This window comes from Hemitrygon akajei, chromosome 8 (genome assembly GCF_048418815.1).
Source record: "Hemitrygon akajei chromosome 8, sHemAka1.3, whole genome shotgun sequence".
Taxonomy (NCBI): Eukaryota; Metazoa; Chordata; class Chondrichthyes; order Myliobatiformes; family Dasyatidae; genus Hemitrygon; species Hemitrygon akajei.
This window is the reverse complement of record NC_133131.1, coordinates 46,991,335-47,135,513: the sequence shown is the minus strand read 5'-3', so window position 1 is coordinate 47,135,513 and position 144,179 is coordinate 46,991,335. Positions and strand designations below refer to the sequence as shown.

At 41.6% G+C, this 144,179-nt stretch overlaps 1 protein-coding gene and 1 long non-coding RNA gene across 2 annotated transcripts; one reads left to right on the top strand and one right to left on the bottom strand.

Moving 5' to 3' along the window:
* Positions 1-38,329: 38,329 nt before the first annotated feature.
* On the bottom strand, positions 38,330-93,930 carry LOC140731868 (14-3-3 protein gamma-B). The gene is made up of 2 exons (XM_073053798.1): positions 93,669-93,930; positions 38,330-40,393 (listed from the first exon to the last, which is right to left on the bottom strand). The coding sequence occupies exons 1-2, from the start codon at positions 93,753-93,755 to the stop codon at positions 39,737-39,739; spliced, it is 744 nt and encodes a 247-aa protein (XP_072909899.1). The 5' UTR covers positions 93,756-93,930; the 3' UTR covers positions 38,330-39,736.
* Positions 92,097-143,561, top strand: LOC140731869 (uncharacterized). The gene is made up of 5 exons (XR_012099928.1): positions 92,097-92,270; positions 129,261-129,455; positions 139,407-139,462; positions 140,620-140,726; positions 143,091-143,561. It is a non-coding gene; the product is annotated as an uncharacterized lncRNA (long non-coding RNA).
* Positions 143,562-144,179: the final 618 nt, after the last annotated feature.

Genomic DNA, 144,179 nt, shown 5'->3' with positions numbered 1-144,179 from the left:
TCATCTGGCCTCAGTTCTGCCACTTTGAATTGCAAGAGGGACATTAACATGCAATGATCATTTCCCAGAAAAAGAGTGATTAACAAAATATTTAGTTGTCTTCCTTGTTTCATCAGCCCACCAGCCAGAAGTCACTGAGATTCACCAGCGCCATCTTAAACCGAGAGCCCATCTTAAACCAGTTTATTATAGTGATGCTAAACTGGGTTTGAGCTTTAATTTTGGATCCAATGATTTTCTAGTGTTTCTGAAATTTCGTTTTTCCAATTAGATTGAGTAGCTAATGAAGACACACCAGTCAAAAACTTTATCTAACAATACTTTATTAATCTCAATTAGTAAAAATAAATCAAAGGTTCATTATATAATTCCAAACAGAACATTTCTATGTTTACACAACTCTTACATAGTTTTAAACCAAATTCATGATTTTAGTCATACAGCTATTCTAGTTTTAAACAAAACTCATGAAATTTTAATTACACAACTATTATATAGTTTTGTCTAAAAATCAGTAGCACTTTAGCTACATGATTCTTTTTGTAACACAATTTGTCACATATTTCAAACTCACAATTTATATTCAGATATTAAGTGCAGTCGGTATGCCTAGCTGGGGTCAAATTTTGATGAATTCTTCACCAAGCAACTGACTCAGGATTTCCATCTGTGATCTTTATTCCCTGGATTTTCTGCTCCTCAACATTCTGTGTGGCGCCTTCTTTATATACCTCCTAGATATTGCTTTGATTTTATAACCAATTGAATAGCTGTAAGTTCATTACCTTCCTTATAAGTACTTGTTTCTTTAATTTATTCAAATTCCTCCTGGCTTTCATAACCCAGTCTTGTATTATCAGGATGTCTGTCTACACTTCGGCCTATGATGCCTGTTCCCAGACATCCTTATCTGTTAGCTTTGTTCTCAGAGATAGGAGGATATTTCACAAGGCTTCTTGTTAAACTGTCAATAGCTACATTCTTCCACTGATACTAGCCAGGTCTTCAGATGTCAACCTGAGAGCTAACTCAGGTCTCAGCAGTTATGCCTGCACATTTAAACTGACCAGATTTCTAACCACCAGTGTGGCCTCTTCAGTTTCCAACTTCATCTTTCACTGTTCTCTCCCTCTCATCCTCTTGCTCTCCCTTTCTCCCTCTCACTCCCACATGCACACTTCCCTCACTACACTGGAATTCAAAATGATAGATAGATAGATAGACTAGTACAGCATAGTACAAGCCCTTCGGCCCACAATCTTGTGCTGACCCTTAAACCCTGCCTCCCATATAACCCCCTACCTTAAATTCCTCCATATACCTGTCTAGTAGTCTCTTAAACTTCACTAGTGTATCTGCCTCCACCATTGACTCAGGCAGTGCATTCCACGCACCAACCACTCTCTGAGTGAAAAACCTTCCTCTAATATCCCCCTTGAACTTCCCACCCCTTACCTTAAAGCCGTGTCCTCTTGTATTGAGCAGTGGTGCCCTGGGGAAGAGGTGCTGGCTGTCCACTCTATCTATTCCTCTTAATATCTTGTATACCTCTATCATGTCTCCTCTCATCTTCTCTCCAAAGAGTAAAGCCCTAGCTCCCTTAATCTCTGATCATAATCCATACTCTCTAAACCAGGCAGCATCTTGGTAATCTCCTCTGTACCCTTTCCAATGCTTCCACATCCTTCCTATAGTGAGGCAGCCAGAACTGGATACAATACTCCAAGTGTGGCCTAACCAGAGTTTTATAGAGCTGCATCTTTACCCCGCAACTCTTAAACTCTATCCCTCGACTTATGAAAGCTAACACCTCATAAGCTTTCTTAACTACCCTATCTAACTGTGAGAACAACTTTCAGGGATCTGTGGACATGTACCCCCAGATCCCTCTGCTCCTCCACATTACCAAGTGTTATGAGTGATGAACAGACCTGATGGACAATGGGGTGCAGAGTTAACCATTCCCCCCCCCCCCGAGAACTACGAACTATTACTGTTGCTATGCTGCTCATGAGAGAGAGAGATGAGACACAGGCAAGAACATCTGCTACAGATAAGAGGGGGAGAGAGACTGTTGATTTACTGTATTTTGACTCTTCCTGGATTATTTACCTTTCACTACAAGGACTTTACTTTGCTCATTAACGTTCCTCAGGAGACAGCAGGAGTGGCCTGATTTGATGGACACGGTCATTCAGAGTTGATGGATAGCTGAGACCCCGTGAGTGGGGATAAAAAGACAGGTCTGGAGAGACACCCTTCAGACACACCAGTGGACACTGACTGAGTGTTGGGAACCCACAGAAAGGTGGGGGGGCTTCGGAGACCGAACCAGGAGATCGGTCAGTAAAGCTCACAGTGTTAAAGCAGGGCCGGTGGGGACTTGTGTGTGTGTCCACTCATGCCAGAGTGACGAGTCCACCACAGAAGAATGGTCAGCAGAAGAACAGAGGGGTCATAACTGAATGGCACAATGACACGATGGAATCAGAAAGTAATAGAAGGTTTGCCTGCTACAGCTACCTAATCTCTCGCTCGCTTTCTCTCTCCCCAACGATTACAACACAACAACCATAACTACCTCAGCATGTATGAACTGAACTGAACTTTATACTCTTCTATGACAATTCATTTACCCCTAGACATCGATAGAGCTTGTTTATTATTGATTATTATTATTCCTACACTTTTAGGTTTATTACTGCTAACTTGTTTTATATGTATATTTGCATTTTTGATATTGTATTGTGTAGTTTACTAATAAACACCTTTAGTTTTTGGTACCACCAGACTCCAACGGATTCTTCTTTCTCTGCTGGTCTGACACCCAGTTACGGGGTACGTAATTTAAGTATCCTGCTATTTACTTTGTACTCTGCCTTGGAGATTGTCCTTCCAAAGTGTACCACCTCACACTTCTCCGGGTTGAACTCCATCTGCCATTTCTCAGCCCACTTCTGCATCCTATCAATGTCTCTCTGAACTCTTTGACAATCCTTTACACTATCCACAACACCACCAACCTCTGTGTCATCTGCAAACTTGCCAACCCACGCTTCTACCCCCACGTCCAGGTCGTTAATGAAAATCACGAAAAGTGGAGGTCCCAGAACTGATCCTTGCAGGACTCCACTAGTCACAACCCTCCAATCTGAATGTACTCCCTCCACCATGACCCTCAGCTTTCTGCAGGTAAGCCAATTCTGAATCCACCTGGCCAAACTTCCCTGGATCCCATGCCTTCTGACTTACTGAAGAAACCTACCATGTGGAACCTTGTCAAATGCCTTACTAAAATCCATGTAGATCACATCTGCTGCACTACCCTCATCTATATGCCTGGTCACCTCCTCAAAGAACTCTATCAGGCTTGTTAGACACGATCTGCCCTTCACAGAGCCATGCTGACTGTCCCTAATCAGACCAAGATTCTCTAAGTACCCATAGATCCTATCTCTAATAATCTTTTCCAACAGCTTTCCCACCACAGACGTAAGGCTCGCTGGTCTATAATTATCTGGAATATCCTTACTACCTTTTTTGAACAAGGGGACAATGAGGACAGAAAGATCCTAGCCAGAGGCTCAGCAATCTCTTCCCTCGCCTCGTGGAGCAGCCTGGGGAATATTTCATCAGGCCTCAGGGATTTATCCATCCTAATGTATTTTAACAACTCCAACACCTCCTCTCCCTTAATATCAACATGCTCCAGAACATCAACCTCGCTGATATTGTCCTCATCGTCATCAAATTCCCTCTCATTGGTGAATACCGAAGAGAAGTATTCATTGAAGACCTCGCTCACTTCCACAACCTCCAGGCACATCTTCCCACCTTTATCTGTAATCAGTCCTATCTTCACTCCTGTCATCCTTTTGTTCTTCACATAAGAACAGAGAGAAAAAAAAAAACAAAAACAGAGGTCTAAAGCAGTGATGATGAAAATAGTTAACAAAACGGAGCACTCCTATTCATTGAGGAACATGGTTTATTTATTTTCAAGTCTGTTTATGCAAGAGGTTTGTTCTCAGCACTTCTGATGAGAGATTGCACTGCTTGGTGGTGTGACAGGCACCTTTAGTGTTCAATGGTCTACCATGGACTTCTGACCAATCATATCAGCAGAGCTGAAAATTACACCGTCCTGCTCTGTACTTTGGATGGGGTTCAAAATAATCACAGTAGACACTGGAGTTGCAGCATGAGCATTAACCACAGCACCTGCACCTACTGTATAACATTCTGAAGCTGAGAAGCATCAGATATTGGGTCATACGTGGACACCATGCATCAGGAAGACAAATTTCCATCCCTGAGCAATGTCTGTAAATGGTGGGTCTTTACAACAAACTGCTAGTTTAATGGTTGGGGTTACTGATTACCAATTAGTTGTGTTAATTATTGATCTAGCTCATGGTAATCCAATAATTTAACTATAATGCTGCTATACCAACCAAAAAGAGGATCAGTAGTGCAGCAGAGCTCACAAGACACCCTGGAGATTGCAGATGCAGGAATCTGGAGCAACAAGTAATCAGTGGGTCGAGCAGGGTCAGTGGGAGGAAAGGAATTGTCAACTTTTTAGCTTAGTCCTGAAGCAGGGTTTCAACTTGAAACACTGACGATGTCATTCCTCCCACAGGTGCTGCACAACTTGTTGTGTTCCTCCAGCAGTCTGCGTATTGTTCACAAGAGCAAATGCCCAGTGTTGGCCAGAAGGAACTACCATCTACAAATCAGTGAATTCGAATGTATCAAGGACAGTGGAAGCAGACATTCTTGTCAGCTTACATCTCTTGCCACGAAGCTGAAGGAATAAAGGCTGCCATTTTGTGAAGCTGCTCTGCATCCTCCATTTTGTGAACAGGAGTTGCTTGGCTAGATAAATGTTTTAAAGTAGGCACAATATACCCCAGATAATCTGATGAATGAGAGATCATTTCCTAATAAGAAGTTATTTGTGAGGTGTTCTTTGATTAAATGTAACATGCAGGTTTGTGAATGTTGAGGCCTGTATCTGCCCTGAGTGATTTGAGCTGGTTACTGGTTTGAAAAATGAGCCATAAAATTACCAGTTGTCACTTGTGGAAGAAGGGCAATAAATGGATGCTGGCCTGGATCAGAGTCAATAAGGAGGTGTTATAGGTCAGTCTGATGACACTGAAATGCCACATTTGAATGGATAAGGAATGAATATAAATGCAGAGGCTTTCAAAGGTAAGATAGCGACTACTCCGGAGAATAACCATCGCAGATACTAGTGTGAGCGATCCTACGTGGAACACGTAGAGAATTAATCAGGACTATGAGGAATGTCTGGCCAGTGTAGACTCCTTTACCTTTTCTATTCTTTGACTATTAAGGAAAGCCAGGGAAATCTAGTACGTCTGCACACAGGTACTTAGTGTATAAATTTATGTGTATGTTAGTTAAGACAATAAGGATACTTTATTCAAGGTAATCACAGATACTCTCTGTGTCTCTTTGATCATTACTACTAATGGGTGATTCTTGTAGCACCAGATTTTGGGGTCTAAAAGCAAAAGTGAGCTTCTTTGACACAAGAGTTTCTGTAGATGCTGGAAATCTTGAACAAGACGTACAAAATGCTGGAGGAACTCAGCAGGTCAGGCAGCATCGATGGAGGGAAATAAATGAACAGTTGACTTATCAGGCCAAGGCTTTTCATCAGGAATGTCTCTTTGATGCATCAGAGCACAAGTATGTCAGGAGGGTCAGGGCTTCTCACTGTGACCAACACCTCCATCCTTCTGACACAAGACCTAATGACAAAGCATTACAAATGATTCAGGATTCAAGAAAGTTTAATGTCATATCCAGTACACAGTGTAAAGGAGAACGAAGTAATGATTACTCCAGATACTATGCAGAACAAAAAAACAACACAATGAAATAAAGCACACAATTATAAAAAAACAATAAATGAAAATAGGTAAGATAGTTTAATATACATAGATTGTATGTTCATAAAGTGATGCTAGGCACAGGAGAGTGATTCTGAGAGGAAATGATAAAGTAGAGGTAAGAGTAGTGATTGGGTGGATCAGTGGGTGGAGGTGTTGCTCAGACTTACTGCTTTAGGAAAGTTAATGGATTTCAAAGAACATAATTTCAGACATTTTCCCATTTATTCTAGCAGAGCTCCCTCGGAGATCTCACAGTCAGCTGTGCACGTGAGAAACAGGTTTTCTCTCCCTTCACCAGTCAGCAGACAAGCAGCTGACAACAGTCACTGTTGGCTACAAACTCCAATCGGCACTCATTTGGCTTCGGCGAGGGGTTCTTATGCCGGGCTCTGGTGAAGGTTCGCCTGGAAGAGAGCACTCCTGCAATTTGTCCCGTAAATACAGAGAATGCCCTGGAAGTTCTGCTCCACTGCCAGGCATGTGCCTTGAAAGTTATGAATGTTTGCAAAATTGTTCAGTCGAGAACACAATATTTCAGTTAGGAACTACTCTGGAATGTGACCCCCATACAGTCAAGGCTCCAGAAAGAATGCAATATCCTCCCCAGATATTTTGATGCAAATAGTGTAGCTTTTCTTTTCAAGTTCACATTACCTTAAGCACAGTGGTGTGGGCAGGCCCATTCATCAAAAATTACCATAGAAATTCTGTATGGCTCAGTTAGGGGTCAGAGGTTTCATGATGTTGAATAGTTGGACTCTGGCAATGTTTCATTAGTTCACCTTTGACCTTCAGAGATCATCCTGTTCCCAGTCAATATATTTGTTCTGAACTAATACTGGCGATTGCTTTGAGACAACCAATCAATTCACTTTGGTCAATAGGAAAAATAAAGAGTTGGTCTGAAGATTCAAAAGCATTTTATTTGTCTTCTAATCATGTGCTGTTGTGCAAAAGCAATTAAATCATTGCTGACTTGCAGCTTTGAGGGGTGACAATTAACAAAGGAGAAGTTATTTGTCCTGTGACATTTGGAAGATATCAGCCCTTCTCAAAAGCATCCTGACATCAATGATTTAATCTGATGACAAATTAACTTTCCCTGCCCATGGGTTTGTGTCAGCCTAAGCGTGTGTGTAAAGGGTGATGATGGGTACATCTGTCAAATGTCTCAAATGAACTGGCTGGAATTTTCTGGAATGTAAATAGAACATCTGGACCCAAATATGTGGGATGGGTCAGACTTCCATGTTGAATCTATTGAATTTTCCAGAGCAAGCTTAATTACGTTGATGATGCTGAGCTTCAATATTCCTGCCACCATCTGGGAGGTTGCCATGACAACACAATGCAGCAAAATTTAAACTCACAGCAGCTTACAAGTTCAGGAGTACAATTACTAACACTTGTTGTTCCTGTCACAGAAATTTCACTTTCTCGTTTCCCTTGTTCTCCCAGTTATATTCAGAATATTAACCTTTCTTTTTTGAGACAATCGAGAATCCTAGAGGGCTGACCACTCCAGGTATTGTGTTAGGTTCAATTTTAAGCATGCAAACATCATCAGAAAGGCCAACATTTATTACCCATCACTAATTTCTCATGGGAGGATGATGAGTTGTCTTCTTGAACTTCTTCTGCTCTTACTGTAAGCGATCCCAACAATGATATTAAGGAGGTAACTCCAGGACTTAGAGTCAGTGACAATGAAGGAATGGTGATATTGGGAAGCGCTGCCAGAATTAGTGGTTTAGCAGGTAGATTAGCAACATTTAAGAGGTGAGTACATTGATAGGAGAGGTTTATAGGACTATGCGCCAAACATGGGCATGGGACTATCTCGCTGGGCAACACCCTCAACATGGACTGATTGGATCTGTTTCCATGCTGTATGACTCTATGACTCTCAAAATCAGGTTAGAACGTGACAGAGAAACACCAAAGAATCTAGGCACTGGAAAATGGAGCAACAAATAATCTGCTGGAGGAATTCAGAGGTCGAGCAGCATCTGTGAAAGGAAAGGAACTGCTGACATTTTAGGTTGTAATGCAGGGTTTCTTGTTACATCATTAAAGTAGCAGGGTCAAGGGATAATTTTCCACTTGAGGGAAAATTAAGTGGAGGGATAATTTTCCACTGTCCACATAATTAGACCCTGACCCTATCGTAGTCTTAAATCTAACCCCGGCCCTCACAGCCTTGCCTACACATCCCCATGCCTGAGCACTCATATCTTACAATCCAACATTAAACACACTCCCACACCAATCATGAGTAGTAACCCCACCACCTTAGCATATTCATAATCCCAACCCTTAAAAAAAGGCCGGCTGGTGGTGAAGTGGCATCAGTGTCAGACTTCGAGGTGAATGGTCCCGAGTTCAAATCCGGCCAGCTCCCTTGCACGCTTTCCATTCATGCTGGGTTGAGCATCGAGCTAGCAACTCAGCCTAGTTAAAAAAAAAAACAGTCAAATGCTGCAGACACCGAAAAAATGCTGCCCAATTTGCTAGAAGGCACGAAAAGGAACAACAACAAATAACCTTAAAATGGATGTAACAAGGAGGAAGCTCCTAATAAAGGCAAATGCTGGGGCAGATTAATAAAGGCATGGCCAGGTCAAAGTGGCAGATGCTTACTGTCCTGGCCTCCCTGGTGTAGAGATGATGCATGTCGGATGTGCTGTCATGTAACCTCGTGGAGTAAATGCAGCAATTGACATTCCGTAAAGCAGGGTTCCCGTGACTGAAGGAATAAATGCCCAGGGCAATGATTTGGGTACCAGTCAAGAACATTGCTTTACCATGGATACTGCTGCAATTCTTGAGTGTTGCAAATCTCAGCCAGGCAAATGGAGAATATTTTATAATGCTCCTTCTTTTTGCCTTATAAAGTCCTTGGTATGTCAGAAGATGAGTAGCTCCCTACAGAATGCCTAGCCTCTGACTTGGTCTCTTAGTTGTGTTATTTAAGTGTCCTGGCATTTGAGCTGTCAGTGGTGACATTGGTCGTGGGGCACTTGGCAATCACTAATGTTACTGAACATCAAAGTCCGGGGGGGGTGTTACACTCTCCCTCAATTGAGAAGATCATAGATTGACACTGTGATATGAACATTTCATGCCCCATATCAATCTAAATGTTGCAGGCATTGACGGCTTAACTGGCTGAGAAGTTGTGAATGGAACTGATTACTGTTCAATTCTGATCTATGACAGAAGAAAGGTTATTGCTGAAGCAATGAAAAATCAACTATGAGGAACACCGGAAGTTATGTACTAACACTTCAAATACAGTTTTATTGGCTGGATACTTGGGGCCATTATCGGCTCACGAAAGGATCAATATCAATTCAAATTATTTCCTTGATATTTACTGTCTAGTCTCAGTAGAATAAAATTCTAGGAGATCAAGGTGACACTCTGAACACCATTGGGAGTCAAAGCTACTATTGTTAGCATGAGGCTCATATAAGCACCAGGATCGATACTGAAAGCAAATTTATTTTCTAGGAGATGCTTTGCGAAGTAACCTGGCCAGATTCTAACAAAATAGTGATGTATCATTTCTAATTCTGTCAACATACTGATCTCTACAGAACACTTCATGAGTAAAAAATAAATCAATAACCACATCGGTTCGGCAAAGGAAGAAAAGGTAGGCAGCCAAATGCAACTATGTAATCCACCATTTCTCACACTGCACTGAAATATTCGAATAGCTTGCTCTAAGATATTATCAGATGCAGCATCACTCCTGTTACTGTCCATTCCCAATACTGCTCATTGGAGCCTTCCTCGTCCACCATGCAGGTTGTCCAACATTACTGAGATGATACTCTTAGTAACGAAGACACTACCATCTTATTTAAATGACCTATCCTTAGTTGGTTGGATAAATAGAAGCATCACTTCAAAATGAATGTTAAAATGGGCAGGATTCTTGGAATGCTTCTGTTTGTAGGGTTGGCATGGCAGTGCAGCAGTTAGCATTGCTGTTGCTGCTCAGTGGATCCAGGTTCACTCCTGACCTTGGTTGCTGTCTGTGTGGAACTTGTTTCATCTCCCTGTGACTGTGTGGGTTGTGTGAGAGGGGAGGAGCACTTTTCCCTCTCTCACTTATAATCTTGCCTGCTCGTCACCTCCCTCTAGTGCTCTTCCCCCTTTTCTTTCTTCTATGGCCTTCTGTCCTCTCCAATTAGACTCCCCCTTCCCGAGCTACATATCTCCTTCACCAATCAACTTCCCAACTCTTCACCTCATCCCTCCCCCGCCTGGTTTCACCCATCACCTTGTGTTTCTCTCTCCCCTCCCCCACCTTTTAAATCTACTCCTCATCATTTTTTTTCCCAGTCCTGCTGGAAGGTCTCGGCCTGAAACATCAACTGTACTTTTTTTCCACAGATGCTGCCTGGCCTGCTGAGGTCCTCCAGCATTTTGTATGTGGTGCTTGGATTTCCAGCTTCCGCAGACTTTCTCTTGTTTGGGATAAGTATTTGGAATTATTTTCCGGAGGAAATGGTGATGGTGGATGCTTTTTCAATATTTAAAATGTCTTTTGTTATGTAGTTGGATAAGAAAGAAACGGAGGGATACATTTCTAATGCAAGTAAATGAGAACAGCACAAATAGGCATCACAGCTGAGGAGGGCTATAGGAGCCCATTTCTGTGATGTTTCAATTAATCTATGAGAACCAGTTCTCTCGAGTTTTCTTGAAAGATTTATTTTTGAGTCCCAAGGTAAACCACACCCCAGTACTCAGCTTTGAACACAGAAAGGGTGGTATTTCCTTATAAGGAAAAAAAATCCAAAGATGACTTCCTGCCTTTTCATTCAGTTAAAATCGTGAGACTTGAATTTCCTGCTGCTCCAAAGCTTATGCGTAAAACCTTGATTGTGATCAATTGCGCCAAATGCTTGGAAGAATAACTTCCACCAGTTGTATTTCCTGCTCATTCTTTAGTTTCAATTTAAAGAACTGTATTAATTTTATTGAAACAGGGAGGTCTGCCATAGCTTTAACAATATTCCTATTCTGTGCCAGGAGAGTAATGGTTATTGACTCTCTCAATGATAGGTTAATTTTAACCTTACCTACCAGGAAACCCACACTTTGCCAGCAGGGTCCTTTAGTTATATATTATGTTGAATTCCAGTGACAGATAGATAGATAGATAGATAGATATTTTATTCATCCCCATGGGGAAATTCAACATTTTTTCCAATGTCCCATACACTTGTTGTAGCACTATACTATACTGAGATTTTAATATGTTGGATTCTTACTCCAGATTTATTGCATTTTCCATAATTTCTTCTAAATTTTTTATGGGCATCAGGTATGATTTTTTTTAAACAATAGTAAAAGGCACACCAACAATGGGGTAAGGTGTAAGGTATCAGGTGAGATGAACGGTATTGACCTGAAGTTGGCTGTCTATTTCCCTCCATAGATGTGTGTGTGTGTGTGTGTGTGTGTGTGTGTGTGTGTGTGTGTGTGTGTGTGTGTGTGTGTGTGTGTGTGTGTGTGTGTGTGTGTGTGTGTGTGTGTGTGTGTGTGTGTGTGTGTGTGTGTGTGTGTGTGTGTGTGTGATTGCTCTAGATTCCAGCATCTGTAGTGCCCTTAGGTGTTTTTTGTTTTGTTTTGATGGTTCTTGATCAAGCCATACAATTCCAAAATCCAAATAGTTTTGTGTCAAATTATGGGTGATGCAACATAATACATGAATTTATCAATGGTTCCTACTACAACCTTGGGTGGGATTATCACATGGATATTTAATGAGTTATCCTTGAATCTTCTAGCACAAGTTACATATCTATGAAGGGTTAAGAAATGTTGGCCATGGATACTCTTTTGTTCCTTGAGAAGCCTAGAATAACTGGCCTTTGCAGGTGCTCAGCCAAATGGTTGTCTAATCTACATTTGATCTTGTTGATGGATCACTAACATCCACCATCACCATTTCCTCTGGAAAATCATTCTAAATAATAACCACAAACAAGAGAAAATCTGCAGGTGCTGGAAATCCGAGCAATACACACAAAGTGCTGGAGGAACTCCGCAGGCCAGGCAGCATCTATGGGAAAAGGTACAGTCAATGTTTTGGGCTGAAACCCTTTGGCAGGACTAAATACAGCAGATGAGATTGGCGAACGTGCATGCAAACTTTTGTCCCCAGTTTGAGCCAATTACTCCTCCTAATCTCATACTGGTCTGTCTGCACTCTACCTTCTCCACTGCTAGAGGCCAAACACAAAGCAGAAAGACTACACTTCATATTCCATGTGGGTACTCTGTAATCCTATAAGGTGAACAGTGAATTTACCAATTTCAGACAGTCCATGTGAATAGTTCCTTTTTCTTTCCTTCTGATCCACCCAGATTCTTCACGTGCTTTTTCCAACTCCCGGCCTCCCATCACCCAGTTTTGTTCCTATTCCTCCACCCACGTCACCCCCCCCTCCACTTTGCTGCTTCTGGCCATCACCCTCTTCCTCACCTGGTTCCATTCATTGCCAGCCGCTACCTCACTATCACTCTCACCTCCTATTGGTGGCCATCTCACCTCTATACCCTCAACCCAAAATGTCGACTATCCCTCTTTGGCCTGCAGTGTTAAGCAGTTTGGTTTTTTTTAAACAGTCGCTATTATGTGCCCGTGACTCATCTTTGAAGAAGCAACACACAGAAAATGCTGGAGGAACTCAGCAAGTCAGTCAGCATCTAGGGAAAAGATGTGTGTGTTGCTGCAGATTTCCAGTATCCACAGATTTTCTCGTGTCTATCTTTAAAGAAGCTGGCCATTTGAAAACACTTTCTTCACGTTCCCAGACATCTTCCATTTTGAAGTACCGGTATATATTGAATCAACTTCGTATAGTTAATACTTAATTTACTGCCCCTTCAGGCATTGCAATCTGATCAAAACAATGATGCATATTATTTCCCCGTTATTACTTTTGCCAAGTCTTAATGACCTGTTTCTGGTTTATGGCACATCTGCTTGTGAAAACCGTTTCCTGTCACTAACTCCATCAAACACTCTCACAATTTACCTCTTAGAACAAACTTGTTCTAAAACAAGTTACAACTTCTTTAGCTTCTCCATTTTACTGCAGTCCACTGCTCCAGTCTAACACAATGTCATTCTCATTTCTGCCATTAGGTTTAATACAAAGCAATTAAACACAGCACTGCTTGTTTTGGATAACTGTGGTGCTCGAGTGTATTGACTTCAGTGATTCAGTATATGAAAAGTGACTCACAATTACGTAAGTTGGGTTTGGACTATGTGCAGAACAGGCAAGTAAAGAGAAACTCTAGACGTACAGTAGCTCAGATATCATGAGGAAGGAAAAGCTGGGTTAGTGAAATAAACCTGCTTCAGTTCTGCTTGGCAAAGCCAGGCAAATGAGGAAGGCTGCTGTCATCATTTAGTTCTGTAAACATTGCCTTACTAACCAGGAATCCATTTGGGACCACAACAGCAATTGTAACCACTGGACCATCAGTGATCACAGCCCCACCAAAAACCCAAAGCTTTCTTTAATGCCTTTTGTCTTGTGCTTTTTCAAGCTTCTGATCTACTGAAATAAAAATGAATTATTAAATAATTTACTTTTATTCAAACAATTTGAAAATGGGAAAATGTCCAGATGAAGGCTTTTTGTAGTATTATTTTTGTCTCTTTGTTGACTTATATTTTTGTTTGAATTATAATCCATTAACATATATAGGATTGTATTATACTTATGGATAACATGTAAATCATATGTATATAAGTAATAGACATGTGGTAATATATTGTAAGCACTGCAGTTTCATTTCTTATAGATAATTGTCTCTTATTTCCCGTGTTTAGTCAAGCCTGCCTGAGTGATGGAAAACATATTAAAAATCTCAGATTACTGCTCCCTCCCCCCCCAGAGTTCCCCACAAAAGTTTACTAAGGTTAAGTAAACATTACAACTGATATAAAATAAAGCAGGGCAGATAACCTATCATTAAACCAAAACTACAAAAGAATTACAAGATATAAAATACCACAGCAAACTACCATATGGCTTTTGTACTCTAATGAACTTACAAAGCTTTAGCTTTTTATCTGTCATTGTAATTTCACCTCACCTCGATCTCTAACTCTGATTCTGAATTATTACTTTACTTTACTTTACTTTAGATACTTTATTCATCCCCATGGGGAAATTCAACATTTTTTCCAATGTCCCATACACTTGTTGTAGCAAAAACTCATTACATACAATACTTAACTCAGTAATAATATGATATGCATCTAAATCACTAACTCAAAAAGCATTAATAATAGCTTTAAAAAAAAAGTTCTTAGGTCCTGGCAGTTGAATTGTAAAGCCTTTTAATAAAAGGCTTCCTTTTATTAAATCATCCTTTTATGCAGATGTGATCATCACTATTGGCAGTAACTTGCAAATTGTTAAAAGTTTGCTCCAAACGCCCTTTTTACAAAATTAATTACACCCATAATACTTGCTTGTGTATTGTTCATCCATCTGTTCCTTATGTGTCTATGTATTTTGCAACTGATGACAAGAACAAACTATGCACATTTTCAAAGAAAAGTTGTTTTGATGAAAAACAAGTCTAAAGTTTTCAAAACCTTGTAAAGTTTCTACAATAATGAACTCTTATTTGTAGGCATGAAAATTCCGTGAACAGTTCTGGGCCCCTTATCTAAGAAAGGATGTGCTGGCATCAGAGAGGGTCCAGACAAGGTTCTTGAGAATGATCCCAGGAATGAAAGGTTAATGTGTGAGGAGCCTTTGATTGCTCTGTGCTTGTACTCACTGGAGTTTAGAATCATGAGGGGGAAATCTCAGAGAAACTTATCGAATTTTGAAAGGCCTAGACAGAGTAGATGTGGTGAGGAGGTTTCCTGTAATGGAGGAGTCTAGGACTAAAGGCCACCACTTCACAATAGAAGGATATCCATTTAGATCAGAGATGAGCAGGAATATCTTTACCCAGAAGGTGATGAATCAGAGGAATTTCATCATCATGGACAGCTGTGGAGGCCAAGTCATTGGGTATATTTAAAGCAGAACTTGAAAGGCTATTGTAAGGGGTGACAAAGGTTACGGTGAGAATGCTGGAGAATGGGGTTGAAGGGAAAAATAGATTGGCAATAATGGAATGGCAGGGTAGACTCATTGGGGTGAATGGCCTTATTCTGCTGCTAGGTTTTATGGCCACAGAAGCTCTGGAAAATAGAGGTTAGTAAATTAGTTGTCATCAGCTTTCATAGACAATTTGTTTAAAATTTCCCCCATTATAAACCCTACAGCTTGCATCCTGTTTTTAAAATGTTCTTAAAAATATTCAATTTAAGCTACAGAAACCCCCTCCAAAGCAACTGGACTGCCAGAAGCTACAGTGAACAGACTTCAGTGCACTTAACAGCTGAAATATTAATGGATTGGAGTCCTTCGTAGTCATAGCAATTGGTGGGTCCTCATGGTGTGGTTAGAGAGAATTATTGGTCATTTCTGACTCAATGTGTGTTTCATGAATTCTTGTTATAGACCTAGTAGAACTTTTGCTACTGCTTGTCCAGAATAGAGTGCATAGCCATGATTCTGGACCCATTAGCATCCAATTGTCACATGCAAATAATGCATAAAATACCTTCAAAGCACAATTTCAAGAGTTGGTGCCAAAAATTGATAGAATAAGCACTTATCATGAAACTGACTAAGTGATTTCATGTGCAATTCACCCTTGCACCGAAAACAATTTCTGGTTGTCATTAGTGTGAGTAATGATAACATCACATTAACTGATCTTCTTTTCAGGGTTTAACATCAAAAATCACACTCAGAGTTACAAGAGGTTCTGCAGATGCTGGAAATCTTGAATCACACACACACACACACACACACACACACACACACACACACACACACACACACACACACACACACACACACACAAAATGCTGGAGGAACTCAGCAAGTCAGGCAGCATCTATGGGGAGGAATAACAGTTGATCTTTCAGGCCAAACCCCTTTGTCAGAATTAAAAGGCAAGGGGAAGCAGCCAGAATAAGTTGGTGGGAGAGGGGAAGGAGTACAAGCTGACAAATGATGAGACCAGGTTAGAGAAGAGATGAGTGAGTGGGGAAGGGGACAATGGTGTGAGAAGCTGGGAAGTGACAGGTGGAAGAAGTAAAGGGCTGAAATGTCAGGCCTGCACATGCAGGCTTCTCTCAGCCTCCACCCTGCTGCCACTTGTTCCCAACTCATCACCTGCAGCCTATTTAAACCCAGCTCTCATCCATTATCCATGTACACCTTTACAAACCAACCAAATCAATCATTTCTAAATTCAAAGTATGTTTATTAACAAAATATATATAAATTACATAACCTCAATATATATATGTGTGTGTGTGTGTGTGTGTGTGTGTGTGTGTGTGTGTGTGTGTGTGGGTGTATGTATAAATTATGTAACATATATATATATATATATAAATTATATAACCTGTAAGGAGATAAAACAAGAAACCCAAAAGAACCCACTAAAATAAACCAATAGATAGATAGATAGATAGATAGATAGATACTTTATTCATCCCCATGGGGAAATTCAACTTTTTTTTTTCCAATGTCCCATACACTTGTTGTAGCAAAACTAATTACATACAATACTTAACTCATTAAAAAAATATGATATGCATCTAAATCACTATCTCAAAAAGCATTAATAATAGCTTTTAAAAAGTTCTTAAGTCCTGGCGGTTGAATTGTAAAGCCTAATGGCATTGGGGAGTATTGACCTCTTCATCCTGTCTGAGGAGCATTGCATCGATAGTAACCTGTCGCTGAAGCTGCTTCTCTGTCTCTGGATGGTGCTATGTAGAGGATGTTCAGAGTTTTCCATAATTGACCGTAGCCTACTCAGCGCCCTTCGCTCAGCTACCGATGTTAAACTCTCCAGTACTTTGCCCACGACAGAGCCCGCCTTCCTTACCAGCTTATTAAGACGTGAGGCGTCCCTCTTCTTAATGCTTCCTCCCCAACACGCCACCACAAAGAAGAGGGCGCTCTCCACAACTGACCTATAGAACATCTTCAGCATCTCACTACAGACATTGAATGACGCCAACCTTCTAAAGAAGTACAGTCGACTCTGTGCCTTCCTGCACAAGGCATCTGTGTTGGCAGTCCAGTCTAGCTTCTTGTCTAACTGTACTCCCAGATACTTGTAGGTCTTAACCTGCTCCACACATTCTCCATTAATGATCACTGGCTCCATATGAGGCCTAGATCTCCTAAAGTCCACCACCATCTCCTTGGTCTTGGTGATATTGAGACGCAGGTAGTTTGAGTTGCACCATATCACAAAGTCCTGTATCAATAAACACCCAATGAGCAGAGAGAGAAAAACACAAACCATGCAAACAATAAAAACAAGCAACAGCATTCCGAATGGAGGTAGGACCATAGGCACGAAGCCCAGAGCTGCTGGAGTAGGCCCACAGCCTACGGTGGAGGCCGTGTTCATCACACAGTGGAGCAAAATGTCACAGAGCTCACAGACACGAAGCCAGGTGCAGCCAAAGCAGGGCCACAGCCCCAGCCTTAGTGCAGTGAAGCGTGGAGCAAACGTCGAAGAGCAGCGATCAGAATCGGCCCGGCCCTCGCCTCCGGTTCCAAAGCCCTGCCTTTTCAATCCAGCCACCCTAGTCTTTAAATCGCCCAAAGTGGATGGGCAATGGAACACCTCTTCACATGCCCTGACTCCAACTCAACCGTTTCTTGATGTCACTTCAACCACTCCTCCTCGAATATGCCTCAACCTTGCTCTAACTTTGCATCGCGCCCGCATGCCTCAACCCTCAAGTTAGCCTCGCCTTCACTTGCCTCTTCATTATTTGTGGTGATCATTTTCCATTTTTACAGGAAAAAAGTGTTATTAATAAAGTATTTAGTTGTATTTCTTGCTTTGGGAACATTTGCTCCTAGCCTTCAGTTACCGTGTTACCTTGTCATGTTAAGTATCTGATCTCTGTTGTATTGAGGCCCCTTGTGGCTTGTTATTTTGCAGTTTATTATTGAAGTAGTCACTGCCCTTTGTTTGGGTCAATCCTCCTGTATGCTCCCTGACAGGATGAGTGAACCAGCAATTGAACTAGAAGAGTTCTCTTGCCTGAAGCAAGCAGGCCATCACCATGAGCACACAATCCAGAAACAGCAGGAAGCCATTCACCATTTGCATGCCAGTCTTAACCAACTCTCTGTCCTGATAAAGCAACCTTGTGCAAGTCAACCTCCTCCTACAGAGTCCTGGATTCTACTGCCCAAACGCTTTGATGGACCTTCAACCAGATGCTGCAACTTCCCGTCCCCATGCATCTTATATTTTGAGCTCCAGCCGTCTCTCCATTATCATGCCCTTCATCATCTCTCTCTTGACCAGACAAGCTCTGATCTGGGCAACCGCTAGCTGGGACAATAAAATCCCCATTTGCAACCAACATGAAGATCTTACTGCTGAGATGCATTGGGTTTTTGACCATTGGGAAATGGAAGGGGAGGGGCAGTGGATCAGGTACTTCTCCTGTGTCAAGGCTCATGCTCAAAATGAATGACATTGTGGGTCATCTGTTCTCCATCTCCCCTCCTGAGGCCCAAGCCATGAATGACTACATTGCCAAAGCGCTACAATACAGCTTCATCTGACCATCCCAGGATTCATCTTTGTCAAGAAGAAAGATGGGAGTCTTCATTCCTGCATCGACTACTATGAACTCAACAAAATCACCAGTAAGAACTGCTACCCACTCCCCTTGATGGATAGGGCGTTCTAAACAGTCTGTGGAGCCCAGATCTTCACCAAACTAGATCTACGGAGTGTGTACAACATGTGATCCATATCTGCCAGGGAGATGAGCGGAAGATGGCATTCATAACACCTACTGGCCACTACGAATACTTGGTGATGCCTTTCAGACTTTTCAACAGTCCAGCAGTTTTCCAAGCCTTCAACAATGAGATCCTCCAAGACGTGCCACAGAAGCATGTGTTCGTCCACCACAAAGACATTCTCATCTTCATTTGCAATACCATGTCTGTCACGTCCAATCAGTCCTTCAGTGTCTCCTCGAAAACCAACTGTACTGCAAGATTAGAAAAATGCCAGTTCCATACCCAGTCACTTTCTTCCTGGGTTACGTCCTTTCACTCCAAGGCATAAGCATGAGCCCAGAGAAAGTGCATGCTCTCGTTAAATCACTCTGGGTGCACTCCCTTAAACAGTTACAGCGCTTCTTCAATTTCTTCACTTTTTACCACCATTTCGTGAAAAATGATAGCCACATCACTGCTCCTCTTACTAAGTCACCTAGCTCAGGGATAACCTGATCTGCTGCTGTGGACCATGCTTTTGAGGAGCTCAAGAGACACACCTCTGCTCCTGTCCTCACCGGTAGACCCCAGTCAGTTCTGATTGGCAAAAACATCTCCTCCACAGTCTCCATCAGCACAGGAGCACCCCAGGGATGTGCACTTAGCCCCCTGCTCTACTCACTTTACACCTATGACTGTGTGGCTAAATACAGCTCCAACACCATATACAAGTTTGCTGATGACACCACTGTTGTGGGCTGTATCAAAGGGGCTGATGAAACAGCATACAGGAGGGAGATTGAAAACTTGGCTGAGTGCTGTAATAAGAGTGTCTCACTCAATGTCAATAAGACCTAAGAACTGATTGTAGACTTCAGGAGAGGGAAACCAAAGGTACATGAGCCAGTAATCATCAGAATATCAGAGGTGGAGGGGGTCAGTAACTTTAAATACCTGGGTGTCACTATCTCAGAGGACCTGTCCTGGACCCATCATATAAATATCATTGCAAAGAAAACACAACAGTGCCTCCACTTCCTCAGGAGCTTGCAAAGGTTCTGCAAATCATCAAAAACCTTGGCAAACTTCTATATATGTGTGCTAACTGACTGCTTCACTGCCTGGTATGTCAACCCCACTGCCTTTGAGCAGAAATTCCTACAAAAATTCCTAAAAAAGATGGTGGATTCAGCTCAGTGATCATGGGTAAAACCCTCCCAACCATTGAGCACATCTACGTGAAACGTTGCCATAGAAAAGCAGCATCCATCATCAAAGATCCTCACCACCCAGGCCATGCTCTTTTCTCACTGCTGCCATAAGGAAGGAAGTACAGGAGCCTCAAGACTCAAACCACCAGGTTCAAGAATAGTTACAACCCCTCAACCATCAGGCTCTTGAACAAAAGGGGATAGCTACACTCACTTAAGGACTCTGTTACATTATTTCATGCTCGTTATTTATTACTATTTATTTATATTTGCATTTGCACAGTTTGTTTATAGTTAACAGTTCCTGATGTTTACAGTTACTGTTCTATAGATTTGCTAAGTATGCCTGCAGATAAAGAATCTCAGGGTTGTATGTACTCTGATAATAAATTCTACTTTGAACTTTGAACCCAGCTAACATCCACAATCCTTGTTCGCTACAAACCAGCCAGCCTCAACCAGTTTCTTCTAGCCTTTAATTACTTCTTTGCCTTGTCATGTTATCTATCTGTTCTCTGGTTTCGCGGCCTCTCGTGGTTTGTTACTTTGCAGTTTATTATTAAAGTGATCACTCACTGCTAAATCATCTCTGCTGTTCTGTGTTTGGGTCGAGCCTCCTCCATGTTTCCTGACACGAAGAGGACAGTGGGCCATGGAACAAAGTGAAGGAGGTAGGGACCTAGAGGGAGGTGATGGGCAGGTCATGAGGGTGGGGAGGAGAAGAGATGGGTTGAGAGGGTCAGTAGAATGGGGAAAAACAAAAAGGGGGAGACAGAAGGGAGCAGTGACTGGAAGTTAGACAAATCAATATTCATATTATTTGATTGGGTAATTTGGGCTTCATTTCCCACTTTTAAGATTCATTCCCTAGGATAAATTGTTCTATTCTGCAGCTTTGTTTCTGAGTTAAAGGAGCACAGCTGCTGACATCTGAACTTTTAACTGGACATGCTGAGGAAGAGAATCTGTAACATCTTCCAGCGGTGAAGAGTGTTGGCACCACTGTGAGGGTGAAAGGGGCATGAGGGGGAGAGGGAGAGGGAGACAGAGACAGAGACACACACACACACACACACATTGATAGTTCTCATTTCACTTGTGTTGACAGAGTTCTGGAACAGGTGACTCACCACACAAAACGATGTACTTCAACATCAAGCCAACAAATAAGATCATACAAATGATCACTTCCTACATTGTCTTCACAGGTACACATGCGGGAGAATGAGCTGAATGTTTTTCCAATAGTGGAGCCCCTCGTACAGCTGAGCAAGGTAAATGCAGACGGAAATGCTCCAACAGCTGAGGGTCATGTGCAGATCAACAGTGTACAAGTAATCGGTCTGGCGTTCAAAAGTGAGGAAAATGCTAATGTTTAATATTTCCAGCCACTTGGGTTGTACCTCAGATCAATGAGAATGATCTCACAAGATTTCCCGGGAGGTCCACCTAAATCCGATGCACAATTGATTCATATCACAGGGGTAGAAGTGTCTGCTGCTGAATGTAATGGTTAGAAGTGTTCTGCTTCCCCAAGTTCACCATACTGCATCTCTTACCTGAACAAATCGCCAACACTGTAGCTCTCACATAAAGATGATCATTTAATTCATCTCTGCATTGGAGAGTCCACAGCAGAAAGGGTTTATTGGAGAAGAGCTGACATCTCTGCCTTTGTGAAGAATCTCTCCCCTGGAAGTGTAAAACATCAGGAGGGAAACATCTTGGCACAGGGGGTTCAGATGTAACCACTGACAAACCAGCATGGAACCAGTTAGAAAAGTATGCAGTCGCTGTGAAGGGAACAGCTGCCACTCCGCCATACCCAGCCGGTGGGAAGGCATCATTTCCATCGTATGAAGAATACCCTGGAGCCCCTGCCCATGGCACATGCTCATTTAACAAACTGCCTGGATGAGGCGTAGTAGCCTGTGCAGATGTGCCAGCAGATGCTGCAAAATAAAACTAAAAGCCAATTTTCATATGTGATTATTTAAATAGAAATTTGTAACAAAACCGCATGAATTTAAACAAGCAAATTGTAGAAGCCACGCATCTGCTCTCGATCTGCGTTGTATTCTCTATTGCATGTTTAATATGGTAGATAGTCACATGAGTGGGGTGCTGGTAAAAGTGAAGGGTTCGGTTACATATTTGTGCTTTGCTCTGGGCAGTTTTAGAGCTGGGGACTGCCGAATGTCGTATCTTTAGTTTCATATGTTTCATTGCTTCAAGACTGACTGTATGTTTTGCTAGTTGCTAATAAAGGACTGAATACACTTCTTTGACTTTTTGAATGTTATTATTGGATTGGTCAGAGGGCACGTCACAGAGAATAACTCTCCATGTTTGGTCTCTAGCAGCAGCATTGGGTTCTTCAAGTAGCCACCACACAAATACACAATCTGTCTTTATGAGCATCCTCATGGCCGTTACATTTTACAATCTTTACATGGGTTGACAGTCTCTAGCTTTGTGGTGTATTGACCCCTGTGTGACTTCTGTCTACCTACTGAAAGGATGGTCCCTATTTGTTGGAGTTTGATGGGTTTGGAGACTAGCATACAGTTCTTGCCCTTGAGGGGCTGGTTTCAGATTATAGCTCACAGCCAATCGAATGAACGGTCTGGGATGGTTGGCAGTCTGGATGAATGTTTCCTACTGGAGGGGCAGCGTCGCTGTGCTGAAACTGGACACCAGGCCATGTCCCAGGGGCTTGGCCAGGCAGTGTTGCATTGACCAAATGGTATCTGGACCATGCCAGTATAGTGCCAACCTGGCTGAGCTATCGTCCAGACCCCTGGTCTCCGATCCCTGCTGCCTTTATCCTGCTTCTTGGAGACAGTTCTCTGAACAGTGAGAACAAGGACACTGTGTGCGTGGAGGGTGGATGTTTCGGTTGTTCATGAGGGAAGATCTCATTGCAGAAATCTCTGTCTTCCTGGGGGAGAGCAGCCTTGGTTTGTCCATAAACTGCTTCTGTCTGCCCAGTGACTTTTTCAGGCCCAGCACCTCAATGGTCTATGAGAACAGTGCAGTCTATCCACAGGAGCTCTCTGCTGCAGATAGACATCGGGCTAATGGCAAGTTGCTGTTCTGTCAGAGCCGCAGGCTGTACCCAGGTGGCCGGGATCAGGGTCTCAGATGGATCAGGACAGGACCACGTGGGTGCTTTCAGAATCCCTGTGCTCTCCACCTGGGCCTCTGCTGCAGTTGTCACTCGCCTCAGCTGGAGCTGTGTGAGGGTGTCAATGTTGGCTTCTTGCACAGAAGCATTCACAGCCTCTCCAGAGTCTCTACACCAGCTTTCGCAAGAATGAGGAGACAATTGCTCCATGTTCTTTGACATCCACATTTGGTTCAGCAGTCCTGACAATACAATTCAAGTCCTCCACACACATCAGCCTTGGAAAGGAGGCATCTCATCCTGGATACCTGATCACCCCAGGCATTAAGAGATGCACAAACCCCCTTGGAGCAGCTCTGTATCTGATTCCTCTGCCTCCTGTTAGCATACAGCCCCAGTGGTATCTTTCAAACCAACAGCGTCACCCCTCATGGTGCTGAGCTCTGAGCTGGCGTCAGGTATCAGGCCAAGTTTCATTATCTTCCTCGACTTCCACTCCAGTTGCTCCTTTTCCATTCATTCTTCCTCTACTGAGGAGAGGGCACCTCAGATCTCTGCCTAGATTCTGAAAAGATTGAACTGTTATGATCTGTTAGAACTGTTAGAGCAAGGAAATCCTCTTGCATTTGTACAGAGCCCTGGTGAGACCACACCTGGAGTATTGTGTACAGTTTTGGTCTCCAAGGTTAAGGAAGGACATCCTGGCTGTAGAGGAAGTGCAGCGTAGATTCACGAGGTTAATTCCTGGGATGTCTGGACTGTCTTACGCAGAGAGGTTAGAGAGACTGAGCTTATACACGCTGGAATTAAGGAGATTGAGAGGGGATCTGATTGAAACATATAAGATTATTAAGGGATTGGACAAGATAGAGGCAGGAAATATGTTCCAGATGCTGGGAGAGTCCAGTACCAGAGGGCATGGTTTGAGAATAAGGGGTAGGTCATTTAGGACAGAGTTAAGGAAAAACTTCTTCTCCCAGAGAGTTGTGGGGGTCTGGAATGCACTGCCTCGGAAGGTAGTGGAGGCCAATTCTCTGGAAGCTTTCAAGAAGGAGCTAGATAGGTATCGTATGGATAGGGGAATCAAGGGATATGGGGACAAGGCAGGAACCGGGTATTGATAGGAATTGATCAGCCATGATCTCAGAATGGCAGTGCAGGGTCGAAGGGCCGAATGGTCTACTGCACAAGGAAGCACTGAGGCCAAGGTCTTGAAGCTTATTGGTTAGTTTTGACGGTGTGATGGTATTGAATGCTGTGCTGTATCAATAAAGAGCAGCCTGATGCATACATCTTTGCTGTCCAGATGTTCTGGGTTTGAATGAAGGACCAGTGAGATGGCATCTGCTATAGATCTGTTGTGCTGGTAGGCAAATTGGAGCAGATCCAAGTTGCTTCCTGGGCAGAAGTTGATATGTTTTATCACCAATCTCTCAAAATACTTCATCACAGTGGCTGACTGTGCTACTGGATGATAGTGGACTCCATTATATGGCCTTATCTCACATCATCTGTTCAAATCATGCTAATGGCACCATTACTGGATGGAACAGAGACCACTGTTCCACATGATGCCACTGACCATCTCCTAATCATGACCATGTGGTCTCTCCTGGCCCCCTGTAGCACAGGAATCCCCTTCTCAGAGACTGAATTAATGGCCATTTACAAGTCAAGCAGGTTTTATTGAAAGGCTACAACACACACAAAATGCTGGTGGAACACAGCAGGCCAGGCAGCATCTATAAGGAGAAGCACTGTCGACGTTTCAGGCGGAGACCCTTCATCAGGGCGTTATTGAGAAGCTTTCCCTTTCCCCCGTTACGTGTGTTGCTGTTATCTGTGCATGCAGGGAAAGAATGATTATGTGATTGATATATAATAACGAGTGTGTCATTATGATTTTTTTTAAAAACACAGTGGTAGGTGGCTGGAACTTACTTCAGTGCTAACAGATACGACAGCAACAATCAAGTTCAAAATACATTAAAGTATGTATAGATTATACAACCTTGAGATTAGTCTCCAAACAGGCAGCCACAAACCAAAGAAACCCAAAAGAACCCACTAAAAAAAGACCAAACACCAAATGTGCAGAGGTAAAAAAGGAATCATGCAATCAATAAATGCAAACAAATAGTATGCTGAACTGAAGTCCACAAAGAGAGACCTTAATTCAGCACAAGCTGAACCAGCCTGACCCTTTCCATCTGGAGAATGGAGTCTAAATTGCTGTCCAAACATTAGGTTCAGTTGCTTTGATACACTCTGGGGCAAGGAATGGAGGGATTCAAACCACGTGCAGGCAGATGGGATTAGTTTCGATGGACATTAGGATCAGTGCTAACATGGCAGACTGAAGGGACTATACTGTACTGCTCTGTACAACTCTGGGCAAAAAAGCACTTAGAAAGTTTTTCAGAAAGTTCTGTCATATTTATGAGAGAAAAACATATGGGCACTTCTACTGTAGAGCAACCTCATTTATCTCACCAAAAGTGGATAAGGCCCAATTTTTAGGCCCCAGTGCTCATCAGTTACTTTAGAACTCACTACCACTCCCAGTCCTGATCACACCAACCTCAAATATCTAATAAACATCACTTAGTCCAGAAATGAAATTTGCAAAGTAATACAAATAGTTGCCAATGAATGTTGCATTATGTTTGAATAATTTAGTTTTGTTGGTGGGAAATGAAGTTTTTCAGTTCCTTCTATTAGTGATGGAAATGACACAATCAGTAGTATAATTTATTCAGATGCTGAGAATCAGTTACATGCGGTGGGAAGGCTTGTCTCATAGGGGGCATCTAGTGAATCTTGAGTAGTTGGTTATATTCTCAACAACAGAAACTCAACATTCTCTTGACAGTGCTGCCACTGAAACTGAACTACAGCTGATCTTATTCATTTCCAGAAGTTTGCTCACAAAAACCATCCTTTAACCAACAGAATTTCACTATTTAGGGATGGGCAATAATGCTGCTAATCCAAGTGTTACCCCAATCCTGAAAGAATGTAGTCTCCATTAATTCGCTGTCTTTGGTGATTAGTGACCCATTGATACAGTCACAGATAAAAATAGAAAGATTGCATGGCAATGCCGGTGATATTAAACCTGATTCTGATTCTGAAATAAAAACAACATGGTAGAAACACTCAATAGATCAGGTTGTATCTGTGGAGAGAGAAATGTTTAAGGTCGAGATCTGGTTCTGATGACGGTCCACCACTTGAAACCCTAACCCTGCTCCTCTGACCTGCTGAGTGTTTCCAGCATTTTCTGCATGTTTCACCTCTCCAGCATCTGCAGTTTATTGACAATCATTAGCTTTTTTAAAAAAACAACAAGCTTTTCAAAATGGTGGTTTCTTCATGGTGATTGGACTGAACTTTACTTTCTAAAAAGGGAAAAGAGGGTCAGTGATCATCTATAGAGTTGAAAACACTGTCGTTACCTTGATTAGATTAACATTGTGGTGATCTAAACAATGTAATGACACCCATGCAAGCAATAAAAGAGAATAGAATATAGACGTGAAATAAAATGATTAACTTAATAAAAGACCCAACAACAAAGAGGGATTTGCATTTATAAAGTGACTGGTGCAGGAAAAGACTCAAAGGTACTCTCCAGAGTGCAAAGAAAATAATGGGCATCAAAGCAAAAAGGTCAAAAGAAAATAGAAAATTTGGCCATCACGTTGGGCAAGTAAATGAGTTTTAAGGAAGATTTTAAGAGATTTAAAAAGGGAATTATAGAACATGGAGATGGTGGGTAAAGACATAGATATCATGGTCGGTGTTGTGAAGAATGGCCCCTCAGAAAGTCAGCTATGTCAAAGTGATAAGACGAGCAGGAAATACCTGCACTTGGCTCCCACTGCTTTGATCTATTAGGGATCCATTGGTTCAGAGTGAGCAATTTCAGAGATCTCTGTAGGGCATCGAATCAGAGCAAACGCAACAGAGATGGAGGAAATAGGCGAATGGAAGGGAGTCTTTACTTGGCACAGGAGAGGAGCAAAGAAAGTCAAGAGAGTTGTGGTAGTCTGTTGGTTTATAATAGATTTTGTGGTTAGCCTATCCTCAGACGAAGACGGTGAGGTCTGGAGAAGGAAGGAAAGGTACTGAACCATGGGAGAGCTCATGGAGTTGGGTCATTACAAGGTTGGGAGGTGTGGAAGGAAAAAGCATGAGGAAATGAGTCCGTGACTTTGTGGGAGGCTAGCGTCTAGTGTTCAATGGTGAGGTCATAGTCCAACTGAAGGAAGTGGCTGAAAATTGACATTTGCCTTTGCAACACACAGATCAGTTCTCCAGAGCATAACAGCACCATCCTTTTCACTTAATAGGATGATAATATTAGGATTGGCTCTGAGCAACAAGTCCAGAACGAGGTAGATCAGTGAAAGTGAGGAACATCAAAGCAGTCACCTTTGGCACCCATTGGCAGTTAGCAGTGAGTTAATCTAGAAAGGCTAAGAGCTAAGAGAGGATTTCAGATGAATTGTGGATTCTGGAGATGGAGAAAGAGACCTGCATTCAGAGATGAAGATTCCTGGCCAGGAAATAGTAATGGAGGATGGAGGCGGCAGAATACTTCACCTTCATCTTGGGCTGGGAGGGTCAAAGGTTCAAGATCAAAGTTCAAAGTATCATACAGTATGTCACCATATACAAACTTGAGATTAGTTTTCTTGTGGGCATCCTCAGAAAGTTCAAGATATACAATCAATGAAATACTGCACCCAACAGGACAAACAACCAATGTGAAAAAGATGACAAACTGTGCACATAATAAAAAAATAATAGTAATAATAAATGAGCAATAAATATCTAGAACATGAGATGAAGAGTCCTTGAAAGTGTGTCCATAATTTGCAGGAACAGTTCAGCGATGAAGCAAATGAAGTTATTACCACTTGTTCAAGAGCCTGATGGTTGGGGGGTAATAACTGTTCCTAAACCTGGTGGTGTGGCTCCTACTGCTTCTTCCTGATGTCAGCAGCGAGAAGAGACCATAGCTAGGGTGGTGGGGGCATTTAATGATGGACGTTGCTTTCCCACAACAGCACTTTGAGTAGATGTGTCAATGGTGGGGAGGGATTTACAAACAGATTTGTTTTCCTCCTAAAGTCAATGTTCAGCTCCTTGATCTTGTGGATATTGAGAGGTTGTTGTTGTGGCAGCACTCACCCAGACTTTCAATCTCCCTCGTCACCACCTTTGATTCAACCAATGTCAGTTGTGTCATCAGCCAATGTAGATAATGGCATTGGAGCTGAGCTTAGCTGCACAGTCATAAGTACAAAGTGAGCGGAGCCGGGGTGGCCAAGTGCACAGCCTTGTGGTCCACCTGTGCTGATGGAGATCGTGGAGATGTTGTTTTCAATCTGAACTGACTGGGGTCTACAAGTGAGGAAATCAAGGCTCCAATTGCAGACGGAGGTATTGAGACCAAGATCTTAAGGCTTCTTGATTAGTTTTGAGGAGATGATAGTATTGAATGCCAAGCTGTAGTCAAAGACCATCCTGATGTAAGCATCTTTGCTGTCCAGGTGTTCCAGGCATGAGTGAAGAGGCAATGAAATGTCATCTGCTGTGGATCTGTTGTGGCAGTCGGCAAATTGGAGACTATCCAAATTGCTTTTCAGGTGGGAGTTGATATGTTACATCACCAACCACTCAAAACACTTCATCACTGTGGATGTAAAACAGGTGTTCCAAAGTGGGGTCCATGAACCTCTTGCCTAATGGCATTGGTCCATGCCATAAAAAAGTTGAGAAACCCTGGTCTAACTGCTACTAGATGATAAATCATTGAGGTCATAAGAAATAGGAGTAGGAGTAGGCCATCCGGACCATCGAGCCTGCTTTGCCATTCAATAAGATCATGGCTGATCTGTCCGTAAACTCAGCTCCATCTAATTTCCTTTTCCCCATAACCCTCAGTTCCCTTACTATGTAAAAACCTATCTAACCGTTTCTTAAATATATTTAGTAAGGAAGCCTCAACCGCTTCTGTGGGTAGAGAATTCCACAGATTCACCACTCTCTGGGGAAAAAAACAGTTTCTCCTCATCTCCGTCTTAAATCTTCTCCCCTGAATCTTGAGGCAATATCCCCCTAGTTCTAGTCTCACCTACCAATGGAAACAACTTTCCTACTTCTATCTTATCTATCCCTTTCAAAATTTTGTATGTTTCTATAAGATCCCCTCTCATTCATCTGCGATCCAGAGAGTATAGTCCCAGGTGACTCAATCTTTCCTCATAGGTTAACCCCTTCATCCCTGGAATCAACCTGGTGAACCTCTTCTGCACTGCCTCCAAAGCCGGTATATCCTTCCTCAAGAATAGAGACCAGAACTGCACACAGTACTCCAGGTCAGGATAGGTGGTTAAGGCTTTTCCTTTTCCTGTGTAATGTTCATTTGGGGATGGGGGGGGGGGGGAGCAGATTTCAAAGGATGATGAAAACGCAGGAGATGTGAACTGTTTGGGAGAGGGTGGGGGGGGGGACATTGGGCATTGGTTGAGCAGTCTGCAGTCAGTTTTCAGGCTGCTCCGATTTCTCTTTAAATCCCTAAACCCAGAGAGTAAGCATGCTGCGCTCCTAATTCACCAGAGACTCTTGCATTGTAGTTCTTGGCTGGAGCTGTGAGCTCCAGTTTATAGCAGCCGGGGCTGAGCTGTTCACTGCATGATGATTGACATCTTCAGGTGCCGAGACAACATCAGGCACCCTAATGTGAAGTTTGGTCTAAAGTGCCTGGTCCAATTTCGCTACTGGCTCAATTCCACCTGGAAATGATCATCAATGTAATTTACTCTGGGTGAAATCAATTTAGGAACATAAAGCACAAAAATAAAGTGTTATAACAGTATCCAATTACTGTACCTAACACTGGAGCTCCAGTTTGTTCTGATACAGAAGTGTAATGAAATAATTCTGTATTATTTGAAAACAAAACATGATATTCTACCTATTGCATTTTGTTGTTCTCTTTCTTATTCACATTTGGTGGGCTACATTTTGTGTATTTTCATATTACAGGCCACATACTGCAGAGGGAAACTGCTGTTTTCTGCACGAAATGGTGTGCTGGTCAGTGATGCAGTACAGTAATCTCATTAAAGACCTGTGTCAAACATATGTCTGACATTGTCCAAACGCCTGTGCGGTGCTGTAATGTTCTATGTTATTTCTCACTGCAACGTGCCAGCTCCCTTCAAACAGTTCCCTATTCATCCTGAACTCATCTTCAAAATCAGAATCAGGTTTATTATCACTGGCAGGTGACATGAAATTTGTTAATTTAGCAGCAGCAGTTCAATGCAATACATAATCTAGCAGAGAGAAAAGAATAAATTAAATAAAACAAATAAGAAAATCAATTATGTATATTGAATAGATTATAAAATGTGCAAAAACAGAAATACTGTATATTAAAAAAAAAGTGAGGTAGTGTCCAAAGCTTCAATATCCATTTAGGAATTGTATAGCAGAGGGGAAGAAGCTGTTCCCGAATCACTGGGTGTGTGCCTTCAGGCTTCTGTACCTCCTACCTGATGGTAACAGTGAGAAAAGGGCATGCCCTGGATGCTGAAGATCCTTAATAACAGATGCTGCCTTTCTGAGACACCACTCCCTGAAGATGTCCTGGGTACTTTGTAGGCTGGTGCCCAAGATGGAGCTGATTAGATATACAACCCTCTGCAGCTTCTTTCAATCCTGTGCAGTAGACCCCCATATCAGACAGTGATGCAGCCTGTCAGAATGCTCTCCACGGTACAATTATAGAAGTTTTTGAGTGTATTTGTTGAAATGCCAAATCTCTTCAAAATCCTAATAAAGTATAGCCACCGTCTTGCCTTTTTTATGACTACCTCAATATGTTATGACCAGGTTTGATCTTCAGAGATCTTGACACCTAGTCATTTGAAACTGCTCACTTCTGATCCCTCTGTGAGGATTGCTATGTGTTCCTTCATCTTACCCTTCCTGAAGTCCACAATCAGCTCTTTCGCCTTACTGTCATTGATGTCCAGGTTGTTGCTGTGGCACCATTCCACTAGTTAGCACATCTCACTCCTGTATGCCTTCTCATCACCTCCTGAGGTTCTACCAACAATGGTTGAATCATCAGCAAATTTATAGACACGAAGGGTGATTGATAAGCTCGTGACCTAAGTAGGAGTCAATTTTAGAAAACCTAACATATTAATTTTTCAACATTTACACACTTAGTCCAGCAGTCATGGAGCATATGGATCTTGGGCCTCCAAAAAGTGTCCACAGCAGGGGTGATTTATAAGTTTGTGGCCTAAGGTAGGAGATGAGTTATACAACTCTCGTTACATGCACATGCAGTTCAACTCTTTGAGTATGCAGAAAGTTTGAAGTTAATAACTCATCTCCTTCTACCTTGGGCCATAAACTTATCAATCACCCCTGATGAGTTAAGAGTTATTAACTTCAAACTGTTTAGTAGCTAAGCTACATTTTAAGGACAGAAGCTATTTGCGGTGCATGTCATTGGGAGCATATAGTGGGAGCTTGTCCCCATTACCACCCCCTGGCTATAGGAAATAAGTGCACCCCCCTCAGAACCTACTCACCTGCCTGGAACATTGGACACCTCCTGTCACAAGTGTGGAAGAGTCTGCAGTTCCAGTATTAGCCTCTTCAGTCACAGAACTCACAAAACTTGAGTGGAAGCAAGTTAATCTTGATCATAAAGGATCATCCAAGGCAGCAATCATTATAGATGAACTTGCAGCTAAAGTATAGATCACTGATCATTCTTGCATTAATGTAACATCAGTTTCCTTAAAATAATTTCTAAAATTTAATTTTAACTCTATTACATGTTATTCATCTTAAAGCATCACTCACTATATTGCTTGCCTGTAACCAGTCCTTTCCATCTTAAGTTGCTTTGTTGTAGAATTTATACCTTGTGTTTCTGGAACTTGCTGTTGGTACTTTTGGTGCTATCAGTTCTGGTGTAGGTTGAAGGTAGATTCTGTTTTGCCTCTGCTGATGCCCTATCCAGTTTTTAATACTGTTTGTATCTGATGATTGTGTTTCTACAGTAATGTCTTGTTTTGCAGTCTTATCCTTTGCTGTCATGTTGAACTTTGATAACTTATTTAGCAACAGTGCAGAATAGGCCTTTTAAGACACACTGTCCCAGCAGCCTCCAACAAACCTAACTAATCCTAACCCAACTATGGGACAATTTAAAATGACTCCTGGTACGTCTTTGGACATTATGTAAAATTTATGTTCTGTACATTATTTGAATCTCTGCTGCTGCAAGTTTATTTTTATTGTACCTATACTCCAATGCACTTGAGCGTTTAAGAATAAACTTGACAGTAGACAATACTGGGCGTACAAAAAAGCTGGATGAACTCAGCAGGTCAAGCAGCATCCGTTGAAAGAAGCAGTCAACGTTTCGGGTCAAAAACCTTTGTCAGGTTTCGACCCGAAACGTTGACTGTTTCTTTCAACGGATGCTGCCCGACCTGCTGAGTTCATCCAGCTTTTTGGACGTCTTGATTTGACCACAGCATCTGCAGTGTACTTAGTGTAGACAATACTGGGTGACCTGATGTCAATTTTATTGTTAAAATTTGCTGAACCCTGCATCAACACTGTCTGTTCTCAGCAACTTGGGAAATGATTTAACATGGCTGCTGTGATGACTTCCAGTTACATGAGCATTACTCAATCTCCCTTCTACTTGGTGTTATGGAGAATACATTTTGCTTGGCAAAGTTATACTTTCTCCCATTCAGACACAAGAGGCACTGTATATGCTGGAAATCTAGAGCAATACATGTCATGTGCGGATGGAGTTCAGCAGGTCAGGCAGCATCTGTGCAAACAGGTGATGTTTCAGGCCAAGACTCTTCTTCAGGACCTGAAAGGTCTGTCGAAACATCAACTGTTAACTCCATCCACAGATGCTGCCTGACCTGCTGAGCTCCTCCAGCACATTGTGTGCAATACTTTCTGTAGCCCAGATGGCAATTTCACAGCACATGTATATCCCAGTGTAACATGAAGGTAGACTGAGGTCTTTCTTTATAGTTGATGAACGTTCTCTTCAAGGTAGGTCTCTGTAATTTCCTGCCCTTTCAGTGATATGTGGTCGTCACAATGCTGTTCTAGTATCACTTTTCATATTGTTCAAATTCTCCGGAGATAAATCAAATCTGTTAGTCTCACACATTCTCAGGCATGCCTTGTTCGGGAAAAAGGATTTGAACTGCTGTGATAATGGTTTCGTCTCAAGTCTTTCATGTCATGAGTGAACGTAGATGAGCTGTCTTCACTTGTGAAATGTCTTTCTTGATCAGCTCTCCCCCATACACCTAGGGTAATGACAGTATTTTCTTTATTGATCTTTAAGGACATGGGATTGCTGTCAAATTGTGTTCAGGTGCTGAACACTGAGGTCATGCTGGTGAACGTACTTCCACAATGCTGATGGAGAGGAATTTCCATAGCCTTGATTCTGATTTTCCAGATCATAAGCCCTGTGTGCCGTACACAGGAAACAAATTTCCCAAGCCGAAAAGCACAAGGACAGATCAGTTGAGTATGGACTCCACACACAGAGGGATGGCAGCCGCCTGGCCCTGAAGAATGAATACACTGCCTTTGGCCAAGAAGTTGCACAAGAATCAACCAACTCACCTGCAGAGCAGCGGTAAACAACAAGCTGCCGACCCCAGCCAGCACCAGGGAGGCAGCTGGAGAATCTCCCCGAGATTTGAGATGTTCAGGGGTTCTGGACTAGCGCGGGCTGCTTGGGACATTCAGATGGGGGATGGGGAACGGCGATCTGGCCTCACTCTTTGAGAGGTCGAGCAGCTGCATCTATAGAGCAGCACGAGACCGGGGTGGAAGGCAGAGCTGGGAGAGAGAAATGCGAGGGAAGGAAAGAGGAAAAGAGCGAAAAAGGAATTTAATGAAGGGGAAGAGAACCGAGATAGAGGAGTACTGAGGGTTTGGGATATGGAGTTGGGAAAGTTGATAAAAGAATGGATAGCTTGAGGGAGGAGGGAATCTGAAGGTAAAGGCATCTGTTCCCACTGGATGCAGTGCATCTCTATTAAGACTGTGTGGCACAGCTTGACTTCTTTATTCTAGATTTATTTTTGAAAAGTAATTGTTTCTCCAGTGAGACACGATGTAAAGATGCAGCTCTATAAAACTCTGGTTAGGCCACACTTGGAGTACTGTGTCCAGTTCTGGTCGCCTCACTATAGGAAGGATGTGGAAGCATTGGAAAGGGTACAGAGGAGATTTACCAGGATGCTGCCTGGTTTAGAGAGTATGGATTATGATCAGAGATTAAGGGAGCTAGGACTTTACTTTTTGGAGAGGAGGAGGATGAGAGGAGACATGTTAGAGATGTACAAGATATTAAGGAATAGACAGTGGACAGCCAGCACCTCTTCCCCAGGGCACCACTGCTCAGTACAAGAGGACATGATTTTAAGGTAAGGGGAGGGAAGTTCAAGGGGGATATTAGAGGAAGGTTTTTCACTCAGAGAGCCGTTGGTGCGTGGAATGCACTGCCTGAGTCAATGGTGGAGGCAGATACACTAGTGAAGTTTAGACTACTAGACAGGTATATGGAGGAATTTAAGGTGGGGGGCACAACATTGTGGGCCAAATGGCCTGTAATGTGCTATACCTTTGTGCTGAACCTATGTTCCACAAGTGCCACTTTTCCAGCACTTCATTTTTATCCCTACTTTCCAATCTTCTTGGACATCCTTGCCATTGAACCAAGGATGTCCATACAATGACCAGTCACCAACACCCAACATTTCTCCAGGCTCAAGGCATTGATCACCAAATGAAACAAGTCATCCTTCTGACACTCTCCTTCCAGTTCACAACCTATCAGCCCAGGTCCCGACCACCCTGGGGTTGTGATGACCCCATCATGACCTGATTCCCCCAAGCCTCCAACTTCCAGACTCACAGAAAGGACTTTAGCTATTCTATTACATCCACAGAGTATACAATACCTTGGGTACTACTGCTGCTTGCAAGTCACCTGACTGTCAATGGGATTAATACCGGCGTGGATCAGGGTTCAATCTGGAGAAAATCCATTGCTAAACTACATTTTAGTTATTTTGGTGATAAATTTTTGCTTGTGGATGGAACCATTTAACTTATTTTGCAAACCATTAATCATATTACTTTAGAAAAGCACAAGGGTCTCAGCCCAAAATGTCGCCTGTTTAGCCATTTCCATAGATGCTGCCAAACCTGCTGAACTCCTCCAGCGTATTTTGTGTGTTGCTCTGGATTTTCAGCATCTGCAGAATCTTTAAGCATGAGGAAAAGGATGGGTAAGAGCACTTTTAATGTTCTTCAGGGAAAGAAATGTAACCCTTACTAGGCTGATAAATGACTCCAAAGGCAGAGCATAAGTCAATTCTCAACAGCCTTTTGAAAGGGTTCACTGAACAAGGACCTTGGGGTGGTCCATCCTGTCCTATTCTAAATTGCTAGGTCCAACCCACAGATTAATTAAGCATCAGCCCAAGTCATTCCATAACCACTTCAGACTTGTCTTTCTGCCTTCTGAACTGTACATTGACAGTTCATTTGAGGGGATGTTTTAGTTTGAAAACAGAGTTCCGCCTTTTGTAGGCTCAGATATGAAAAGGCATTCCATAAAATCCACTCAACGCGAAAGAGAGTTATCACATTATTTTGACTCTGCTGGAGAAACTTAACATCTTAAAATTTGCAGGGTTTTCTTTGGAAACGTTAAGCTTTTACCATGTTCCTTACAAAGTGGTCCCATCAAGGGATTATGGCTGGAGTTCAGAAAGTCTCCTGATCACTTCTGAAATGCTATCTACCCAAATTTCTCTGTGTGGATACTGCTTTCCTTATTCCTTTATTCCAGCATCTTTTTCTGCCCACAATACAGTTGAGATTTCCAACACATTTAGTATTTTTCTTCAGTGTCTCCAGATTTTCTCCAAACTGTCTGCAAATTAAGGTAATGCACAATTTCAGGGTTAGAAAAAAGTCAGTCAGAGAAAGCCTTGCTTTTGGGAAAAAGAGGCACTCAGCTGTTCAATTACTAACAGATCAGTCACCGTTAAGAATCCACAATGACGTCATGTCTTGTGTTACTCCAAGACTGAAATGCCTTTCCATATAAGTATTCTGAGCCAATGCCCTAGTGTACTCCGTATCAGTACATGGCTGTGCTACAAAGCTGTGGGATGGAGAGAACTTGCTAATTTTGAGTTTCTGCCATTGTACAAAAGTGAAAGCATACAACACAAACACACAAAATTTGGAGTCCCCCTGGCTGAATACAATACCATCTCCACAGCTAGAGGTCAGAAGCTGACTGCTGAACTGCACCATTGTCGAAAGCCACATAGAAACTTGGCATTATTAGTTTGTCTCTGCCATTCTGCAGAATGGGGATCACTGGAACATACTCAAGAAATTGGGAGCAGATTGTTTTTTTATTAAAAAAAAAGAACTGCAGCCACATACCAGGCAGGAAGTTGCTTTGCTCAAATGTCAGCTAAAGTTGGACTGTGACTGAATGACCCATGAGGAGTCTTCCTGTTATGGTCAGGGAGCCTCAGCAGCTGCAAGCAGGCTCTCTGGATTATGGAAGGATGAGCCCTCAGTCACAGGGAGCTATAATTGTCACTGCTGCTGTGGGAAATGAGGAATATTGGATTGAGTGTTCAAACCCCAGTTTATAGTGCAGCTAAACAGAACAAATACAAAGCTAAAATTTTAAAAAACTAATCATCTGGGGGAAGTTAAGGAAGCAGAAGAAACTTCCAGGCTATAGCCCATTCAAGTTTGCTCAGAAAACTGCTTCTCCACTGTGCTCAGCAGAAACTTTAATCATCTTGATCACTTCACAGAACTGCAATATTAGTGGAAAGTCACTATAGCTAACACTGGGGTAAGCATCAGTTGCTTTATGTGCTCCACGTTACTGAAGTCAGGATGTGAAATTAGACCAGTAACATAAACAAGCAGTTTCCCTTTAGGAAGGTTATGCGGTCAAATCTATACCAATGCAACGCAAAAAACAGACAGGAATTTACAGACCGCTGCAGATCCTTCAAAGTGGTTCAAAACTTACTGTTGTGGAGATTCTGGTACTCAAAGACATTCTAAAGGAAAGATCCTAGTTCAATGGCAGGGCAGAAAGCACTTCAAAAAGACCCATATTGTTTTGTGTGTGTGGGGGGGGGGGGGGGGGGGGGGGAATTTGCTTTCAGGAAATGTTGCAGTCAAATTGCACACCAAATCATCCCTAAAGTAGCCACAATGAAGTGACTCTGTTGGTATTGGCTGAGAGAGGAACATCGGTGTCATCAGAAGTGTGACATTTTTGGAAGAATTATTAAAGCAATTGCTTGGTGGACACCTTTTTACCTTGCAGCCAGTGCAAGTTAATCCCTATGTCCAAGTCCCGATGCAGATTCAAGCCACAAGCTTGAGATAGAACTTCCAGCAAGCACTTATCCCAATTATCATCTTCCGGGCAACGTAAAGAGGAATCTTAGACACATTTAAGATTCATCACTCATGCTCTAGGGATCCTCATGCTTACGTGTGCTGTGCAGCCCTTACAAGGCTTGTAATGTACCTTCATAGTCATCCATCTGTCAAAAATGAGTACACATCACTAAGTGGCTCCAATCATAGACTAACTAGGATTCCAATGTTATTCCTAATATTATCCATCACTGGAGCTAGTCCTCACATGCCTCAATAAACAAGAACCTTTAAATTTTGATGGATATTTGGTGTTTCTGCCAGTCTTTGACTGGAAGAGAAAGCATTAGGAAAAATTCCCTCAAACACCTCCATCCATACCCTTTCATATCAATTGAAATAAGTTCCCGGTTCTCTGCCTTATTTGACAATTGTGCATGCTAGATAACAGCCTCCCCTCCCTTCTCCAGCATCACTCCCTAAACCACGGGTTCCCAACTTGGAGTGCAGACCCCTTGCTTAATGGTATTGGTCCATGGCATAAAAAGGGTTGGGAGCTCCTGCCCTAGACTCAGTTCCGTCTGAGGCTTCCAATGTCTTCTGAACACTTCAGGACACAAACAATGAAGTAGACAGAACTCTACATAAGCAGAAGAACTGATTTGCGATTTTATTAGCCTGTGTGCGACTGCTACATAATGACTCACATTCAAGATATTCCATCACCGATAAAATTGCCAAGGAATGGTCCATGTGTGGAAGGGTTTCCCCACAGATACACTGGGTTGGAGATAAAATAATCAAGTCACTTGCTCAAACTGTAAGAGTTCACTGCATAACATGACAAAAGCACAAACAGAAGCCTCATACTAACAAGTTCTGGTAAAAGCTCCTACACTGTAATAATTTCACTATAACAAAACACCAGACATCAAGATTAAGCTAGAACACTGGTGCTTTCAACAAGTCAATTACATAATTGCATGTCACTATAGTAACGTCCATTACAGACCAATCAACTGTTGCGATCATTTGGGTAGAGCGTACTCCAGCAAATCAGTTACATATGAAGACTAGTATTGTTGCCATTAGAATACATCACATCTATAAGTTAATAAATCTGAGCTACTGTTTAAATACATCACCAGCATGCACAATATTGAAGCATAATAATCATATTACACTTGATAAGACAGCATAATAGGCAAGTGCATCTCTTTTTAAAAAAAACAAATAAGCTGCTTGAAGATCAATTCCCATTATTTTTCTTTTTATGAAATCTGCCCTCGATTCGGCCTGACCCAAAAAAAATGATCCTGTGCTTCCAGTAACATTCAGAGGGGTCTAAGTAGTAACAAGACTTATCTCTGGTCTCAGATGCCACCAGTTAAACAATGGTGGGATCATAACAGCCAATTGGCCAACATGGGTTTCCCCTAATCATAAAAGAAAAAAAAAAGCAATGTGTCTACCAGCAGTTTTAAACTAGGCCATGATGCTGGTAGATCAGTTTTGTTTTAGATCCAGTTACTTTTAATATCTAGAAATATTGTTTTTTTGCAGGTCACCATTTCAGAACTTGAGCCATAATCAATTTCTAATTTAGGGAAGAGCGAGACCAGGAGTTCATCTACGGCTTTATAAATTAGATTTTTTTTTTTAAATAGGTAAACTGAAATAAATTATTTTATACTGTATTGTTAATACTTGATCTTTTTCCCAAAAGAATGGAGGTTACTGAAACCACAAGAGTATTTTTTTGTGCAGACCTCATCATTCAAGTTTTACGTCTGCCTAGCTTTACGTTAAATGAAACAACTCCACTTATTTAACTACAGAACAGTCCAAATGCCAGTGTGTGGCTCCCATTCCGAACCAGCACGGCCAAGTCTGACTTTCCGCTAGTGGTGTTTTGGCAAATGTCGAAGAGGCGTCAACAGGGCGGAGAGTGAGGGGAGGGGGTAACCAGAAGCTCTCCCTCCCCCACCCCAAGTGGAAAAAAAAAGACTGCGGTCGCAGCTGCTGCAGCCAGTCTCCCCCTCCCCCCAGGGCTTAATTGTTCCCTTCCCCCCCTTCGTCGTCCTGCTGGTCGCTTGTCCAGAGTGTCAGATTGTCGCGGAGAAGCTGCATGATGAGGGTCGAGTCCTTGTAGGAGTCCTCGTTGAGGGTGTCGAGCTCAGCGATGGCATCATCGAAGGCGGTCTTGGCCAAATGGCAGGCCTGCTCAGGAGCATTCTGGATCTCGTAGTAGAAGACAGAGTAGTTGAGGGCCAGGCCCAGTCGGATGGGGTGCGTAGGCTGCATGTGCTCCTTGCTGATCTCGTGAGCCTCGCCGTACGCCTTCTCTGAGGACTCCACCACTGTGGCACGCTTCTCACCAGACGCCACCTCGGCAAGGTAGCGGTAATAGTCTCCCTTCATCTTTAGGTAGAAGACCTTGCTCTCATACTGTGTGTCGCTGCAGTTTTTGATCAGGTAATTGTCTAAGAGGTTGAGCACATCTTGGCACACAGATTCCAGCTCTTTTTCTATCTTCTCCCTGTAGGCCCGCACCATCTCAATTTTCTTCTCGTTACCATCTGCAGAGGTCTTTTGTTCGATGCTGCTGATCACCCTCCAGGATGAACGCCTTGCCCCTACCACATTTTTGTAAGCAACAGACAGGAGATTCCTTTCTTCATTGGAAAGGGCTTCGTTCAGTTCTGTTACCTGTTGTGAAGAAACAAATAATCTAACATTAGACAGAAGCAAATAAGTAAAGTCTACATCACCTTTGAAACAATTGTAAGTGAGGATATGGATCTAAATAATATATCAAAAACTGTAGATACTGGAAATCTGAAACAAAGTGTTGGAAAGACCAAGCAGGCTGGGAAGCATCTGTGACGAGGGGAATCAGAATTAATGTTTCAGGTCAAGCATCTGAGAAAGAGAGAGACACACACAAACTAATGTCAATATAATATCATTATAATATTAAAGTCAGTCCACCTTACTTTGGCCTGACCTGCTGGGCATTTCCAACAGCTGTACATTTCAGAACTTTTACATTATTTTACTTTTCCTCTCTTGCTCTCTTCCGCAGCAAGGTGACTTTGAGCTTCATCCTACCGAGTGGTATTTGCTTTGTTCCCCTTTCCTCTTTGCAATGTGAAACTAATTGGTTTTATTTCCCCCGATCTGACAGAGTTTTGAATCTGAAGTGTTAATTTCATTTCTCGATCCATATGCTACTTGACCTGCTGTGTGTATTCAACATTTACATTCCTGATGGATTTAAGACAAAGCAAAAACCATAGGGCGACAAAGACAGTATTATTTTAAAGCCACAAGTCGATATAGATCTGGTATTCATAGACCTGAATGGATAGATATGGATAAAGTCTTGAAAACTAGCAAAACTTGAAAAAGCATTATACTGGGATTAATGGAATAGCTTTGTCTGAGAGCTGCCCCAGGGACAATAAGATAAATAACTCTTTGGTTGTGACTCACTTAACTGAGCAACTCCAATCCACTGGGCAAGTTGGGCATAACATTGTAATTTCTGCCAGCTGAGGTTGGAGAGGAAATGCAGCATAAAGACAGCCAATTTTAACTGGATTTGAGTTCCTATATGACAGCATTGTGCTGCGTCTGGTTACAAAGAAATAACTTTCCACAGAAATGAGTAAAAATTCATTGTGATAAAACAACCACATCGATTATTCTTTTTCATGTTTCTTATGATGCAGCATATATAGAAGATAAACCACCCTAATTTTCATTTCAATTTTACGTTCTAATTTTGAAACGTCAGTACTATTGCTGAGAATTCTGTGGTCAAGCACACCTGTGTCATCTCTTATCTTAAACCTTACAACTTTGTTTTCTTTAAAAAAATAATTACCAGATCCTGGCATTTACTCATACAAATAAAGTCAATCTTTGGAGGTCTTGTGACTTGTGGGATGCATCTGCAGTGAAAGTATTAAATTTCTTACTGTTAGCGTCCTATCAAAACTATAGCACAAGGCAAGCCAGCTTACTTTCACCTCTGGGTGCATCTCCCAACATAGCCCAACTTCAATGGAAATAAGATTCTGGCAGAAGGCACAATGATACTTTTAGTTTTTCCCAATATTATAAAGAGGAGTCCTAATCTTTATGTATACATTTAAATCCTGCACAATCCATGGCTAGAATGCCACTGCAGCCATTAACTGCAGAGCTATTGAAGTTTCAAATGTTTAGTGTTCGTTGGGCTACAGTTCCCTTCCAACTTGAAACTAACATGAGACGGACAACATTTTAAATAAAATGTAGATAGACACTCTAAAGCTTGTTTTTGCAATTTATTAAGGTCATAGTTGATCTGATATTGGCTCTGTTAGTTTCCTAAGCAATCCCCAAAACTTTTGACTCCTACTAATCTCCAATATACTTCATGACTCAGCATCAATAGCTCTCTAGGTTAGAGAATTTCACAATTTAAATGGTCTTCTTCATCTTGCTTAAATGGGAAATCCTCTTTCACCATGTCACCTGTTTGATTCTGAAACAAATATGTAAACACAGCATTTTTGTTGTTGGTTTATTAAAGTCTTGAGATACAATTTATTCCTTGGCAATATTGATTAACAGCTCATATGAAGTACTAGAGAAGCCTTAATTGACATAAGCCTCCCTAACCAATTGCTGCATGGATATTTTAAAGCATTGCAGCAGATATGACCACAGGGACCAGTCCTCCACATCTAGAGAAGAGGAAACATTATGATTTCAGTTACAGGTCTAATCAGTGATCTTAACAGTCCTACTGCCCAGAACAGCAAATATACTGATCACAAAACTGGAAGCCAAGTTAAACCACTTCTGTGGCTGGCTATTAATTCAAATGCTAATCCGGATCCAAATTGTTTGTAAGTAACTGGTTTTCTCAATACTCACAGGACACATGCAATGTTCTAAAAATCTGTCAGGAATAAGAAGGATAGCTTGGATGTCAATTTAATGATTCTTTCCTTGTTCCCCCCTCCCCCCAAACTCCCCCAAATAGTGGCAATTATTTCACCTGAAATGTGAAAATACAAAAATACATTTATCTGTACTGGGTGTTAAGTGTTTTCTATTGAAGAATATGGAATCAGGTAGAGAAAATGATTAAGTCAGAAGATCAAGATCTTATTTGCTTGTTTTAATACATGTTGCTAGATTGGTGATTCATCTATTCAAAGAGTTTATTATTCCCCTCTTTAGAAGATGCTGTGTACAGAACTTGGGAATGGATAACTCATCATCAAGCAGATCTACAATCCCAGTGCTTGTTGAATAATTACCAGAAAAACAAAATGAGTACTGCAGTATTGGTTCATTAACTTCAAATTACAGAACTTATTTTGCAATGTTGGCTGCAATGCATCTTGACAAAATCATTCCTGAAAAATATAAGGGAGTTCATTTCAGATGGGTACAATCTCTATGACTTGGTATAGCCAGTAGATTTATGGTGAGGCAATATGATAAGTTAAATATTTGATTCATGGACAACTATTAATTTGTCTTTATTTCTCATTTCAACAAATGGCAGCCAACCAGCTGTGGAATAGGTTGTAATGTAGACAGCTGGCTATGGATAACTACAGAGTAATGTGATCAGAGCCAATATCGGAATGTGTTGGCTGCTGGTTGCACTGACATCCCATTGAGATGAACAGAACCAGAATGCACATATGTGGCTACAAGGAGCTAATCAGTACTAAGTGATAGTAACCAAAGGCAAATTTCAAAATCATTCTCCTACCCGCCATACAATCTTACAAGAAATGTGACCATTTGGCCAATGTGGTCCACGCCAGTCCTAAGTCCCAACAGTTTGCCTTTGTTCCCTGTTTATTATCCAATTTCCATTTCTCACATTACTGTTGGATCTACTTCCTTTGACCTTTCATCACAGAATAGCAGCATTTAGAAATCGGACTAAAAAATTGGCATGGATTAAGGATTGGAGAGTAGATGGCATAGAGTCTGCTCTGCCATTCCATCTGGGCAGAGTTTTACCCTTTTCAGCACCATTCTCCTACCTTCTCCACAGCCTTCGACACCCTAAACAAAAATCAATCAACCTCCGTCTGCGGCAATGAACGCCACAGATTCACCATTCTCTGGTAAAATAAATTTCTCATCTGTTCTAAATGGATATCTCTGTATTCTGAGGCTGTGCCCTCTGGCCCTAGCTTCCCGTTGTTTTGTAAATTCAAAACCAAAACTAATTGAAAGGAAAACACAAGAGTTCATAATGAATGTCTAACCTCGTTTCTACTTTGGGGGGGGGGGTGGGGCACACACATATCATGTGGTGGCATTACGACGTATGCAATTTGCATATTTTCACATATAACAATGAATTATTTAAACAGATAAAGAATGCTCAAATATATTACATTATGCAAATATCACTGAAATATTAAATACACATTCACCGCTATAGGAAACATCTTCTCCACATCCACTATTCTAGGCCTTTCACTAGTTGATAGATTTCAGTGTGATCTACCCATCCACCCCTCCATTCTTCTAAACTCCAGCAAGTATAGGTCCAGAGGCATGAAATGCTTCCCACATGTTAACCCTTTCACTCCCGAAATCATTCTTGTGAACCACCTCTCGACCCTCTCAAATGCCAATACATCTTTTCACAGAAAAGGGGCCCCAAATCTGCTCACAATAATTAAAAAAGCTGTCTGACTGATGTCTTATAAAGCTTCGGCATTATGTTCTTGTATTTATATTCCATTCCTCTCAAAATGAATGCTAATATTGCATTTGGCTTCCTTACCTACTTAACCTACAAGTTAACCTTTAGATAACCCTGCACAAGTCACTTTGTACCTGATTTTAGAACTATTTAGAATATAGTCTATGCCTTTATTCCTTCTACCAAATTGCATGGCCATACACTGTATTCCATTTGATACTTCTTTGCCCATTCTTCCAAAATTCTTCTGTAGAGTCCCCCTTTCTCACCACCTGCCCCTCCATCCATCTTCATATCATCTGCAAACTTCTCCACAAAACCAGCAATTGAGTCATCCAAATCACTGCCATGTACAGCACCTTGTGTCAAAGGCCTTCTGAAAATCCGAGTGAACAACCTCCACTAACTATCCTGCTTACTTCCTCAAACAATTCTAACAGACTTGTCAGGGAAGATTTCCCCTTACGAAGATCATATCCAGTCTCCTTTAAGTAGTGCAATTTCCTAGAAATGAAATAACGTCATTGTACTCTGGTTATTAAACTGTCAGCTAGTAGAAGCTATTCCTTCCAATAATTTTTTTTTATTTGTAAACAGCATTAAATCTCCCATTAATATCTGTTGCTCTATGGAGAGCAATCTCAGCCCCTCTACGTCACTGAAGTCCACAAGTTTCATTGTGTTAACTCCCTTCTGCATCGTAACCACACACATCCTGCACGACATGGAACCTGAATAAAAGGAGGCACATTAAAGGACAAGTTACAGACGCTAGTAAGCAAGAAGCTTTGACTCACAAATGACAAGGGACAATATATTGTTCCTGTTGCCCCTGTATATTCCCTAATGGCCTCCTACACATCCCTGAACTAACACGCCTAAAATATATGTATACTGCAGAGGCAACATCAGTTCCGCTCTCAGCAAACACATCGGGTTGCATGATAGAGTAACGTTAGTCTGTCAATAAAGGGTTCAATAGATTTAGTGAAAAGAAAAATCAAAACTTATAAGCCATGGATCTATGAGACAACAGGCACTGAACTGTTTTGACCAAGGTACAAGTGTAATCAATTTGAAGCTATGGTGTAAACCAAAATGTCTCTCCCATTAACCGAAAAAGTTATTTATTGAGATACAGCGTGGAATAGGTCTTTCCAGCCCTTTGAATCACACCGTCCAGCAATTCCCCGATTTAAACCTAACCTAATTACAGAACAATTTACAACAACCAACTGGTACATCTTTGGACTGTGGGAGGAAACTGGAGCACCCAGAGGAAGCCCTCTTGGTTATAAGGAAACGTGCATACTCCTTAAATGCAGTGGAAATGAGCCTGGGCTGATGGTATTGTAAATCACTAAACCACCACATTACCGGCTCCTAATGAACCCTTTGAGGTGTGAAAATTCAGAGCCACGGTAAATTTTAACTATTGCATATTGTACAGAAGTCAATCGCTTCCCAGTAAAGACACAGTAAATCAAAGCCAAACTACACTGCAACTTATTCATCCAGTGACCATTGCCGGCAGATGGAATAACACTCGTTCCCTCCAAGCTCCACCCCTTCCCAGTCTCAGTGAACAGAACCTTGGTGACTAATTTATGTCTGGGGGGAAAAAAAAAGGCAAAATTCCTTGCAGCAATATTCACGGAGAAAGACATGGATGATGAGGAGATTTGGCAGGGGTGTATTGATTTTACAGGCTATTTCAGTACCAATGAAGACTTATGGGTTTTGAGAAACACCAAGTTGGAGATGTCCCCAAGGGCTTAATGTGCCTTACTGAGGGAGTTAAAGAGGATATCACAGAGGCCTTAACGGAAATGCTAAAATCCTCTAGCTACAATGTCCCAGAAGATTAGATAATGGCCAGTGTTGTTGCTTTAAGAGTAACAGATAAACCAGAAAATGATGGGCCAGTGAGCCTTATGATAGGGTAGTTAAATTACTGGTTTACTTTTACTTGTATTTGTAAAAACACGGACATTAATACAGCTTTGTGCTGGGAGGTCCTGTCTTAAAGATTAATATTTTTTCATGAAGTGAAGACAATTGATGAGAACATGGCATTGAATGTTGTTTTAACTAGTCCCTCATGGTAGGCCGGTTTGAAGATAAATATCACATGGTACCCACAGCAAGCTGGATACAAAATGAGCTGGAACTGGTGCATTGCTCCTCTGAATGGAAGCCTTGAAGAAATAGTGCTGGGCCTGGAGAAGAAAGCAGGTGATCCAAGAGGACGTCTGCATTCAAAACAAAAACCAGAATTCTGGTTAGGGAGGAAGTTCTCAAATGATTCAGAAGGATACTGATCAGCTGGAAACTTGGGTGGGGGAAATGATAGGTGGAGTTTAATGGAAACAAATACAAGGAGCTTCATTTCAGGAGGTCAAGTGCAAAGCAACAATATACAGAAAATGGCAGGACCCTTGGGCTCAATAGCACTGTAGCAGTTAGCGTGACACCATTACAGCTCGGGGTGTTCTGGAGTTCAGAGTTCAACTCCAGCACAGTACGTCCTTTCCCTGGAAAGTGTGTTTTCACTGGATTCCTCTCATTATTCAAAGGTGTACCAGGTGGGTTACAATCACAAAACCTGCTGATGCAGGAAATTCAAAGCAATACATACAAAATAGTGGGGGAACTCAGGTCAGGCAGCATCCATGGAAACGAATAAACGGTCATTATTTCAGGCCGGGACCCTTCATCAGTTGGCTTAAGTGGTCATTGTAAATCATCCTGTGATTAGGTTAGGGTTAATCAGGTTTGTTGGGTGTTGCTGAGGTTGCGTGGCGCAAAGGGCCGGAAGGGCCTACTCTGTACTGTATCACGAAATAAATAAACCATTAGCACAATAATGGTGGGCTTGATTGCTTGTTACTCCAAAGTACTGTTCTATGTTCAAATAAAACTTTGTTAAAGCAAAGATTTGTTAAGCCCCTTTGCACAATATATGCAATTGACACAAGATATTCCACTTTCTCATTTCACTGACAATACCACACAAAACCACATTGTGTTCCACAGACTTCCTCAATGATCCAGTTAGTAAACCTCATTGCTCAGTATGTACTGCAAACACCTGAAGCTGCTCCGTTCAATTCCCCAAGGCCTGAATTTGGTGAACTTGTCCATTAATATCTTAGAGCAAAAAATCAGAAAGAAATGCCTTTAAACTACACTTTATTACCTTCTTTAAAAGTAAAAGAGGCATAGAGGATTAGGTTTGGCAGCAAGATTCTGTCCAGTGAAAAGACAGTTTTCAGATGAATTATACCAGACTCTGCCATTCTGGAGTGTTCAATAGCAGATTCATTATCAGTTCATCATCTATTATTGCTCTCCAATGTCATAGGGAATTAATGACATTGGTTTTTGAGCATTTATTCCAGATATACACCAGCTGATAAGTACCAAATTGTCAACTTGATTTTTTTTAATTATTGCTGGAATTGGAAATACCCAAGTTAGTTGTCATACATTGCACATTTCCAACTTCATTAACTTCTATGCCCTTTAAACTTTGCATGTATTTGATCCGTAAAGTTCACATTCCTTGTTTAGAAAAGATTAAATCCTTAGGGATAAGATTTCACCACTTTAACTATGCCTTGGTCTTCTTCATATCTGTCCGCAGCTACCCCAAATTTATCATTTACACCAGACTGTCTTGCCTATTATTTCCTTTTTTGAGAATTCAACAACTCATCCTCAAAGTCAAAGTACATACCTTTTCACCTTTTCATTAGAAAAATGAATTAATACACGAACCACAGCCAAGAAGCAAAGGACTGTAATAACTCAATTTGCAGATTTAATTTAACAAATGTTTTAAGAGATTTAGAATTGCAAGGGAAATATCTTGAGGCAACAAATCTGATCCCATGCTGGCAACACACAAAACGCTGGAAGAACTCAGCAGGCCAGGCAGCATCTACGAAAAGGAGAAAAGTCGACGTTTCAGGCCGAGACCCTTTCCTGATTCCATGCTGATCTATTTGCACTTTCAAAAACTCCGGGCAAAATAGAAGAAACATGAATAAAACTTATGGTATACAGCAGCAAAAACAAATGCAGGTTAACTGACTGCTTTGCACAACTTCCTGTCCACGGGGACATCTTCCAGCTTTCCATTGTTTGCCAGTGCTCCATCCCACTCTGATCCGCTGATCTTCAGCCTCCTGCGCTGTTACAATGAGATCCAATGCAAGCTTGGGGATCAGTTTCTCATCTTCATTTTGGGAAGATCACAGCCTTCTAGTCTCAGTACAATTTTAAATAACCTAATTTGACTCAGTTATTCTTCTGTGACATTGGCTCTTAATTATTTCACTCCCTTTTATTCCCCTTCTAACAGCATAGTACACCACAGCAGCAGACCCTTCAGCCCATCATCTCTATGCTGGTCAAAATGCCGGTCCAAACTAATGTTCCTGGTCAAAGTAGTCCTTATCTGTTCATGTGGCTGCCCAAATGTCTTTTGAACATTATTGTCATAATAGCTTCCATCACCTCTTTATTACAGGTACACACCATAGTGGAAAGAACATTGGCTTCCTGCTCTGCATTTCACATGGCCATTATTTTGTGTATATTCAGAATCAGATTTAGTATCACCAGCATATGTCAAAATCTGTCGTCTTTGCGGAAGCAGTACAATGCAATACATAAATTCAGTTTTTTATGTATATACATATAAATAAGTAGTGCAAAAATAAAAATCTAAAGTAGTATTGAAGTGATGTTTGTGGGTTCAAGGCCTATTCAGAAATCGGATGACAGAGGGGAAGAAGCTGTTGCTGTATTGAGTGTGTGCTTCAGGTTTCCCTCCTCCCTCCTAATGGCAGCAGAGAGAAGAGGGCATGTCCTGGGTGACAGGGAGCCCACTGATCCTATTTAATCATTGGCCAGATAACCTTGTTTCCAGCTCACCCTGACTCTGCCCCACAAAAGAAACCTCTCCCCACCCCCCCTGCAGCTTAATGAACATCCTGTGGCAATTTCCCAGTTCTGAAGAGTCCTCAATCTAAAACATCACCCCGGTTCTTTTCCACACATGGCCTGATTACTACCAGCACTATTTTGTACTAATAAGTTCATCATCTACTTCATTACATAAGAGATAGGAGCAGGAGTAGGCCAATCGGCCCCTCAAGCCTGCTCCGCCATTCAACAAGATCATGGCTGATCCAATCTTAACTCTAGATTGGATAATGCAAAGCAATTATATAGTGCATCATCTCTGCAGATAGATCGCAAGTTGGTGGCACAGTAGTACTGCTTTGAGTGTGAGACTATCACAGCGCCAGCCGCCTAAGGATTTTGGCCCGAAACATCGACTGTACCTTTATCTCAATAGATTGTGCCTGGCCTGCTGAGTTCCTCCAGCATTGTGTATGTTGCTTCCAATCTGCACTATGTTCTCCTGTGAGACCTTGTTTCATCCGAGTGTTCCAGTTTCCTCTCACATTCCAAAGATGTATGGGTTAGTAATTAATTGGTCACCAGTGTAATTGGGTTGACAAAGCTCACTGGGTCAGAAGGGCCTGCTGTTACCATGCTGTATCTCTAAAACAAAAATTTCAGATCATCAGCTCCAGCTGACATTCTGCAACAATGCCTAAGTGTCGAGCAGTCTTCGCAATACCTCAGAGTACAGTACCAAGCCATTCAGCCCACCTGGCCAGTAACCTATCAAGGGCTTGCCTACACTAATCCCATTATATTCTGTCCAAATTCCAATCAATTCCTCCTAAACATTAGGGACACTTTACTGTGGCCAATTAACACATCAATCTGCACATCATTAGGATTTGCAAGGAAGCCTGAGCACCCATAGAAACCCCCACAGTCACAGGGAGAATGTGCACACGGACAGATACAGCGTCAGGACTGAACCCAGTTTGCTGGAGAGCAAGACATGGCTCTGGATAAACTGATTGTTCTCGGCCTTACCACAGCAATCACTTTTAGAGAGTTAACTCAAAGCCTGACTGACCGACACCAAGTTGTAGAACATGGAGCTGTCTTTTAATCTGGTGAAGGAGCACGTACCTTGTAATAAACCAATGCAGTCTGAGCTCCTGTTAATGGGAGAAATAAAGTTGCAAATATATGGCAACTGCAATACAGAAAATCATTTCTTACAAACAAATCAATGTAGACTTGTTTTTAAAATTGTGAAATATTATCTGGAATGAATTGGCCAAATGGGGTTTGCAGAAAAAACTGAAACCGGAAGAAACTATTAGCACCTTCACACCTACACTGCCCTTAAATAAAATCATGGCTGATCTTAATCTCCAGTGCCATTACTATACAAATCCCAAATGTTACTTGCCTTAATAACTGCAAACCTCCATGGTACATCAACAGACATTTGAGTACCTCATGTTCGATATACTTAGCAACGGTCTTGGGCAAAAAATTGCAAAGATCACCACCTTCTTGATGAGCAAATTCCTTTTCATCGAACTAAATTGTTCAGCCCTTATTCTATGTTCCCTGGACACGAGTCAGAGAACTATCAGTTCACTCTCTACCCTGAAAAGTCTCATGAGTTTTGCAAGTGATCTCTCATTCTTCTGAACTCCAGTAACCTGTCTGCTTAACCACATCAGATCTCATTGGATCACAGCCCTTCCACTCCAAAACCCTGGAACCAATCCAGTAAATATCAGTGACTGCCCCACAGTAAATAGCAAATCCTTCCTTAGGTAGGGAATTTCAAACCCATAATATTCCAGGATCTTTATTGCAAGTATAATGGATACAGTAGCCCAGCATATAGTTGGCTCAAACTGCTCAATGCATTTGCATGTTAACCTTCAGTGACTCACTTCATATCTCTGAGCAGCAACCTTTCAATTTCTTACCACCATAGTTTTTCATTTTTAGAATCTTTTTATTGATATGTAATCAACAGCTATAAAATGATACAAAACTTTGACAGATTAATATGCATACAATTAATAAAGCTGAAGAAAAAAGTGATCTGGAAATATAAAAAATGATTTTTTTTATATAAATAGAAAAAAGGAAAAAAAGAACCCTATCTAACTAAAAAAAACCCACCAACTATGTTAAAAAAAACACAATTAGGAATCAACCCCCCCCCCCCCCCCCCCGGAGCAATACTGACGTAGCTACTTTGTCACATTTGGTTATGTTCTTCTTTAAAACCGTTTTGGAAATCTTTATTTTTTTACAATTTCTAAAGCTTTGAAAATTAATTTACAACCTAATAGAATGACTGTTCTATCTGGAATAGTTCCACATCATATTCAGGGTACCTCATCTTCAGATCAACACGCAATTGCGTTTGTTACACTGCTGGCAAGAAGGGCTATTTTATTAAAATGGAAAGGTATTTCTTCTCCTACATTAATTGAATGGTTTTCTCAAGTGATGTTATGTCTTAGTTTGGAAAAAAATCAGAAGTAGAACTTTTGATCCTTGATTTGATTTTGAGAGAAAATGGGGTTCTTTTGCCAAATATCATCATTTAATTTGAATTAAGTTATATGGCTTCCTTCCAATTTTTTTAATATATAAATATGAAATGACGGTTGATGACTTTTTTATATATATAGTTAGATGATGGTCAAACGTATTTTTACCACCATAGTTGCACTTTTCCCATGCCCTCACCATCATTCAGCTTTCAGCAACAAGCCTAGATATATTACACTTGGTCACAAAGTACAGCAGCACATGCCAAATTTGGTCTCATTGTCCAAATCCCTGATTGTAGACTGTCAACAGCTTTGGTCCCAGTACCACTTCCTTCGGCACCCAGTAGTCACAAAAACAACCAAACCAAAAATGACTCACTTATTCCTATCGTTTTGCATCAATCACAGAATGTTCAATCAATGCTACTACAATACATCCCTCCCCCAAATATCATGCTGACTTAATCTTTTAAATGGCATCTTGTCAAATGTCTTCTGCAAATCAATGCATCAATCATTCCCTCCCGCTCCCCCCCCCCCCCCCCACTTTTCAACCTCAAGCTGGACCCATTTCCCCCGTTACTGAGAACAGACCAACAGATCTTATAAATGCCTGGTTTCTGTTGCACTTGTTGTCTTCAGATCTGTGGGAACCAAAGAGATTTTGGCAGTGGATGCACTGGTCATTCTCTTTCAAAACCTTGCAAGGTCCTGACTAAATAGTTAACTCAGCTCTCCAAATGGTGAGTGTCTAAGGTAAAATGGGCAGCAGGAAATGGTGGGACAAGTTACTGGTTGGACTAGTAACCCAGAGGCATCAAGAGTTCAAATTCCACGTAGGAATCTGGAAGTTTATTTTTTTTAGAAAAGCAGCTCCTCTTAATAATGATAACCAAAAGACTACTAGATTGTCATTAAAAAACAATCTGATTTGCTAATGACCTTTGAGAGGAGGAAAATTGCAATGCTTGGCCTGGGTACTCAAGACCATAGAAATGTAGTTGCCTCTTAGTTGTGTTCTAAAATGGATTAGGGGGTAACAGTAGCTGTGCTCTTTACACCACTGCCTACCTCTGTAGTCATCACAACACTGCAGCTTCTGAAGACCATTGTTTCCCCAAATTTACCATCCAGGTGTAGTCCGTGTAATGGTTATGTGGTAAAGAACCAATATGCCATGTGATGGAAGAAAGAAATTTAGTCTTGTGCATACAATTCAGTAATATTTGAGAGAAACTTTCAGCTTTAATGAATATTTTTTAAACAACAGCACATTTATCCTGCCCTGCCTCACCAAGCAACTGCATAAAATTTGTAAAATGACTCCAAACATGAATCCCAAGGATTCATGTTTGTGATGCCTCTTGAAAAAGTGAACATATATTTAATCTTTTCTCGATAGATTGGGTAAGTGTGTGGAAGAGCTTTTGGGAGCAGTGCATTGTATCCAATAGAAATCCGCCTTTCTTCCAAACATAACGTTCAATACCAGGAAAGAAGAAAATATATTTAGATAATTTTTTATAGTACTTGCTTTGATCTGCAGTCTTTAAAGCCAATGATTTTCTTTTGAAGTACAGTCATCCCTGCAGTATGGGTAAACATTGCAGCTACTGTGGGACTGAGCTGGCAGGCTTTTGTCGCAGTGCTGTGGTGGGGAGCCACAGGCTAGTTCTCCACATCTGACCTTGACATTCATTTTGCAGAAAACTATTATATTAATAATAATTAACTATGTAAGCAAATGAACTACCTTTTCAGGAGACAAAGATCTTTTCTGGGCTCAACGCTTCAACAGACTCCATGTTAGAAGGCATTCTTCATATTATCTAATATTTCAACCTCAGACATATCCATAATCATCAGATGACATTAGTAATATGGAATTGAACAAACAATCTGCTTTAATGTGGATCAAGGGATGAACATTGGCTGAGAAACAGTATCAAGTGATACCTCAAACCCAAAGAGAGCACACAGTGGCTCCCTGTTTAAAAGTCTCCTTTGAAGAAAGGTCTAGCATTCCCTCAGTAGACTTGAGACCTATCCTAATGCTGGAGGAACTCAGCAGGCCTGCAGCATCTATGGAAAAGAGCACTGTCAACATTTTGGGCCAAGATCCTTTAGCAGGACTTGTTGTGAATGAATGCTCCTCTGTAACTGGAAGCCTCTACTGTTGCTGAGTAGAAGCCACCAATTCTTACTTACATTGTATATGTACGATATACACTGCTGACATCTACCATGGAATCAATTTTCCTTCCTTGGCTTTTTTAGCACTTTCTTTAGTCGGAGGACATCAGTCCCCCTCCATTGGCATTCTCCCAAATCTTCATCTAAATAATCATTGAAAATGTATTCAAGGTAAAACTAATTGATTCCTTATTGCTTGCCTGATTTTGTCTGATGTTGGCAATCGACACACAGGTCAGAAGTTACCCATCATCCCAATAAAGTTTTTAAGCTGCCTACTTATTGATGTATGGCAATTTCTGTACCTTGCTCACCAAGGAGTTTGCGTTAAACTACACTGTTAACCCGACAAATCTGGATTTTCATCTTGAAGCTCTGTTTCATTAGTTTTGTATGTGGGTTATTGGTCTTATTTCTAATCATGTTTTAGTGATGTTAAAAAAAAATTGCCAGAACTACTGGGATCACTGTGAGTAAAACAAAATGGTGTGAAGTACTTGGGAAGATACAACCTCCGAGAATGAGCAGTCAAATACCAAAGAGGGCATTGCAACCACCTCTGCCAGAGCTCACTCACTGCTAGCCGAGTAGTAGACACAATGAGGCTTGTGAATGCGTTTCAACATTTAGCTGGATTGTGCAACTTCAGAGCATTCTCAGCTTTATTTCAGTAGTACTGAAATTATCTGGCCAATTTTTAATGCAGTCCTGGAAATTTGACCAGGGAATACTCAGACTGCTCTAAAGGTAAAATTAAAAGACACTGGAGCCCAGTTAGAAGTAGTCAAGTTGAACATTTACCTTGTCCTTCCCCACAACCGTCACCTTTCTGTACATCCAGGGCACTAAACAGTTGCTATCTTACACAGAACCAATAAAATCAAAATATTTCAAAGGACAATAAACACCCATAGTACTTTGATCCACGATGAACAATAGTCAAAGGCAAATTTATAGAGCTCCTGCACAAATATCACTTAGTAATTGTGTTTGAAGGTTGAGTGATTGTTTTATTATTTACTGGATGAAGTCATCTCTGATAAGACTGCATTTACAAATTTGTCCTTCACTGCCAACAAAGTGGATGGCAGCAAACTGCTGCCTTGAATTGTTAAACAAAAGATTGTGCACCTGCCAACTTCCCCTCCAACTTCTTATTCTAACCTCTGCCCCATTCCTTTCCAGTCCCGTTGACTGTTTATTCCCCTCCACAGATGCTGCCTGGCTTGCTGAGTTCATCCAGCACTTTGTGAATGATTTTGCTGCGTTGTTGCAGTCTTTCCAAGGTGCACTGGTAGATGGGGAGCCCCAAGATTTATAGCTAACATTGAAGGAAACTATATTTCCATGTCAAGTTGCTGAGCTGGGAGGGGGGTGGTTGCAGGATAACATTACCAAGTACTCTACTGTCTTAAAGGGAGAGGTCATACGTTTGACAAGTGTTGTCAGAGTAACCTGTACGAGTAACGGCAGTGCACATTGTAGATGTAACATTACATCCTGCTCTCTTGTATTTATATAGCTAGTTCTGGTTGAGTGGAGTTTCTTCTAATGGTACCCCTCCCCCTCCCCAAATGATTAGAAAGGAATGACTTTGATGAAAGAACTGCGGATAGTTGGGGTAAGAATTACTGAATGTCAATCTCAGCCACAGAACAGAACTTTCTCGGAGTTTTGTGACTGAGATGATTGACATACAGCAATTAGAAGCATCTTCCATTCATGTCAAGAAGGACCTCAGCTCATGTAGAATGTTACCCTCAAATCCCATGGACCCGTTTCACAGGGCTACATGGAGTAATGCTTCCTTGACATCTCACACCCCTCTGGAATTTGGATCGTGTCTACCTTCCAACGAATGCGCTCTGGAACGTTGTGGCACCTCACTGGACCATCAGCAAGTTATTTAACATCTTCTATCATTTTCTGATGTATTCTGATGGGATTTTAATTATCTGCCCTGCTTTTTGTGTGGACAAGATATAGCTAGCCACTTGTCCACATTACCAGGAAATTGCCAGTGTTGGGAGAGCTCGTTGGGAGGTATGGAATACAAATCATTGGCACTGCAGCCAGGCTACTGCCTGGTCCAATGGATTTTGTGTATCAATTGCTCTCGATTTGTATCACAGACCGAAGACTAGTTTTCATTTTGCTGGGGAGATAGAAGGCAAAACCAAAAAGAACCATTACCACGTGCTGGCCAAAGGTACTTTGGCGCCCATCTACTGGGTTTATTCTTGGATCTACTTTCTCAATTAGCTATTTAAAATCCTCACCATCACTGATTCTTCAGAGTTTCTTATCCACTTACTGGAGGAACTTCTCTACTCCACAGCAAAGAGCTATAAACCTGAAGTTTGGTGTTCAGCCACTTTTGTCAGGTTAGCAGCTTATTTCTAAATACTGATACTTCTCAAACACTAAACTCCTCATGCAGAGTTGGACTCCTGCTTGATATTAATGGCATCATTAAATGAGGGATATGCAGGATTACAGGGGGTATAGATTGTGGTGGAACGATACATTCAATTGACTAACCTCAATCAACGCCAAGGCGGTTTACAAGGGGATGAGCAGACTTTACTAAGGAAGCTTAGATCCTTCAACATGTACAGCAGGATGCTGGAGATCTTTTACCAGTCTGTTGCAGCAATTGCAGTCTTTATTTATGGCTTTATGTTGGGGGTAGCAGCATCGGTGCTGATGATGCAAAAAGATTAACTCATCAAAAAAAAAATTAAGCTGAATCCATCCTTGCTACAACCCAGACACTTGAGCTCAGGGTGGAGAGAAGGTCACTAAACAAGCTGTTATCCATTATGGACAATCTGGCAACATCCTCTCCATGACTGACTGAAAAAACAGCGGAGCGTCCTCTTGAACAGACTCACTCAGCTCCCCTGTCATAAAGATCATTACAGAAAATCTTTCCTACCAAATGCAATAAGCAGATACAACTGTTTATCTCTGTGCAACAGGATAACTCATCACAGTACAATAGTCTTTTATTTCATACGTTATTGCACATTGGTAAATTGTGTATATTATTATTCCATACTTCATTAGTGCAGATACACTAGTGAAGTTTAAGAGACTACTATACAGGTATATGGGAGGCAGGGTTTGAAGGTCAGCACAACATTGTGGGCCAAAGGGCCTGTAATGTGCTGTACTATTCTATGTTCTATTAGTTAAGTATGCACACTGCTAAGAGTGTTTTTAAATATTCCCACTCAGGAATTTATTATTATTAACCCAGCAATGCTCAAATGAGCTTCCAGATCTGCTCCTAAACCATCCCATCAAGATATCTGTCACATCGTTTGAATTATTAAGATGTTGCAACCTTAAATGTATATCCAACTCAATGTGAATTTCAAAATAGAATTAATTCAATACTATGAATATAATAAAGTTTGCAGAAAATTGGAGCCTTAAACAGAGAGGGAGGTGGTGGAAGGAACGAAGGAATGGACTTGAAGTGGTGGGGCTGAAAAGATGGGGAAGTAGGGCATGTGAAGGAATCCAAGGGGAAGGAGACGCAAAGACACCAAGCTTCACCCAGAAATTAATGTGCTGGAAAGTGATTCTAATTGCCCCCAGCTTTGGACTGCCACTAAAAAAAGGACAGGTCTCTCTGCATTTCCTTAACATTCACTCACTCCACAATTACTATTCCCTATCCAAGCCAACTTGAACAGATGTACCAACAAACCTCCTGTGTTGGCTTGTCATCTGCCATATAGCCACCATCTTTCATGCCTTAGCCAGCTCAGTCATCGCACAACTGCTGACGCACAGTCCCCTAGCTGGCAACAGAGTGGAGTCTAACAATTACCAGTGATTCGACGTCGAATAATTATTGACACAACCACCTTGAGCAGCTACTCTTATTTAAATCACAACCACAAGTTTACTGTATCCGGAGTTAGAGTTTCTGCATGGCAGCACATCCAGTTATATAATGCTCTCAGTATTAAAGGGCCTTCCTTGTCCCTGGAATGAGGCATAATCACCTGATTCACTGGTAAAGCACCAGCACTAAATTGCACTATTTCTAAGCTTTAGAGCACTGGAATAGAATATGGAAATATTACACAAGATAACCTAACGTAACACCACTATTCCATAGCTTACTTCCAATAAGTTCAAATACATTCTTTGGTCCTTTGTTCTTTGTCTATCATTGAAACTACATTACTGAACAAAGTCACCCAAAAGCCACTGTTATTTCTACTGTTTACTTCATCTCTATTCGTTCCTTTATCATTAGCCTCAAGTGGCATTTAAGGGCAATCATGGGCACCTTCATAGTACAGTGGTCAGCACAAAGTTATTCCGGAGTTCGGAATTCAATCCCAGCATCACCCTGTAAGGAGTCTGTACTATCAGGCACCTGTGGAATGCGTGGGATTTTCCCTGGGTGCTCCGATTTCGTCCCACAGTCCGAAGACGTAACTCGGTAGGTTAACTGGTCACTTAGGGGTTGCTGAGGTGACATGGCTCAAAGTCTATTCTGCACTATACTGCTAAATGAAATGACAGCACCAATAAAATCCACCCTTTGTTAACTTGCTTGCCAGTAAAAGCAAATTATGTGCTTAACATGTTCCTGATTCTCAAATCCCATGAGTCCTTTCATTTAAACACACTTACAAATACCCTAATTAAGGCTCCCCCCCCCCCCCCCCCCCCCCCATTCCCATTGCTTCCTTCAACAGAAGTACCTCCTACAATTAAGAATCCTCATCTGGAGCCAATATTCCAACTGAGGTGTTGCAAATTCAGGCACAAGGAGCAAGAAGTGATGCGGTATGCTGTATCCATCAAATGTTAAGCCATTTCCTCACTCTTGTATTCAGTGTTTGAAGCTTATAAATATCTCCTGCCACTTTGTGGTTATTTCAACTCCCATCTACACTGATCTATGCTGAAGAAATGTACGTACCACAGCAACATACAGGCTGAATGTTATAGTTTAACCAGCTTTAGCATTACAGGGTCAAATGAGAGGAGAGAATGCATAAAATTGGCTTCAAGCCCTTGCATTTTATATTAAACAAAGATTCTGGAACGGGAGGCAATCTGTTTAAAGTTAAACAAGAGGTGTGATTACACAGGTTTTGAATATTATATCGCCTGTCAAATGATGGGAAGATCATCAAGGAGCAAATCTGGGAACATTAAAACAAATTGTAAAATCCAGTGCTAGCTACCCAAATGCGGACTGAGAAAGCAATAATGCTACAGGGGAGTTTCTTAGGTCTCTTCTGTGAAGCTTTCTGGCCTAGTAAGGAAGGCAGTGTTGCTGGACGGTTCCTGGAAGTTTCTCAAGTAAAAGCAGAAAAAAAAACATTGGAGCAAACAAATGAATGAACTGTTTTCGGGCTTCCAGCTGGGTACAGGTATCAATGACAAATTCTGCACCTTCATCAGGGATTATCCCTAGCTATGTCTAGTCCGGTGGAATATATACCTTCATCATCTGTCCCTCCGGATTGGTTAGCCCTCATCCAATCTGGTTTCCACTGTCACACCTTGTTTACAACTGAATTCCAGTTTTTATTTAAAGCCAGACCCTTACCAAGAAGCACAGGTGTATTCATTTGTGTTACCTGGCAAAACCAGCAGTAGAACTCCGCATTCGCAATAGCTACAGGATTGACTTCCATGGCACAAAACTACTATGCCGTGCCACTGGCTTTTGGGACCACCTGGTGAAGTCATTGAAATAAAACTAGAGAAAAAGTCAAAGGTCTCACTCTAAGAACTGGAATTTGATTGTAGACAAGGTGGGGCAGTGGAAAAATGATTGGAAAAGGACTAACCAACCAGGAAGGACAGATGACAGGAGTATATATACACCACCAGACTAGACATCGTCTCTGATGAAGATAGCAGAGTTTGTCATTGAAACACTGGTTAAAATCGATATGTATATCCGGCGGGAAGCTTGAGAAGAGTTTATTTGTCAGATATGGCAGGAAAACACTAGATCCACTGGAGGAAATATCTCAGTTCAAAATATTAAATATTCAAAATAGCTACGGAAAAGGACATGGACTATTCCAAGGTAAAAATAGCCATTTGGAGAAGGGCCAGGTTTACTGGATTAAGAATAGATCTGGCACAGGTAAACTGGAATAGATGCTCACTTCTTGTCTTGCCTGGTAAACAATGGAAAAATAAAGATAGAAATGCTTCATCTATGATCCCACTTGGGAGAAGTGTAGATCTGTACCCCGTTGTTTACTCAAAGATAGCAAAACAGAGCAGGAAAAAAGGTCATTAAAAAAGTTCTAACATGTGCAAACACTAACTGCAGGAAGTTCAGAAAGAAAAGAAAGCTTGCAAATAGACCAGCAGCAAGAGGGGAATTCAGAAATATTCTACAGGCCTGTGAACAGGAAATTACTTGTAAATGACAGGTGGCACTAATCAGGCGTCAAAAAGAAAATGAGCTCATGGAGGCGCTGGGCATGGCTGCGGGGCCAAATGAACTCTGTGGTAAGTGATCCCAGCATGGTGGGGGTGGGGGTTTGGGTGGGGTGGGGGGGGGGGGGGGGGGAAGGTAAGCAAAAGTCTCAAAGCCAGAGCTCCAATTCTGGGTTGAATAAAAACTGAGATACAGCACACCGTATGCATTAAAAGTACTTAGTGAGTATGCCCACAAGAAAATTGATCAAGGGTTTTATTTGATGACGTTAAGTACTGTGATGATAAATCTACTTTGAACTTTGGATATATCACCTAACTCAGCTGATGCATTCCAGGTCACTGGGAAATGAGAGCCCTGGCTCTCTTCCAAACATGGTGCATCGATTATAGTACACAGAAGGGCAGAAAATGGCTGGAAAGCCCCTCAACCAGTGAAAGGGGCATCATCTCAGCATGCCACATGACAGCAAAAGAACCTTATGTTTTATTCCCTCTTTCTCTTTAAAGTTTACAAATGCACTGTTTCTTAGTTTTGCATATACATTTCAAAAAAATTACTAAACACGCTTGCTCATCAATTTCCTGGAGTGTTCACCAACAGCTAACCCCTCACTTCAGCAGTTTGAGGAACCCACCTGCTTCAGTCATACCAATGTCCAAAAACATAGTAACCTGCCTCAATGACTATTATCCAACAGTGATGAAGCATTTGGAGAGGTTGGTAATGAAACAGATCAACTCCTGCCCGACTGGCAACTTGGATTCTCTCCAATTTGCCCATCAGCACAACAGGTCCACAGCAGATGTCATTTCATTGGCTCGTCACTCGATCCTGGAGCATCTGGACAGTAAGGAAGCATACATCAGGATGCCCTTTACTGACTACAGCTCAGCGTTCTATATAATCTCTTCAAAACTAATGAGCTTCAACACATTGGCCTCAATACTTTGTTGTGCAATTGGATCCAGGATTTCTTCACTTGCACATCCCAGTTAGTTTGGATTGACAACAACATCTCCTCTACAATCTCCATCAGCACTGGTGCACCACAACACTGTGCTTAGCCTTTGCTCCACTTGCTTTATATTTATGACTGAGAGGCTAAGCATAGCTCCAATGCCGTATTTAAGTTTGCTTATGACACCCCTGTTGTAGGTCAAATTAAAGGTGGTGATGAATTGGGATATAGCAGGCCGAATGCTATCACAATCACAACAGCCTCAATGTCAGCAAGACCAAGGAGCTGATTATTTACTTCAGGAGAAAATCAGAGGTCCATGAGCCAGTCCTCAGAAGATCCGAGATAAAGAGGGTCAGCAGCTTTAAATTCCTGAGGACCTGTCCTGGGCCCAGCACCCAAGTGCATTAACCAAGAAAGCACAGCACCAGCTCTATTTCTTTAGGAGTTTGTGAAGATTCAGCATGTCATCTAAAACTCTGACAAACTTTTACACGTGTGATGGAGGGTATATTGACTGGCGGCCTAGTATGAGAACACCAATGTTCTTGTATGGAAAATCCTACAAAAAGTAGTTGATACGGTCCACTCCATCACAGGTAAAGCCGTTCCCACCACTGAGCACATTAACACAGAGCGTTGTCACAGGAAAGCAGCATCAAGCCTCCCCCCCACCACCAACACTGATGTCATACTCTCTTCTTCCTGTTGCCATCAGGAAGGAAATAGAGCCTCATGGTGCACACCACCAGTTTCAGGAACAGTCACTACCCCTCAACTATCAGGCTCTTGAACCAGAGAGGATATCTTCACTCGCTCCATCATTACAATATTCCCAAAGCAATGGACTCACTTTTATATCATGTTCATATTATGTATCACTCATTTATTTCTTTCATTTTGTATTTGCACAGTTTTTCTGCGGACTGGTTGAACGCCCAAGGTTGGTCTTTGTTTCTGTTATGGTTATTATGCTATTATAGAATTATTGAGTATGCCCGCAAGAGAATGAATCTCTAGGTGTGGAGAGAGAAACCGTTATCAGTTGTAGCAGCTAATACAACACAATGTACATAATAACTGGGAGTGACAAAGAAATCTCTTTCCCACCCACACGTGGGTCAGCCGAATGTGGCAATATCCGGAGAAACATTTAACTGTGTTGAAATGGGAGCAGGATATACATTCAAAATTATCTACAGGGCTATGAGGAGAGAGCAAGGGAAGCACCAGCTGGATCGCTCATGCATACAGCTTGCTTAAACTCCAAAGCCTAAATGCTTTCTTTTCATCCGCAACTATTTGGTAATTCTTCAAAAACCTTGCAGTCCTGAATGGAAAACGATGGTTCCCAAGCTCAAACGAGTGCGATAAGCAAAATATCGGCTTGGGCTCAGAGGTCGCACTCTTGTCAGATTATGGATTCAATTCCCACTTTAGACATGAACCTAAAACTAGGCTGAGACTCCAGTGCAGCACCTAGGGCTAGAATCCTCCTCCCACCCACCACCAGTTCCTTCAGTGAACTCATGGCTCAAGTTTCCATTTAAAATTACCCGCACAATTACAAACTTTAACATTTGAAGAAAAAGTACACAGTGCAACGTCGAGAAAATGATTGTTTACTGTTCCCTCACATTACACAAAGCGGTATCTTAAGAGGAATGCTTTTAAGATTGGCAACCTGCTGCAGCTCTAAAATCAGCTGAAAATCACTGAACAATAGCATCTGGCTTGCTCCACAAGTAATCCTGTTTTAATTAAGATATACATTTTATTAATTTCACTGGTGTAGAATTAGCTTCCTAACAAGTTAAATGCACTTATGCCTTAGGTGCCTACTAGAGGCCTTGGATCCAACAAATACTTAAGATCCAAAAGGGGCACATTTCATGTAAATGCCTTTTATGAATGTTGGAAAATGATAGTTCTACACAGATCCAGTCGTGGCTTCTTTAAGTATGAAAAGTATAAAGTATTAATGTGCATTGAAACACATCTCATTTGGAATTTCATAATCTTTTGTGCTGTTTTGACTGATTCTGTACAAATTAATCTGAAACTTGTGAACATTCAGTTCCTGTTTTTGCCCTATCCATGTTATTCAATGTGAGACAAGTTGAAGTCTCCCCCCTCCCATCTAACTGCCCCAACAAGTTCAGAGATCTCATTGCTTACCTGAACACTTGTTCTCTTCTCAAAAGTACCTCCATCACTCACATGCAATTGGATCTGAACAATAGAACAGGACTGTCTTGGGGTACTGTTACCCATATGACAGCATTTTAATAAGCTCACTCAATATGGAGACGGGTTCTTGAAACAGCACACCCTTGTTGGAATTGTGGATCATCTGAAACTTTAACATTCCCTTCCTCCTCCCCCCACAGATCCTGCCCGTCCTGCTGAGGATCCCCAACATCCTTTATATTTGCTTCTGTTCGTATCGACCACTCAATTCTAGTCAGTCCATAGTTACCACAGTGCATAACTGACTGCTGGACAATGGTTTCTTTTAGCCAGTGCTTACCGTAGATTCCGGATTATAAGCCGCTACTTTTTCCCCACATTTTGAACAGCTTTGAACTCTGCGGCCTATAATCCAGAGTGGCTAATACATGGTTTTTTTTCATGCCGCCTCGTAAACATTTTGCCTCGTAACAGTAGACCAGTAAAATTGATGAGTAGTTCACAGAGGTCCAATGAAATTGTACGATAAATCAAGCGCACTTTCACAATTAAATTATTGTAAATCAGTCATTTGTACTCACCCTCATCAACATGGAAAATACTCGAAGAAAAGCAAGACCCGAGCGCGTCAGACCCGATTAGACCCGATCACGTACGCAAGCGCGTCAGACCCGATTAGACCCGATCGCGTTACGCAAGCACGTCAGACCCGATTGGACCCGATCGCGTTGCGCAAGCGCGTCAGACCCGATTAGACCCGATCGCGTTGCGCAAGCGCGTCAGACCCGATCGCGTTACGCAAGCGCGTCAGACCCGATTAGACCCGAGCGAAAACGCTGCTTTTAAGTTAAAGTCGATCAATAACTTTTCCTGGTAGGCTGCAGTATATATATTTTTACCAGTCGCTAGGAGATATTGGAATGTTGTTCGTGCTGTTCAGTAAAAAAGTATATGCAACGTAATTTGTGTTACCGATACGTATGTATATTTAAAAGTAGCGGTGCGGCCTAAAATCCGGTGCGGCCTTTACAATTAAAAAATTGATTTTATTTCTAAAATTAGAGCCTGCGGCTTTTAATCAGGTGCGCTCTGTAGTCCGGAATCTACGGTAATTTTGACAGGTAGCTCAAGGCTGTTCAATTTATCTCACATTGAGCAGTGCAATTTCTTGTTGTAAACATCAACTGCCCTCAGTTACTTTGACCCAAACCCAGATGGGCAACGGCATTATAGTTAAAGACACCATCATCTTGCTTAACCAACACACTTCCTATCTGATGGTACTGATCATGAGAGCAAAGTGGGTAACTAACAAACGAGAAATTAAGGGTATGTGCAACAAGGACACTACTCTCAATTAATCTACAAACAAATCCTGAGATTTGTGGATTGGACTGTAGCTCATATTGGCCTCTTTCAGTTCTATGTTTTTCTCGTGTTCTTGCCCATTCTTCCTTGCGGCCGATTGGCAGGCTGGTGGGGGGGGGGGGGGGGGGGGGGGGGAGGGGTGTGTGTGTGTGTGGAAATTGATGTCTTTCATTAACTACTATGGTTTTCTGTACGGCTATCTGGAGACATCAAATATCAGTTGTATTCTGCATGCATACTTAGATAATAAAATGAACTGGATGTACTAAATTAGCATCAGTAATGTAAAGGACAAATTTATGTACATGAGATAGTTTAAGATCAGAATGAAGAAAAGCCAATTAGGAATGAGCCATTTTAGATCTGGTACTAATTAAAAATAAATTAATAATTAAGGTCTCAAAATTAAACAAAGCAAACCGTGAAGGCACTAGACCCAAGTTGGCCATTAACATTTACAAATATGTATCTCTTTAAGGCCACAAAGTGGTCCAGCAGTGGCAAAGTGGTCAAACAGCACATTAAACCAAATGTTGCTGTAAAGCCCAAAGATGTGGTCAAGTTTGGTGTCAGTTTGGTGTTTGGAGGACCAGGACACTAACAAGGGAAAGTAGGGTACGGGCATAATATTGCATGAAACAGACTCAATTAAAACCACAAACATGAGAGATAAGGAAATAAAACGGCTGATAAATTAAATGTTGTGCTTAACCTCAGATGAGAAAAACTTGCTGTAATATTGGAGAACAGACTAAAGGTTGAAAGTAAAATTTGACAGTTTTTGGAGAAATTCGTGGGATTGAATCGATAAATCCCCATAATGTCTTGACCCGTACCCAAGGTTTTAAAAGAGACGGTAGTGAAGATATTGTTCACACTAGTTGTCAAATTGCAAAATTTCATAGAGCCCAGGACTGTTCGCATAGCTTGAGATTTGACAAATGTAACCTTATGATTCAGGAAAGGCAGAACAACAAACTACAGACAGTAATAAGTGCTAGAACTATATGAGTGGTGAATGAAGGGAAAATGGAAAATAATCCTACAAATAGACAGTCACCATAGCTGTGAATCATGTCTGGAAAATACATTAAGAGAATGTAACAGTTCAGGAGTCACAGTAGTGCAGCACATTGGGGCATTCCAGAGTTCAATTCCGGTGCCGTTCTGTTTAGAGCCTCTGTACGTATCACAGGACCTGCCCTGGAAACAGCATGTAGGTATGACAAAGGAAGCAGAACGGTGCCTCCACTTTCTCAGAAGCTTGCATTGATTCAAGCTGGAGGATAGTGCCAGAGTCCTTGGTCTTGTGCAAGGTTTAATCCATGCAGTTTGTGGACTGTTCACGTTGTGATGTGTTTTTGGCCGCTCCTTTTTTGTTGCTATTTTGTGCGATTTTTGATCGGGGCAGACTAATGACACATTCTGGATTGAATTTGGAGTTTGGTGTTTCATGTTCCGTGTTTTTTCGGGGCTTTTTTTCCCATTTGTGCAACTGTTCCAATTTGCGTGCTGGGGATGTGATTTTTTTTTTTTTTAATAGGTTCCATGGTTTTCTTTGTTTCATGGTGTCTGTAGCAAAGGTTGTATACTGAATACATACTTTGATAATAAATGTACTTTGGATGTCAAAAACTTTGACAAACTTCCATAGATGCATGGTGGAGATGCATGTATTCTAACTGGTTGAATCACTGCCTGATTTGAAAACGTCAATACCTAGGAATAGGAAAGTCAACAGAAAGTGGTGGATACAACCGAGTCCGTCACAGGCAACAACCCCCCCCCCCCCCTCCTCCCAACCACTGTGTTCATTTACATGGAATGAAAGACTCCTGCCATCCAGGCCATGCCCTCTTCTCAGTCATACCATCAGGCAGGAGGTACAGAAAACTTAGGTCCCACACCTCAGGTTGTTATTGGCCTACAACCATCAGGCTCCTGAAACTGCATGGTTAAACTTCATTCACCACATCTCAAAACTGAGTCCTCACAACTAATGATCTCAGTATTATTTCTATTTGTAGTTTTCCTTCTTTTGCACATTGGTTGGTTGTCAGTCTGTCTGTTTGAACGTAGATTATTGCAAAATTCTATTTACTTTTCCCGTAAAAGGCTGCAAGAAAAGCCATCTCCAGGTAGCGCTACCAAAACACATATGTACCTTGATAATACATTTACTGTAAACTTTGATAAAATGGTCAGCTCTCGAGAGTTGGAAAGAAAGAGCAACTTGAAAGTTCGATAATTCAAATCTGCAGCCTTTGGCTCAAAAACATCTCATTAAAAAGTACGCTACTAAAGCAAGGCAGCATAATGTTTGTAAGTGCCACCTTGTCATTTGGTGTCACCCTAGCAGAGACATTCTCCCAGTTCCACCCATCACCTATTTTCACTGCTACTGAAAACAGCATAAAACAGTATTACCCCTTTCCTACTTTTTCTTTTTAAACACGAGATATCGTGCGGAACATGCCCTTCCAGCAACCCACCAATTTAACATGAGCCTAACCGTGGACCAATTAACCTACCAACCACCAAGTCTTTGGACTTTGGGAGGAAACCAGAGTACCCGGAGGAAACCCATGCGGTCACGGGGAGAAGGGACAAACTCCTTAAACGCAGCTAAGGGAATTGAACCCAGGTTGCTGGTACTATAAAGCAATGTGCTAACCACTACAGTACTGTGCCACCCCAACAAAGATTCCCAGTAAAGGATCATTAATTATTCCCCCCCCCCCCCCCACATAAATGCTGCCTGACCCATACGTCTCCAGCATGATCTTATTGATGGAGCGGACAGATCGAGATAGTCAGCCTGATCCTATTTCTACACAAATTATTCTGTTCACCCCTCTGCCCAGGACACAGGTATGTATGGCATTTTCCCCTTCCCTCACCAACCATCATCTGCAACATATTGGACTGTACAGCTTACTATGTTTACAGTTTATGCCAGTCGTAATGTTTGTAGTGCTGCCAGAGTGAAGAGTAATTACATTTGAGCTTCGGAGATTGTACTGAGGAGAAACTAAGGAGAGAGCCCGATTAGGGAGTGAGTTGGAGACAAAAGAGACGACCTTTGACAGATGTCTGCACTTCAACTAGTATTCAGCTTCAAATACCGGGAGAAGAGGATTCACCTGGGAAAGTAGACACCACGGGTGACTCAGCCCTGCAGCAAGGCAAACATTCTAAAGTATTAGTTACAGGGATTCTATTATTAGGCGAGCAGGCAGCTGCTTCTGCAGTCACAGATGATACCAGGATGGTGTGCTACCTCCTTGGTGCCAGGGTCAAGGATATCACTAAGCAGAAATGAGTAACATTCTGGAAGGAAGGAGGTCTTGGTCTACATTCCAATAGCAGTGTATGAGGTCCTGCAGGCAGATGAGTTAGGAAACAAGACCTCAATGACTTACAATCTCAAGTGGCAGAACATACAGACCACAGAACAATTGCACTGGGTCAATGAGGAAGTAAAGTGAAGTTGCAGTAGGGAGGCCTTTAACCACTTGGGATACTGGGACCAGTTCTGGGGAAGCACAAACAGGCTGAACCTTTAGAGAAAACTGCCTGTAAGAATATTGCTGCTGGGTTAATTGCGCTGTTGGAGGGAGTTTCGGTACTCTGAGGCGGGTTGTCATGCCTAGTTTAGTGTTGGTCAGTATACTCTTCACTCTCATAAAGGTGTCTTTTTGCCATCCCTATTCTTCTTTTGATGCCCATGTCACACCTGCCATCTGATGTCTCCCAGCTTCCTAAGTAGCAAAGGTTCTGTACTTGTTTTCTGTCTTCCCCGTTTATTCTCAGCCTGCAGATAGGATTCTCCTTCCTTTTCAGATATCACCATACATTGCCTTTTTGCAATTGATAGATAAACCCATTTTTGCACTTTCTTCAACAACTATATCAAGTTTTGTAGCTCTTTCTCCATACTTGCAATTAACAGTGTCATCCACATATCTGAAATTATTGATGTTTCCACTACCAATTTTGATTCCCAAGATGACTCTTTTTTTTATATAATGTTACGCTTATCCAGTCATGTTATATGGCTCAGAATGTTGGACAGTATCTAGTAACATGAGGAAACGAATTGCAACAGAGATGTGGTTTTCGAGGATGCAAAAATTATCATGGACAAAACAAATATCTAACGAGGATGTCATGAACAGAGCAAGCACAAAAAGAGAATGTATGAGATCATGAAAAGGCAACGTAACTTCATTGGACATGTGATTAGGAAAGAGTTAGGATGCACGGTAATTATGGGAAAAATTGAAGGGAAGAAAGCAAGAGGAAGACAAAGACAAATGATGGAGACAGCAGCCAGAGAACTGGAAATGAACACCAATGAATTGATCCACTTGACCCGAAACAGGAGTGAGGGCCAAGGCAGTCAGAGCTCAAACTAGGCATGGCACCTGATGGAGGGAGTTTAGTCTCACTCCAAAGGGGATGGGAAGCCGAGCATAGATTCATATTGAAATGAATATAAAAGGTAGCAAATTCATGAAACTTTGGAAGGCAGATCAAACAAGTTTACAAAAAAGGTCCGGGCATGATTAATGGCCAAACACCCAAATGCAATAAGCTTAATGAACTGGGCAGATGAGCTAATAGCACTGAAAGACTGATTTTAAAAAGACTTCTTAAAGGTGGTCAGAAATCTGGCTGTATAGTTTTCAGGCAAGATAGAGTGCAGGGGGACATTGGACAATAATCAATGGCATGGCTTCAGATAAAGATAACAATGGAAATGAAGATTCTAAAATAGGGTAAAGACCACAGAGTGATTAAGCTCAATGTGGAATGGAAGAACCTACTTGAATGTAACTGTCCTCAGAACAATGGGAAATACTCAACAAGGTTAAAGACAGCAAAATCTATACTGTATGATAAAGAAAAAACTCAAAAGGAACCAAGAGCTTAGCACAGCAAAAAGCCAATATAGAAATTATAAGAGTTAAAAATAAGCGCAAAGTATATTAATAGGAAAAAACAAAAGTGATTAGTGAGAACAAAATAATCAAGAGGGATAACTAAAAAAGACAAGGAGCCAGTAACAAACAAGTGTACATGGACAGTATGGCAAAGTTCATAATGAATATTTTGCAGGCGTCATTCAGAAGGGGGGAAGCTGATCTTTCTGCAGAAGCCAAGAGCAAAACGTTGAAAGTTTCACATTGTAACAGGAAGTATGACGGAGCCCATGCTGCTGAAAGCATAAATCATGAACCTCAAGATCTATCACAGGCGAGGAGCGGAAATAACAAAAGCTGGCCACAACTTCCAATCCTTCCTGGCTATGGGATGTCACCAGAGAATTGGACGACTGATAACATTATATCACTGCTTAAAAAAGTATGAACTTTGTACTTATTTGCCATTTAACTTTAAATATTGGCAAATTATAGAAATAAGGGACAGTGCAGACTTAGTTTTAGGAAGGCATGGATTAGAAAGCCTTTGTATGCAATTTTTAATTGCACATTTTTGCAGAAGTAACACAAGGGTCCATAAAGGAAATGCAGTCTACATGGATTTCTGAAGGACTTTTAACAAGAATCTGACACATAGCGGGCTGGTAAAACACTAACAATCCATGGGATCTAAAGGAGAGGTGAGTTGGATCTAAAATTGGCTCAAAAACAAAGCAAAAGGTATTGGTCAATGCCTGGTTTTATTACTGGAAGGCAGTTCTCAGCAGGGTACCGTGGGATACTGTGAACAGTCTCACTTTTCATGATACAAATTAATCTGGACCTCAGAGCACTGGATCAGGCTCTGCGATCTGTGCTGACTATTTGATCCTGTCTGCCTGCACATGATCCATATCTCTATATTACCCATCTGATCACATCTCCCTAAATGCCCCATCTTACATTAACTTATTTCTTTTTTCTTATCACCATCCTGTCAACTACCCTTCCAGTTTCTATCACTAGGGGCAACTTGCAGCAGCCAATATACCCATCAGCCCAAATGGGGGGGGGGGGGGGGGGGGGGGTAACAGGGTGTCACAGGGAGAACGTGCAAATTCCACAGACAGCAGGGGTCAGGGCTGAAGCTAGGTCCCTGACACTGAAGCACCTGTTGAACTAGCTGTGGCACTAATGCTGCCCTAATTTTGTACTTGACAGTGAGAAGGGCACGGAAGTGTCAAATACAAAACACTGAACCATATAAAGACTTGCACAAATTAGCACCTCAACCTTGGGATGTCATGAGCTTTACAGCCAATGGAGCACATTATCGTTGAACCTAATTTGTGTAGAAAAAGCACCCACAAATGATATTGCAATGGATAAACAATCTATTTTAGTGCTGCTGGATGTAGGATAATCATATTCCCCCAAGACACCCAAGATACCTTCTGCTTCTCTTAAAAACACAGCTTATGGGACCTTATGTTAAACATTGAGGCCCTGTCTGCTTTCATCTGAAAGCTTTTTAAGCATGCAGCACTCTCATATTACACAAGTGCCAGTCTGAAATATCTGCAGTCTTCAGGTTCATAGGTTAAAATGTTTTAAAGTCTCCCATCCCCCAACCAGAACAAAGAACAAGCACTGGTTGCAAGCAAGCATTTAGGAATGAAACGATATCTTTATAACCAGAGAGCACCATGCAGATGAAATCAAATCAGGACTTGGGCTTCTGCAGTACAAAGGACAAATTAAACTCATTATTTGATTATTTCCTTTCAAAAAAAGTTCATTCTGTAATGGCAAGATAGCTGAAGATTCAAATCAACATTTGCCATAAAGCAACAAATCTGTAGCCATGGATATCTTGTGTAGTATTATAATTGTATGTGATGCAGGTTTGCATATAATATAGAAGTTTATTTGTACAGTACTTTCAAACACGAGGTTCAGAGTGCTATACATAAAAGAAAAAAACATCAAATTTTAGACAATATACAAGAGAATAAAATCACAAAAAATAGGTAGAGGTTACAGTGCATAAGATTCTAATTAAAATCTACAGCAAAAATTTAAGTTTTAAGCCTCAATTTAAAAGAGCTTAAAGTTCAGGCAGACTTCAAAGCCACTGAAAGTTTATTCCAGATATGTGAAGCATAGTAACGAAAAGCTGTTTCACCATGTTTAGTTTTGACCCTGGAGACAGTAAGCAGACCCACCCCGGACGACCTGAGAGCTCAGAAAGGTTCATAATGCAGTAGGAGTTCGGAGATGTACTTTGGCCGCAGACCATTCAGTCCTTTATAAACCAGTAGCAGTATTCTAAAGCCAATCCTTTGACGGACAGGAAGCCAGTGTAGTTATCTGAGAACTGGAGCGGTATGTTCTAATTTCTTGGTCTTCTGAATGAACTACAGCTTAGCGATTTTTTTTTAAAAACACAGATCTATGAATACACCATTACAATGGTCAAGCCTACTAAAAATAAATGCATGGACGAGTTTTTCTATATCTTCCTGAGACACAAGTAGTAACAATTGTCAGACTAAATGTGGAAAGAGAACTCAGAGAGCCCGTGCAATGAGTGAAGCCTAATCTCCAACATCCATTAAAAACACTGCAGAAAGTGAAATAGAAACCATGCATTGTATGGAAGAACAAAGACTGGTTACAGATTGTGTCACTTAACTGCTGAAAGTTACTCTCCTGTTCAAAAAGATCTACCTCAGGGCAAGGTTGCTGCACTACCCCAATATCCCGATCTATTGATCCATTCTGACTGACCTCCACAGCACAGATTTAAAATCCCAAAGATCCACAACACATAGCAAAGGATCACCTACCAATACTGTGTGAACTGTGGTCCTGGACACCAGCAGGGGAGACGATGTAAATTTCAATAATATCATTGCGGCACGCTGAATGATAAGTATACTATTTTTCATTGGTAAGGAGACCAAAACTATAAATATACCAGGGTCCCTTACAGTGGCAGTCATATTATATACATGTATTTACATACAGTTGTTATAAGTTTATGAACCCTTTTATAAAGTTTATAAAACCTTGTTTTCTGCATTAATTACCGTAGATTCCAGATTTTAAGCCGCTACTTTTTTCCCACATTTTGAACAGCTTTGAACTCTGCGGCCTTTAATACGAAGCGGCTAATACATGGTTTTTTTTCATGCCGCCAAAAACATTTTGCCTCGTAACAGTAGACCAATAAAATTGATGAGTAGTTCACAGAGGTCCAATGAAATTGTACGATAAATCAAGCGCACTTTCACAATTAAATTATTGTAAATCAGTCATTTGTACTCACCCTCATCAACATGGAAAACACTCGAAGAAAAGCATTGTGCTGCCTTTATGGCAGTTATTTAGTTTATAATATTTTCGCTTAGTAATTCATTTGTTAGTTAAAGTTAGAACTGTTTTAACTATATTTGTTTTCTGTACTACATCGCGGGATGCTATGACGTCACACCCGGTTTCGCCGCGTCTTGTGGGATACCGGTTTGCGATAAACGGGAAGGAGGGGGGCGAGCGGCGGAGCGAAAACGCTGCTTTTAAGTTAAAGGCGATCAATAACTTTTCCTGGTAGGCTGCAGTATACCGTAGATTCCGGACTACAGAGCGCACCTGATTTTAAGCCGCTGGCTCTAATTTTAGAAATAAAATCATTTTTTTAATTGTAAAGGCCGCACCGGATTTTAGGCCGCACCGGATTTTCGGCCGCAGGTGTCCCACGTTGTAATATGAGATATTTACACAGAAAGATATTACACGTGAGGATTTTTTTAACTTTTAATTAAATCCATATGGTAACAAAAACAAATACATATTGCAAATGCTTTTTTTCGAACCGTGCCCGTACGCGGCTACTTTTAAATATACGTTGCGTATACTTCTTTACTGAACAACATTCCAATATCTCCTAACGACTGGTAAAAAAATATATATATTGCAGCCTACCAGGAAAAGTTATTGATTGCCTTTAACTTAAAAGCAGAGTTCGCTCAGATCCAAAGCCGCTCGCGTAATGCGCTCCCCCCCTCCGTCCCGTTTCATCGCAAACGGCATTTAAAAGCAGCGTTCGCTCGGATCCAAAGCCGCTCGCGTAATGCGCTCCCCCCCCCTCCGTCCCGTTTCATCGCAAACGGCATTTAAAAGCAGCGTTCGCTCAGATCCAAAGCCGCTCGCGTAATGCGCTCCCCCCCTCCGTCCCGTTTCATCGCAAACCGGCATTTTCCCACAAGACACCGCGAAACCAGGTGTGACGTCATAGCATCCCGCGATGTAGTACAGAAAACAAATATAGTTTAAACTAACTAGGCAGCACAATGCTTCGAGTGTTTTCCATGTTGATGAGGGTGAGTACAAATGACTGATTTACAATAATTTAATTGTGAAAGTGCGCTTGATTTATCGTACAATTTCATTGGACCTCTGAACTACTCATCAATTTTATTGGTCTACTGTTACGAGGCAAAATGTTTACGAGGCGGCATGAAAAAAACCATGCATTAGCCGCTTCGGATTATTGGCCGCAAAGTTCAAAGCTGTTCAAAATGTGGGAAAAAAGTAGCGGCTTAAAATCCGGAATCTAAGGTATATATTTTTTACCAGTCGTTAGGAGATATTGGAATGTTGTTCAGTAAAGAAGTATACGCAACGTATATTTAAAAGTAGCCGCGTTACAGGCACGGTTCGAAAAAAAGCATTTGCAATATGTATTTGTTTATGTTACCATATGGATTTAATTAAAAGTTAAAAAATCCTCACGTGTAATATCTTTCTGTGTAAATATCTCATATTACAACGTGGGACACCTGCGGCCGAAAATCCGGTGCGGCCTAAAATCCGGTGCGGCCTGTACAAGTAAAAAATTGATTTTATTTCTAAAATTAGAGCCAGCGGCTTTTAATCAGGTGCGCTCTGTAGTCCGGAATCTACAGTACTAAGATGTGGACCGATCTTCATCCAAGTCACATTAATAAACAAACACAATCTGCCTAAACTAGTAACACAAACAATAGTACTTTTCATGTCTTTATTGAACACATTGTTTAACCATTCATAGTCCAGGCTGGAAAAAGTATGTGAACCCTTGTATAACAGGTAGAACCCTCTTTGGCAGCAATAACCTCCACAGAACATTTCCCATAGCTGTTGATCAGACCTGCACAATGGCGAGGAATTTTAGACTATTCCTCCCACTCAATATGGTTTCAGTTCATCAACATTTCTGGGATACCTTGTATGAACAACCCTCATCAGGTCACACCACAGCTTCTCAATTGGGTTAAGGTCTGGACTTGGATTTGACAACTCCAAAGCACAAATTTTCTTATTTTTAAACCATTCTACTGTTGAGTTACTTGTGCTTCTTATCATTGTCTTGTTGCATCATCCAACTTCTATTAAGCTTCAGGTGACAGACCACTACCCTGGCATTATCCTGTAAAATGGTGTGAAGTGCCTTTTATCTTTCAACAGCAGCGTGCACTTCTATTAAAAAGTTCAACTTTTGTCTCACCTTTGCACACAGAACATTGTTCCAGAAGTGTTGTGCAACATCTAGGTGGTCTTTTGCAGACTTGAGGCAATTGTATTTTTGGTGGGCAGTGGTTACCTCCATGATGTCCTTCTATGAACACCATTCTTGCTCAGTGTTTTTCTCATAGTGGACACATGAACAGAGACTTTAGTAAGTTCTAGAGATAGTTATCTTTTGGTGATACCCTTGGGTTCTTTTTCACCTCCTTCAGCATTGCAAGTTGTGCTCTTGCTGTGATCTTTGCAGGATGTCCACTCCAATGGAGAGTAGCAACAAAACTGAATTTCCTCCATTTGTAGACAATTTCTCTTACTGTGGACGGACGAACACTCATGTCTTTAGAAATGCTTTTGCAGCCATTTCCAGCTTCATGCATCTCTACAATTCTTCTTCTAAAGGTCCTCTGAAAGTTGTTTTGATCGAGGCATGGTGCACTTAAACAGAACTTTGAGACGAGCAGGCTCTGTCAGTAACCTGTCTTTTTTATAGGGCACGGTACCTCTGCAACCCACACCTCAAATTTCATCTCATTGATTGAGATTTGGAGCAGGCATTACCCCAGAGATCACACATATTTTTTTGAACCTAGACAGTGATTATTGATGGCTTGCTCCCAAGTTAGTAAAAGGCATACAAGGACAGAGGTTTTTTTTTTTGAAACTTTTCACAATGTCACTATTTAAAATACTGCACTGTATTGTGGTATTCAGTTGATCTTTTTCTATATTACATCTGCCATATTCCTGTTCACTCAGCAGTCTGCATCTTGAACTCACTTTACACAATTTGCAGTTTCGGAGCAGACTTGGAAAGGTGCTTACTGACATTTTTAATCTTTCCCTCTCCCAGTGTAGAGTGCCCTCCTGCTTCAAATTATCCATTGTCCCTATGCCAAAAAAGGCCAGGGTAACATGCCTGAATGACTGGCATCCTGTCGCACTCACCTCAATAGTAAGTAAATGCTTTAAGAGCCTGGTCAAGGATTACATCTGCAGCTTGCTACCACCCAAACTGGACCCCCCACAATTTGCCTACCAACACAACCGATTGACAGGTGACGCAATAGACACTGCTCTAAAAACCATCCTTACATATCTAAAGAATGCTTATGTGAGAATGCTGTTCTTGAACTACAGTTCAGCATTCAACACCATAGTTTGACAAGAAGAAATCCAGGAAATCCAGGTTTGACAAGAAGCTCATAGACCTCTGCCTTGAGCAGCTGGATCCTGGACTTCCTGTCAGATTGCCAGCAGGTTGTAAGAGTGGGCTCCTTCACCTCCAACCCTCTGACTCTCAATACAAGAGTCCCTCAATGCTGCATACTGAGTCCCCTCTTCTCCCTGTCCACCCATGACTGTATTGCCAACCATATCTCCAATCTAATTAAATTTGCTGACAACACTACATTAACTGGCCTTATCTCAAACAATAATGAGGTGGCTGACAGGGAAGAAGTCATCACCCTGACACAGTGATGACAAGAAAACACCGTCTCCCTCAATGTTGCAAAAACAAAGGAGCTGATTGTGGATTACAGGAGAAATGAAGATGGATCCTATTGACATCAATGGATCTGGGGTTGAGAGGATAAACAGTTTCAAGTTCCTCTGCATCCACATCACCGAGGACCTCACGTGGTCTGTACACACCAGCTGTGTGGTGAAAAAGGCACAACAGCGCTCTTTCAGCTCAGACGGTTGAGGAAGTTTAGTATGTACCCCCAAATACTAAGAATTTTCTACAGGGGACAATTAAGAGCATCCTGACTGGCTACATCACTGCCCGACATGGGAACTGTACTTCCCTTAATCGCAGGGTTCTGTAGAGAGTGGTGCGGACAGCCCAGCGCATCTGCAGTTGTGAACTTCCCATGATCCAGCACATTACAAGGACAGGTGTGTAAATGGGGCCCATAGTATCATTAGGGACACAAGCCATCCCAATCACAATCTATTCCAGCTGCTACCATCCGGGAAGCGGGACCACAGCATAAAAGCCGGACCAACAGGCTCCGGGGCAGCTTCTTCCACCAGACCATCAGACTGATTAACTCACACTGATTTGAGTATACTCTATATTACATTGACTGTTCTAGTCATTATAAATTATTACAAATCACTATGATTGCACATTGCACATTTAGATGGAGACGTAATGTAAAGATTTTTACTCCTCATGTATGTGAAGGATGTAAGAAATAAAGTAAATTCAATTGGGGGTAACTGATCTCAGCCAAACTGTCCTCAACATAAACACTTCAGATTTCTCATTTTCATACGAAAGGCAGCCATTTAAGTCTATGAAGCCCATCCTACTTCAAGAACACTTATCAACCCCATTCCTCAGTTATTTCCCTGTAAATTGCATTCATTTCCATCAACTTTCTGATTCTCCTCGCACCCATCTAGACTTGGGAGAATTTACACAGGCTGATTAACCTACCAACCTGCACACAAGGAAACTCAGCACCCAAAGGAAACCTACATGGTCACATGCAGACAGACAGCAGAGGTCAGGATCAAAGCTAGATTATGGGAGCTACTGATGGATAAGTAAGTATTGCTCCATTGTCAATATAGTTAACTCTATATTTGAACCAAGCTTGGTTTAAACTCCAATGGATTGCTCAAATGTAGAAGCTACTTTTTCTAAATTTTCAGTAAGGCATCTTTTCTATGTGACTAGCTTGACTTTAAGTTGCTTTCAAGCATGAAAAATAACCTTAAAATTTTTATATATGTAATTCAGGACAATCAGGAGATATTTGCAAAGAAGCAAAAGAATGCAAGCAGGAAAGCATTAGATATTTAACCCTACTCATTGACGGGGGATGAAAGGCATCCCTCCATAACTATGCTGCACTTCAAATTTATCTACAGTAGAAAATGCTTCATTTCATCCACATATACTATTAATGCCAGCTGTGACAGGAGGGAAGATTAAATTTGTGAGTCGCAAAGCTCATCTGGTGATCCAGTTAATATATTTCATCTCTATATGGCTCACTGGCTCTTCATTAAGTTGTTGAAGAGGACAACATGCTAGGGGACATCAAATTAACTGTGACCATCTTTCAAGATGGGACAAATTTGATCATAGGAACTAAAGGGTCTCCTCCTGAACTATCACCAGTTAAAGGTATTGCCAGGATCTTCTAAAAAAAATTTTTTTTTAAAATAAATAAAAAGGGACAATGCAGGGAGCAACATCAGCAACACTTGACTATATTTGACCTGAAATGTTTCAACATTAGTCAAGAAGGAATGTGAATTCTTAAACTTTGATGCCCATTGAAACTCTCCACACCACGTGCATTATAAAGACAGCATAAGAGATCCAAATGTGTAAAATCTAAGTCATCACTTCAACACATCTCAATGTTTCTTGCTGCAAGTCTATACCTCAATCAACTGGTGGAGTAAAGCAATTGAGTTGTTTGAACTGTCATCTCTGATTAAAAAAAAACAAATTCAACCCAGCTTCTGTCACTGAACTGCAGTGTTGAGATGACCATTAAATACCGACCTATTCAGAGGCAGAGCTCAAAAGCATTGCAAATGTGAGTGATTCTTACAACTAAAACCATCATAAATCAACATTCTTTTCAACCTACCTCAGCTGTGCAATGCCACCTACCACCATAAAAATTCCAGACAAGAGCCTTGAAAACATGCACCTCTTCCAATCTCTTGGGAGCCATCATTCAAAAAGAGACACAGATGAAAATCAACATTCTCATTGTACCAGCTCCATCTTCAATTCGGAGCCACAGTGAAGATCAAGGCCCTAGACCAGCAGCGCTGTCTCCATTTCATGGACTATCTGCGGCAAAAGATACACCACCCAAGGCAGAATCCCTCACTCACAACACGCTAATTGGCAAGCAGCACTAAGGGAATCGAATCCATCGCAATGGCAGGAGTCCACCACCACCACCCAAAGTAGCCCCCAATGCCCCATCAAGGACATTATGCCCACCTAGAGTAGAGTTTGCCTTGAGTACCACAGAACCCAGAGGTAGAATGAAGTAGACATTCTCGATCCCAAAGGGCAAGCTAAGGAAACGACCATTGCTGTCACCATGTTACCTAGTAAATTAAAATCTGCATCGCCAAATCACTCCAAATAGCAGATTTACAAAGCCTTGCTCTCCTTTACAACAGGAAATGGCACGAATGTGTGTGTGTGTGTGTGTGTGTGTGTGTGTGTGTGTGTGTGTGTGTGTGTGTGTGTGTGTGTGTGTGTGTGTGTGTGTGTGTGTGTGTGTGTGTGTGTGTGTGTGTGTGTGTGTGTGTGTGTGTGTGTGTGTGTGTGTGTGTGTGTGTGTGTGTGTGTGTGTGTGTGTGTGTGTGTGTGTGTGTGTGTGTGTGTGTGTGTGTGTGTGTGTGTGTGTGTGTGTGTGTGTGTGTGTGTGTGTGTATATATAAAAGCAGTTAGTTTTCTCAGGGCACAGGTGAAAGCCTCACGCCTGTCATGCAGAGAGAAGCTGTAAGAACTGGGTATCAGTCTAGATTACGACAATGAGCAGTACTTCACTGCCTGTATTATTTTGGTTCTTTGTAATTCTGCTTTTTAAGAAAAATTCTTCTTCTATATTATGTATTTCATTGAATTGCTGCTGCTAACAATTTCACGACACATGCCAGTGATAATAAACTTGATTCCGATTCAAAACTTTGCACTTATCTGTCTAAAGGTAGTGCACTTTTTATGCAGACAGAACTGTCTGCTAGATTGTTGATCAGACCATTAGTCTACCTCACTCTTCTCCAATGGGAATGAAACAACAAAGACAGAAGAGAAGACTAGTTTTTTTTTAAAAATCAATGGATGAAATCAGCCTCAGGGATTATAGAGGAAGCTTCTCCTTCCTTCCATTTTCATGAAACTTTGGAATAGATGTACTGGCTGATATGTGCTTAAGCAATACCTGGCATCTGTTTTTGGGACACACAAATCAAAGGCACTTTTAACAAACAAAAGCCTGCAGTAATACTGTCTTAGAGAAAGGACAGAGGAAGAACTGAAGACAACGCTTCCCTTTAGAGAAAAAGCTAGAAGGTAATTATTAAAATACAGATTCAATTTTGGCCTGAAAAATGGATTAGAACGTCTGTAGCTTCCCATGGGAAGTAATCCATATTCCACACTAAATGAAATGACCTACTTTATATAATTGTATATCTTGATTTATAGTTGTTTGAATTTATTACTGTGACCATGCACATTTGGAACCAACGACTTCCCACTTATTAAATATCTCAAACGTAAAAACAACCCAGTTATGATTCCTTCCCTCCAACTTCACAACTCATTGGAAATTTAGTAAGCACGGAGTGAAAAGGTGCTGTCAACATGTAAATGTCTGTTGCATAATGGGGAAAAAACTGTCATTTCCCATCTTAAACCAAAAGCGAGCTCTTTACAGCTGGAGCGATCACACTGGTGACTAATTATAGACAAAGGACAACACCAGTACTGAAGAAACCATTGTGAAAAAGTAATGCCCCTCTCCAGCCTAAAGCCATGCTTCTCCAATTCTCCATACCCTGCTCTCCCCAAGCTGAAATCCCCCAGAAACGTCAGGCCTTTATCTAATTTCATTTTGTCATTAATGAATTGACATCCTGTAGTAAACTTGCACATCAACCTTAAAAGAACCTTCTCTTCCCATAGTACGTTCTGTTGAATCTTCCTATTCTGGTTATCAATTCACAAGCCAGTGTGTCACAGAGCAAAACAACATGGATGCAGGCTCTGCAGCCCAACACATCCATACTGACCAGTTTCCACCCAGTTAGTCCCAATTTCCTCCATTTGGCTCATAGGACTTCAAGCCCCACAAATCCACATATTCATATGAAAAAATTACACATTTTGTTCTGGCAGAGATGGCTGAAATTATTGGAGAAGTCTGATCGATCACATTTGCTAGACAGGTTAGTTTGTTAATATCTGGTGTTTCAGAACTCAACTCAAACCTGCAAATACCCAAAATCAATGAATTTAACATTGAATGAACCAAACCTATCTCCCACATTAACAGAGGTCCACTCACACCCTCATGACTGCTCTACACTTTAATTAGATCATGACCACCATCCTATATTAAAACCATCTCTCCTTGACATGCAAAAATGCCTTGGTCCTGAATAAACTTGCTGATTGAAATGCCGGAGCTCCCAAGTCGAGAACTATAAAAATTCACTGTATACGGAGAAATTTCTGTTCATTCCTAACGACTGTCACAGGTTCTAGTCATATCAAGGAAATCCTTGTACTTACTGCCAACCTCATACGTTAAAACAGTCATCAGTCTGTCAAGTCTTCACTACAACTCCTTGGTCTCAAGAATAGACTGTACACCAGACTGGTTCTCGGTGTTTAGGTGGTGGGATCAAGATCTAAGTGAATATTGTACAAGATTACCTGCTCCTTCAAATTTCTTGCTGTATCTGCAGGATAACTTTCAATGATTTGTTCAAAATGACACCGAGGTTCTCTCCCAAACATCAATAATTTTCAATCTAACCACTTCGAAATAAAAATCATGTGTCTTTTTTCATACCAAATCAGATGTTCTGCATCTTCCATCACATTCTACCTGCCATGACCTCTCACCCAACAGAACAGCCTGTCTCTCTTATCACCGCCATCCCTTCCCTGCAATTCTCATACATCCAGCACAATTAACCCTGGCACCCAATCTTGGGCCATGACCAAATATGGATAGAATTTGACTGCCTCATCCAAATCACTGATGCAGATTGTAAACAATGCTGAGCTCCTGCATTATACTTTCAGGTCACCCAAGGTAATAACCTCCATAATAAAAACAACCTGTTTATTCCTATTGTTTTCTGTCCTCCAACCACTCCTCAATCTGCACTAGTCTCCTCCATGTGCACCAATGTTCTGCTGGCTATAACCTCAAAACTGTCATTGCTCAAAAATGATTCCTCTCAAACAATTCTGACCCATCCCTTTTTCTATAAGGTAACACACTACTACTTCCTTATTAATAGATTCTGGCACTGTCCTTTCAACTGGCATTAAGATAACTGGTCCCGGCTTCAGAACTCTGTCTTTCTTAAATACTGGAGTTACATTTGCCAAATATTCAATATTCTAGGATCAGTTGGAGAATTCATAGAATTCTGGAAGATGACAACCATGTCTCTTTCTGAACTACCGTAGATTCCGGATTTTAAGCCGCTACTTTTTTCCCACATTTTGAACAGCTTTGAACTTTGCGGCCTTTAAAACGGAGCGGCTAATACATGATTTTTTTCATGCCGCCTCGTAAACATTTTGCCTCATAACAGTAGACCATTAAAATTGATGAGTAGTTCACAGAGGTCCAATGAAATTGTACGATAAATCAAGCGCACTTTCACAATTAAATTATTGTAAATCAGTCATTTGTACTCACCCTCATCAACATGGAAAACACTCGAAGCATTGTGCTGCCTTATGGCAGTTATTTAGTTTATAATATTTTCGCTTAGTAATTCATTTTCTAGTTAAAGTTAGAAGAGTTTTAACTATATTTGTTTTCTGTACTACATCGCGGGATGCTATGACGTCACACCCGGTTTCGCGGTGTCTTGTGGGAAAACGCCGTTTGCGAATAAACGGAAAGGTGGGGGTCGAGCAGCGGAGCGAAACGCTGCTTTTAAGTTAAAGGCGATCAATAACTTTTCCTGGTAGGCTGCAGTATATATATTTTTTACCAGTCGTTAGGAGATATTGGAATGTTGTTCAGTAAAGAAGTATACGCAACGTATATTTAAAAGTAGCCGCGTTACGGGCACGGTTCGAAAAAAAGCATTTGCAATATGTATTTGTTTTTGTTACCATATGGATTTAATTAAAAGTTAAAAAATCCTCACGTGTAATATCTTTCTGCGTAAATATCTCATATTACAACGTGGGACACCTGCGGCCGAAAATCCGGTGCGGCCTTTACAATTAAAAAATTGATTTTATTTCTAAAATTAGAGCCAGCGGCTTTTAATCAGGTGCGCTCTGTAGTCCGGAATCTACGGTATATGTATATCATCAGATCCTGGGTACTTAACAGCATTTTAATTTGTTAATATATTGTGCTACTAATGCATACTTTACTCTGCTCCTCATGCACTCTGGATTTGTCATCCTCCCCTACTTTGAGATCTTCTCAGGTCTAATCGTTAACTTTTCGTTAACGCTAAAAAGACTAATCGTTAACTTTTCTCCCTTTCCATCGCCACCTCCCTCCTGTCTCATTCTCTAAGGGATCTACAGTAATGCTTGCTAATCTTTTCCATTTTGCACATTTACAGAAGCATTTATAGTCCACTGGATTCTTGCTAGATTATAGTTGTATTCTATATTTGTTTTCTTTCATTTTCAATGGCTTGGTCTTTATTTGCTGATTTTTAAAATGTTCCCAATCCTCAGGCCTACCTCCCTTGTTAGCTATGATACCAGCCTTTTCTTTTGATCTGTGTTAGCCACCTGTTGGGTTTCGGTACCCTAAAACAGATTATGCACTTGCTACAATTATGAATTGTTTAACTTTAGCTTCTTGGTTTCTTCATTCCACACAGAGATAATCTGAAGTGAACACAAACACCCAAGGGCAGATCTGAATGCAGCTCAACTTGCAAGTTAGGCTTAACTGGATGTCAAAAACATTTCTGTAGGGAGTTAGCAAATAATCAGGTCAGAGCTATGTACCTTTAAGATCCCACCAGGACATATGCTCCATATTGGGTACAAACACTTGACTTTCAGTCTTGGCGATGACAGCACTATCAGAGTCACAACTGACACCATAACCAGACGTAACTTCAGCATAGTTTGATTCATTCAGTTTGCCTTTTACAAGGATTCATAATTGAACACCACCTTCTGTTTTAGTTCATGACCATGCTGTAGGACTAAAAAAATCAGAAAGCAAAATTGAGACCAACTTTGACTCATCTAAATGCCAAAAACTTCAACCTGAGCATATGTTGAATATTTAATGTCTAGAACAGTTTATTGGAAACTAGATTAAAAGGCACTGATTACAGGCTGTAATTCTTACAGTCATGAATGCTGGTATTTGAATTCTTTAATCTAAGACCAGCTACATTACTCAATTTGGGTGTTGCCTCAAGTGAAATACTCATGAAACCTCTGATGTGCCTCAAACTCCTTTACCCTAGACCAACCTAACCAACTGATGGCTTGTGTAAAATCTGTCATGTTTATCAGAATAAAAAAGTTCCATCGACAATGCACCTGGATTACGGGTAACTTGCTAAACAAAGTGATGATTTGGATTATGAAAGAAAACTCAAACAGTAGCTATAGACAAAAGAGATTCTGCAGATGTTGAAAATCTTCAGGAAGACACACACAAATGCTGGAGGAACTGAGCAAGCCCAGCAGCATCTAAGAGGAAGGAATAAACATTCAATGTTTTGGGCCAAGACCCTCATCAGGTCTGGAAGGGAAGGAGAAAGACAGAATAAGGTAGTTAGGAGGGAAAGGAGTACATGCTGACAGGTGAGGGGCAAGGTGGGTCAACTACAACATCAACTCAGCATTGAAGCACCTTGATCAAATCGCAGAAACAGTAAACAAAAACACAAGGAACATGAACTGCCAAGTGCCCAACGTGGGTCCACAGCTTCGGAGCCGGTTCAGTGGTGCAGTGAGTGGAGCCTGTCCTGTCCAGGGCAACACCTGTCCCTGAACCCACCGGCAGCAGCAAGGAGAGACCTGTCAAACACAGGCAGATGGCGTTCATTTACCGCTCTTACCCTCCACAATTTTAATCTTGCTCGCCACTTTGATCAGCGCAGAGTAATAGAGATGAACATGGATTACTGTTCTGCCATTAGAAATTAATGCAGCATACACCCCCAGCTTGTTTTTTAGTTCCTAACGTAAGGATGAAAAGGGAACTTTATATCACACCTCAAAATACTCAACATGACTAACAATCCCCATCCAAGGTATTACACGCTGTATTTTGCCACAAAATGGTACTTGTTAGAACAAAACTGTCCTTCACCTACTGGGCCTTCGGTCTAAAATATTCAGCATCCAAGGCTAGGTCTCTGATCCACCACGTCTTGGTATTCGAAACCAAAATGTTAATGTAGCGTTCAAAAATCACTGCCACAACTTCCTGTGACATTTAAGTCATTAGGCTCCTTTTAAAGTTTGCACTAGGCCTTTGCTACAGTACTGGACAAGACAAACTTACAAGCAAAAGACCTCAAGAAAGTAAATGTCGCAGACTACAAAGCAAGCACTGGCAGCGGTATCCTGATGCAACAAATATTACTTCCACATTCCCACAATTATTAAATGCTGGAAGCATTTCCAAATATCTGATTAGGATCAGATTACTCGTACTCACAAACCACCATTCACCATATGAATTAAAACTAAAACCAAGAGTATGTTTAAAAGAAATATCTCCTTCAGGAGGGGCAATTGTAGACTCAAAATCATGTTCAATGATGACTTGAGTCATTTACAAAGGCTAGGACAGTGAATAATTCAGTTTTTAGTAGAAACAACTAACTTGTGCTGAAATGCCCTAACACATGAATCTATTTATTTTATATGCTGGCTGACTTACCCTGCATTTTCAGAAATGAATATGTTAACCGACAATAAGCTTTCATGCTACCTGTAATCAAAGTGTAATGACACTGCCGAGGTTAAATTTGGAACTCAAACCCTCACATTTGGGGAGCTGCATGGTCAGGCATTCACAATATCCAAATATCTTTCACCATCTCATTAGTCCAGCCACACCCAGTTCCTAACAGAGCCTCATGGTAAACTGGCTGGATCAATTGCAAGTTAACAAATTTCATGTCATATGCCAGTGATAATAAACCTGATTCTGAATAGCCTCCTGCCCCCAATCTCCTCAGAGAAAATCTAAACAGCACCTTAAATATTTAAATACAAGTTCCCTGCCTTTAGTTTTACCCAAGACTGGGTTTAGTTGGCTTATGTAAAAGATGATCATAAACCCATAAGACCCTGGAGCAGAATTAGGCCATTCAGTCCATCTTATTTGTGCCTTTATTCAACCATAGCTTTATTTTCCTATTCTCCTTGCCTTTCCCTGTAACATTTGATGGTGTTAGTAATCAAGATCCAAATCAAGCTCTGCTTTAAATATACCCAATAACTTGGCCTCAATAGCTGCCTGGAGCAATGAATTCCAGACTCACCATCCTCGGAATTTCTTACCCTGTTCTAAAGGGACTGTCCTTGTATTCTGAGGCTATGCTCTCTGGTCCTAGACACTCCACTACTGGAAACAGCCTGCCCCACATCCACTGTCTATGCCTTTCAATTGCTGCAGGCAATGACATTCCCTTATTCTTCTAAGCTCTAGCAAGTACAGGCCCAGAACCATCAAACTCTCCTCATAAATCAACCTTTTTATTCCCAGGATCATTCTCATGAACCTCCTCTGGACCCTCTCATCCTTTTCTAGATATAGGCCCGAAAGTGCATCATGCTGCTTACGTTACCTCTGCTGAGACATTACAGCTCAAACAGAGGTTAAATAGATCTGCTGCCAAGAAACAACTTGGGAAAATTCCCAGACACTATCGTGAGAAGGAAGTCATTAGAAAATCTTTCAAAAGGATCCACTGCTCTCTGTAATCAGATTACCCACAATCGTAAAGGACAAAGAAGCTAGCTGCAGTTTGTTCCTTTTAAAAGAACAATCTGACCACAATTGTTTCCTTTACACTTTCCTCTTCCTTATTCTCACCAGAATACTTAACATCAATAGTGCACCTTTTCATAACTCTCAAACCTCAGTCAGCTTAACATGAGTGAGATGGAACTCATCAGGCTGAAAGCATAGTTGCAATGCAGTGGGAAGCAAGATCCCATAACAGTTAGATGAGTTAGCCATTCTTTGTTGACTTAAGCTGATAATAGGTTATTAAGCAAGAACATCAGGTAACCACCACCTCAATGTTCCACACTGGCATCAGCTCCTTAAGTAGTCAAGATTGTTAGGAATGACAGAAAGAACTAAAATTCATTCTTCGGCATTTGGTTTCTGCAACAGACTTCTGCAAATTATTAAAATATCGTTTTAGATTGTACTTGTGTTTGAAAATCTTTTGTACTTCAGAAATAGTGGATTCCAGTTAATTGCGCCATCTGTTTATTTGGGACAATGCTTAAAGAACAAATATTAATTGAGAAAACAGCCTGGATTTGCTGTTAAGTTGGGGCACTACGCCTCTTAATTGGAACAGAAAAATGATGCCAGTTTCTAACTAGCAGACACATGCATTTGGGTGGCCACTATACTACACTTCGCTTAGAACGAACTGCTTTTAAATAAAGTTAGTTGCGTGTGTTTGTGTTCAAAAAGCAGTGATTTTGTTGGTCACTGATAGTTGGCAAGAAAATGAAACAGAGAATTTAGAACTGTTTTGCTCATAGAGGTTTGAAGCTTGGAGATGCCAGAAATGGTCAAGAGTGAAAATGAAACGACTTCACTACTTTAAGTTAGGAACTATGAAGAACTTGAAGGTGTTAACAACCATCTTGAATGTTACAATGACAATTCAGAGGCTACAATCATCAGAAGCATTGTATGAAGGCAGTCCATTTTTTTTGTGTTAGGTGACTTTGTTCATTTACAGTCAAAAAGAACACAATAGCATGCAATGAATGAATTCCTCTGCGATAACTATTAGGAAGAAATACAGTCTGTAATAACATTACTGCTCCAATTTGTTCTGCATTTCATTTAAATACATAATTTCTTTCTCAGTCAAATGCTAGTCTGTCTTTTTTTATACTTAACTATTTTCATGAAACTTCAGCTAAATGGGGCAGCTGTTTAACTGGGCTAAAATATATTGGCTCCGACGTTTGCCAATGCACCAAAATCCACCGCATTCCCCAACTACGGTAACTTTAGGTTTCTGCTCTATCCTGCTGCTGTCAAACAACAAGCCAGGAATAATTCTGGTTGTAAACAAGCAGGAAGTAGAATTGTACTCTGAAAGCCAGTCGAAAAGATGGAGATCTCCAATAAAAAGGTCACTGAGTAAACTGTGCTGGAGTGTCAGTGTAATCACGTTCTTAAGCAAGGTTTGATCCCAGCAGCTCAAAGGAAAGCAGGAATTTGGCTTAAAGATTGTAGTCATTGCCCTAATATACCATTGAATAAGTACTTAGGACCCAGCCTGGGGTTCATGGACCACTTGCTTAATGGTATTGATCCATGGCATAAGGTTGGAAGCCCTTACCCAGGTGCAGATCTTGGCAACCACCATCCCACAGATCATTAGTTGCCCAAATACAGTCCTTTTTAAGTTAGATATGTAACAAATCATTTGTCAGCTGCTATTCACACCTTAGTTTATTTGCAATAAAAGGCATTCATAGGAAAGTACATCACCATTGTGGTTCAAACAGCTTGGACCATTATGAGGAATATTCAAACCACATTAAGTTTAGCCAGAGGCACCTACCATTGTCATGACTGAAGAGATCCCTGCAAACCTGCCATCTGTCACTACAATTAACATGGAGACACAATCATTCATATCTATTCATTGAAAAGGACAAATTATGCAAATTAGCAAGGCAGCAACATCATTTTATTATTACACACGTGGAAAACACTAGCCGAGCATCAGAAAACAGTGAGACAAGTGCAGGTTACCCACTGGCCGTACTGGAAACAAATTCTACTTCCCAAAATCTAAGGTTATAGGGAATGGACAGAAATTTGAAGTTGGGCCAAGGTCAGTTGTGAATTGTGGAGCAGGCTGCAGGATTTGGTGTTCTCTTGCTCATATTTCCGATGAACTCATTAAGCAATCAACTCCAAAAATAGAAGAATCATATTTATGGTTCCACCCTCTCTTCTGTCTTTTTTCTTGGGTTTGTTCCCTCTAAGGTTGTGCGTCTCAGTTTTTGCCCTCATTTAGGTGATCTGGACCTAACCAAATGCCACCTTGAAGACATGAGCAGCTAGGGATCAATCTTTCACCCATCAGCAGACAGAAAAAACATGGAGTTTCCTTCATTCCTGGACAAAACAAACTGGTTGGCCAGTTAGCTAGCTGGCACTTAATTCCATCTATTCCATTTTACATTTAGGAATGGCATTATGCTTTCAGCACCTGCTTCCCACCAGGGAGAATGATCTGTTTACACTTATGGTATTCCATGACAGTTACCTCCACTACATGCCTGGTAACAGTTGCACAAGCATCTTAAATAGGATGGAGATCAGACAGGTTTTACACTCCCAGACCTTCCAAATATCCCTTCCTTCCTTCTCCATAGTTCTGTCGTAATCATTTACACTCATGTTCATTTGTGCCATTCCTTCAAGAGGACCACAACCTTCTCAGTTTGGAGGCTTGCATGTCTCAATGACCCAGAGAATTATGCTGGCTGGAGTCCGGGCTTTATGATTTGGCTCTTGGTAAGATCACCTATACCAAACAGGTCAAAGGGTAGAAGACAGACTAAACCCGGTCCACCAAGTTCGGGGGCTCAACTCAGGGCTAACAACCATGACTGGTTAAAAAAAACTATGGAAACAACTATGTTTCCACATCTGGGTGGGCATTGCCACCCTGACGGGCAGCAGCGTAACAGGCAGCAAGTCATTGCTTACTCATTTCAAACTCTCACATGCTCCTTTTTTAACCATATGATCTCCTTCCATCTTCCCCTAGAAGTCACTTCTGGTTCCCCTTTCCCTAGTCCGTCACCCTGAATCACTTTTCCTGACTCTATACCTAGAAATAAATTACTCCTCTCAAACACTGAGCCCATTGGTCTGAAATAGGCTAATTTTCTTTCCCCCTAAAGTGCGGACTCACCTATCAAGTCCTTCCTGTATTGAGACTACTGGCAACACATTTACAGATCTTTTCCCCCACGTTGGTCTGTCAAGATCTTTCAATCTTTACGATAGAATGGCCAAGTAGCTGCAATCCCAGATGTGCCGGCATCACCATTTCAGACTACTCATATTCCTCCCACTTCCACCGTGATTCATAGCAGGGTGTGCGAACGGTGATTCATCCAACCGCTAGTGGGCTTGTCTGCACTTTGCCTTGTGACTATCACTCAGCTAATCAAAAGCCAACATTAGTGTTGACAAAGATATTGCGACTCAGACATGCTGCTATCAAGTGTGAAACCCAAAGATATTTACAACGTATCAATAAGTCAGCATAAAATTAAGTATTTGTAACTGATTTTACTCGTACCTTTGCCAAGCAATGCAACTTTAAGAAGTGATGCCTCAAAAAAAGGCAGCATCCACCATTTAAGATCCCCACCACCCTGTTTTCGTTGCTACCATTAGGAAGTACAGGAGCCTAAAGGCACACAACTCAATGATTCAGGAATAGCTTCTTCTCTTCTGCCCTCTGATTTCTGAATGGACATTGAACCCATCACTACTTTTTAAAACTTATAGATTTGCATTAATTTATTTAATACTTGCTGTAAGTGTTTTCCCTCTATTATTTACTGCATAGTACTGCTGCCGCAAAGACAAACTTCACGTCATATGTTGGTGATATTAAACCTGATTCTGATCTGCTAACCAAAAACAGAACAGCTATTCCAGTGTCCAATGTAACATTTACACTGCCTTGCTGAATGTGTACACTGCATCTACGCAGTCTTCAACATAAGTACAACTAATAGCAAAATCATCACCCAGTATAAACTAGCAAACCATCGTTGTCTGGTGTCAGCCACATCAAGCAAATTATTCCTTGGTAACCAATGCCTTTCCAATTGGAGAGCAAGACGAGTCCCTATCATTCACCAGGTGATCTCATTGCACATCTGCAGTGTACACGTATACTTTAAACTTTGCTCCTCAGCTTATCGTTTTGCAAAGCGTGAGCCCGTTTTGATCGCTTTTATTTCACTGGATAATGAATGTTATCATGTGTGCTGTATGCAACTTGTTTTCAATAACCGTGTCACCATAGCCACACCCATGACCAGCCAGCGATAGCCAAACAATCCACTCCTTAAATGTTTAGCTCATTTATAGGTGAGCATTTATAGGAGTTCTGATAACTAATCTATTAATTTCTTTCTCATGGTCAAATTATACCATGGATTTACATAGACCATAAGATATAGGAGCAGAATTAGGCCATTCCGTATATTTCAAATAGAATAATGCAAGATATATTTTGAAATATGAATCTAATTTCCTCAGAATGACAATTTCTGACCAAGTCACATCACCTAGTGATGGGAGATGCTATGCGAAATTCAGGTTCTTAAAAATGTATTTTTTAAAAAGTTGTGGTGATATAGCAAATTCCCTTATACAAAGCCTTTGGTGTATTATTAAACCCTTATAATTTATCAATTAAAACATAAAACGGACACTTTTGTTAAAACAGATTAATAAAAGGTTAGCATTAAATGCAAAAATCTGCCCCCCCACCCCGCCCTCACCCGGGGGTGTCTGTAAAGCATTCTCTCCACCTTTCATGACTGAACCGGCAGACACTCGTTAAACGGTGTCAATCGACCACGAGGTGTCTGGTACTGATGAAGTTAAAATCTGGGCGGGGTCCCAGAAATCTTCCGTGGGATGCACCACACAGGAGAGAAAGAACCAGTGCTCCCTAAATTTTCCCCGCCAATACCGCAGAAAAAGGGCGTGGGTAATCAATGGATGCCGAAGAGGCGGATATAAGGTAAATTGACCATGTTACGATTCAAATCGATTTATAGGACGCTCTCTTTCCGAATAAATTCACCATGGGACTATAAAAACATATTTTACAAAAAGATTTAAAAAATGGATAATATTCGGTCGCTTGCCGTTTCCAAATCGACAATATGAAACGTGACTTTCGCTTAAAAAATTGCAGAGACAATGCGGCTGAGGGGTTTCAATGGGCGTACCTAACACAGCCAAGAGACAAATGGTGCAATAAAGACACGGGCATGCGGACCGAGGACTGCGCCACTCCCAGAGCCAAAAAAACACGACACGCGTCTCCTCCGTTAATTTACAAGTAACCGGCCCAGCACAATCCACCGGGCGCTGAAACGGGGAAAAAAAACCTCGAGGGAGGGGACTATGACTCGTAGTAGGTTTGACCGGGAAAGTCGGATACCTGCAGTGTCACACCGGCAGAATATTCCAGAATTGTTCCCCCCCCTCCCAGTTATTTGCTTTGTTCGCTGTCAGAAGCGGAGAGCCTCCCGCAGATTGACAGCGATGCATTCCAGAGGGCAGGGAGAGGGGGTGGGAACAATACCCTCGGACACCCCCACCATACACCCTTCTGGGGGTGGGACAGGGAGCCTGTTGATCGCGGGAGCGGAGGGTTGCAGACTCGGGCGAGCTCCAGTCACTCAAAGAACGTGCCTTTTAAAGCTGCAGTTAGCGCCTCTATTTCGATCTCCACCACCCCCACCCCCCTCCTCACCGGATGCACGCGGGGCAGAGGAAGGCTCTGCAGATACTACTAAAAAGGGGGCAGCTTAAAGGCTTTATTTTAAAACCAGTCAGCAAAACCACGCCATTCAGTTTTAAATATCCATTTCAGCTGACGCCGCGGGTAGGAAACCTGATCAATGATGCTCAATCGAAGAAAGCGGCTTGGGCGAGAAATTTCTCGTAAAGGCACCGCCCAGTCGGCATTATCCGCATTCTGTTGTTTTTTTTCCCCCCTTGGCCAAAGATTTCATCGCTTTAATCTCAGCCACAATGTCTCGTGTAAAGACAATTCACTTCACATCTTCACAGACCAAATGGCAAATTCACTAGGTTAAGAATTCAGGCACAAATCTAGATATTCCGGAATTAAGTGATTTGCTGGCCCTGTCCCACCAACAAAAAAATATCTGGGTTAGACACCTCCCACCCTGGGCCCAAAAACTGCATGTCAAACACCGTGCTGGCTTCATTCATTGCAAACGGGTTATCGGCTTGCAGCATCGCCTAGTTAGGTACTGATAAAAGAAGGCTGAGAAAGGAGAGGAATGGGGTGTGGGTGGGGGGAGATCAGAAAAATAAAACTCCATTGGGAAGTGGCGAAAAGACGAAATAGGTAAACGGGGAGAAATAACTCACAAAGACATACCGATTTCATCGCGGCTGCCATATCGTCGTACCGTTCGGCTTGTTCAGCCAGCCTGGCTTTCTGCACTAGCTGCTCACGGTCTACCATTTTTCTACCGGATGCGTTTGTACAAAGAGGTATAAACTAAAACGTTTATCTAGAAGGAAATGGGAATTGGCGTTGCTTTATTCCTGCAGCAGGCTGCCCCTCGCTCACACCGCTGCCGCAGCCGGTGCCTCCCAGTCTCGCGCCGACAGAACACCCCCAGCATTCCGCGTTGACGTCACTGCCCATATATAGGCACCACCCGCGCCGCCGGCGACGTCACTGCCCATATTCCGACCGCCCCGGATTTCCTCTTTTGGAAACAAAGTAGCAAATGAGTGTTGACCGCCCGCCCCGCTCCGCTGCAGTGACTCGCTTCCGAACTACATTTCCCAGCCACGCCCGGTGGCGACGTTGCGCCGTGGCTAACGGGCTCGGGCGACCTCAGCCAAGTGCAGCCAGAAAGCGTGGGTTTCAGGCACTTATTAACCGGGAGACGGGTCCGGAACATGGGAAGGAAGCACTGTTACTGGGGGAGTTGTGAACAAAGAAGGGTAGGAAGAAAGAGGAGTGGGACGCTGGTTTTGGGTGGGGTATTATTTGGAAAGAAGGTGGTAAGCGAGAGCTATGAGATTGGAAGCGTTGGGAGAGGAGCTGGGAAGTGGAAGGTGTGGGATTGGGAAGAGGCTGGTGAGAACAGGAAGGTGGGTGGCGGCAATGAGTGTGGGCTGTGAGGACATAGAGAAGAACTGGAGAGTGGATGTGAACAAGGAGGAAGGAGAGAGAAGTAATGAAGGGAAATAGGGGAGGAAGAGGCCCAATGGGCCTGTTTTCATGCTGTATAATCCTAGGTGGAAAAGGAGAAAGTGAGTGAAGTGGGAGTTAGGTGAGGCGAAGAAGAAATATTAGAAGCTCTAAGCAGTTTTAGCAGCATCTGTGGAAAGAAAATTAGCGTATGGGTCTTTCATTTCCTTGTGTCATAGGAGGCCATTTTACCTATTATGCTAGTTCATGATGCATTCCCACTGAAGACAACATCTCCGTGGATTCATGAATGACCAGCTCTACGATTCACCCAGTTGCATTTCGATCAAGTTATGATAGGTCCGTTAACAGGATCATGTTGGTAAACCCACACCATAACAATAGGAACCTGCAAACTCTGTGCAGGCAGGGCTGGGGTTCAGGATTGAACTTGGATTATTCTACAAACTGAGTCATTTTGTTGTCATCGTGTGGTTTTTTTTTAACGGGGATTTATTTACTTTGGACACTTTGATTGTTTTTAATTCAGACTTAATTTTGTTATTTGTCGTCCTAATATGCTTTCAGGCTTCCACATTAAATTGTTGAGTCATACAATACAACTCAGGAGGAGACTATTTAGCCCCGTGTTGTCTGCAGTCTGTGCCAGCTTGGGTCAGTTCAGCTGGTTTGGAGAGGTGTGAAACCAACTTAAATTTTCATAGTCGTGGAATCCGAACATCAGCGTCGCTGACTGAAGCTATCTGTACTGATAGGATTGGTCAGTTTCCTATTGGTATTCCATGAAGAGCTGGCACAACTAACCTTCACTTCTGCTAGCCGAAAGTTAAATAATATCAGAGATTTAATAGAAAGCTCCTAAATCAAGGGGAATTTTGCTAGCAAAGATACAAAGAAGAGTCGTGGTCTTGACTAGAAGGTCAGATTAAAGATGATTTGCAAACCTACAGGGAGGAAAGATATTCTGTACAGTCTTGCATACAGTGCCTGAAAAGATAAATAGTTTCATTAGCAAATTGCAAAGGTGATTTGTTGTATATTTCAGAAAATAAATGACATTATGCTTTGAGGAAAGAGCAGAATGTACAGTGATGTGGTTAATTGGATGGCTCATACAAAAAGGTGGACCTGGCTTGTTGACCTATGTGATGCTTAACAACTCATTTGAATGCAGCTGAATCTTGCTTTAAACCTTTCAGTTTATGATCAGCATGATAAAAGGCAGATCAATCAGGAGTGAAATACATAAAGTAAGAGAGCATGACATTCCAAACAGCTAATTTCACAAGTAAATCTCTTCAGCTCATCAGTAGAAGTTCTAGAAATTGTAGCAGACAGAAGACCTGGTTAATTGGCACTATAGCGATGACTTTTGCCATTTTCTTCTGGGGCAGTGATTGTCCTGCATTGCATCCAAAGAGCATTAAAATAGTACAAATTCTTTGCTTTAAAGCAGAGTGTGGTTATAACTGTATGTAACTTTGGGAATGGCAAATTGCCTGTTTAACCTCTCACCAAAGCAAGATGTGGTCCTCAACAGGAATTGTTGCTTTTCTTCACTTCTATGGGGGATGCTGTCACTGAGTCCATTCTTAAGAAGAAAGGGGTTCACTTTTTCATGCAGCTCTCTTTAGGCCTTCTGGGGTTCATAGATCCATGGGTTAGGGAGATGAGAAATTGCTACGCAAGCTCCCTGGAAAACGTGATTAATATTGTCTTTGGTGATGAGCTCTTCTGGGTCTCCTATGGTCTGCTCTTCCAGAGTGACTGTGTCTTCAGTCAAGTGAAGCAGAAGAAGTGGACAAATCCCCTTATTTAATCAGCTTAGCTTTAAGAGAAATGGGTAAAATCCAAGGAAAGCGCAGGCTTTGCACAGCAGGGCTGTGCTTGTATGTACATTAGTATGCAGAGGACCAATGTTCAATTTGTTGAAGTAACTCATTACTGATAATAAAATGAACTGAATTAACTGGGCCCAGAACACGTGCATTCTTATCACTCCAGCATGCTTTATTTTACTTGTACACAAGCAGAACAGCATAGCCCCATCATCCACACCTGTTCTGAAGTCTGAACATAAAAATGCTATTTTTATACAGAATTGGTTTTTAATTATGAATATTGATTATTATAAATTGTACATGTTTGAATTTCTTACTCATAAGATCAAACACCATTCAAAATAGAGATGTTAAAGTCCATCGAAACTTCAAGCAGACAGCCGATGATATTTTGACATTAGTAAGGACAGTAGAGCCTTGTTGAGTATGTTTCACATCCTTCTGTTACCTCATTTGTCTCCAGCACCCCCTATTGTGTAGAAACATAGAAAACCTACAGCACAGTACAGGTCCTTCAGCCCACAAAGCTGTGCCAAACATGACCTTACCTTAGAAATTACCGAGGGTCACCCATAGCCCTCTATTTTTCTGAGCTCCACGTACCTGTCCAGGAGTCTCTTAAAAGACCCTATCGTATCCGCCTCCACCAACGTTGCCAGCAGCCCATTCCACGCACTCAACACTCTGAGTAAAAAAAACTTACCCCTGACATCTCTGTACCTACTCCCAAGCACCTTAAAACTGTGTCCTCTTGTGTTAGCCATTTCAGCCCTGTAACAGGAAGCTATGTTTTAAAAAGATAGTTCTGGAGAAGTCTCACTACAGAGGCCTTACTCATTTGTCTTGGGTACACACTGTCTCGACTGTACCAAACAGAGGTGTCTCCAAAGGTTTTGCTTGACTACAACTACGCCAGGCTATTCTTGCTTTGCATGACTGCAATGGCCCAGGTTCAATTCCCGCCGCTGTCTGTAAGGAGTTTGTACGTTCTCCCCATGACCACGTGAGTTTTCTCCGTGTACTCTGGTTTCCCCCCACAGTCCAAAGACATACTGGTTGGTAGGTTAATTGGTCATTGTAACTTGTCCCATGGTTAAGTGAGGGTTAAATTGGGGGTTGCTAGGTTGCAAGGCTCAAAGGGTTTGTTCCGTGTTGTATATCAATAAATAAAAGTTGTGGTAAATTATCCTTGACATACTCTGCTCCTCTCCACCTAGTGCTCCTTGACCGGTTGAGTGCTTCCAACCTTTTCTACCAATTGTTGTTTTCTCAGAATAATTGTGTTGAAAGTCTTACTGGTGACAACCTTTCAGACATTGCACTACTGTTGTTGTCATCTGGAGGGAGCTTCAAACCGGAATAAAGTTGCTCACAATTGCAAAGTTTCTGCCAAGAAATGCAGAGACAATTTCATTGACAGGACAACGGAAGATATGCACTGTATTTCCCTACCATATTAAATAGATTGTCACAGTTCTTGCAGCCTTAGCTGAACAAATCTCTAACCCTGCGAGAGTGTTTTCATGATTATTCTCTAGGTAACGTTTTGATTTATTAAAAGTTATTGTCATTTCCCCTTAAAGAAACAGCAAGTCTGCTAATAATTTAAAGGCTTCACTGATGATGTTAGATCAGCCACTTTGTGCTATAGTCATTCCCTTGTCAATTCTTGCTGCTTACTGATCTTAAGACACAAACAACTGCAGACGCTAGAGCAAACTGCTGGAGGAACTCTGGCCGTCAGGCAGCATCTGTGGAGGAAAATGGACAGTTGACATTTCGGGGAGATACCCTAGCAAATTTTTACAGCTGTACCATGGAGACCATTCTAACTGGCTGCATCACTGTCTGGTATTGGTGGGGGGTGGGGGGGGGGGAGGCTGGTACTGCACAGGATCGGAAGAAGCTGCAGAAAGTTGTGAGCTGGGTTAGCACCGTCATGGGCACTAGCCTCCGTGGCATCCAAGACATCTTCAAGGAGTGCTGCCTCAAAAAGGTGTCATCCATCATGAAGGACACACATCACCCAGGACATGCCCTCTTCTCATTGCTTCTATCAGGGAGGAGGTACAGGAGCCTGAGGGAACACACTGGATTTATAAGTTACTTGGATACATGTTTTATTTGGTATGTGGAATATCATGGCATTCAGTAACAACTTTTTCTCCTCTGCTGTCCAATTTCTGAATTGACATCTACCACCCGAACACTACCCACATCTTACACCGTCCTCTAGATGCTATTAAATGGCTGCAGTAAGGGAAGGGGAGGGAAAGGTCGATGGACTCCTGGTTGCCTGGGTAACCCTCCCCTGCCCCTCTGGGTCCCATGATAGGATTGTCCAACTGTAATGATCTATGGAGCAGAGTTTGCAATGGCAGTTCTTGTGAATTGTACAGAGAGGCCATGAACAGTGATGGGAAACTCCAGTGAAAGTTTTCTGTGATGCTGATCGCTGATAACAGGTATGTGTAAGACACTTTGTGACGAGTTTTTTGTTTCCCAGCATGTGTCAATGATCGTAGATTCCACCCAAAATCTTCAATTTAATATAGTTAAAAGAGGACCTGTGTCTCATAACTTGAGACACTTGGATGCATGACAACTGTTGCAGACTAAAGTGAATCACACACCAGATGCCAGGACCAGTTTCTTAATGAGAGTATTTTGACTTGGAGGAGATTGCTAGCATAATACCAGTTTTAACCCAGAAATGATTGCTACCATGATATTCCACATACCAAATAAAATATGTATCCAAGTAACTTATAAATATCAAGGCTGGAATAAAACTGTTTTGATGAGTACTTAGGATGATTATGTACCAGCCCTGTTTCAGTAATGCCTATTGTGACTTAGAACCTGTAAGGTTAAACATCATACCAAAATAGTTCTACGTGGTACAGAGGGAGTGCTGGACTGTCAGAGGTTCATGCTTCATCAAGACATTGGCGCATTATATTGTGTGGCTTGTTATACTTTACCTCTGAAATTCATTCCATTGCATTCAGTGGCATGATTTTCAGAAGCAGGCAGTGGCTCTGCTAAATGATTCATTTAGCACTTCTGACAAGGGATAAACTTCCTGGTAATCAATCTTTTTCATGAGTTGCTATCTCTACATTTATCCTTAAACCAACGTTACCGAAAAAAATATTTGAAGAACCTAACTCTGTTTATTTTATAGATGTGACACACTTAAATATAAAATAGATTTTGGAATATTCTGAAGTTGTGAAAGGTGTTATATAAATGTAGGTCCTATCCTTTAACACCACATATATTCTCTATGTGAAAGATTTTTTGTAAAACTTCAGTTCCAAACTTGGTTTTACTGCTTTGGTCCAGGGGCTCATTGCTGCTCAAAGTATCACCACAGATGAAGTTAATTTGGGCTAGGAATATTGTATGTAGTTTTGGCAAAGCATGTTTGTATGGGAAGAGGTAAAGATAACAGGATCAAGTTTCCACTTTGAGTGGAAATGGCAGACTGAGCAAAAATTACAAGTATCATTCTTTGAAGGGGGGAGACTAGTTCTAGAAAGTGAATTTAGAGAAGTATACAGAATCCTACTCTCTATAAATAAAAGTAAATACACAGAGGTTAAGAGAATGGAATGTGATAAGCATTTCCGAAAAGGTTGGAATGGTCACAACTGAAGTGATCTATCCATCTTGGGCCACCAGAATTTAGAAGTTGTGTGGGCGTTGTTTAAGGTACAGTAAAGATTGAGGCAGGGTAGTTGAGGGTTGTGGAAGAAGTTTAATGGGGATAATGCTGGGGAGTGCCAGATCCAACATTAATTATCAGGCAGTGATGATATGTTTAAAATGAGTTATGCATCAAATTCCACCACTTTGACTGCACTGCTCTGTCTTGGTGAGTGTCAGTGCAGAAATGAAGCGGGCCTGAATTTGCAACACCAGACAAGCAAATGTGTTACCTTTGGAACAAATTCCTGTGGAAAGGCATAGCATTTAGGGCAATACAGATGGTTTTGCACAGTTGAGCAGAGAAAGCTTAGCTTGCAGCCCACAGTTTGGGAGAAACAGAGAGGAGGTAAATTGAGTGACAACCAATAAAGGGAACAACTGGGACATAGATGAGAAATCCCAGAAGGTTTGGACCTGCCCAGTTTCTAGATAGGTGAGAACAAGAAGACAAAATTATCAAGGCGACACTGTGGCACACAAGCTAGCTGGAATGGTGATATGGAAAATGTCTAAAGAAAAAGGTTGAGAACTGGAGAGTGACTGCAGCTGATAGATATAGATTTTCATACTCCATTTTAAAGAATGCTTCTCAGTCTCAGGACCACTAAACATCCCACAACCAAAATCACTTAAGGCAGGTTGTCCGATTATTATCCAATTGCTCTATGTGTAGTATGAGACTTCACTGCTTGAAAACTGTCCATACATTGTTTTATCATGAAGTTCAGTCTCTCATGTAGGTGGGTTTGCAGTGACACAATGTAACGATTGCGGATTTCATCCTGTGAATATTAGTCCTAACTTTTTCCAATAGTCTTTTTTTTTAACTAAACATTTAGGTCGATTTCATTTTTAAATCAAATTTAAATTCCATCGTGAATTCTGAACTTGAGTCCACTAGCCCACAAGTTACCACAGCATCAACACGAGGTGCTGTATAAACATTGATCCATTTCTCTTTAGGAAACAGTAGTGATAAGAAGTTCTATAATGAAAGAACATGCAAGAGTGGAGCACAGGAACAGGTCCTTCTGTCCACAATGTTCTGCCCAGTTAATTAGATTAGTAATTAAATGCCTAATTAAATTAATTCCTTCTGCCTACGCACAGTCCATATCTCCATTCACTGCAAATTCACGTACCTAAAAGCCTCTTAAATGCTTTCTATCACACTTGCATCAATGATCACCTCTGGCAAAGCATTTAAAGCACCCACTGCTCCGCTTATGGTAAAAAACTTGCATTGCCTGTATCCTTTGAATTACACCTTCTCACGTTAAAAGCTTACCCTCTAGTACTAGACATTTCAACCATGGGGAAGAAGATTATGATTGTGGACTTGACACTATGACCAAAGTAAATGTTACATCCTCACTGAGGTACATCTTTAGCTCATCCAAACAGTTGGTTTGTAGACTATAGTTAATATTTTTCTGTGTTTGGCCTTTCTTTCACAGTACTTTAGTAGTAGGCAGCCGTCAGTCCCAGGAGATCATGGGTTTGAGCCTCTGGTGGACTGTGTCCTCTCCATGCTGGGAAGATTTATTGCCCATGCAGTGGGCTCCCCCTCTCCACGTCACTGATGTAGTCCAAGGGAAGGGCAAGCGCCCAAAACAGTTTAGCACCTGCGTCATCACAGAGGTTGTCAGAGTGGAATTGTAAACATCAAACTACCTTAGGGGCCCTGGCTCCGGATTTCTTTCTTAGGGTTTATTCCAAAGCAAGGCAGCGGAGGTTTAAAATCAGAGTTTTCCATCTAGGTCAGCTGATGTCCAAGGCTGACAATTGAAGTTAGTAAAGCAATTGTCCTTTAAATGTTGGGTGTGTTTCACATCCTTCCATTAATCTTATCTCACCTGTCTCTGGCAGAGATGAGGTGTAAAGGGAAACTATGTTGTTCTAGGTTGATAAAACAGTGCCATAGTTATTCTCATCAATCTGTCATCAGGAAGCAATTTTGGCTCTGACAGTCTCACTTCAAAAGTCTCCCTTGTCTAGGTTTGACTGGGGTCCATGTCAGAATCAGGTTTATTATCACCGGCATGTGACATGAAATTTGTTAACTTAACAGCAGCAGTTCAATGCAATACATAATCCAGCAGAGAAAAATAATAATAAATAAAAATAATAATAGTATATAAGTAAATCACTTACAGTATATGTATATTAAATAGATTTTTAAAATGAAAAAAACAGAAATACTATATATTTTAAAAAGTGAGGTAGTGTCCAAGGGTTCAATATCCATTTAGGAATTGGATGGTAGAGGGAAAGAAGCTGTTCCTGAATCACTGAGTGTGTGCCTTCAGGCTTCTGTATCTCCTACCTGATGGTAACAGTGAATACAGTACAGAGGCCCAGGTTCTGCAATTTCTCCATCAGGATTGTGGGAATGATGGCATTAAATGCTGAGCTATAGTCAATGAACGGCATCCTGACATAGGTGTTTGTGTTGTCCAGGTTTCGTTTACCCCTAGAGTTGGTTTGTTAATAGTTAATATTTTTCTGTATTTGGATTTTCTTTCATAGTATGTTTAATAATTGACATTTTAGCTTTGTTACTTACATTCAAGTATTTCTTTCATAAGGTCAATGTTCATTTTGATGGTCTGGTGAAATGCCAAAATTGTACTGTGGAAGTATATTTGATTTGTCCTGTCATAATTTGTGCGTAACAACCGCAGATCCTTAATACATGGTTTGTGTTGTTGCTATGGATAAGGACATAATGAAATGTGGGTTTTCACGAATCCTTCAGTCAGTAAGATCATGGTTGATCTTTGCTGACAAAAATTCCTATAAAATTCCACATGAACCTAGTCTTCCTTGGATCCTAACACTTATAGTTCTTGGCCTGATTGTCTGTAGCCCACTGAGCTTGATGCTGACACTTTGTAATCATTGGCATAAAGAAACTACTCTTCATATTGTTCCTGGAGAGCTGAAACATTACCTGAGATAATACTGCCTGGTTCTGAACCAGACTACCCAGCTGCCTTAAGCAGCGACACAACCTCACTGATCTCTTTCAGCATCTTGCATGTGTCAGTGACATCACTTCTCATCCCTGTTCCCTCTGAGCTGTGCTGGTGCATGGCCGCACAGTAACTGTAATGCCTCTATGCACATAGCCTTTGTTGCCGCAGCTGGAATTTTCTTTTATATAATGTTAATGTAATTATGTGTTACTGAATATAATCCATAAATGTTCTAAATAGTAAATGTGCCACTACATTTACTTTAAAATATTTTAAAGTTTCAACCTATTTGCAGTACATTGTCAGTGTTTCAAGTTACAACATTGTTTCAAATTGTAACAGTAAACACAGAATGGAAGTCGGTAGCTCATTGTTAATAAATTGCTGGCCTGCTGAACACACTGTGGAAGTTTTTCTTTGTTATACTGTATTCCATTATACCCTTCAATTAATATATAAGATAAAATGTGTATTTTTTCAATTTTCATTAAAAATATTCATAGTATGCAAATCACAGAAAAAAAAACATTCAAGTGCACAGTTTTCAGGCTGTCTAAAAATTTCCTGCTCAGGCCAATAGTCTGCACAGCTGTAAAGAAAAAGTAAGAGGAAATGTTGCATTTCTCATCTTTGAGAATTCAGCAAACAGGAATCCTTGTTCAGTTTATTGTAAGAGAGAGTGGATAACAAGTCAGCTAATAGGACGAGGGTGCTCAAGAATACCAGTGCTGAAAATAGCAGGGCCCAGCATACTGGTGTCAGAGACAGGCAGAAAATTTCCATAAGACATAGGAACAGAATTTGGCCATTCTGTCCTTCGGCTCCAATCCACCACTTCATCATGGCTAATTTATTATCCCACTCAATACCAATTGCCAGCCTTCTTTCCATAACTATTGACACCCTGATTAATCAAGAACATATTATTCTTCCGCCTTAAGTATACCCAATGATTTGATCTGCACAGCTGTCAATGACAATGAATTCTACAGATTCACCACCCTCGGGCTAAAGCGATTTTTTTCCTCATCTCTGTTCTAAATGGATGTCCGTCTGTTCTGAAGTTGGGCCCTCTAGATAGCAAACATCATCTGCACATCCTCTCTTATCTAGGCCTTTCAGTATTTGATAGTTTTGAATGAGATCCCCCCCCCCCCATTGTTCTAAACTCCAGTGAGTAAAGGCCCAGAACCATCAAATTCTCCTCATATGGTAATCTTTTCATTCCTGGGATCATTTGTATGAATCTCTCCTGGACTGTCTTAAATGTCAGCACATCCTTTCTTAGATAAGGGACCCAAACTGTTCACAAGTCCATTCTGACCAATGCCTTGTAAAGCCTCAGCATTTCATTCTTCCTTTTATTTTCGAGTCCTCTTGAAATGAATGCTAACATTGCATTTGCCTTCCTTACCGCCAACTCAACCTGCAAGTTAACCATCAGGGAATCCTCCACAGGGACTCCGAAGTCTACTTAACATAGAAACATAGAAAAATTATAACACTACACAGGCCTTTCAGCCCACAATGCTGTGCCAAACATGTACTTAGTTTAGAAATTACCTAGGGTTACCCATAGCCCTCTATTTTTCTAACCTCCATGTACCTGTCCAGTAGTCTCTTAGAAGACCCTATTGTATCCGCCTCCACCACCGTCACTGGCAGCCCATTCCATTCACTCACTACTTTCTGCATAAAAAATCTTACCCCTGACATCTCATCTGTACCTACTTCCAAGCATCTTAAAATTGTGCCCTCTTGTGTTAGCCATTCCAGCCTTGGGAAAAAGCCCTGACTATCCACACAATCAATGCCTCTCATCATCTTATGCAGCTCTATCAGATCACCTCTCATCCTCCGTCACTCCAAGGAAAAAAGGCTGAGTTCACTCAAACTATTCTCATAAGGCATACTCCCCAATCCAGGCAACATCCTTGTAAATCTCCTCTGCACCCTTTCTATGGTTTCCACATCCTTCCTGTAGTGAGGTGACCAGCGCTGACCACAGTTCTCCAAGTGGGGTCGACCAGGGTCCTATATAGCTGTACATTACCTCTCAGCTCCTAAACTCAATCCCACAATTAATGAAAGCCAATACACCATATGCCTTCTTGACTACACAGTCAACCTACGCAGCAGCTTTGAGTGTCCTATGGATTCAGACCCCAAGATCCCTCTGAACCTTCACACTGCTATTACAATTAATTCTATATTCTGCTATCATATCTGAACTACCAGAATGAACCACTTCACACTTACCTGAGTTGAACTCCATCTGCCACTTCTCAGCCCAGTTTTGCATCCTATCAATGTCCCGCTGTAACCTCTGACAGCCCTCCACACTATCCACAACAGCACAACCTTTGTGTCATCAGCAAATTTACTAACCCATCCCTCCACTTCCTCATCCAGGTCATTTATCAAAACCATGGAGAAGGGGTCCCAGAATGGATCCCTGAAGCACACCACTGTTCACCGACCTCCATGCAGAATATGAACTGACTACAACCACTCTTTGCCTTCTGTGGGCAATCTGAATCCACAAAGCAAGGTCTCCTTGAATCACATACCTCCTTACTTTCTCAATAAGCCTTGCATGGGGTACATTATCAAATACCTTGCTGAAATCCATATCAACTACAACTACTGCTCTACCTTTATCACTGTTTGGTCACATCCTCAAAAAATTCAATCAGGCTTGTAAGGCACAACCTGCCTTTGACAAAGCCATGCTGACTTCCTAATCATATTTTGCCCCTCCAAATGTTCATAAATCTTGCCTCTCAGGATCTTCTCCATTACTTCACCAACCACTGAAGTAAGGCTCACTGGTCTATAATTCCCTGGGCTATCCCTACTCCCTTTCTTGAATAAAGGAACAACATCTGCAACCCTCCAATCCCCTTGAACCTCTCCCATCCTCATTGATGATGCAAAGATCATCACCAGAGGCTCAGCAATCTCCTACCTCACCTCCCACAGTAGCCTGGGGTACATTTCATCCATTCCTGGCGTCTTGATGCTTTCCAAAAGCTCCAGCACCTCCTCTTTTTTAATGTCTATATGCTCAAGCTTTTTGGTCTGCTATAAGTCATCCCTACAATCACCAAGGTCCTTTACCTTAGTGAATACTGAAGCAAAATGTTCATTAAGTACCTCTGCTATGTCCTCTGGTTCCATACACACTTTTCCACTGTCACACTTGATTGGTCCTATTCTCTCACAATTTATCCTCTTGCTCTTCACATACTTGTAGAATGCCTTGGGGTTTTCCTTAATCCTGCTTGCCAAGGCCTTCTCATGCCCCCTCCTAATTAGGAGAAATTAGGCTCTCCTAATTTCATTCTTAAGCTCCTTCTTGCTAGCCTTATAATTTTCCAGATCTCTATCATTACCTAGTTTTTGAACCTTTCGAAAGCTTTTCTTTCCTTCCTGACTAGATTTACAACTGCCTGTGTACACCATGGTTCCTGTACCCTACCATCCTTTCGCTGTCTCATTGGAACGTACCTGTGCAGAAAGCCATGCAAATAATCCCTGAACATTTGCCACATTTCTGCCGTACATTTCCCGAGAACATTTGTTCCCAATTTATGCTTCCAAGTTCCTGCCTGATAGCTTCATTTTTCCCCTTACTCCAAGTAAACGCTTTCCTATCCTGTCTGTTCCTATCCCTCTCCAATGCTATGGTAAAGGAGATAGAATTGTGATCACTATCTCCAAAATGCTCACCCACTGAGAGTCCTGACACCTGACCATTTCCCAATACCAGATCAAGTACAGCCTCTCCTCTTGTAGACTTATCTACATATTGTGCCAGGAAACCTTCCTGAACACACCTAACAAATTCCACTCCATCTAAACCCCTCACTCTAGGGAGATGCCAATCAATATTGGGGAAATTAAAATTTCCCATCACAACAACCCTGTTATTACTGCACTGTTCCAGAATCTGTCTCCCTATCTGCTCCTTGATGTCCCTGTTACCATAGGGTGGTCTATAAAAACACTCAGTAGAGTTATTGACCTCTTCCTGTTCTAATTTTCACCCACAGAGACTCAGTAGACAATCCCTCCATGACTTCCTCCTTTTCTGCAACCGTAACACTATCTCTGATCAGCAGTGCCACGCCCCCACCCCTTTTGCCTCTCTCCCTGCCCTTTCTGAAACATCTAAAGCCTGGCACTCAAAGAAAACATTCCTGCCCCTGAGCCTTCCAAGTCTCTGCAATGACCACAACATCATAGCTCCAAGTGCTGATCCACACTCTAACCTCATCCACCTTGTTTATGATACTGCTTGCATTAAAATAGACACATCTCAAATCATCGGTCTGAGTGCATCCCTTCTCTATAACCTGCCTATCCTCCCTCTCTCTCTGCCTACAAGCTTTCTGTATTTGTAAGCCAACTGCACTTTCCTCCGTCTCTTCAGTTTGGCTCCCACCCCCCCAGCAATTCTAGTTTAAACTCTCCCCAATAGACTTAGCAAATCTTGCTGCTAGGATATTGGTTCCCCTGGGATTCAAGTACAACCCATCCTTATTGTACAGGTCTCTCCTGCCCCAAAAGAGGTCTCAATGATCTAGAAATCCGAATCCCTGCTCCCGTTCCAATCTCTCAGCCACGCATTTATCCTCCACCTCACTCTATTCCTATACTCTCCGTCGCGTGGCAAAGGCAGTAATCCTGAGATTACTACCTTTGTTGTCCTGCTTCTCAGCTTCTTTCTGTTTTCAGGATCTCCTCACTTTTCCTACTTATGTCATTGGTACCAATATGTACCACGACCTCTGGCTGTTCACCTTCCCACTTCAGGATATTGTGGACGTGATCAGATACATCCTGGACTCTGGCACCTGGGAGGCAAACTAACATCTGTGTTTCTTTCCTGTGTCCACAGAATCGCCTGTCTGACCCCCTAACTATAGAGTCTCCTATCACTGCTGCCATCCTCTTCCTTTCCCTACCCTTCTGAGCCGCAGGGACAGACTCTGTGCCAGAGGCACAGCCACTGTTGCTTTCCCCAGGTAGGCTGTCCCGCCCAACAGTACTCATACAGGAGTACTTATTATCAAGGGGTACAGCCACAAGGTAATTCTCTAGTTTCTGACTCTTGCCCTTCCCTCTCCTGACTGTTACCCACTTATCTGTCTCCCCAGGCCCCGGTGTGACTACCTGCCTATAGCTCCTCTCCATCACCTCCTCACTCTCCCTGACCAGATGAAGGTCATCGAGCTGCATCTCCAGTTCCCTAACCTTGTCCCTAAGGAGCCGCAGCTCGATGTACCTGGCACAGATGTGGCCGTCCAGGAGTTTGGGCATCTCCTGGACATCCCACATCCACATCCATTGCAGAAGTATTTGCACCTTTGATTTTTAAATTTTCTCCCCGTTAAGAAAATAGTCTCCACCTTTATTCATTCTACCAAAGAGCATGACCATGCACTTCCATACACTACCTTCCATCTGCTCATTCTCCTAATTTGTCCAAGTCCTTCTGCAGACACCCTGCTGCCTCAACACTACCTGTCACTCCATCCATTTTTATATCATCCCCAAAGTTGGCCATAAAGTCATTAGTCCAATTCATTGACATGTGTATATCGTGAAAAGTAGCAGTCGCAACACCAACCCCTCTAGCACACCACTAGTCATTGGTAGCCAACAAGAAAAGGCTTCCTTTATTCTCACTCTTTGTCTCCTGCCAATCAGCTAATCTTATATCCATGCTAGAATCTTTCCAGTAACAGCATGGGCTCTTATCTTGTTAAGCAGCCTCGTGTGCGACGCCTTGTCAAAGGCCTTCTGAAAATCCAAGTAAACTACATCCACTCTTTTGTCTATTCTGCCTGTTATTTCCTCAAAGAATTCCAACAGATTTGTCAGGAAAGATTTCCCCATAAGGAAACCATGTTGACTTTGGCCTATTTTGTTATGTGCCTCTAAGTATTCTGAGACCTCATCCTTAATCATAGATTCCAACATCTTTCTAACCACTGAATGCAGGCTAGTTGGCTTATCATTTCCCTCCTTCTGCTTCCTCCCCTTAAAGAGTGAATTGACATTTGCAATTTTCTAGTCCTCCGGAACCATTCCAGAATCTAGTGGTACTTGAAAAATTATTACTAATGCCTCTACAATCTCTTCAGAACTCTGGTGTGTATAGAAACATAGAAAATAGCTGCAGGAGTAGGCCATTCAGCCCTTCGAGCCTGCACCACCATTCAGTATGATCATGGCTGATCATCCAACTCAAAACCCTGTCTATTCCCCTTACAATCGAGAAATCGTGTAGTCCATCTGTCCCTGAGGAATTATCTACCTTCAGAGATTTCAGCTTCCCAATCATCTTCTCCTCTGCTGATAACACTACACCGATTGGCCTAATCTCAAGTAATAATGAGGCAGCCTACAGAGAAGAAGTCATCACCTTGACACAGCGGTGTCAGGAAAACAACCTTTGCCTCAATGTCGCAAAAACAAAGGAGCTGGTTGTGGACTACAGGAGGAATGGAGACAGGCTAATCCCTATTGACATCAATGGATCTGGGGTTGAGAGGGTGAACAGCTTCAAGTTCCTCAGCATCCACATCACCGAAGAGCTCACGTGGTCTGTACATGCCGTCTGTGTGGTGAAAAAGGCACAACAGCGCCTCTTTCACCTCAGACAGTTGAAGAGGTTTGGTATGGGCCCCCAAATCCTAAGAACTTTCTACAGGGGACATTTGAGAGCAACTTGACTGGCTGCATCACTGCCTGGTATGGGAACTGTACTTCCCTCAATTGTAGGACGCTGCAGAGAGTGGTGCAGACAGCCCAGTGCATCTGTAGATATGAACTTCCCACTATTCGGGACATTTACAAAGACAGATGTGTAAAAAGGGCACGAAGGATCATTGGGGACCCGAGTCACCCCAATCACAAACTGTTCCAGCTGCTACCATCTGAGAAATGGTACCACAGCATAAAAGCCAGGACCAATGGGCTCCGGGACAGCTTCTTCCACCAGGCCATCAGACTGATTAATTCATGCTGATACAACTGTATTTCTACATTATATTGACTGTCCTGTTGTACATACTATTTATTAGAAATTACTATAAATTGCACATTGCACATTTAGACAGAGACATAACGTAAAGATTTTTACTTCTCTTGTATATGAAGCATGTAAGTAATAAAGTCAAATCAATTTTCCTTAGTAATTAGCAACTATGTTCATTTATGTCCCCTAACACTCTCGTATTTCTGGCATTCTGTTAGTTAAGCCTGATGCAAAATACTTTCTAGGTTTGTCCACCATTTCTTTGTCCCCCATTACTATCTCTTCAGCGTCATTTCCTGTGGCTAAATATCCACTCTCACTCTCTTTTACTCCTTCTATATCTGAAAATAAATTGTATTATTGGTTAGATCATGTTTATATTTCATATCTTCTCTCTTTATTGCTTTTTTTAGTTGCCTTCTGGTGCTTTTTAAAAAGCTTCCCAATCTTCTTCCTTCTCACTCATTTTTACTAGATTATATGCACTCTGTTTGGCTTTTTTGCTGTCTTTGACTTCCCTTATCAGCCACGATTGCCTCATTCTCCCTTTAGAATGCTTCTTCATCTTTGGGATGTATTTTTCCTAGGCCTTCTGAATTGCTCCCAGAAACTCCAGCCATTGCTGTTCTACCGTCATCCCCGCTAGTGTCCCCTTCCGATCAACTTTGGCTTGCTCTTTTCTCGTGGCTCTGTAATTCCGTTTATTCCAATGAAGTACTGATACATCTGATTTTAGCTTCTCTTTCTCAAACTGCAGGGTGAATTCTGTTTATTATGATGACTACCTCTAATCAAATCTGGGTCACTCCATAACACCCAATCAAGAATTGCCATTCCCCTAGTGGGTTCAAACACAAGCTGCTCTAAAAAGCCAACTCATAAGTATTCTACAAATTCCTTCTCTTGGGATCCAGCACCAACCTAATTTTCCCAATCTACCTGCATATTGAAATCTCCCAAGACTATCATAATATTGCCCTTTTTACGTGCCTTTTCTATCGTAATTTATTTGTAAATTAATTGTAATTGTAAATTTATATTGTAATTTATTTCATTTTGTAATTTATATCTCATATCCTGGCTGCTGTTCAGAGGCCTGTATCTAACTCCCATAAGGGTCTTTTTTACTCTTGTAGTTTCTTAACGCTACCCAAAAGAATTCTACATCTACAATGTCACCTCTTTGTGAGGATCTCATTTCATTTTTTGCCAACAGAGCCACCCAACTCACTCTGCTTCCCTGCCTGTCCTTTTCATATAATATATATCCTTGGATGTTAAGCTCCGAACTATGATTTTCTTTCAGCCTCGACTCAGTGATGCCCACAACATCATGCCTACCAATATCTAACTGCACTACAAGGTCATCAACCTTATTCCATATACTATCTGCATTCAAGTATAACACCTTCAGTCCTCTATGCATCCCTTTTTGATTTTGGCCCACCACACTTTAACTCTACACAGTGACTGCAATTTTATCCTCTAATCTGCCTGTCCTTCCTCACAGTCTCACTACATACTGCATGTATTTGTTTACCAACTGCCCCATCCTCAGCCCTATCACTCCGGTTCCCACCCCCAGCTAAATTAGTTTAAACCCTCTGATGCACCATCAATAACTCACGCTGAGACTTAGGAAGCGAGATATCGGCTTTTATTGACTGGAAGAATAAACAACACTACATCCTGGGGAAAATGAGGGAGAGCAGCAGCCCACAGTCGCCTTTATACAGGGGTCTGTGGGAGGAGCCACAGGAGCAGTCAGCAGGGTCTGTGGGAGGAGCCACAGGAGCAGTCAGACAGGTATATCTAGTTCACCACACCCTCCCCAATAGCTCTAGCAAACCAGGTCACAGTGATATTGGACCCCTCAGGTTCAGGTGTAACCTGTCCTTTTTATACAGATCATACCTTCCCCAGAAGAGATCCCAATGATCCAGAAATCTGAAACCCTGCCCCTGAACCAATTCCTCAGCAACACATTCATCTGCCAAATCATCCTGTTCTTACCCTCACTGGTACATGTCACAGGCAGCGATCCAGAGATTACCACCCTGGGAGTCCTGTATTTCAGCTTTCTATATTCTCTCTTCAGGACTTCCCCCCTTTTCCTACCTACATTGTTGATACCAGTAGATACCAAGGCTGTTAACCTTCCTCTTTAGAATGCTGTGGACCCAATCCAGGACATCCCTGACCCTGGCACCTTGGAGAGGGGGGCAACATACCTTCTGGGTATCTCTTTTGCGTCCACGAAATCTGCTGTCTCCTCCTCTAATTATGGAATCCCCTATGGTTACAGCACTCCTCTTCTCCCCACTTCCCTTCTGAGCCACAGAGACATATTCAGTGCCAGAGATCAGGTCACAAGGGCGTCCCCTCCCCAACAGTATCCAAAGTGGTATGCACGTTACTGTGGTATGGCCACAGAGGTGCTCGGCACTGGCTGTCTATTCCCTTTCTCTCTCTTGACAGTCACCCAGGTACCTGCCTCCTGCAACATAGCAGTGACTGCCCCTGTAGCTCCTGTCTACTGTATCACCTCCTCATTTTCTCATATGAGCCGAAGATCATCTAGCTGTGGTTCCAGTTCCTGAATATGGAATAACATAGAAAATTCCTTTCACAGCCTTGAGCCCTGAATAGATGAAATAGATGGAGATGCAGGAAATTTGAAGTGAAAGTAGAAATGTATTGGTCTGAATTATGACAGGTTATATTAAGGCAAAATGCAAGCTTGAGCACCAACATCTCATTCTTCTTTCTATGCAATTTTCCAGACTCCATGTCAAGTTCTTTATGTTTTGGTGACTTGCTCTTTCTGTCTTTTAGAATGGAAGTGGTCTTCCCTGTCAGTTATCTATCTGTGTTTTGGGCTCTCCATTATTATGAGACTATAGTAATAGAATTAGGCCATTCAGCCCATCAAGTATGCTCATGGTAGATTTATTTTCCCTTTTATTTTCCCGCCTTTTATTGGCTTTCCTCGATCATGTCTTGTTTAGGTCTAGAGAAAATAAGAAGTTAGACATTGGATACATCCTTTAAATTTGAAGAAATCTGGCGACCTTTTATTTAATATTTTCATATGATCTGATTTTTGTACTAATTTTCTTCCAGCTATTTTTCAGAACCTTGGATTTGATCAGAGAGTCTCTCTTCTCTTGGTTTTTCTCTTAGGATGGACTACCCAGTCCTTTTTTTCTGTTTAGTATAGTGTTTTTTTTCTCTTTTTTTATGTAAAAATTTCTAATAGTCCTTCCTTTCTTCATAAGTTGATAAGAGGGGAATTATACATTCTATATCAAATCGATACTTTGTAGATCAACACTATGTGTGATTCTGATATTGCTTATTTTACTTCTGTATGTACTGCTATTGACATATATCCCAGAGATACTCCACTCCTGTTTGTATACACACTTTTTTAATCAATAAAAAGACTGAAAAAAGAAAGATTTATTTTCCCTCTCAACCTCTTTCTCTTGCCTTCTCCACGTAACCTTTGATGTGTTTACTAATCAAGAACCTGTCAACCTCCCCTCCCTAGATTCAATTCTGCCACTGTTAGAAAGGAATTTCTAACAGTTCTCCCCATGATTGTGTGTGTTTGCTCTGGTGCTCCAGTTTTTCCCCTCGTTCCAAGGACTTAGGGGTTCAGAATCAGGTGTAATATCATTGACGTATGTCATGGAAGTTGTTGTTTTGTGGCAGCAGTACAATGCAAATAATAAAAATAGACTATAAATTACAATATATATAAAATGTATATATATAAAAATATAAAAAGTGCAAAAAGAAAGCAAAAAGAAGAAGACAAACATAGTGGGTAGTGCACAAGGGTTCACTGTCCACTCAGAAATCTGCACAGGTATGTTGTGTCAGAAGGGCCAGTGATCTCTAAATAAAATACAATGAATAAATATAGTCAATGTCTTGGCCACCGCCACCATCTCTGCAATGAATTCCACCGATATACCACCCTCTGGTTAAAGAAATTCCTCCTCACCACTGTTCTAAAGGGACATCCTATACTCTCCAATTATAGCCTGGCCTGCTGTAATACACAACACAGAAAAAAGCCCAGTCTACCTCTAACTGCTACATTTGGTCATAACCCTTCAGAGACATTCAACCCCGTCCCATCATCTCTGCAACTGAAAGCTAAGTTCTTTTTTTCTCTTTTCCAATTCTGATTAAGGATCTTAGTCCTGAAAATTGAAATTATTTTACTTGCCAAAGCACCAATGTAATTAAACTCCATCACTTCTGTCTCACGGCCTATTGTTACACAAAATGGTTTGCACCCTTGACTGTTTTTCCTTTGAGTCTATAACCCACCGTTCCCTTGATTCATCTCCTACTATAATGTTTTGTCCATTCTGTTCTGGTTATCTGACTGTGCAAGACACGGGTACCAGCTTGACTTAAGAAGAGCACATCACAGTTGAATAGCTTACTCTTCTCTCTGGACCTCTGACAATATGCCAAGATTCAAAGACTACTTCTTCCCACTCTAGTCTTTGAGTCATACAGTATATTTAATTCTCTGATCAATCTGACCTATGCCAATTTTCCCATAGATTAAGTAACAACACTGATTAGTATCCTTGGTGGGGAAGACTTTTCATTTTAATGCCACCCTCATCTTCAACAGAATGTCAATCCAAGGTTTACCTTATCTTTGCTTCCCCAATGATTCAAAGAAATCCTTCTAATCCAAGTTCATCACCAGACCCAAAGATCTGGTCTTTAAGAAATATCAGAAGATCTCAGCAGGTTGAGCAGCATCTGTGGAGGCAAAAATTGTAAGGTGACATTTTGAGTCTCGGACAGTTTATCTTTATGTCACTCAGTGGACATGCACGCACCAGTTTGGATTTTGAGTTGTAGAATAGGTAGCAGTATCCATCATCCTAGTTCCATTCTACCACTGCCTCGATCATTTTCACTCCCTCTAAATGAATGGTCTCTTGCACCATGTTAACACAGAGGGATTTCAGCAAATTATTCACGTCTGCTGGCCAAAGGGGAAAATGAAGTGCTTTGTATCACTGCTTCCTGGGCCGCCACGTCCATCTGACTGACAAACACTTCCTTCTGTCTCTAACCACTTCCCAAATCTTGGCTCCTACTGAACTTAAGGGTGTCTCATGCATTGAACTGTCTAGTTCTTCGACTGGTAACATCTGCAGTCTATATTTTAGTACAACAACGCAGATCCCAAGTTCCTTCTGATCAGATCCAATGATTATTGGGACTGCAGTGGTTTCCACAAACATATTGCTGCAACAACATATCATCTATACCGTATCATTATATATTTTTTCTTAATACATTCATTTAGGTTTGATTTCTATTTATTTGATGTTTAATTGATTTTGCATCTTTCTGGTAAGCAGACTATCCTGGACCATGACCTCCTGACAAACCAGGTTGTTCCTGTTGACGGAAGATTGTTGGTGTATATGAACCAACTAGCCAACTTTTAAACTCGTGTAAGTTTTAAAAAAAACACACCCCAATCTGCATTAAGCACAAAGCAAGTGTATTGGAGACACAAATCTTGGTTCCCCTTTGCATTGAATTCCCACACCCAGACTCTTAACACTCTCCTTAGAACATCTACTTCTGTTACAAAGGCTGCAGACCAAATCTATAAGATCTGTCTCTAAGTCAGCCAACTACTTGACTATGAGCAAGAGTGGTAACCACTAAGGTAATTCTTGCATAGATGTCTTCTTACTGGGCTCACTGAATTGCAATCTTGAAAAGGAGCAATGATTGATTTTCAACCCTATTCAAACATTCAGAAAATTTGATCAACTGCAGTCCACACAAATAAGGAAGGAAGGAAGCACAAGAACAGCTAATTTGAGCCATGGTAACTATGCACATTCAGATGGGAATGGTTTTCCCAGATGTAGACTGGGAGCACATATGGACCAGGGCAGACACTACTATGTGATTCCATTTGAGCTGTGACCCTAAAATTTAAGTGATTTGCAGGGCTGTTGTGAGATTTCCAATTTATATTGTGGAAGCTTGTGTACTCACTCACATAGAGAAGTAAAACCAATTTAAGGTTGGCAGGTGAATCACTGAATAAACTATTTAAAATACATGAGACATTTCTGCTGAATGTTGTATACTGGTTGAGTAACCCTTATGCAAAATTCCAAAACTCAAAAACCTCCAAACTCTGAACTTTTTTTGAGCACTGACATGATGCCACAAATGGAAAATTCTACAAGGCATTGGGAAGGTTCTTTGGTCTCTGCGCACCATAGACAGTTCTGAGAAATGAGATCACGTATGTAATGAACAGAAGTTAGTGAAAAATAGAAAAAGTCTGAATAAAGTGAAAAGAGAAGATTTTAATTGTGTATTGAATGAGTGGATTCGTCAGTGTCTGAGTTAACGTATACTGCTTAACGATGTGCTGATTATGAAAGAAGCAAAGATCTACCACGACAAACTGAAAATTGAAGGCAATAGTAAATATTCAGCAGGCTGGTTGCAGGAACTTAAGAAAAGACATGACATTAAATTTTTAAAGATTTGTGGTGATGAAGTGTCTGCTGATTATGATGCAGCAGAGAAATTCATTGATGAGTTTGCCAAAATCGTCACTGATGAAAATCTGAGACACTGAATGGCAGGGTCAGTAGATAAGTGTGATGACCAGGTGTCAGACAAAGATTGTTTGCCAGTGGTATATAAATTCAGAGTCAGAAATGATGGTGACCCCAAGCTACAGAATGATTATATAATTCCAAAATCCGAAAAAAACCCAAAATCTGAAATACTTCCGTCCCCAAGCATTTTGGATAAGTGGTACTCAACCTGTAATAGAGCATTCTGACAGGTGCATCACTGTCTGGTATGGAGGAGCTACTGCACAGGACCGAAAGAAGCTGCAGAGGGTTGTAAATTTAGTCGGCTCCATCTTGGGTACCAGCTTACAAAGTACCCAGAACGTCTTCAAGGAGAAGTGGCTCAGAAAGGCAGCGTCCATTATTAAGGACCTCCAGCACCCAGGGCAAGCCCTTTTCTCACTGTTACCATCAGGTAGGAGGTACAGAAGCCTGAAGGCACACACTCAGCGATTCAGGAACAGCTTCTTCCTCTCTGCCATCTGGCTCCTAAATAGTCATTGAACCCGTGAACACTACCTCACTTTTAAATATATATTATCTGTTATTTTGTGTGATTTTTAATCTATTCAATATACGTATACTGTAATTGATTTATTTATTACTATTTTTTCTTCTTCTTTTTCTTCTTTATTATGTATTGCACTGAACTGCTGCTGCTAAGTTAACAAATTTCTCGACATATGCTGGTGATAATAAACCTGATTCTGATTCTGAATTTTCCTCAAAAATATTCAAGGTTTAAAAAAAAGTTTTTGTCTGTGTTCCAATATCAGCTCTCCCATGAAGTTATACAACAAGGAAATAGGGCCTTTGGCCCAAATCATCCTTACTGACCAAGATGCCTATCTAAGTAGTCCCATTTGCCTGTGTTTGACCCAGTTCCTTATAATCCTTTCTTATTCATGTACCTGTCCGACAGTTTTTTAACTGTTGTAACTGTAATTATCCATCTCAGCCAGTTTCTCAGGTACCTCATTCTATATTCAGACAACCCCCTGCTTGAAATCTTCCCCCTCTCATCTTTAACTGATGCCCACTGGTTTTGATTCTCCAGCTGCCTGTCTTGATCGGCTGCTCTGTACTAGAGATGGGAGAGCATGCTGCCATGCCCGGAGGGTGCTGCCTAGGTTTTCTGTGTTTTGGATGTGGACTTGGACTATAGACTTTTCTTTCAGTCTTATAGTTCTTATATTCTGTGTTTTTCCTGTTTTTTTGTGCAGGAGGAGGTAATTGGGGCTTGATGTGCCTGTTCCATTTTTGTTTCTTTATTTTCGGTGCAGGAGGAAGGATTTGGGGATAAGTGTTCTGTTTTAGTTTGTTATTTTGTGCGGGAAGCTGGGATTTGGAGGTTGATGATCGTGCTGCCTTTTTTTTCTTTCTTGGTCTCACAGCCACCCAAAGAAGAAGAGTTTCAGGGTTGTATACAGTGCTTTGATAATAAGTGAAACTTTGAACCTTTCCGTGGGAAAAGGACTGAGTTCATTCATCCTAAAAATGCCACTCATGACCTGATACACCTCAATAATGTCACCTCTTAGTCTCCTACAATCCAATTTGTTGAACTGAGTGCTGAGAATCCCTACATGGCCAGATTGGAATGGGTTTATTAACATCTGTGTACTAAAATGCAGTGAAAATCTTTTGTTCATATGCCCTGTAGGCACATCATTCCATATGTAGTTACATCAACTTCATAAAAAGATAAACAGAATACAGTATACTGTATAGCATTACAGTTACAGAGAAAGTGCAGTGCCAGTAAACAAATAAGATGCAAGGGCCACAATGAGGTAAATTGGTTCATCTTTTGGCACATGAGATGTCTGTTCTATCTTAACAGTGTGATAGAAGTTTCCCTGAGGCACTGTCCTCCCATTTACATTGGGAACCGCATAAGCAGCTAATGCTAGATTTGGAATGACAAACAAATTGAACTGTCCTTCAAAGTTCAGAGTAAAATTTATTATTAGAGTGCATACATGTCACCACATAAAATTCATTTGCTAAGTAGCAAATCTATAGAACGGTAACTCTAAACAGGATGAACAAACAACAAGTTGTGCAGATGCAAATATAAATAAATAGCAAAAAATAACGAGTATGAAATAACATGAAATGAAAGAGCATGAAGTAACAAGATAAAGAGTCCTTAAAGTGAGACCATCGGTTGTGGGAATAGAGTGAGTGTAATTATCCCCTATTGTTCAAGATCCTGATGGATGAGGGGTAGTAACTGTTCTTGAACCTGGTGGTGCAAGTACTGAGACACTTGTACCTTCTACCTGATGGCAGCAGCGAGAAAAGAGCATGGCCTGGTTGGTGAGGATCTTTGATGATGGATGCTGCTTTTCTATGGCAACGTTTCATGTAGATGTGCTCAATGGTTGGGAGGGTTTTACCCATGATGTTCTGGGCCAAATCCACTGCCTTTTGTGTGATTTTCCACTCAAAGGCTTTGGTATTCGCATATCAGGCCAAAATGCAGCCGGTCAGCACACTTTCCACCACCCATCCATAGAAGTTTGACAAATTTTTTGATAACCTGCCAAATCTCTGCAGACTGCTGAGGAAGTAGAGGCACTGTTGTGCTTTCCTTGCAATTATATTGATATGAAGATTGAGCTGAGATGTTCTGTCTTTGGTTTCTCCAAAGTGAGGACACCAATGAACACAATACACTAGGTTGCAGAAATGCAAGTAAATCTCTGCTTCTTGTGAAGGGCTGGCTGGATACTGGAAAGGGAAGAGGTGACGGCAGGTGGTACATTTCTTGTGAGGCTGAGTGATTGTTGACGGAGATGGAAGAGCAAATAATGAAATTACCAAGCAAATGGTCCCTTTACTATTCTGAGAGGCTGTGGTGTGTCAGGTAATATCATTACCTTAAAGTGGACGGGAATTATAGATGATATGTTGAACGTGGAGCTGGTGGGGTGGAAAGTTAGGACGGGGATCCTTATCCTTGCTCTGGGTGGGAGAAGAGAGAATGAGAGTGGAAACAAAACAAATGGAAAACAATTTATTGAAAGCCCTTTCAAATATGATGGGGGGGAGACTTACATTTCAAGCAAAGTGACTAGTTCAGATAGACATCTTGGCCAATAAGGATGATTTAGACCAAAGGGCTGGATTCCAAGCTGTATGACAATAAAACCTCTACCAAGTCATCTCCAAAGCACTAGTCTGGTAGGTGTCATCATCAGAACAATTAAGAAGAAAATGGAGAAATAGAAATTGAATGGAGGGTGGGAGGAGGTGAAAACAAGATGTGAGTCTGTGGTCGTGTAATGTATCCTCTCTCAGATGGAAATGGAGATACAGAGAAATGGAAGGAAAGATTCAGATAGGGACCATGTGAAAATAAGGGGAGGGTGGAAATTGACAGCAAAGATGATGCCTTTTTCAAGTATAGTATGCAGGTTCAGAAAGTACAGTCATCAATATGCTTGAAAAGGAGGCAAGGGAGGGGACCAGAGTAGAACTGAAACAAGATCTGTTCCATGTATTCCACTGAGAGATTGGATTCATTGAATTTTCCAAACTGGCAGAGGGCATCAGAAATATCACACATGTAAACTGGTACAGAGCAGACAAAGACAGAAAAATTAGCATAAAGAAGTGAGAGATAAGTTCTATATAACAAGAACAGATTGAAATAATGGGTCTACCAGTGAAGTACAGCATGCGTGTCTGGGGAAGGAAGTAACAGGACTGGGGGAACATGAAGGTGAAGGCTGTGGATGAAATGAGACTCTGGACTGTCTGGGAGAACGGGGCCTGGCAACTCAGCTGTGGCTCATGATCTTGGTGGAGCTGATGTTCAGCCTTTGTGAAGTAGGCATCAGTTTACCAAACAACAGCTGGGTGGTCCTTGCTGAGTAAAGATCTGCAGGTTCAAGTGAGGAAGCGTAAGATCAGAGTAAGAGTAAGTGGAAAAACTGTCATGTTAGCAGTGATGAATAACTTTAGGCAGGGAAGAGGAATGGAGATTGAAAAGAGGTACATTGGGAACTCTGAATGCAAGAGAAATATAGAATGCTTCCATTCAATAGAGTGGTGAATAACACTTCAGAACTACAGCATTCTGCATTCTAACTTAGCTGTGAATAAATATCGATTTAGTAGGAAGGTGTTGCTGTGGTTTGATTTGAGAGTTCCTGGTCATTTATAATCTTTTTATGTGACTCCCATCAATGTTATGTATCTTCCCATATTTGACTAATTTACTACAAAATAATCTGGACATAATTTATTTTGCATTTTTTTAAACAAAATGGTTTCTTATTCAGATTCAGATTCAGTTTATTGTCATTTAAAAACCACAAATGCAACACAGTTAAAAAAATGAGACAACGTTCCTCCAGAATAATATCACAAAAGCATATGACAAAACAGACTACACCAGAAAATCCACATAACGTTTGGTAATCCCCAAATCCAGAGTCCGGAGAGGCTGCTGCGTATTAATATCGCGCTATCGTCTTAGCATGTTTCCTAGAAAGGAGCTCCAAATCCACCAGACAAAACAAGACCAAAAACTAAAGCTACAAGACCTGCACAAAACCACATAGTTACAACAGTGCAAACAATAACATAATTGATAAAAAAACAGACCATGGGCATAGTAAAAATAGTCCAAAGATGTTAAAAGACTATAAGTTATTGATTGTGGATTTAAGGGTAGGAGAGAGCTGGAAATGTTCAAACCAAGCCAGATGGACTAGAGTATGGAATATATATCCTGCCTTCTTATCAAGCAGTGTTCATAGGACAGGATGAAGAATATGTCAACACTTTTGAGTTTTATTCACTTTGTCCTTTCCGTAGAGCCAAAACTAATCCAAAATCAAAACAATTGCTGCTAACCTGTGACCACCATAGAGTCGTCATACTTGCATGATGCACCCTCAGCTCCAATGAAATCATCATTCCAAAGGTTCAAATCCTTTGCTTGATCAAGTAGCAGACATACAATCTTGAAGTGGTATTAAGTGATCAGCAAAGATACGACCTCCCCCAGTCCCAGCATATAAACTGCCATGGAATAACTTATATCTTTTTGCTTTTACCGTGCTTCCACTAATGTGACTAGTTACCATAATAAACGCACAACAGAGAATAGAAAGCAAATAGAAAACGGGTACATGGCTCCTACATTTTCTTCATACTCTTTAATACTCTTTAAACTATGTACTCACTTGCTTCATTGAAGCACTGCTGGAAATACACAGGGCATAAATGCCATGAAAATTAGCTGTTTGCAGCAGCAGCACTGTACATTACAAATGTACATTAAGATGAACTTTAAGATTAATTCTACATAACTTCCAGGAGCAAATAAACACAACATCAGTCGGGTTGAAAGAGAGAAGAGGAATTACTGCCTGAGGCAGTGTTAGTATTTTTCAAGTTGGTTCATGAACAAGTCGTTGTGGAACCTTGTTTCCATTAGCATTTTCCATTTTTGAAACGTTCAACTTTGGGGCGGCACAGTAGCACAATGGTTAACCCATCGTTTTACAGTACCAGTGACCTGGGTTCAATTCCCGCTGCTGCCTGTAAGGAGTTTGTACATTCTCCCCGTGTGTGGGTTTCCTCTGGGTGTGCCGATTTCCTCCCACATTCCAAAGACCTGCTGGTTGGTTGGTTAATTGGTCATTGTAAATTGCCCTGTGATTAGGCTAGGGTTAAATTGGGGGGTCGCTAGGCAGCACAGCTTGAAGAGTGGCATGGGCCTATTCTATGCTGTACCTCAATAGATAAATAAATAAATAAATAAAGTTCTGGTAAATAATCCTTGACATATACTATTCTTCCCTCCAGCTGTATGCCAATAAATAAATAAATAGTTCTTTAATGGACATGAAATGTCATATCTTTGGGTATGAAACAAAGAATTGAGATAGTTTTTTAAATACATTTTATCTGACCAAAACCATTCCAGATTCTCATTACCACATTTTTCCTTTACCCACTTTGTTCAAATTAATGAAATACAACTTCTATAGAATCTCATCAGAATTTAAGCTTATCATCTCGCTAAATCTTTTTTACCTCTCTCTATGCTCCTGCATCCTTCATTAAGGAGCTGATATGTGAATAATTTAAGAAACAATTTCATTATTCCCCTAAAACATAAAGTGAAGTTCTGTGTCTCCCTTCCTTTGATGAATGATGTGGTCAAATAGTATAACCAGAGCTTGCTGAACAGAATGGAGCTGTGTTGATACCAACAAACATTGAATTAAAGGTCTATGGATGTGCAACTTCAAGAAATTGGCCCATGGAGTGTTGTTCCAATTGGATTTGAAGATGTTCCTATGGAGCACAAATTATGAGTTAATACAAAAAGGATTGAGATATTGATTGGGAGACAGGACTTCGAATCCCACTGAAGCAGCTGGGGAAATTTAAAAGAAACAAAACAAAATTAACACCATCCAGCCGCAAATAATCAACATGTCTCCTGTCTTCTGGCTATGATTGAGCAGAGTCTGAGAACTGAAAGCCCTTGACATTACATCATATTGACTGCACACACGACTGCCTTTGGCTAATTGAAGACAAAATAAAGAAAGAAATCATAGCACTGGGTCGATACCAAGTTTGTAAAAGCTGACAGCTTGATTAAATAACTTTGGACCTAGATTTTCAAACACTATTGAAAGTGCAGCATTTGTGTGATTACATAGTTTCCTTGACAGTAAAGAACTTTGGAAAAAGTGACTATTCAAAAATATCAGTGTCATTTGAATTGTATTTATTACGAGCAGCATTGCAACAATTTTTATTTCAAATATTTCTGTTTTTAAAAATATATATAAAAAGCTAATTGCAGACTTAAATTGGCACTTGAATCATTAATTATATCAGCTTTTGGGAGATTAGAAAGATGCATTAGAGGGCTTGTAGAGAATTATTATATTTAATTAGCTGGAAAGAGACTTTGATTTTATCACACTCCTAAATCTGGGAAAGTGAAAGTAAACTCCCTATCATAACAGACGTGGCATCTGTTTACTGGAAAGAACGATGAAGACACACCTTGTAATATCCACAAAAAGCTGGAGGAACTTGATGGATCAGGCAAAATCAATGGAGAGAAATGGACAGTTGACTTTTTGGGTCAAGGCCCTACATCATTTCTGGAAAGAGAGGTGATAACCAGTATACAAAGGTGTAGGGAAGGGTTAAAGCAAGAGCTGACAGGGATGGGTGGATCCTGGTGAGTTTGGAGGAGGGGCTGATGTTGATAGGCAGATGAGGAGGGAGAGGGGAAAGGGGAAAGTGAAAAAGATGTAAGAAGCTGGGAGGTGATGGGAAGAACTGACAATGACTGAAGCAGATCAAATCTGATGGGAGAGGACAGTGGACAATGGAATAAAGGGAAGATGGTGAGGAGGGAAACCAGAGGGAGGAATGTGTGGGTGATAGGCAGATCAAGAGGGGAGGGGGAAGGAAAAGGGTGATGGGGCTGGTGGGATAAGCTAAAACGAAGTGGGGACAGGGAGTAATGGTTACCAGGAGCTGATGTTCATGCTGTCACATTGGAAACTATCAAGGTGGAATATGAGCTGCTGTTCCTCTATTCTGTATTTAGCCTCAACTGGGCAGCAGAGGAGACCATGGACAGCCAAGCCGCTGTGGGAATAGGAAATAGAATTAAAATGGCTAACTACCGGGAATTCTAAGTTGGCAGAATGAAGGTGCTCAATGAAGTAATCTCCCTATCCACGTCAGGTCACACTAATGTGGAGAAGGCTGTATCAGGAAGCTGCAATGTCTCAACCTGAAATGTCAACTGTTCATTTCCTTCCCTTGATGCTGCCTGACTGCTGAGTTCCTCCAGCTTTTAGTGTCTTGCTCCAGATTTCCAGAATCAACAGTCAATTGTTTCTCTGTAATATTCATTGCCATCCCAAATTTTATGCTGCAAGGGTGGGATAAACATCGTTGAGGAATGCACATGCATCCTTTGCTTGAGCATTTTGTTTAACAAAATGCTGGATAATCTTCTTGTCTAACTTAATCAAATCGGCAAGCATATTCCTTATTGAAGCGGAAAAATCACCAGCATCAACATGTATCTATGAAACATCTTTAACACTTTCTGTAGAACAGTGTTATCAAATAAAACTTGACACCATGGTAAGTGGAGGTGCTTAAAAAGCTGGCTCAAAGAGAAGGGACAGGTTGAGCAAGAGAATTTCAGGGCTTGGGTTCGAAGATAAGGAAGAAGTGATTGAGGTAATTTTAACACCTACCTTTTCATACACCTTTGTATACAATTCAATTTTCCTTTATTTATTTGGTTATGGGAACTCATGATTGTTATTAATTCTCCAAAAGTAGCTTCAGAGGTCATTTCAAAAAGATGCTAACCATATTGTTGTGAAGCTGGAGTCACATTAGGTCACACTGGACAGGGAAGGTACATTAGTGAGTCCATTTCATAGTTACGTCTAACAATATTAACCTTTTTTATTCCACCTGATTTCCAATTCATGAGATGCTGAAATGAGATTTAAGCTCATACTCCCTGATCAATAGATCAGGTATCAACTCAGACCTCAGGTACCTCAGGTACCAACTCAGGATTTATTCTTTACTGAATTCCAATTGGAACAACACTCTAGTATTCTTGGTAGCCACATTCCATTTGGTACCTGTACCTGTGGTCTTTAAGAGATTCAGTAGCAATGTAGCAGAACTGACTTGGGCATGGAAAGTAGTCAACATTACAGAAACAAAGAGCAACCATTTACACTGTGTCCATTTCATTCTCCCTACACTCCCCTCATCTCTCCCAGGCAATGTACCATTTAACTAACCAACCCTCACACTGAAAGAAACTGGAGGAGCTGGACGAAATCCACACAGTCATAGGCAGAGTTTGTAAACACCACACAGACAGGACTGACGTTAACTTTGAACTCAGGAGCTTTGAAGCAGTAGCTCACCAAGTTGTGCAAATGTGCCTTGAGATAGAAATTCACTTTCCAAGCTCAAGGGCCTTATGGCTAACCTTAGCTTTCTAGCACAGTTGCATGACCACTCCAAGGGCCAAAGAGCTGCTTTTGACAAAGTTAAACTCTAACCAACATATCTTGCTCAGCTTGCTGTAAACAACAATGCAATGAGGTGCTCGTTGGTCCATGATTTAATCAAGAGAAACAATGGGGTCCACGTTGGCCTAATTAAACATTGCAATCACCTGGCCTGATGACTGTAACTGAAAAACATCACATGCAGATGATGTCAACTGATAACAAACCAAATGTGAGAAAGCAGTTAGGAATGCCAGAATGAAGAGCTGAAATGTATTCTTCACCATTTGGTTTCAGCCATGGATGACTCATTCATTTGCAAGTTGTTAAAATGTCTTTTTAGTTTGTACCTGCGTTTGGAAATCCTTTGTAGTTTAGAAATACAATTAATTGGGCCATCAGTTAATCAGGGATGAAATCAGTGACAGCATTGTACGATGACAGTGCTTTATCAACGTGAGGTGTCTGTGCTGATTTTGTTCATTTACAGAATGCAGCATGCAGGTACACAGGATGAATTCCTCCATCGGTAACAATTAAGAATTAAAACACAGTTTGATAGTACTGTAGTAGTACTATCTGCATATTCTCCTTCCTATGCTGTGATGACCACAACTGCACACACCACTCCAGGTGGCATCTAACTAACTTTTTGTACGACTGCAACATAACATCCCAACATGCTGAGTACCTCACCAATAAACGCAAGCTTGCCGTACACCAGGATGCTGTGTGGACTGGGGGACTTAAGTTATGGGAAGAGATTGAATGCTCCGGGCTTACTTCCCTTGCAGCAAAGGATCCTGATAGCAGTATAAAGATTATGACTGACGTAGGCAGTAAGGATGGTCAGAATTTTTTTCCTGTGTTAGGGGTATCAAAAACAAGAGGTTTGGAATGATTTGTCTTCCCTGCAGACAGCCACGAAAACAAAGGAAAACCATGGAGCCCATTTAAAGAAATGCATCAAACCCCCACACGCAAAAAACACATCACACAAATGGCAACAAAAAAGAATGAGCAAAATATAAAACAGAAAATCGAAAAGAAGTCCAGGCATATTCAGATTATCTCAGTGTCCGTTATCTGCAGGCCACCCTGGTTCAAAATAGCAGCAATAAAAGGAGTGACCAGGAACCAGAAACATATCGTAACATGAACTAGAGTCCAATCCACAACTAAACCTTGCTCTGGCACCATCCTCCTACGGTATTGAGGGAGACAGAGATCATTTGAACACAGCGACTTTCCTTCGGGAGCAACGAGCGAGAGGGAGAAGGGCACTATCACATGCAGACACCTTTCTCTATCAGCAGCGTGTGAGAGGCTGGTAGACACTGCTGAACACCCATTCGCCTCCCATAAGGCGAGAGGAAGAGATTTAAAGAGGATCCAAGAGGCTGGTTATCAACCAGAGATTAGTTAATATGCAGCTAGAACAAGTGGTAGAATCAGGTAAAATCACCATGTCTAAGAGACATTTTGACAGTCATTCGAACAGGCAAGGCATAGGCTGATCTGTACCTAATTACAGGCAATTGAGATAAGTGTTGATAGGCAAAAATGTTGGTAACGAATTGTTGGGTACATGAGGCTATTTTATTTCTATGATGCTATGGTTTCAAAGTCATCAAGGAAGATTATTATGTCTCTGTCTGGAATGTAAGGACCATGGGTTTTACAAGCTGAGGTCCTCCTTGGCCTCATTTGTAGGTAGTGGACTGTGTGTGTATTTTCACTGATTACAGTGAGCCGGTGTTCACTTGTTTCACCTTCATTTTGTTTCTATATTTCATAATGTAGAAAGGGGTCATTTGGCCCATCTATACGATACCGGTTCTCAAAGTGACCCAGCCAGCCGCATTTCCCTACTTGTATCCTGTTTTGCCTCAGATGCCCACTTCACCCTGGTTTTCCCATCAGCCACCTACACTAGGACATACTTAGTTGCTTACTAACCACCACCTCTTGGCAGGAAACTGCAGCGCCTGTGGAAACCCTTTGGAATTACCGGGGAAACGTGCAAACTCTTCTCGTGCAGCACCAGAGTTCAGAATCAAACCCATGTGAATGAAGCTGTGAGGCAGTTGCATTATGGGAAAACTCATTCCTCATGGAAAATTTGTGACACACACTCATCCTTGATGGAAAAACTGATGATGCAGAATGCTTCTCTCTTCTGATTTGCCATCTGGAAGAAGGTGTACCACTGTTTGCTCTTTGAACTGGTCTCCCCTTGCCTGCCGTGTCTCTCCCAGGGCACTTAAGTCATTTTCAGGGCACCCGAGTTCCTGGCTTACAATTGTGAAGTGCTTCTGGTCTGCTGCTTTTGGAATGCCCACAGGGCCCTGACGTTCCAGGTCAGGAAATGGAAGGTTCCTGAGAGTGAATAACCTGTGGTGGCACTGCTTGTACAGCAGATACCACAGAATGTGACACAGCAAGGTCTTGATTCAATGGCGAAGGATTCAACAGAGTTCGAGACCAAGTTCCATCTATAGCCAAACAGCCTGGAGTCAGACCCTTTGACCCACTTGGTTATCCAATATTAACATCCATTTTTTATCTTCCCTACTTTCTCCTCAACCAAATTCTACCACTCGTCTACATACAAGAGTCAATTATAGAATGGCTCCTTAACCTACCAGCAATCACAACTTTAGCACTCGGGAGGGAACGGAACCATCCAGAGGAAACCCTGGCAGTCACAGGGAGAATGTACAAACTTCACACAGACAGTGCCGGAGGCCAGGTTTCTGACACCGTGAGCCAGAACGTCGCCCTCCTGTACCACTGTGTCACCTTGTGATATGTTGTTTAGTCAAGTCTGACTCTTTGTGACCAGTCCTTCAGGGTTTTTCAAAGCAAGATACGGAAGTAGACTGCCAGGCCTTTCTTCCACGCAGATACTGCTGCTGCCCAGGTTGGGAGCTGGCTGGGTTTGAACTCAGGACCATCTGCCGTGAAGCCACTACACCACCAACTAGTTCCAACATACAATAAGTATACATATTGGTGAAGGCAAACATGACCAGGTTGGTTATATGTAGCAAACATATGTAGCACACTTCAATTTGGGAAAATTTGACTTGTGATGTAGTTTCCAAAACACAGCAAACTCCTGCTTGATGGAAGCCTTTTAATTACATAGATAACAAGATGGATAGAGTCAGTTGATAAGAACAATTAAGCATCAGCCTCTTTCTTACATTATAATTTGCTGCTTGGACTGCCCAGTTATATGCTTGAAAAAATGTTGCAAATTTACTATCACAATTTGAGTCATTTGACCTTTACTAATTACTGTAATTTACAGCATAGTGTTGGTAATATGAAGAAACAAATATATTGCTCCAAGTTATCAAGCAAGTGTCCCAAGTAACCACTCCCATTACTTGAGGGATCATCTGGGGAAAGAAAGGGAGTACCAGACTAAAGGAGTTTTAATATAAAAATGCATTTTTTTCCCAAACCTAGAAGATAAAAACCATGTATTGTGTTCTGGTTTAAAAGGAGTGAAGAGATGGTGTTCTTCAGCCAAAATCACAGCCTCAGCTTTTACTGATCGCTGATGCACAAGAGGGAAAACATCTGTGTTGTTCAGAGCAGCCGTGCAACTGTCCTTGTGGAGATGCAACGTTTAAAAGGACCCGTGCAGCATTATGACAACTGGAGAAACACACTCAAAATGTTGGAGGAACTCAGCAGGTCAGGCAACATCTATAGAGGGAAATGGACAGGTGGTGTTTCAGGCTGAGACCCTTCAATCAGGTCCCTGACGGTGTTTAGACTGGTGGTGGTGAAGAGCTTGATTGTTTGAGGATTAGCTAGACACCCTGCCAGTACTTTTCTCAGTAACGGATTTCAGTAGTTTACCATTGACACTGCTGTAGCTTCCTGTTTCCTGTCTCCCTTCTTTCTTCAATAGCAGCGTTAGATTTTTTGGTTTTCCAAAACAAGACCTCTCCAGAATCCAGGTAAATTTGATAATTACAGCCAACCCATCCACTATCACTTCTCGTACTCTCTAGAATGGAGGCCCTCAGGTCGAGGGAACCCATGAACCTTTAATTCTATAAGCCTGCCTTATATTTCAGAAAATTGACCATTATAGCACAGGACATGCCCTTTGACCCACAATGTTGTGCCAAACTTTTAACCTACTTTGAAACCCTTCCCTCCTACATAACCCTCCATTTTTATCATCTATGTGCCTATCTAAGAGTATCTTAAATGCCCCTAATGTAACTGTCTCTAACACAACCCCTGGCAGGACATTCTATGCAGCCACCAGTCCCTGTAAAGAGCTTACATCTAACATTTCTATCTTCCACTAGCCATTTCCTCTGGGAAAAAGTCTCTAGCTTTCCACTCAGTCTTTGACTTTGATCATCTTCATACACCTCTTGCAAGTTACCTCTCTTACTCTTTCACTCCAAAGGGAAAAGCCCAAGCTTGCTCAGCCTGTCTTCATAAGAAAAGCCCTCTGATACATCCTGATGAAGCTCCTCTGCACCTTCTCTAAAGCTTCCACATCCTTACTATAACGTGGCGATCAGAACTGAACGCAATATTCCAAGTGCAGTCCAACCAGTGTTTTGTAGAGCTCCTACATTACCTCATAGCTCTTGAACTCAATTTCACAAACTAATGAAGGCCAATGCATTATACAACAACATTCTTAACAACCCTATCAACCTACACGACAACTTTCTTTGCTTGTGATAGTGATTGCTTTGACTTCCTCCTTCTCTGTAACAGCTTGATTAGCTATTATCATTGAGATACCTCTAGAACCATTCGCTGCGAAGAAGAATCCAAAAATAATTAATTAAATTCATTGTCATGGCTCAGCTTCTTAGTATTCATTTCCCAGTCACATCTCTGAAGACTTTCTTCCCTTTTATATATTTTCAGAAGCTCACAGTGCCTGTTTAAATATTATGTACTAGTTAAGTCTCCCTAAATCTCCATCTCTGCCTCTTTATTATTTTTTTTGCTCATCCTTTGTTGGTTTCTAAATATTTCCCAACCCTCTGGCCTATCACTAGTTTTCACAGCACAGTGTCTTCCCTTTCAAATGCGTATCACCCTGTTCTTTCTTCATTATGAATGGAACGTTGCCTCGTAGAGCCTTCTGTCTCACTAGAATGACCTTCTCTGAGAGGAAAGTGTATCATTGTGAGTGCCTTCTCAAATTTAATCCTCATGAGAACAGAAGAAATAATTTTACTTATTAATTCACATACAATTTTCCATTTCAAAATGATAATGATTTAACAGTATAATGAAGGAATCACTTACATCTAGCAACTTTCATGATGGTTAAAAATTACAAATTCAGGATATGAAACTAAAAGTTGAACCACACCAGAATTAGTAATTAATTAGTTGTGCTGAAAAATCTGTCATTTCTGTTCCTTCCTGACTTGAGCGTGAAGATAATGTTTGTGGGTGGTTTTGCGTAAATTATTGACTGTGTAGGGCTTAATTATTGACACGCCTGTAAAATATTCACATCGGAGACAGTTTCTGAAATTGGTGAAGAATTTTGGCCAGGGCATATCACCAGGAGCACCCACGTCCCAAAGACACACAGGTTAATAGGGTAATTAGCCACTGTTAATTGTCCCTTTAATGCAGCATCTGGCAGATTTGATCAGAATGTAGGATTAATGTGAATGGGTGCTTAGTGGTTAGCAACAACCTGGTGGTTTGAAGTGTAACTTCAAAACATTACATTAATTCAAAGAAAACACAGGAATCCAAAAATACAGGTGTAGTTCAAGCTTGCATTGAGTCGTGCATGTATCACGTGATGTTTGCAATTAACATATTTTTACATATAACTTGTAATTATACATATGATTACTAAAATATTGAAATATCGAATATGCAAAATGCCTCTGTTTATCGAGCCTGACTCCTGCTGAATGGTGCTGACACCATGTATCAGCTGCTGACAAAAATAGGAAAAGTGTTAGCAGAAGATGCATGTCTATTGCAAGGGAAGTTTTGGTAGTGATTCCCTCTTACTGACAACACTAACTCTTCATTGCAAAGCTCCATTTAATCATTATACACCAGATAATGATTAGGAAAGGCCTATTGCTTTTTGTAATCACACACACAAACTGAGGGGAATTAAGCCCAGAGAGTAAAGGAGGAATTTACACTCATATTTGGGATCATAATCTTTAGACCATAAGACTATTAGACCACAAGACATAAGAACAGAATTAGGCCATTCAGCCCATTGAGTCTGCTCCGCCATTCAATTAAAGCTGATTTATTATCCCTCTCAACCCCATTCTCTTGCCTTCTCCCTGTAACCTTTGACACCCTTACTAATCCAGACACTATCAACATCTGCTTTAAATATACCCAATGATTTGACCTCCGCAGCCATTTTTGGCAATGAATTCCACGCATTCATTACCCTCTGGCTAAAGAAATTTCTCCTCATCTCATTCTAAACCCTAATCTGGGGTCCATGGAAGCCTTGTTTAACGGTATTGGTCCATGGCATAAAAAAGTTTGGGAACCCCTGTTCTAAAGGGGCATCCTTCTATTCTGAGCCTGTACCTTCTGGTCCTAGACTCACGCACTATAGGAAGCATCCTCTCCACATCCCCTCTATCTAGGCCTTTTAATATTCGATAGGTTTCAATGAGATCCCCCCTCATTCTTCTAAACTGCACTGAGTAAGGCCCAGAGCTATCAAATCCTCCTCATGCTTCAGTAGACTATTCATGTTGTCCATTCTTGGATCTGCCCACAGTTCCCACAAAGCCTAACTCAAGAACACAATGGTAGGGCATCCTTGTATCCTAGTGGTGCTGTGACATTGAATATCCAGCATTCAAATAGGAAGACAGAGCAGATACGTTTTCAAATTTGCGTCATTACATATTAATTTGAACATAGAGAATGTAATATAGGTTCTGCAAGCAGTAAAGGATGTTTTTCTGGAGGTAACATGCCAGTGAGTTGAGATGGCAAACCACAGAGGCTACCAGTCCAAGTGTAGAAAGCTGATCCAGAGTGTTCAGATAGACCTCTGCAAGAGAGGATGTGGATCATGGCCTGGCGTTTTGAGGACTGCCCTTTACAGCCTGGAGTCTGGATGGTCATGCTTCAACACTAGAATCAGAGTCATTTTCACAACATGGACGAATTGGTTTCTGTGCTGTATAACTCTATGACTCGATAACATCAAGCCTTGCTGGGGAGGCTGTCTTTGACAATGCTCAGAATCTTGTTTATTTCAATTTGAAGAGCTTATAGAACAAAGTGGGATTGAAGAGAGCTTCACATATTTCTGCCACCTGGCAAATGGAAAATGAAAGAGATGTGTACGTCAGAACAAGAACCAGCATCAGAGAGAGTTTGAAATTATCGACTTCTTCCTCCTACCATTGGGGAGGAAGTACAGGATCCTGAAGACCCACACTCAATGATTCAGAAACAGCTTCTTCCCCTCCACCATCAGATTTCTGAATTGTCTACCTCATTATTCCTGTTTTGCACAACTTATTTATTGTTGTAATTTATAGTAATTTTATGTTTTTGCACTGTACTGCTGCCTGAGAATAACATAAATTTCACATAATCAGCATATGTGATAAAAAATGATTCTGAACAAGTTGAATGTGCACATTGGTTAATTTAGTTATTCTCTTCCTTTCCTGCAAAAGAGAGAAACGTTGGACAAACCTTCTCTGGGTTCCCAAACACTATTCTGTACACACAGAAGAGGTATTAAAGAAACCAGTCATACTGACAGACCAGGACGTACCATAAGGCAGTGACTCACAGATCTTTGCCTAAAGTACAGATTGTAGATTTAAAATTGGTCTACAGGTCTACAGCAGATGCTATCTCATTGGCTCTTCATTCAACCCTGCAACATCTGGACAGCAAAGGTGCACACATCAGTGTGCTCTTTATTGATTGTGGCTCAGCATTTAACACCATCATTTCTTGTAAACTAATCAGTAAACTACAAGACCTGGGCCTCAGTACCACATTGTGCAACTGGATTCTGGGTTTCCTCATTTTCCCCAGTCGGTTCTGATTGGCAAAAACATCCCCTCCACAATCTCCATCAGCACAGGAGCACCACAGGGATGTGTGCTTAGCCCCCTGCTCTACTCGCTTTACACCTGTGACTCTGTGGCTAAGGACAGCTCCAACACCGTCTACTAGCTTGCTGATGACACCACTGTTGCAGGCTGTATCAAGGGGATGATGAATCAGCATACAGGAGGGGAATGAAGGGGTGTAGTAACAACAACCTCTCACTCAATGTCAATAAGACCAACGAACTGATTGTAGAGTTCAGGAGAGGTAATCATCGGAGGATGAGAGGTGGAGAGTGAATTTAAATTCCTGGGTGTCACTATCTCAGAAGCAGAAGCCTTGTCCTAGACCCATCATATAAAAGTAAATTGTGAAGAAAGCACAACAGTGCCTCTACTTCCTCAGGAGTCTCTGGAGGTTTGGGACGTCATCAAAAACATTGGCTGACTTCTATAGGTGTGTGGTGGAAAGTGTGCTGTCTGGCCCTGTATGGGAATATTAATGCCTTTGGTGAAAAATCCTACAAAAGGCAGTGGATTCAGCCCGGTACATCCCAGTACATCACGGGTAAAACCCTCCCAACCATTGAGCACATCTGAATGAAACATTGCCGTAGAAAACAGTATCCATCATCAAAGATCCTCACCAACCAGGACATGCTCTTTTCTCGCTGCTGCCATCAGGTAGAAGGTGCAAGTTCCTCAGAACTCCACCAGGTGCAAGAACAGTTACTGTAGAACACAGCACAGTACAGGCCCTTCAGCCCACAATGTTATGCTGACTCTTAAACCCTGCCTCCCATATAACCCCCCACCTTAAATTCCTCCATATACCTGTCTAGAAGTCTCTTAAACTTCACTAGTGTATCTGTCTCCACCACTGACTCAGGCAATGCATTCCGCACACCAACCACTCTCTGAGTGAAAAACCTTCCTCTAATATCCCCTTTGAACTTTCCACCCCTTACCTTAAAGCCGTGTCCTCTTGTATTGAGCAGAGGTGCCCTGGGGAAGAGGTGCTGGCTGTCCACTCTATCTATTCCTCTTAATATCTTGCATACCTCTATCATGTCTCCTGTCATCCTCCTTCTCTCCAAAGAGTAAAGCCCTAGCTCCCTTAATCTCTGATCATAATGCATACTCTCTAAACCAGGCAGCATCCTGGTAAATCTCCTCTGTACCCTTTCCAATGCTTCCACATCCTTCCTATAGTGAGGTGACCAAAACTGGACACAGTACTCCAAGTGTGGCCTAACCAGAGTTTTATAGAGCTGTATCATTACCCCGTGACTCTTAAACTCTATCCCTTGACTTATGAAAACTAACACTCCATAAGCTTTCTTAACTACCCTATCTAGCTGTGAGGCAACTTTCAGGGATCTGTGGACATGTACCCCCAGATCCCTCTGCTCCTTCACACTTCCAAGTATCCTGCCATTTACTTTGTACTCTGCCTTGGAATTTGTCTTTCCAAAGCGTACCACCTCACACTTCTCTGGGTTGAATTCCATCTGCCACTTCTCAGCCCACTTCTGCATCCTATCAATGTCTCTCTGCAATCTTCGACAATCCTGTACACTATCCACAACACCACCAACCTTTGTGTCATCTGCAAACTTGCCAACCCAACCCTTCTGCCCCCACATCCAGGTCGTCAATAAAAATCATGAAAAGTAGAGGTCCCAGAACTGATCCTTGTGGGACACCGCTAGTCACAACCCTCCAATCCGAATGTACTCCCTCCACCACGACCCTCTGTTTTGTGCAGGCAAGCCAATTCTGAATCCACCTGGCCAAACTTCCCTGGATCCCATGTCTTCTGACTTTCTGAATAAGCCTACTGTGTGGTACCTTGTCAAATGCCTTACTAAAATCCATGTAGATCACATCCACTGCACTACCCTCATCTATATGCCTGGTCACCTCCTCAAAGAACTCTATCAGGCTTGTTAGACATGATCTGCCCTTCACAAAGCCATTCTATCTCTAAGAATCTTTTCCAACAGCTTTCCACCACAGACGTAAGGCTCACTGGTCTATAATTATCCAGACTACCCCACTACCTTTTTTGAACAAGGAGACAACATTTGCCTCCCTCCAATCCTCCGGTACCATTCCTGTGGACAACAAGGACATAAAGATTCTAGCCAGAGGCTCAGTAATCTCTTCCCTCGCCTTGTGGAGCAGCCTGGGAAATATTCTGTCAGGCCACGGGGACTTATCTGTCCTAATGTATTTTAACAACTTCAACACCTCCTCTCCCTTAATATCAACATGCTCCAGAACATCAATCTCACTCATATTGTCCTCACCGTCATCAAGTTCCCTCTCATTGGTGAATACCAAACAGAAGTATTCATTGAGGACCTCGCTCACTTCTACAGCCTCCAGGCACATCTTCCCACCTTTATCTCTAATCGATCCTATCTTCACTCTTGTCAACCTTTTGTTCTTCACATAATTGAAGAATGCCTTGGGGTTTTCCTCTACCCTACTCGCCAAGGCCTTCTCATGTCCCCTTCTTGCTCTCCTCAGCCCCTTCTTAAGCTTATTTCTTGCTACCCTATATTCCTCAATAGACTCATCAGATCCTTGCTTCCTAAACCTCACTTATGTTGCCTTCTTCATCTGACTAGATTCTCCACCTCACTTGTCACCCATGGTTCCTTCACACTACCATTCTTTATCTTCCTCACCGGGACACATTTATTCCTGACATCCTGCAAGAGATCCCTAAACATCGACCGCATGTCCATAGTACATTTCCCTGCGAAAACATCATCCCAATTTACACCCGCAAGTTCTAGCCTTATAGCCTCATAATTTGCCCTTCCCCAATTAAAAATTTTTCTGTCCCCTCTGATTCTATCCTTTTCCATGATAATGCTAAAGGCCAAGGAGTGGTGGTCACTGACCCCCAGATGCTCATCCACCGAGAGATCTGTGTCCTGCCTGGTTCGTTATCTAGTACTAGATCTAGTATGGCATTCCCCCGGTTGGCCTGTCAACATACTGTGACAGGAATCCATCCTGGACACACTTAACAAACTCTGTCCCATCTAAACCATTGGAACTAATCAGGTGCCAATCAGTATTAGGGAAGTTAAAGTCACCAATGATAACAGTACTGTTATTTTTGCACCTTTCCAAACTCTGCCTCTCAATCTGCTCCTCGGTATCTCTGCTGCTACCAATGGGCCTATAGAATACTCCCAATAGAGTAACTTCTCCCTTCCTGTTCCTGACTTCCACCCATACTGACTCAAAAGAGGATCCTGCTACATTACCCACCCTTTCTGTAGCTCTAATAGTATCCCTGACCGGTAATGCCACCCTTTTTCCCCACTCTCTATCCCTTTTAAAGCACTGAAATCCAGGAATATTGAGAATCCATTCCTGCCCTGGTGCCAGCCAAGTCTCTGTAATGGCCACTACATCATAATTCCATGCATGTATCCAAGCTCTCAGTTCATCACCTTTGTTCCTGATGCTTCTTGCATTGAAGTACATGCACTTTAGCCCTTCTACCTTACTACCTTTACACCCTTCATTCTGTTTCTCTTTCCTCAAAGCCTCTTTGTATGTTAGATCTGGCTTTACTCCATGCACTATACTTGCAGCTCTCGCATGACCTTTCTCCTCCTCCACCTCACTATCTGCTCTAACACTCTGGTTCCCCTCCCCCTGCAAATCTAGTTTAACCCCCCGGAGCAGCACTAACAGACCTTCCCGCAAGGATGTTAGTCCCCCTCCAGTTCAGGTGCAACCTGTCCCGTCGGAACAGGTCCCACCTTTCCAGGAACAAGGCCCACTTGTCCAGAAACATGAAGCCCTCCCTCCTGCACCAACTCCTTAGCCACGTATTTAGCTGCATTATCTTCTTATTTCTAGTCTCACTAGCACATGGCATGGATAGTAATCCTGAGATTGCAACCCTGGAGGTCCTGTCCTTCAACTTTGCACCTAACTCCATAAATTCTCTTTTGCAGGACCTCCTCCTCCTTCCTATCCACATCATTGGTCCCTACATGGACCATGACATCTGGCTGCTCACCCTGCCTCTTGAGAATACCGAGAACTTATCCGAGATATCGCGGACCCTGGCACCAGGGAGGCAACAGACCAACCGGGATTCTCGATGTCCTCCACAGAACCTCTTATCTGTCCCCCATACATCAGGCTCTTGAAATAAAGGGGATAACTATACTCATTTATCTTTATTTTATGCTTGTTATTTATTGCTCTTTATATTTGCATTTGCACAGTTTGTCTCTTGATCCTGTTTACAGTTACTCTTCTATGGATTTGATAAGTATGCCTGTAGAAAAAGAATCTCAGAGCTGTAGTGTATGAACTCTGATCATAAACTTTATTTTGAACTTTAATTGGCCCCTGAATCCATGAAAGGGTTTGCTTCAGTGGACGTGATGATGCACAGAAAACTTGGGGCATGTGTTGGACAGCTTCAGCTGCATCTGGAAGAAAAAGTGGAAGCAAGGCAGCTGAAGCAAAACCAACATCACAAGATGTGCTAAAAAAGGAAGAGGTTCAAATTACATGACAAGGTTCACATAGCTGGCTGGTTGGAGATGAGAAAATGGCATATTGGATGGATTGAGGGGGATAACTGGTTCCAAAAATAACCTCATAAGAATAGGTAAGAGATATAGAATGGGTCTTATAGATCAGCAAGCCTAGTGCAGGAAGATATTAAACATATTCCTGAAGCAACTCCTACTATTGTTGTAGGAGATTTGGAACTGAACATGATGGAAGAAAATTAAGATATGACACCTTCAGCGAATGCAGAGGTGAATTCTGTATTCACAACACCTGTAGAGTCTCCAACACTGTCAGTACCGCCAGTTGAACTTTGTCTTTTTGTTTGTTTTCTCCCTAGCCTTCAGTCTGTGGTTTTGTATTGCCGTGTGCTCTTGTTTGTTTTCATGCCCCGTGTGCTCCTGTCCCTGCTCCTGCTCTACTCCGGCCCCTGTATTACTGAGTACTCTGCCTCTCACCTGTTACCCATTATTAATTGTTTTGCTGCCAATTCTGTCTCATTGTGCTCCACCTATCATCTGCCTCTCTGTTTACTGCTCAGTGTATTTCAGTCCCGTGTTTTCACCTGCTTGTTGCCAGATTGTGCCAGTGAACTTTCCTGAGCTTTTCCAGCATTTGTATCTGAACTCTGTCTGTCCGAACATCAACTCTGACTGTTTCCCGATTCTGGTCTTTGGATTTCTGTCGAATTTTTGATCTCTGCCTGAACTTTGATGGCAACTTTGTTGCCCCTCTGGATTTGCTGCTCAGTAAATATCACAGTGCGCACAGTACTTGGTCTGCGATTGAGTCCCTGCTTCAGCGCCCTGACAAACACCATCTGCAGCAGTGCAGGTCCTAAGATGGAAGAGAATTTGATATTTGGTAAATCAGATAAATTAGCACATTTGATAAACTAGTTTCAATCTTTCCTTCCAGTTAAAGAGGGCACAGTGGCATACTCAACACATACAGTACCTTATAGAGTCACTTCCGCTTCCCACGTATTATTCTGATGCTTTGTGTGTTATTTTTACAGAGGCTAGGCACCTACATCACACACTGTCTCTCCACCTTCAGCTGAGAGGGGTGCAGGTCAGTCCTTTCTCTCTGGTGTGTGCGCTCTGTTGTATCAGTGTTTGTGGTAGTCCTCATCCAGCTACTCTTATGTTCCATGTAGATGGACATAAGAGTGAGGGAAGGTTCAGATATTGCTGGCTGGTGCAGTATTCAACGAGCAGACAGACATGACATGGACTGAAATGAGAGAAAAGAGTTCTTGGAATAAAATTCTGATATATCTGTAGTGGAAGCAGTTGAGGGTTTAAACCATTGTGTCCGGAGACAGAGCCAGATGACTCACTCTTCCCTATATTTGTCTGCCTCTCCTTACACAGCACCTAAGGCCAGACACAATTATCTTCCTGCACACCTCACTCTGTTGCATATTCCATCTGCCAGCACTGTGGAGACTTGTCTGCACTGGGTGTGACCCCATCAAAGAATCACTGAATCTGGTGCAGCCCTTGCTCAATGGAAGTCACTTCCCTGAATATCGCTGACTTACATTAACCCTTGAAAGTGCCAGATGGGCAAATTGTCCAGCTTGGAGATGTGAAACCAGGAGCTCGTACAGTAAATATCAATCCCCTGAATTGGCGACCAAGTTTCACCTGCACTATTTTTCCTCCCTAGTTTACAGGTAGCATCACATTAATACTGGGATGAGGTATGGACTGTACCAATTAAAATGTTAAAATTAATATTAACATTGCCACTGTCATGGCCACAGATTATCCCAAGCACTTTTGTATCTAATAAATACCTGTGAGGATTGCTGCTTCACTGTGAGAAACAAAGTCTGAAGCAAAAATGCTCCATCAACTCAGCAGATCAGGCATTATCAATGGAGATGAATAAACAGTTGACTTTCTGGCCGAGACCCTTCTTCAGGACTAAAAGGAAGGGGGAAGACTCCAGAATAGAAAGGTGAGGGAAGAGGAAGGAGGCTAGCTGGAAGGTGATAGGTGAAGCCAGGTGGGTGGGAAAGGTAAAGGGCTGGAGAAGAAGGAATCTAATATGGGGAGGAGAGAGGACCATAGGAGAAAAGGAAGGAGAGGACCCAGAGAGAGATGATAAGTAGGTGAGAAGAGGTAAAAGGCCAGAGTGGGGAATAGAAGAAGAGGGGAGGTGAAGGGAAACTAAATTTTTTTACCAAGAAGTAGAAAAATAATCAAAACTTGTCCCAACAGGTTGGAGGCTACCAAGACAGAATATACGATGTTGCTCCTCCACCCTGAGAGTGGCCTGCCTCATCGTGGCACAAGAGGAGGCCATGGATCGACTTGTCGGAACCCGGGTGGGAATTGGAATTGAAGTGTTTGACCACTGGGAATTCCAGCTTATGGCAATGGTGCAAAGGTGCTCAATGAAGCAGTCCCCCAATTTTCGACAGGTCTCACCAGCATAGAGGAGGCTGTATCAGGAGCACCAGACTCAATAGACAACCCCAGCAGATTCCCAGGTGAAGTGTCGCCTCACCTGGAAGGTCTGTTTGGGGCCATGAATGGAGGTGAGGGAGGAGGTGAATTGGCAAATATTGTACTTGGGCTGTTTGCAGGGATGAGTGCTGGTAAGGAGATTAGTGGGACATCACAATGTTGTATAGCTCAGAAAAGGGATCTCCAACCCACCATCTTACACAACAGCTTTTTTGCCTGTTTACACTAATCCTGTTACTGTACTAGTTGTGTCTGATTCCCCCACTTCTGCTGGTAGTGGGTTCCAGATATCAAACACCCTCTGTGTAAAAGAATTACCCTTCAGATTCCTTTTAAAACTCTTCCCTCTAATCTTAAACCTGCTCCTTCTCAGTGGGCATTTCACGTGGACAAGAGACTTATGGGATGCTGGAGGAATAGGGAGCGGGGTATGAGTGTAGTATTTATTGGAGCGACATCTCAGCCATTGTTGGGGAGGGGGCACCTACTGGAATATTGGTACTTGTGTCCAGACTATGGCTGAGCCAGTTACGCTGAGGGGTTTTGGGTGTACAGTCACTTTAAGGGTTAGAGGAAGACCAGTTTGAGGGATGAGAGGCAAGTTTTCAACTTAAAGATCATCCTGCTGAGGTCATTCTGTGCCTGGACATCACAGTGTGGAACCACAGATCCCCTTTAGGTGACGCTGGATAAGACCACCGTATCATGTGGAGGCCAGCCTCAGTGGGAGAGGCACCAGCCACTCACACACCCACAAAGCAGCACCCTGAGGTCTGCACTATAAGCCTTCCGTCACACTCCACGAACAGCTCTTCAAAGGAATTCAAGCATGTAGTGCAGGTAAGTGTTGTGTCCCTAAATAAACTTCCAGGGCACTGTTGGACCTGAAGATGATAGTATCCAGAAGCATTCTTCAGAGGTCAAGAAGGAGGTGCAAGTCTTATGGTCACAGCTGCTTAATTAGCTGCTGGTCACAGTACAAGTTACACACAGTCAGCTTGTACTAACAAAGCAAGTAAAGAGTGGAGAAAAGAACAAAGAACTAAAGACTGGAGACCCAGTGGTCCCTCTTTATATGACAAACTAGTGGGAGGTTTCTCTGATAAGAACAATCTGTGAGACAACAAGGCCAGTCTTAATTTATGCTGCCATAGCATCTCAGGCTCACCGACAGAAACGGCAGAAGCACAGAACTAGCTATACTACAAATTACTGAAAATCCACTGAATGTTTACAGACATTCAGGTGATTTTGCAAAGATATAAGCCAGCTAAAAGAAAGTTAAATTACATGAAAAATAGCAATTTAAATTCTAATCCAACATTGAGTGCCGTATAAGAACACAGTCTTCAAAGCATACAGAGGTATCAGATCCAGGTATGGAGGTCATAGTGAGAGCAAGTTATGAAGACCATGTAGATTATTGTATATGGAGCTTAGAAAAATAGAGGGCTATTGGTAATTACTAAAGTTAGTATATGTTCAGCACAGCATAGTGGGCCGAAGGGCCTGTATTATGCTGTAGGTTTTCTATGTTTCTATTTGACATCCAGAAAGAAGGCACATGCAGGATGAGATTCTACCTTTGTCAGGGAGTGGGCCTCCACCAGCCACAGCGTGTGAAAAATTATTCCCAGTTCCTCATTTATCATTCCACCAATTGCCACAGCCCTCTGATTAGGGAACTATGTTCTTTCTGTTCCCATAATTATAAGAACCTCAATTAGGTGTTCTATCAGCCAGCTCTTGTCTAAGTAAAATAACTCAACCCTGGCCAATCCTGCCTATTGATTAAAATTCACCAGTCTTGGTAATTCATTGACTAAGTGAGCTAAGGAATTCAGGCTGGCAGAGTGGAGGAATCACCTGGAATAGTATATACTGTGAAGACTGGAACATGTACGTTAGCAATAGATGCCCAGAAAATTCTGTCAGGGAAATTAAAGTGAAAAAGAACCCGGATAATGGAAATAGTTGGTTCTCCAACATTCTGTGCTCTTTGTTGTTGGCAGTTGCTTAGCTTCAGCTGTGCATGTCAGAGGTTGTCTGAGTGACTGCAGCTTCTTTAACAAGACTTCTATGTGTAACACACACATTCCCAATACGAAAAACATTAGCGGAAATGCATCAAAATTTGGATAATGCAAATCTACTGTAACTCTATTCTTTAAAGTATTTCGACTCATTATGTTACGGTCTGATATGGCAATTTAAATGCACAGGAATGCTCTGAAGAGTGATGGACTCAACCCAATACACCATGGGCACATCCCTCCCCTCTACTGGTAGCATCTGCATGATGCACTGCTTGAAGAAGACATCTAGCATCATCAAAGTTCCCCACCATCCAGTCTATGCCATCTTCTCACAGCTGCCATCGGGCAGGAGGTACAGAAGCCTGAACTCCCATACCTCCAGAGTCAAGAACAGCGAGTTCTCTTAAACTATTCAATCCTTGGACCAGCTAGCACAATCACAATGACTACAGTTGACCAACACTATGATAGCTTTGATCACTTTGAACAAGAATGGACTTCTTTGTTCTATTTGTGCTCTTTCTTGTAAAAGTTGCATTGAATTTATGTTTTTATGTTTTCTTGTAAATGTTGCTTAAGTATGTGATTTTCTGTGCTTGTGATGCTGTTGCAAATTTTTCTTTGCACCTGAGCATACATGTAATTATGCATATGACAATAAACTCAACTCTGTCTTTTACTTCGAAATCTGAAATTAAAACTGAGAACAAATTCTGTACTTTTATGATTGAATGCACAAGCTTTTAATTGTTTGCGTCTTTATATTCTGACTCAGAAAACCACTGAGTCATCACTGGCCATTTTCTGTCAGCTTTGTCACTTTTTTCCCTTGAACTTTGACCCACTGATCGAGTCTCACAGTCTTATCATTGACAACAGGTTGCACAAAGAAGTTTTTTTTTGCTCCTTAAACTGTTACATGAAGTTGTCCAATCTCACCCTATTAGAGAACTTCCCTTTATTCCACCCACCCCACTCAACCTTCCAAGTTAGAAACTAACTTGGTTTCTATTTTCTAGTTTCGATTAAGGGTCCTTAACTGAAACTGTTCTTTTTTCCACAGATGCTGCTTCATTTGCTGTTCGAGTGTTCCAGCGTTTTCTATAAAACTCATCTCATTGTCTCAGATAGATGGATTTAATTTAGAATATTTGAAACTCACAATTTAGAAAATGTGCCTGTGAGATTGCTGGAAAAAGCAATTGAACAACAATGCACTTGTTTTTGCTTTGCCGGTCCGTGAGCAGTAACCACAGCAACACCACTTATTGCTTA

Bases quoted from the DNA above. Each gene is read 5' to 3' on its own strand.
- LOC140731868 (XM_073053798.1), bottom strand. From the start codon at position 93,755: ATGGTAGACCGTGAGCAGCTAGTGCAGAAAGCCAGGCTGGCTGAACAA. The intron at 40,394-93,668 runs GTATGTCTTTGT...TCTTCACAACAG, and splicing joins TGGCAGCCGCGATGAAATCG to GTAACAGAACTGAACGAAGC.